The sequence below is a fragment of the Haliotis cracherodii genome, unplaced genomic scaffold, assembly GCF_022045235.1.
Source record: "Haliotis cracherodii isolate W230 unplaced genomic scaffold, xgHalCrac1.p SCAF_3, whole genome shotgun sequence".
NCBI classification, from domain to species: Eukaryota; Metazoa; Mollusca; class Gastropoda; order Lepetellida; family Haliotidae; genus Haliotis; species Haliotis cracherodii.
In genome coordinates, this window is record NW_027266286.1 from 15950616 (window position 1) to 16094794 (window position 144179).

The 144179-nt window shown below is 39.4% G+C and overlaps 3 protein-coding genes across 4 annotated transcripts in view; 1 reads left to right on the forward strand and 2 right to left on the reverse strand.

Moving 5' to 3' along the window:
• LOC139475250 (110 kDa antigen-like) overlaps positions 1 to 3452 on the reverse strand; it is a 3739-nt gene extending 287 nt beyond the window's left edge. The window contains exons 1-4 of the mRNA XM_071258489.1: positions 3449 to 3452; positions 2633 to 2637; positions 1443 to 2225; positions 1104 to 1171 (exon numbers count right to left, since the gene is read on the reverse strand). Of these exons, the coding sequence (XP_071114590.1) occupies positions 1104 to 1171; positions 1443 to 2225; positions 2633 to 2637; positions 3449 to 3452 (860 nt within the window). The remainder of the gene's footprint in view (positions 1 to 1103; positions 1172 to 1442; positions 2226 to 2632; positions 2638 to 3448) is intronic.
• A 195-nt stretch (positions 3453 to 3647) lies between these two features.
• Positions 3648 to 4571, forward strand: LOC139475173 (serine/threonine-protein kinase pdik1l-B-like). Its single transcript, XM_071258430.1, has one exon. The coding sequence runs from the start codon at positions 3648 to 3650 to the stop codon at positions 4569 to 4571; it is 924 nt and encodes a 307-aa protein (XP_071114531.1).
• A 3947-nt stretch (positions 4572 to 8518) lies between these two features.
• Positions 8519 to 105636, reverse strand: LOC139474382 (uncharacterized). 2 transcript variants are annotated; one of them, XM_071257368.1, is made up of 9 exons: positions 105526 to 105636; positions 103246 to 103317; positions 101463 to 101516; positions 23291 to 23347; positions 20218 to 20277; positions 14741 to 14806; positions 13679 to 13977; positions 12213 to 12317; positions 8519 to 10168 (listed from the first exon to the last, which is right to left on the reverse strand). In XM_071257368.1, the coding sequence occupies exons 1-9, from the start codon at positions 105575 to 105577 to the stop codon at positions 9656 to 9658; spliced, it is 1278 nt and encodes a 425-aa protein (XP_071113469.1). In that variant the 5' UTR covers positions 105578 to 105636; the 3' UTR covers positions 8519 to 9655. The 2 variants fall into 2 exon arrangements, with proteins under 2 accessions (XP_071113469.1, XP_071113470.1); XM_071257369.1 differs by lacking the exons at positions 20218 to 20277; positions 23291 to 23347.
• Between the last annotated feature and the right edge of the window lie 38543 nt (positions 105637 to 144179).

A 144179-nucleotide genomic window follows, 5' to 3' on the forward strand; every position in this document is an offset into this window, starting at 1 on the left:
TAAGATGAAACACAATGTACCAAAACACCAAGACTGGCCACTAGTAGGTGTATGACAAAAGCCCAGAATGACTGACGTTTATCAAAGAAATGAACCAAGTAGATCCAACGACGTTTATGCATACAAGGGAGACAACTCCATTTACTAGCTGTATGTACTTGCTTCTATATACTTTTCAAGGCCCATCGACCTGATAGTCTTATTACCTTCAATTGGTCACAGTATCCTGTTAGAAGTTTCAGTCAAAAACTTAATCCTTAGTATCAGCATGTTGCGAAAAGGAATTCGTTAAAGCTACTGAGAATGATTTTACGACACCGTCATATCAAGTCGGGAGACACAAAATAGTCTTCAAACATTGAACGCAGGCTGCGAATTGAATTTGGGCGTGACAAAGTTTAACCATTAGTCTACCCCGCGTTTCTAGTCATGCTGAAACCATTGTCTCTTTTATGTCTTGGTGTATTGCAACATCTAGTGCCGCAGACATAGGATTTGTGCTGCGGTGAAATCACAAACCGGTAATATACAGTAGCACATTCTTGGGCAGTGTTTTTTTCTGTTTTTATGCTGTTGGGCATTATGACAGATCAGATGGAGCACGGACACGTGTGTATGATTGTATTAAAGCAATGTGAGGTGAGGTGAAATGGGGTTTAACGTCGCGTCCAAACTTATTACACTTATATAGCGACGTGCATGTGTGTGTGTGTGTGTGTGTGTGTGTGTGTGTGTGTGTGTGTGCTAGCCCAGACTGATGCCGATTTATAGTGCTATAGCACACTGAGATACCATGCCGCAGTTTAACATGAATACCCCACTCAGACACAATATACTGACCAGTCCTTGGTTTGGCCCCTTAATGCCAACCGCCAGACAGGGTGACAACAAGTACCATCTTTTATTGTCTTTGGGTATGACGCGGCAGGGGATCGAACCCGGACCTTCCGCTCCCCGGGCGGACGCTCTACCACTAGACCATCGAGGCAGTATGAAAGCAAGCAATGTTCACTTTGTGTTATTGAAACGAAAACAAAACCACCATTGTCTATTGACTTCCATCTGTATCCACACACAAGTTATCACTGTCAATACAGACAAACAAAGAAGGGACATATTGAGCCTCGGTCCCCTCCTTGCAGTCAGATCGTTCAAGGCTGCCCTCATCTATCTAAAGCGGCCATAAAATGCTAGGAATCAAACAATTGATCTGATCTCATATCCGTTCACGTGACGAAAGAGGCCTACCTCATCAGCAGGATGACAAGGTAATGAGATCATCTTATGAGATGACATTTATTCCGCAGCCAACAGAAGGCAGACTGGGCTGTATGGTAGGCTATTTGATCAAATACAGACACTCCAGTGATTAATATCATGAGCAATTGGGATCGATCATATGCATATGTTTGTCTTCTATCAACTGTGTGTCCTGTATCAACTGTGTCTCCTGCATCAAATGTGTCAATTGTATCAACTGTGTGTCCTGTATCAACTGTGTCTCCTGTATCAAATGTGTCTCCTGTATCAACTATGTATCCTGTGTCTACTGTGTCTCCTGTATCAACTGTGTGTCCTGTATCAACTGTGTCTCCTGTATCAACTGTGTCTCCTGTATCAACTGTGTGCCCTGTATCAACTGTGTCTCCTGTATCAACTGTGTCTCCTGTATCAAATGTGTCTCCTGTATCAACTGTGTGTCCTGTATCAACTGTGTCTCCTGTATCAACTGTGTATCCTGTATCAACTGTGTGCCCTGTATCAACTGTGTCTCCTGTATCAACTGTGTGCCCTGTATCAAATGTGTGTCCTGTATCAACTGTGTGTCCTGTATCAACTGTGAATCCTGTATCAACTGTGTCTCCTGTATCAACTGTGTCTCCTGTATTCAACTGTGTCTCCTGTATCAACTGTGTGCCCTGTATCAACTGTGTCTCCTGTATCAGCTGTGTTTCCTGTATCAACTGTGTCTCCTGTATCAACTGTGTCTCCTGTATCAACTGTGTCCCCTGTATCAACTGTGTGTCCTGTATCAACTGTGTGCCCTGTATCAACTGTGTCTCCTGTATCAACTGTGTCTCCTGTATCAACTGTGTCTCCTGTATCAACTGTGTGCCCTGTATCAACTGTGTCTCCTGTATCAGCTGTGTGTCCTGTATCAACTGTGTGTCCTGTATCAACTGTGTCTCCTGTATCAACTGTGTCTCCTGTATCAACTGTGTCTCCTGTATCAACCCATGAACGTCACAGCAACATGAGAAGTCTTAGTGTCAACTGAGATGTTTCACACAAACACCGCCTTTCCTAGCATCATTCGTATTTTTACGTGAAATAGCTACTTTTCCAATTTGGCAATTAAGACGTTATTGTTAGTTATAAGCCCATGAAGGTGCATCCCCAGGAGGCTTCACATTTATGTCAGACTGACCCCCATTCACATAAATCATGTGTTGTTTGTGCCTCACTGTCAACCATCTCGAGTGGAGACGAAATGCATATACAATTGAACAATGGACGTCGATGAGAAACCTCTAATTCCATGGCATACTATAGACATAGTTAGTATTAGGATGGCGAGGTTAGTGTCCCTTCCTGTATGAACACTCCCCATGGATTCATTGAAAATACTTACCAAATCTGTGAGAGGCACAGATAAGTAAATCTAGACATCAGAGTGTGCAACTCAAAGACGCTAAAGTCGGTGGCTTTTCTTTTATCAGCGATTTAATCTACTAGAAAAAGCAGAGGAATTTAACCCTGAATTTTGTACTTATTTAAATAGCCACACGTTAACTTACATTATGCAGCAAGACCGTTTACTGACGTTTCTATCAGTTACTGTCGCTGATAATATTTTAACTGGTGCTTGAGTTATCCCTTAAGTACTCTATAAACAGTAAGTGCTTATTTAATGACTTTAGAAACTGTATGTATTTTATAGCTACATTCCAATGTTTAGTGGTTTTTAATATAATTTATATTTTTTAATTATGTAAGAAGTGTCTCGTAAACCTTTACCAGGCTGGATAAAGCACATTTTATTGCTTAAAAACATGTTATATTATGTCCAATATGCGACGCCATAATAAAATATATCTTATCTTATCTTATCTATGTAATACTGTAAAAAGTGAGTGAGTGATTTAGGTTTAACGCCGTTTTGAACAGTATTCAGTCATTTCTTAGGGTGTCAGCTTGGTGTTGGATGAAAGCCCGAAGTGATGCAGGTCTCAGACGTTTACCACTTCGGTGAAACCCCCGAGCACGGGTATGGTGCTGGCAGACCATGAAGAAGGAGAGAAGAGAACCGTGTTTCGAACCCACAATCATAGGTTTCTGGCGTGCCCAATAGACACAGCTCTGCACAGCGAATTGTGGGGCATTAGACGACTGGCCCACCCGTGACACATATTGTTTGCCGTGATGAAATGACATTTCGCCTACCAACGCATAGCGATCAAACTGTGATATGCATCGTTGCCTTCTCAAACAGTTACTTTCCTCTTTCACAATAAGTATTCTGAGTGAAATCCACAAGGTCGTGAACATGTAGCGTTCAAAGCAAACAATAGCTACCAGGTTTCGAACTACGTTGCACGAACTGGACTAAAATTAGGATCGTGACACAGAAACACACGCCTCACAAAATGTCATATGAATTTATAACACCCGTGTTCACCAGCGAGCAGCCCAAGATGGCGACTGGAGCATTTAACCCAGGTTATATAAAGTATGGCAAACTTGGAGAAGGTCAGTTCGGTGTTGTGTACAAGGTAATGGCTGGCGGTCAACTATATGCCCTGAAGAAACTGAAGAAAATGCCGGACCTAGATCGGAATGCTCTTGAGAAAGAAATAAGAACGCTGCATATGTGCTCTGATCACCCCAATATTGTGAAAATGATCACAACGTGGATTGATGATGAGATCGCTATTCAAATGGAGTATTGTAACCTGGGAACTCTGAATGACTACCTGATCGAAAACAGACAGGGTGAGCGAATTTTAGGCAGTTTCATGCTTGACATGGCTCGGGGTCTTCGTCATCTTCACAGAAAAAAGTTCATCCACAGAGACATCAAACCCGACAACATTCTACTGGTAGCACGACCTGGATATGTCCCCATCTGCAAGATTGCTGACGTTGGACTTGCTCGACTAACTTTTCCCACATCAGGTAACACGACAACAATCTCCTACACATACTATATGACTACCGGGTTGTGCACCCCTCTGTATGCTTCTCCCGAGGTTTTCTCTGGTCAATATACTACAGCGTGTGATATATTCTCCCTTGGAGTGGTCTTCTACGCCATGCATTGTTTGCAGACCTTCCACGTAGGGAATAAAACGTTTCTGTATCCAGTCATCCCACAATCAAATGGAATGATGCATCGTGTAAGTCAAGAAGAGATCGCGAGCGCAGTCGCGATGCATGTGTCAAACAGACAGAAAGCTTCCCTGGTGAGGTCTATGTTGTCACTGGAGCCGCGGGCCCGACCTCGAGCCGACGCTGTGGAGTCTACTATCAGTTCATATGAATCTACACATTACTCGTGCAGCTTGGTTTAATTTGTCTGGGGCGGTAGCCTCGTGGTTAAAGCGTTGGCTCGTCACGCTGAAGACCTGGGTTCGATTCCTGACATGGGACAATGTGTGAAGCCTATTTCTGGTGTCCCCCGCCGTGATATTGCTAGAATATTGCTAAAGGCGGCGTAAAACCATACTCACTCACTCACTTTAATTTGTCTTGTTACTGCCTGTGTCATTAGGGTGTCATCAGTGAGTTATAGGGGCGGTCGGGTAGCCTAGTGGTTAAAGCGTTCGCTCCTCAGGCCCGGATTCGATTCCCCACATGGGTACAATGTGTGATGCCCCTTTCTGGTGTCCCCCGCCGTGATATTGCTGGAAAATTGCTAAAACCGGCGTAAAAATTCACTCACTTACACACTCAGTGAGTCTAATCCAGAAGATTTGCCGATTCATTTATACCTCTTATATCAAAGCAGCAGACTTTGTTTGGACTGGAGAGAGAAGGGATGTAAGAGAGGACAAACTACCAATTGAGATCGGAGCTACGTTATACTGGTATCACAGTCCTTTTTAACAAACAAAACAACCTGAGCAAAATTGCTTCACCGCATTCGGACCTTATTCACACGATTGTTCATTCATGCGTCTTTCCCTTTTGCAAACTGATGCATGCCGGGTTAGCGCCACGCCCTTGTGTAGACGCAGTGTATATCCCTATCTTCTCAATGACTCGGTAACTAAACCCTGCATGACAAACAGTTTTAACCAAGGTGTATGATGATAAGGATTTCAGTTAAGTGTATCGAGAATTACTGTATAATGAGTAAAGCTAAATATGTGTGTAAATATTGAGTGTTAGTTTGTGATAATTAATAAACTGGGTTTGATTGTTCTTGGTGTTTACGTATTGTGCATACAAGACATTACATATAGATATTAAACTCTAGTGACACATCGAAACATTCGCTACTACCCCGGGGGCACGGGTGGCCCAGTCGTCTCAGGCGCAGCGATTCGCTGTGCAGAGTTGCGTCCCTTGGGCACGCCAGAAACCTATGATTGTGGGTTCGAATCCCGGTTCGCCCCGATTATGTTTCTAGGTTTGTCAGCACCATACCCGTGCTCGTGGGTTTCACCGAAGCGGTAAACGTCTGGGACCTGCATCACTTCATGCTTGCCCCCCACATAAAGCTGACACGCCGCGATATAACTGTAATACTGTTAAAAGCGGCGTTAAACCCAACTCACTCACTCGCTACTACCGCCCACCCCCTCGTTTGGTATTTTCCGTGTTGGGAGGCGTCATGGTGTCGTGTGTTTTTTTCCACCCGTGTTTCATTGTGTCGCAACAAGTTGTTTACTAATCATGTGTAAGGGTGGTGCAGTACAATAGTGGTTAAGCGTTGGCTCCTCACGCCGGATGCCCGGGTTCGACTCCCCATGTGGGTACAATGTGTCGTAAAACCTCACTCACTCACTCACTCACTCACTCACTCACTCACAAAAGCGGCGTAGCTTTTTAGCTATGTTTTCCCATGTGAGAATTCAGGCTCCATATATTTGAGATACCCCTTAATTCTTTCTTACGGGATCTTTCTTACGGAACACTTTTCCTACAACGGACGTCAGGGTGATACCTCTGTAATTTGCAGGATCCGATCTGTCCTTATTGTGTCCTTTGCAAAGTGGAATAATTGTTCTAGATCTCAACAGTACAGGGGTATAGCAAGTACGTATCATCATGTTAAACAGCTGGGTTAAGTGTTTTAGGAGCAAATATCCAGCGAAATAGATATGTTCATTTGTGATTTGGTCCGGTCCTGGTGATTTTCTCAATTTTAAGCTTTGTTTCAGTCGTTTTAGGTTGCATGTTTCTATGTCCGTCTTAAGTAAAGGGTCATCGTCCAGAAGTGGTATCTTCGAGATGTGGTTGATTCTAGAATCAGTCTCAACACACAAAAAAAGTCAAACTCCGGTCGTTCAAGAGGTGATAATAAATATGCATAGTTGCACACTTCTGATGGTGTATTGCAAAAACGTTATTTGTACTTCAGGTGTGTATTTACAGTATTAGGTGGTCTTTGTTTCTTTACCATCCTGTAGAATTCAGCTCCATACAGTGTATATGTTGTCAGGAACATGCACTTTTGTATAAGGTGTGTATGTTGTCACGTACGTCCATATCACTGTCAAGTGTAGGACAGTGTCAGGGACGTGCATTTAAGAAATAAACGACGAGTGGTAGTTTTTTATCGTACAAGATAACACTGCAGGGAGAATAAAGGGCACAGCCCCGAGTGGTTTATTATCGCTGAAGTGCTTTATTGTACAATAAACAACAACCACGAGTCGTTTATTTCTTATTTGAATATCAACATTACATACAGCGTCTTCAAGGATGTTAGTAAAAGTACGCGCTTTAATAAATATCTACCCGTATTTAAATAATGATGTCTCCCGGAATAGAATCCGACGCAGCGATGTCGGACAAGTCCTATTATGAACTGGGGGTGGGGGGGGGGTGGGGGGGGGGGGGTGGGGGGGGGGGTGGTATTTCCTGCTATTCCTCACAATTTTCACAGTACCTTTTCTCCCAATACCGATTGTCATATCTCTCCCACTTTAGCTGCGATCGTTCGGCCATTGCGTTCATCTGCGTTGTCCATCTACATCTATGGTGTACAACTCACTTTACTCTTCCCTCTCAAACTAACGTCGTCCAATTTACGACGTCATCAAGTTGCGCGCGCATGTTGGAATCTCAAGAAATCACGTCATGACAGAACAAGCTTTTATCGTGGAATAAAACCACGCTTCATTCTTCATTGTTCTTTGCGATCTATCGCGTAGCTATCTTATATATCACTAGAAAGTATTACGTTGTCAGGGACATGCATATCACTGTAAGGTATGTTTGTTATCTAGGAAGTGCATGACACTATCAAGTGTGTATGTAGTTAGGGATGTGCCTATCACTATAAGTATATATGTTGTCAAGGACGTGCATATCACTATAAGTATGTGTGTTGTTGGGAATGTGCTTATCACTGTAAAGTATTTATGTTGTTAGGGTCGTGCATAAGACTGTAATGTATGTATGTTGTCAATTACGTGCATATCACTGTAACGTATTATGTTGTCAATTACGTGCATATCACTGTAAAGTATTATGCTGTCAAGGACTTGCATATCACTGTAAAATATGTATGTTGTCAAGGACGTGCATATCACTGTATGATATGTATGTTGTTAAGGACGTGCATATCACTGTAAGGTATTATGTTGTCAATGACGTGCATATCACTGTATAGTATTATGTTGTCAAGGACGTGCATATCACTGTATAGTATTATGTTGTCAAGAACGTGCATATCACTATATAGCATTATGTTGTCAAGGACGTGCATATCACTGTATAGTATTATGTTGTCAAGGACATGCATATCACAATGTAGTATGTATACAAGGATGTGCACATCGCCTATCATACAATTTGCACATCGGTTTTACGACTCATACCTCAATGAACCGAAAGAAATGCACAGTCAATCCTTAGGTAACTCATATAGATGAAAGAAGCTAGGTTGAAGGCGTCCCATTCAAAACTAGAAATAAAAAAAGTAACTAATAAAAAACTCTTAAAGAACCCTTGAAGGCAATCGTAAAGGACATAATATGCCAACAAGGATACACGATACAAGAAAGCTGACCAAAATTGTCGCAAATTTAAAACGTATTCATTGTCATAAATTCAACATCATTCAAAGTCTGTTTGTGTATACCCGATTTTTAAAAGTAGTATATTTGTCATTTTAAATGTTTGACCAAACTTGCAAACTATCGCCAGTGACTAAAGGGATTGTGTAAATCTGGGGTACCGTATAGGTAGCAGAGGTACTGTAAGTCCCCATATTACCTAAATATGGTAATCTATCTTTGAATGCTGGCGATCTTTAGCCCGTTTATTTTATTTATATTGTGTTGAAAAGCAGCTTGTTCTTTTAAATGTTCTGGGGCTAGTTTTAAATAAAAGCTGTGATAATCAATGAAGTTATTGTACTGTCCATAGACATGTTTTATTCAGTCCAAATGTATTTATTATAAATGTATAACTTGTTCGCATCACGTTATGGCTGGAATATTGCCGATGTGACGTTAAATTTCAAGTCATTCACGCACTGTCATAAAGAAAACTTAACACACGAACACAACAAGCACACGCATAGTTTTCCGACGTCACGTCATTTGAGGGATGAGAAATGAAGTGCCCCAAATGTCCGCATTAACATGACCACCATATTGTGTTCTGAAAGTCTCCGTCCTTCTGCGTCCATCTATTCGTCCACAACTGACACTTGGTCATTGACAACGTCGTCAGTGGTGTCAACGACATCAGCGTGTTACAGTGATGACACTTTATGTGGGCTTCCAAGATAAACACAAAGGGTACACGGATGGTCCAGTCGTCCGAGGCGCCACAATTCACTGCTCGGATCCCTTAGCTGTGCCAGAGACGTTCGATCGTGAGTCCGAATCCCAGATTCGCCCTGAGTGTGTTTCTGTGTCAGCACAATACTCGGACTATGTCTGAAGTATTGTTCACGTTGGCTTCCTCTGTGTTGCAATTGTTCTCCACACGTTTCGTGTTTTGAGCCCCGATTATTTTTCTTGGTCTGTCAGCACCACACCCGTGCTCGTGGGTTTCACCGAAGTGGTAAACGTCTGAGACATGCATCACTTCGGGCTTTCCTCCCACATTAAGCTCACACGCCGCGATATAACTGGAATACTGTTAACAGCGGCGTTAAACCCAACTCACTCACTCACTCACTCACTAATAACGGATTCAGTGGTTCAAGAACAACGTAATACAACATTCTGGAATCTGTAAAAAAATAGTATCACTCGCACCTAAAACTTCCGAAAAATCTGCAATGTTGCATATAACTGGAATACTGTTAAAAGCGGATCCAAACCCAACTCACTCGTGTTTTGGGGAAACACATAAGTGACATAGTTTGTTACTGTCACTATTAAATGTTCAACAAATATGTGTCATGGATGCAAGGACTAGAATTGGTCCCCTGTAACCTATGCCTGTCGTTAGAAGACAGTAGAATGGGTCAAGCGTTTATCTCAAGTTCATCAAAATAATAAGCAGCATCGTCACGCATGATGGCCACATAGTCGTCGTATGTCGAAACAAAACTACTTGTGTGATCCCGAAAAAGTTTGGCGAGGATGATGTTCATTGCTGATTGGTCAAATCGGTTACACTTATTGTATTTGTGGATGTAAACGTTGCAAAAAATGTCACGTTCTGGATTCCGAGGACACATGCAGTCAGCACTCATGGCACAAACTGCCCATGGTTTTACAACAGCCTCTCGAATCCACTGCTCGTTGTGAAACATGATGAATGTCGCTTGAAGCTCGGGGACTGGAGCTAAGGTGCAGATGTTTTCTTTCATGTAGTTCATTGTAATCTGTAGAGTATGCTGTGCCACAGAGTTATATCCCGAGGACATGGTCAGGCCACGTGTCTCTACATCATCCAGCAGGGAGTTGATGACATTGTTCGAGAACCTGACAGAGGCGTCCATCCACACTAGTATGTCTGCCTTGTGCAGGTTAGCCTGAAAGTACAACATCAAGATATAAAGCTATACTAAGATGATACAGATCTAGCAATGCATTGTTCATCGAAAGTAGGTAAGATCCACGTCAATCTCTTGGCCTTTTCAGTTATAATTACACTAGTTCATCATATACTACTCAAAAGAAGTTAGGGAACATTACTGGCTGTAGATACATAAAATAATCGTGAGTTCTCTGACTTATTTTATTAGTATTATTGATAGTCGAACCTCGCTTATCCGGACACTTGCGTTTCTCAAATATTATCCGGATAAACGAATTTCCGGATATCTTAATCTCTTGTTAACTGACCAGAATTCCCTCCTCTGGCCTACTTCTTCCGAGGCGTACATGATATGAATGGCATAAGTATAATTTATGAAGGGTGGATCGATTTATAAATAAAATACATTGTGCTGTACAGACCTACACGCAGTGGTGTGAGCAACGCCTATTTTAGATAATACACTGAGGCATGTTTACCCTCGATGAGATGAAAGCTAAGGCTGAACGGATGCATGTGTGCAAAAATGTAGTCTGGACATATATTATGCACGAATAATTTGAAGTTGAAATTCTCTCGTTTGTAATTTTTAAAATGTGATGAGTGGTTCAGGACTGGAATGAAGTGGATGCCAGAAACTGGGAGCGTGTAATAAGTGTGATGGAGAATAGGAGAGGGCTGAAGTGGCAAAACAACATGCCTACATTTCATTGTTCTCGGTGCCTAAGGGGGCGGTCGGGTAGCCTAGTGGTTAAAGCGTTCATCGTCACGCCGAAGACCCGGGTTCGATTCCCGACATAGGTAAATGTGTGAAGCCCATTTCTGGTGTCCCCCGCCGTGATATTGCTGGAATATTGCTAAAAGCGGCGTAAAACCATACTCAGTCAGCCAGTCAGTCGGTGCCTAAGATTTGGTGCCTCCTGATCTCTTTGCGCAGATAGGAACTAGGATCCCCGGGTTCTCCATCGAGAGCATAACTCTCCTGACAATCTGGTGTGTTAGGGAGTCTCCATAGAAGGCAGCGCTTTTTGGGAGTCGGCCTCATTCGCTGTCGTGGCAGCGTGTAGAGAGGGCAAGGGCCCTGAGCTGATGATGTGCCTTTATCGGCCTGAATGTGTCGGGATCACCCAACCTCTCTCTGCTGCATTTTACTTTTAATCTGCTCATGATATTACTGCTAATAATAATTAATATTATTATTAATAATAATAAAAGTGACAAAACCCTTGACAGCTATGTCAAAAGCTGAGTCAATTGTACGAGTCAGACTGTATCATGCGTTTATGAAACACTATCAAATAGTGATGATACCAGGTGTTGCCCCCACATGGGTCACAAACACGTGCAAAGGCAAATCAACTGTTCACCTGAAGAACACCGGAACATATGGTACAAAAGAAAATAATAAATTGCATCATGTTGGTCACTGATGCGTCAAATGTGGAAATGTCCTCCACATGTCTATGATAAAACCATTTGAAAGCTGAACTGTTTGTTTGTTGTTTAACGCCGCACTCAGCAATATTCCAGCTATAAGACGGCGGTCTGTAAATAATCGAGTCTGAACAAGACAACCCAGTGATTGATATCATGAGCATCGATCCACGTAATTGGGATAGATGACATGCTTCAACTAAGTCAGCGAGCCTGACCACCCTATCCCGTTCGTAGCCTCTTACGACAAGCATAGTCGCCTTTTACGGCAAGCATGTGTTGCTGAAGACCTATTCTACCCCGGATCTTCACGGGCCGGATCTTTATTGACAACACAGATAGTATTCTGGTACTTCAGCCACTACATGAATCCAGTGAACACTTCGCCTAAAGTAATTATACATTCTGAACTGGAATTCATAAACTGAAAAATACTTGCATACAAGTACACGTAAATGTGGCGGAATCTGTCCATTTCAGACTCGGCTGGGACCCGCAAAAGCATCCGGTTTACGGCGAGGTCCGGATTAAACAGTGTCCATTTGAATCCATTCGGACATGAAAACTACATGAATGTAAACTTAGGGCAACATGAAGGAGCATACCTGTATGATAATAGCTTTCCATGTGTAGCATTTAAGATTCTGCAACCTTGAAGGCAGAAACTCCACCGGATAGCTCCGGACTTGACAACGACAATATTTCTCCATCTGTGAATACAAGAGACAAAGCTATTTCCATAATCATAAGCAATCGCTGGTGGAAGCGGGGTGCGTTGTACGATTCCTACTGTATCATAAGCATGTGCTTAGGAATCAGTGTCAATTAGTGATGATACCAGGGGTTCGCAAAACTGTGAGCCTACCCTGCCCCACTGGAGGCACCTGTCACAAACACATGCAAGGGCAAGTCAAGTTAGTCAATGTAAGTAGCAAATATGTATACTGATAATTGTCTTTAATCATCCACACCTGGCTCCCACAGGAGATATCGCTTGGGTGAGATCAATGAAATTGCATCACAATGCTTTGCAGACCATTATGACGTCATTGTTACCATGACGTCACAATCAAATGATATCACCAATGTCTCTGCTACTGAAGCTGTTAGCAGAACTTTTTTACACATAAGACACTGCGTATTACTGTCTACAAACTGAAAAAGTTGGAAGAATGATGTTGGATGATGAATATAATCTCACCCTCGTGTCTTTTGATATCAAATATATCAACACTCGTTGATAAAAGTGGAAAAATCCTCGGCAAGCCTCGGAGTTTTCGCACTTTTATCAACGAGTGTTGATATATTTGATATCAAAAGACACTCTGGTGAGATTCACTATATGTATTGTCATGTATGGTCAATAGTTCGTATCGGGGGATGATTATTGCACTGGTAAATGCAGTTTGCGTTTTTGATGCGTTATTTTTTACAGATAGTTGTTACTTGTGTAAAGTTATGTGCAGGAATGAATGCGTAGGTAAGAGTACATATATGTTGACTGATTATTGATATGGTATGGGCTGGGTGTTATGTATTTCAATTTGATTATGTTTATTATGTATTAATTTTGTTTTGTATTATGTTCAGCTCGGGTTCTCAAACATATTGATGTTATTTTGTGGTAGAAACAATTTATGCGTGCAGGTGGTAATTCCTATTGTCGTTTGAGGCGCCGCAATTCGCTGTGCAGAGTTGCGTCCCTTGGTCACGCTGGAAACCTGCCATCGTGAGTTCGAATCCGGGTCCGCCCCTGTTATGTTTCTAGGTCTGTCTGCACCATCTCCGTGCTCATGGGTTTCACCAAAGTGGAAAACGTCTAAGACCTGCATCACTTTCAGCTTTCTTCCCAAATGAAGTTCACACGCCGTGATGTAACTGGAATACTGTTCAAAGCGGCGTTTAACCAAACCCACTCACCATTGTATTGTATGTGCAAACTGTTCTATGCTTGTTTCATAGTTTAATTTTTTCAATACTAGGCATAAGACAGAAAATAAGTTACAGGTAAACGTGTTACAGGAAATAGACCCAAACTATTAAGATGGCTTTGAAGCATCATAGGTTTCACCTGTTCTCGTTGCCAGGGCATCAGTCCAAGATCATAGAACACAAATGTGTAGTCATTAATCAGAGGGAAGACATTCCTGTGGAGGTTCCGGATCAGGGCCTGAGCCTCGTAGAAGTGGTTGCTGGATGCTGCAGTGACAAACATTGTTCTCTTGCCGGTAGGAGGCTCTGGGAACAGCCCCATTAAGAGGCTCAGATCCTTGTGCTTCCGTTCCGACATGGTGGACAAGACACTTCTCAGGTTTTCTTCTGGTGTTGTGGACTGGAGTACTGGGCAGCTAGCTTCAACACATGCCCCTCCTGTAGGGATTCAGATATGCAAGACTCAGTTTACTTACAATTAAGGTTTTTAATCAGGGTTTAACCAGCACATGCCTGGTTTGGTCATTCGATATTTATATTGTAGTCATTCGGAGGAATTGACTAAATATGCCACGTTGCATGTGGTTATGGAAATGGCTATGTCTTTTATCGTTAACATGATTTTTACATGGCGTTTCCAAACCTCCTCACCAACAAGCACTTACTGTTTTAATGCCAGTTGTCAAAGTGGCTGGTGCTACTGGTAGAACAAGCGGGACACACTTAACTTTTTCGCGAGCACTTGACGTCTTCATTTATTTTGAGTGATCCATTCATATAATTTTTACTTCTATTTTGCATTTTACGCAATATAGAATCTGTTTCGCGGGATATTCGAGTGATTATTTTCTGACGTTTATTTTTGAATGTTTGTTTGTTTAACGCCGCACTCAGCAATATTCCAGCTATATGGCGGAGGGCTGCAAATAATTGAGTCTGGGCTAGACAATCCAGTGATTGACATCATGAGCATCGACCCACGCAAATGTGATACGATGACATGCATCAACCAAGTCAGCGAGTCTGACCACCCGATCCCTTTAGTCGCCTCTTACGACAAGCATAGTCACCTTTTACGACAAGCATGGGTTGCTGAAGACCTATTCTACCCCGGATCTTCAATGGTCTTTTTTAATGTATATTCAATTGCAACTCGTCATGGTATTGACAGGGAGGTTAGTTAGATGATAACTTGGCTTACCTGCGAATGATTCTTCTTCACAGGGTCTCGCTGGATCCTTCCGCCATTGTCCCGCAAGTTGTAAATCTGTTGTGATGATTAAAGCATCAGTGTAAGTACAAGAAGACGACCTTTTACCTCATTAGTTATATAATGGTTGCACATTTATCATAAAAACAAAGTTAATCATAACTTGGTGTAATCATTTTGTGATGTCTTACTTTAGTTGAATAACATCAACCAATCATTTGTCATCACACACTGCGAAATTCAGGATTGTCGATTCACGATTGTTCACCAATGGAATTCATTGCACTTCATTGGCGCAAAGGGAATTATGTTTTTAACACGACGTAAAGGAGTGTGTAGTTCACAGACAGGTGCTCGTTTATTTCCGTGTTATTTCCACTCGGCAAACATCGATGGAAGTCGCCTGGCATCAAGGGCAGGTAACCCTATTCTCGCAGCAAATGAATGTCATCTTGGACCAAACAGGTAAATTTAAAAATAACAGAAACAATGGCCAAAATATTTAATCTTTATCCAAGACGAAAAAAGCTAAATATTTCACTTACAAAAAGTTGAATTTTTAATATATGTTACTGGAAAACTGTTTTTTCAGTTATCACAATTTATTATTATTCTGGACCCCCTCCGTGGTCTAGATGTAGAGAGTCCGCCATGAGAGCGAAAGATCCGGGGTTCGATCCCGGCCGCGTCATACTAAAAGACGTTAAAAGATGGTACTTGTTGTTACCCTGTCTGGAGTTCGGCATTAAAACAAGGACTGGTCGGCTGTGGGGTATTCATGTTAAACTGTGAGCTAACACTAAAAATCGGCATCAGTCCGGACTAGTTCAAGCAGCTACATCCCCACATACTCGTGCATGCACGTCGCTATATATGTGCAATAGGTTTAGACGCGACGTTAACCCCATTTCACCTCACCTATTATTATTCTAAAATTAGGGGCGGTCGGGTAGCCTTGTGGTTAAACCGTTCGCTCGTCACGACGAAGACCCGGGTTCGATCCCCGACATGGGTTACAATGTGTGAAGCCCATCGTTGGTGTCCTCCGCCGTGATATTGATGGAATATTGCTCAAAGCGGCGTTAAACCATACTCACTCACTCACTCACTCCTCTAAAATTAAATGTTTGCATCACTTTGAATAAAAGATAGTCTTACAAATTAAACACAGCTGACCTTTCATTAAATATTATTTTATGTTGGTAAAGTTTGAAAAGTACATATTGGTTGTAGCAAATTTCATCAGAGAGGAAATCACCGTCCATCTCTCTATCAATAGATTTAGTCACCTGACCGAGAGAATCTGTCGTTGATCACGTGATTATGTGAGGAAGATGATTTGCATGAACAAGCAGTCGAATTTGTCAACCCCACCAGATACTTTATCGGCTTCACTGAACACTACTTCCTTAAAAAAGGCAGACCGCTTCCGTGGTGTAGTTGATAGAGCATCTGTTCCGAAAGCTTCTGCTCGTGGCCGCGTTATATCGAAAGACGTTAAGAGATACTTGTTGTTGCCTTCCTACCTGACACACGGCATTGATAAAACAAGGACTGGTCGACTCGGTGTCAGTGTATCAGTGGGCGAGCACTATAACACCGACATTTCTCCGGACTAATGCAAGCGCATGCACGCACGCACGCACGCACGCACGCACACACACACACACACACACACACACGTGCCATCCATGTCCAGGACTCGAATTTCGGCAAACCTATTCTAACTCCTGGATCCATTCCCGCGGGTCTCGATATCGCAAATTACCCACCCTTGATTTTCATTAACAATTTACCGATCGATCAAACGATGAGATAAGGGTACGGGGTAAGGGAAGTAACACCTATTGCCTAGAAACTAAAGCCACGGCCCGTTTTAACGGACATGAAGACGTCATTTCCCATTAAAAAATATGTGTGGGCCTTCTTTTGCGTGTCAGTCAGTATTTCAATGTTGATTTTCTCGCAAACTCTATCGTAATCAATGGGACTGGCCGACATGCCAACATTGAGGCTGGTTTGTAACGCGCATTCTGATTGGTCCGTTAAACTGGCTAATGAAAATCAAGGGCGGGTAATTTGAGACCGTGAGCCCTGGAGATAGAGGATGACACAGAGGGAGCGTCGCTTTACAAGTGCAATAATCAAGAACCTTTCCCCTCACCTGAAAAAAGGTGTATTTTCAGATTCAACAAATCGACATTATTACTGATATTTTGTTGTGTCAAACATGCTCATCAATAAGCAAGCATTGTTGATAAGAATTGTTTTGACCTTCTGTAACAGGGAATCGGAGAAGTGATTATTAAAAGAACCCTTAATATATATCTTGTATGTCGACATATTGTAACACTATTTGCCATGGGCATTTTGTGAGTCATAACAACGACACTGTTTAGTCGTTGGACACAGTGAAGGGTCAAAAGAACATAACGCCGCTTTTAACAGTATTCCAGTTATATCACGGCGTGTCAGCTTAATGTGGGAGGAAAACCCGAAGTGATGCAGGTCTCAGACGTTTACAACTTCGATGAAACCCACGATCACAGCTGACAAACCTAGAAACATAACCGGGGTGAACCGGGATTCGAACCCACAATCATAGGTTTCTGGCGTGCCAAAGGGACGCAACTCTGCACAGCGAAACGCGGCGCCTCAGACGACTGGGCACAATACAATACTGTTACAATATTGTATTGTGTAATCGTGTGTAAATTCCGGTCATGTAGATCAAGGTTTAGATGCAGTGCACACTGGTTGGATATAGAAACTAGTAGAACACTTAACATCCCTCGTGAAGAAAGATTTTGCAAACTTTGTCAATTTGGCCTAATAGAAGACGAGTTTCATTTCTAGCTAGTGTGCTTGCATATTCTCACCTACGCCATCTTTATATGCCTTCAAAATATTATCTACACCCAAATGTCCATAAGTTTATTCTTTTTATCTACTACAAACCCAAAGCTGATTATCAATATCGCTAAATATCTGTATCACAGTATTATGTTTCTAGGTTTGTCAGCACCATACCCGTGCTCGTGGGTTTCACCAAAGTGGTAAACGTCTGAGACCTGAATCACTTCGGGCTTTCCTCCCACACTAAGCTGACACGCCGTGATATAACTGAAATAATGTTAAAAGCGGCGTTAAACCCATCTCACTCACTCACTCACTGTATCACAGTAAGGAAGAAACAAAACGTATTTCATTACTGTGACTGTTTCCATCAATAAGTGTCATATAATTTGTACAAGGGGTCTGTGGCCTGTGTAGTACTGAATAAAGAATCCAGAATTCAGACCATACAATCGACACAAAATATGGAAATGATAGTGAAGGTGTGATGACGACAAATGTCTGTAAAATTCCCTTCGGATTGTGTATTTTAATGCTTGGCACTGTTTATACATTGTCCTAACTATATGTACATAGTCTCTCATAAATCGCGGGGCGATTGGTCATGGTTTTATGTTTTATGTATTTTATACTGTTTTATCAACTGTACCATGAGTGAGACTTAAATAAACAATTCTGTCTGTCTAACCATCCCCTTAAAACTATGACTGGTATCATCTCCACCCTCACTAAACCATCTTCCCGAGGCAAGTGAGTTAACTGACTATAAAAGTCAAGTTTCCACCCTTGCCGAACTAGGCTGGTATTATGGAATTACATTTTGGCTGGACTAACGAGTCTATGCATAGTCCAATCGAAATCGCGCACCGAAATCGAAATCCGGTTCGTAAAGTGCCATTCAGATTTCGGTCGACTGCGGGATTTGCAAAGCATGTGCACCGCTAACTCGTTGTCAACAGATATTTTCTATATCTTTTCATGTTTTTAATCAAGGTGCACACGTGATTTGATGCGCTTTGCGATGTAAGACTCGTTTGATCACAATATAGATCTTGATTATCGATCAGATCGTTTTGATTGGGTGCCACCGTTTTGTTTGAAGCAAATGCAAGTGATACGAGAGGTTGAATCTGATTGGTCAAAAGGAGAGGCATAGAAAGGACATTACTCGTAATAGCCACTGGTGGCGCTACGATCGAGCCCAGGAATTCCAGCCTAGTTCGGCAAGGGTGGAAACTTGACTTTTAAAGTCAGTTAACTCTCTTGCCTCGGGAAGATGCACTAAACGAGCAATCATCATTTCCTCTGCTGACCCCAAACCTAAGATCCAACACCTCTGTCAAGTCGTTACTCTTCTCAGCAAATATCCATCCAAACACGTCGACAAAACGTCATCTCCTCTGTACTCCATCCTACATCCACGTCTACGACCGCCAAACCTGAATCAGTGCCCCTCCGCATCGCCCCTCTTATTCATAGGAAAAGCTTCCACATCAATCAGCCGCCTCCTCAAACAGCAAGCCAATATTGACACCTACTTCACCAGATCCACCTCCCTCAAAACCTCAAGAGCCAACGGCAGAAACACAACCAAATGCCAAGAACCTAAAGGTGTAGTTTATAAAATTGACTGTAACTGTGGAAAATCCTACATTGGTGAAACATCCCGCCCCATCAACACCAGAATGAAAGAGCACAAAACTTCAACCATGAGACATTCATCAGCCATCTCGGACCATATCATCAACTGCTCTGATCCCAACATCAACTTGAAAACGTCCAAATCCTCTTCATCAACCTCCATGACTTCACTGAAAGAAACTAACAGAAGCAGTCCACATTCGCCGCCACAAGCCATCAATTAACAGGGATCGAGGCTATTTCATCCCATCCGCCTACTATGAACTCATTAAGCTATAATCACTCCACCTATGTGTACCTAATCTTGTCTAATAGTTTAGCTTCCTGTTTATTGGCTTCCTCATCATGTGTTTTCTGTCCATCATGTTGTTACAGTATTGTCCTTTAGTTAACCTACTCAGGTTAATCGTTCTCGTGTATGCACTTGTTGTTACTGTTAATCCTCCACTTACCATATCTATGCTGTACCATGTTCATTATTCAGCCTTGCTTGACAACGGTATAAGGATTTATACCGAAACGTTGCCATTACAGTAAAATAAAGAAGTTGTTATCCATAAATTGTGTCTACTTTGCCGTGACGGATAGTGAGTGAGTGAGTGAGATGGGTTTAACCATGGTCAGACGTTTACCACTTCGGTGAAACCCACGAGCCCGGGTATGGTGCTGACAAACCTAGAAACATAATCGGGACGAACCGGGATTCGAACCCACAATCATAGGTTTCTGTCGTGCCCAAGGGACGCAACTCTGCACAGTGAATCGCGGCGCCTGAGACGACTGGGCCACCCGTGCCCCCTTAGTGACGGATAGACTATGAACCAGATAGTAAATACCGAATACCGCTACATATAAATATGAGATTTAATTATATTTATTATACGTGGATCAGCTTATTTCACTAAAGAGTGGTTTAGTAGTTATCTTTTGCAATGGTGCAGCCACTGGATGTAAAGGCAACGTCTACATACCTCCAATTTTCTTTCCATACTCTCTGAGTAAGACGTCAAAGCTCACATTCTCTACCCGGGCTGGAATGTAATATCACAATGACATTACACATTGCATCAGATAGCGTTCTATCTATCTCACAGTGCAGTGTTGTTAAGTCTGACATGGCCAAAGGTGAGAGTTGAATGCTGTACCACTCTTTTGCTTGTGATATACCGTTCTACGTATTGTGCCACATAACCCTACAGTTTGTACTGTACTAGCACACTGTTTGTGCTATACCACCCTACTGCTGGAACTATACCACCCTACTGCTGGGGCTATACCACCCTACTGCTGAGGCTATACCACCCTACTGCTGGGGCTATACCACCCTACTGCATGGGTTATACCACCCTACTACAGAGGTATACCACCCTACTGCTGGGGCTATACCACCTTACTGCTGAGGCTATACCACCCTACTGCTGAGGCTATACCACCCTACTGCAGGGGTTATACCACCCTACTACAGGGGTTATACCACCCTACTGCTGGGGCTATACCACCTTACTGCTGAGGTTATACCACCCTACTACAGGGGTTATACCACCCTACTGCTGGGACTATGCCACCCTACTGTTGAGGCTATACCACCCTACTGTTGAGGCTATAGTGATTCATTCACTTTATTCAGATGTATTGTAGGCCATAGGCCCATGATACAATGGTTACAGTGTGGTAATGGGAGTTGGAGATCCCAACAAACTTTGCCTTAGATTCATAGCTTTCAGAATATACATGGCTAGTTTCTTAACAGTAAATGGGTTGGTAGATGACATTAAAATATTGTACTTATGCCTTGTCGGGAACTCATAATAATGCAAGGATATATATTCTGACCTCAAAGCTTGATAACAATCACAAATTAAAATAAAGTGATACTCATCTTCGATATAACCATGTTTACAGACAGTACAAACTCTTTCTTCTCTAGGTTCCTTGTTATGTCTACCTGATTCAATTCTTAGATGATGAGAACTACATCTGAAACGTGCCATAATACTTCTAAATTTATCACATGATAGCCTTGTAATGTACAATTCAACACCAAATGTTTGCTTATACAAAGAATAATAATATGATTTCGAACTTTCATGTATAGCTAAATGCCAGTCTTGTTGGTACGATAATTTTAGCCTCACAAAAAAATCCTTTATGAACAAAGGTATATTTGCAACACACTGTTGATCCCATATAAAACCAAATCCTGCTGACACAATTATGTGTCTAATTTTGGAAACCCAGTTTACTTTACCATTACTTACAGCTTGCAGTTGCATATTATAGCATTTCTTTACATATCTAGATTCTGGCATTTTCAAAATTTTGCACCAATATTTAACAACTCTTTTATAAGCATAAATCTATAGAGGATATCGGCCACATTCACCTCTTATAACGTGATTTGAGGTGGAGACCTTAACACCTAAAAAGCGCTAACAAGCCATCATGTGGATACTTTCAATACCATTACAAATTTCAGGACTCAGGCCCCATATTTTTGCTCCATATAGCAAAATTGGGCTAATTTTGGTATCAAATATTTTAAAAAATAAATCAAAGGGTATGGGCTTAAAGTTGGACAGAGATTTCAGTATGCCACATAGTACTTTCTTAGCTTGTAGTGCTGCAACCTTAACATGTTTACCCCATGATAAAGTTCTTGTAAAAGATAAACCTAAATATTTGTACGAGGTTACACACTCAAGACTGGAACCATCAAAGTTCCATTTCTCATACTTTGATAAAACACCACCTTTTTTAAAAACAATGACTTTAGTTTTTTCCAGATTAACACACAAATGGTAGGTATCACAAAAATATTTTAACGTATCAATACGTTTCTGGAGACCATAAACAGTGTCAGAAAGCAAAACAACATCATCTGCAAATAATAACAAAAATAGTTGAATAAGTTCAGGATGAAGCTGTATGCCTGTTGAACAAGATAATTCTATATCCATTGCCAACTCATTTATAAGCATAGAAAATAATAATGGACTTAAGACGCATCCCTGCCTTAAGCCAAGAGGACAATGAAATTCTTCAGAGAAAATATTATTTGACCTTACACTAGCCTTAACACACTTATATATAGACTTTAAAGAAAGTAAAAACTTGGTGGATACACCCTGCTGCATTAATATAGACCACAGTTTAGACCGATCAACAAGGTCAAAAGCCTTTTTAAAATCTACAAATAATGCATAAATTTTGCCATGCTTTTTTGCTAAATAACGCTGAATGACTGCTTGTAAAATATAAATGTTGAGGCTATACCACCCTACGGTTGAGGCTATACCACCCTACTGCATGGGTTATACCACCCTACTGCAGGGGTTATACCACCCTACTGCTGGGACTATACCACCCTACTGCATGGGTTATACCACCCTACTGCTGAGGCTATACCACCCTACTGCATGGGTTATACCACCCTACTGCAGGGGTTATACCACCCTACTGCTGAGGCTATACCACCCTACTGCAGGGGTTATACCACCCTACTGCTGGGACTATACCACCCTACTGCTGGGGCTATACCACCCTACTGCTGATACCATATACCACCCTACTGCTGGTGGTATATACTATTCTACTGCTGGGGCTATACCACCCTACTGCTTGTGCTATACCACCCTACTGCTGATGACATAAACCACCCTTCTGCGCTGCTATACCACCCTACTGCTTAGGCTATACCATCCTACTGCTGGTGCTATACCACCCCACTGCTGATGTCATATACCACTCTACTGCTGGTGCCATTGGATCCTAGTGCTGTCGCGTTTCGTATGTGCTGCTTCTAGTAGTGTCCCTACACAGATGCAACCTTATACTTAAACTTCACTCACTCCTTATAATGTTCCACGGAACATTTTGTTGTAATGATCAATGGCTGCATCACTATAACTGAAATACATGCATGAAGAAATAATGTTTTCGTATAAATTCATCTCCAGAGCTATCAATATATGAATCAGGACTTCATTTCAAATCGACAAAACTACACGCGGAGGCGATACATATGTTGTCCATCTATGAAAGTACCTTCAGATCCCTTCCTGTGCTCAATCAGCAACTCGTCAAAGGTGATGTTTGCGAAAACTGGAAAAGCAATGGAACTGTTATTACAATGTTACGATACTTTTACACGTTATCATTTATCATACGCACTGTTGATGTGAATGTTTGCGTGTGCGCGTGCGCGTGCGCGTGCGCGTGTGCTTGTGCGTGTGCGTGTGCGTGTTTACGTGTGCGTGTTGCGTGTGCTTGTGCACGTGTGTGTGCGTGTGCGTGTGCGTGAGCGCATCAGTGAATATTATCACAATCCGGGTTACACCATTCAATGGCTTAGTCAATCTATCAAACGTTTTAAGGTAGACAGGGAGGACATTTCCAAAATCAGGTTACCAACAATTATGTCCATGCAGTTACCTTTTTTGACAGGTGTTTGTTGAGCCTATAGGGAGGTAGACCATGGGCAGTCCGTGGATATGTTTGCAGATCTTGCATTGAAAGTAAAACACGATGTGTCGAAGCATCGGGAGACTAGGTTCCATTCTATTACCCATCAGTGCTAATTACCCCCGGCCTTCCTTTCGCCCAATGTCCATTACCAATTACCAATCAGTGATAATAAGTCCTGGCTTCCAGTTGTCCATATCTATCAGCGCTACTAACTGTAAAGTGTTGGCTTCCATTGTCCATTGCTAATCATCCCTCAGCGCCAATTATCTGTTGGCTTCCTCTGTTAAGTTTCCATCTTATTACTTTTGTTGCTCATACATGTACATACATATGCTCTCTGCCTCATAGCAGTCATTTACCTGAAGGAGTAAACATATGCTCTCTGCCTCATAGCAGTCATTTACCTGAAGGAGTAAACATATGCTCTCTGCCTCATAGCAGTCATTTAAAAGTGTAAACAAACAAAAAATCACCAAAAAATGGCATAACCTATATCTAAACTCAAATAGCCAAATCAAAAGAGTGCTCAGCAAACCACTAACCAAACCATAAATTCTCCATCCATCAAAAAAAATCGACAGAGTAATCACTAAACTCCAAACAGGACACACCAACCTAAATAACCACCTAAATTTTTTTAAAAAACACACTACAGGTAACTGCCCACACTGCAACAACTTGAAACCCCAGAACACGCACTCATCCACTGCACACACTACCTAACACATCGAACCGCATTACAAACCACCCTCAATCTAAACAAGGCTCTCACTCTAGAAGCAATACTAAACCCACAAAATAAACTAGAAAACTTCAAGGCCTTAGGCGTATTCTTAATCAAAACGGAACTAATAAAACGCATCTAAAACCATAATTAAAGCTGCAAGCAGCAATGGCGGGCTCCAAGTATTACTGTGCACAAACGGCAATGTTTGAATCCTCAAAGGGTTTCCTTGTACCACATTCGTCAAATGTAGGCACCACTTGCAGGGTATCGCCGCTTCGAAATTGTCGTGTGCAGAAATCTGTTCTAAACCCATTTCCGACCTCGCACATGTTCGAATCCTGAAAGGGGTTGCTTGTACCGACGACGTCAAAAGATAGTCAACGCACATCGTCGCTACTAAATTTGGGTGTTCCAAGGTTATCCCAAATATTAATCAAATATTACCACCAAGCAGTGTTACTTTTAGCATGCAACCAAGAACAATAGTATGCATCAACAATAGGATGAATATGGCACACCAACTTCATGTAAACTTACAATAGTTGCTGTCAACAACCTTACAAGATATGATCTTTAAAGTAAAGTTTCGGTGAAAATGAATATCAAAACCAAAATCCATTATGGCCGCAACTAAAACAGATATGACAAACGTGGATTCATGCAGTGGATTCAGGGGAGTATGCATTTGAAGACAGGTACCCCAAAGGCACTTGGAAAACTCTAAATCGAATATGGCCTCAAATAACAAAGATATCCAAAATCGGCAAACGGGGTTTGATGTGTTATGCATGGAGACAATTCTAAGAAAGTTTGAAAGCATTTCCTGTAGTGGGTTGAGAGGATTTGAAGACATATATCAAAAGAAAAACCTTGAATCGCATATGGTTGCAAAACCACGTGACCAATGACCAAAGACAAAGACCAAAAGGTGTCAAGCACCATAGGCAGCAGATACATGCAAAGTATTAAAGTAATGGGACCAGTGGTTGCGAAGCAATAGAGCAAACTATACCTTAAAAATTACTTGTGTTTCAGTTATCTGCCCTTGGTCATTGGGCCCACGGCCTAGGAATTTGTGTGGTATCTAGTACTTAACTATCTGCAAACGCATTCAAAATTTCAACACAATCGAGCCAGTGTTTTTTTCTGCTAGCTCTTAAAAAAACCCCGGCGGAATAATAAATAATTATAAAGATGCAAGCCGCATTGTCGGGCTACGAGTGACACGCACGCACGCACAAACGTACGGAAAAACGAATGCACTGCCTTGGCATTTAAATAGTATCTGGAACTCAACTGTCTCCATACGCATACATGATTTAAACATAATCGAGGAACTGAGCGAACGATAAATGGTGCTTTGACAATGCTGTGGCCTTATAGGACACAAAAACGACAGCTTTAATACCACTTAGCGCAAAGCGAATGAGCCTCAGTGACTGAATGAAGGGAGTTTACTGCCGCAGGGCCCACTTGCGGACAATCAAACGCAGCCAAAGACCCAGCCCCGCTCAGGACGGGCGCGCCGACTCGGCTTGGGTTGAGACAGGATCGCATCGGTTGAGTAACATCGGCATTATTACAGATATAAGGCGGGAAGCCCAGAGTAAATATCTTGCCAATTATTTTAAAATATTATGACACATGAAAAAACTGTATTTATTAATGAATGTGCTGTATCGGTGTTCATAATTACTTGTATATGACTTAACTATAGTCTTTATTTTCAATCTGGTAGTTCACTGGTCCGTTTTGACTAACAGTTTTCGTCAGAATTATGGTCCGTTTTGCTGCTTGCCGGTTTGGGTCTCTCAAAAGGGAGGTAACTCTCTTCGTCCCATGCCTCATTTTCGACCGACATTTTCAGCAGGTGAGGACAGGTCATGTTTGTGCATGATTGAAATTGACATAATACGGCAAATAAGTATTATGCCATCATTGTTTTCCTGTAAATATGTTTACAAACGGATATTTGATGTTCATGTTGACTAACATGTAGCCATAATGTAGGAGACGTGAGTGTTTTGAAAATTACATCGTAGCCTTGGGTCATGTCGCGGCTCTCGGCTTATCGTAGCGTGAAGCATGCATTCTCGGTTATCGCAGTACGTGTCATGTAAGTTGAACGGAATGAACCGCGCTCACTAACCTTTATGGTTATTCGCGTTCTCTATAGCTGATGCAATTTTGTAATCCATTTTATCAAACTTTTCATATTAAACATAGAAGTTCATTATTTACATTTGTCGCGCGGCCTCGTGTTGGACTTGACAAGGAAGCGAACTCCAAATCGCGGAACAGGGAAAAGTTTTGTATAGATGCTCGAATAGGACCAAATAGACGACACAATGCCACCAACCACAAAGTAGGATGATGCCAGACTTCAGTGATTTATTCGGAGAAGTATCTGTTATAATTAATAGGTATTCAATGCAAATTTCCAAAAAAAAAAGAATTTTTTTAGAATGTGTGTGTGGGGTGGGTGGGGGGTGTAGTGTTTTGAAGATTAGATATTTTACAGCCACACCTTTATTTATTTAAAACTTTGAGGTTGCTTTTTTTGTAAAAGCAAATTACATTGCAACAATGACAAATGATCTTTTGTCCCATGTGGGCGGTTGGGTAGCCTAGTGGTTAAAGCGTTTGCTCGTCACACCGAAGACCCAGGTTCGATTCCCAACATGGGTATAATGTGTGAAGCCCATTTCTGGTGTCCCCAGTTATAATAATGCTGGAATATTGCTAAAGCGGGTAAAACCATACTCACCCACTTTTGACCGTTGATGGAGGCTGGGATTTTGTATTGAACATTAGATAATTTTGCAGCCACAGCTTATTTTATTTATAACTTTGAGCTTGATTCTTTTGTTAAACAAAAGCACATTTGATAGATAATTTTACAGACACGGCTTTATTAATTTAAAACTTTTAGCTTGTATAATTTTGAAAGAGAAATACATTGCAACAATGACAATCACATCACTTGTAAAGACATCACCTGTTAGGTCCAGTATCTGTTATAATAAATATAGGTATTCAATGCATATTTCCAAAAATTAAGAATATCTTAGAATCAAGTTAATTTCATTTATTTCAATGTTTGATTGAACAAAGAGGGGGGGGGGGGGGTAGGGGTAGGGGTAGGGGTAGGGGTAGTGTTTTGAAGATTAGATATTTTACACACACACCTTTATTTATTTCAAACTTTGAGGTTGATTTTTTTTAAAATGAAAAATACATTGCAACAATGACAATTTATCTTTTGTCGATTGACAGGAGGCTGGGATTTTGTATTGAAGATAAGACATTTTTATGACGCGTGAAGATCCAGGGTAGAAAAGGTCTTCAGCAACCCATACTTGGGTTAATAGGTGACTAACAGGGTTGGGTGGTCAGGCTTGTTGAATTTGTAGCCGTATCCCAATTGCGTGGATCGATGTCAATCACTGGATTTTCTTGTCCAGACTCGATTATTTACGGACCACCGTCATATAGCTGGAATATTGCTGAGTGAGGCGTTAAAGAACAAACAGATATTTTTACCGCTTTATTTATTTTAGACTGTGAGCTTGTTTGTTTTTTTATGTAAAAGAAAAATACATTGCAGCTATGACAATTATTTTTTTTGGATATAAACCCAGATTCGTCTTCAGAAAAGTAGTGCCTGTGTTTGCAAATTTCAGTATTGATGGCTACAGCTGAATTCAATTCTCTTTTTATAATACATAAAAACAGAAATGATAATTAAATCATGGTATTCACCTTTAAGCTGAGTTAAACAACAAACAAACAACCTTTCAAGCTACAAACCAAACATGCTTATAATAATCAAGAGAGATTATTGGAGATACATTAGACTTATCAGCTCTTGTATATCCTGGAACCTAAACAACCACGGTATCATTTAACCCTGGGTTTCGACTCCGTTCTGTGACCGATCATTGGATTGTCTGGTCCATTATCGATTATTACAGACTGCTATCACAGGGCTGAAATATTGTTGAATCTGGCGTTAAACAACAATCAAAACTTTACATCAAGCTGAATCTTCAAGTTGGATCGAGATTTGACCTATTGTGCAAGAATTTTACAGTTATGGTAAAGAGTGAAGAAAAGTGTGTGTTGTCAGTTTTTGCATTTTGAAGTTGTTGAAGATCAGTGAAGAATCATGCGGGATATTTGCAATTTAATTATTAAAGTGTGAAGAAAACAAGGTGTTGTGTTGTCAATTTCTAGATTTTGAAGTGACAGGATGTTTAAACTTAAGTACATTGGTTTAAAAAACCAACATGGTAATTTCTAAAACAATACTAGATAAGATAGATTAACATTTAGTCTCAGAAATAAACTTATGTTATTTAATAATTTATATCTACAAAATAAGTCAAATATGATCTCACAGTTATGGTTGGTTGGTTGGTTTGTTGATTTACGCCCCACTCAGCAATATTCCAGCTATATGACGGCGGTCTGTAAATAATCGAGTCTGGACGAGACAATCCAGTGATTGATATCATGAGCATTGATCCTCGCAATTGGGATCGATGACATGCATCAACAAAGCCAGCGAGCCTGACCACCCGATACCGTTAGTCGCAGTTATAGTAAAGAGTGAAGAAAAGTGTTGTCAGTTTTTGCATTTTGAAGTTGTTGAAGATCAATGAAGAATCATGCGGGATATTTGCAATTTATTAAAGTGTGAAGAAAACACGGTGTTGTGTTGTCAATTTCTAGATTTTGAAGTGACAGGATGTTTAAACTTTTGTGGTTGGTTTCAAAAACCAACATGGTAATTTCTAAAACAATACTAGATAAGATAGATTAACATTTAGTCACAGAAATAAACTGATGTGATTTAATAATATATATCTACAAAATAAGTAAAATATGATTTCACGGTTATGGTAAAGAGTGAAGAAAAGTGTGTGGTGTCAGATTTTACATTTTGAAGTTGAAGATCAATGAAGAATCATGCAGGATATTTGCAATTTATTAAAGTGTGAAGAAAACAAGGTGTTGTGTTGTCGATTTCTCAATTCTTCGATGTTTAAACTTTAGTATATGGTTTCTAAAACAATATTAGGTAACAGAGATTAACATTTAGTCACAGAAATAAACTTTTGTTATTTAATAATATATATCTACAAAATCAGTCAAATATGATTTCACAGTTATGGTTGGTTGGTTGGTTTGTTGTTTAACGCCACACTTAGCAATATTCCAGCTATATGACGGCGGTCTGTAAATAATCGAGTCTGGACCAGACAATCCAGTGATTGATATCATGATCTTCGATCCACGCAATTGGGATCGATGACATGCATCAACCAAGTCAGCGAGTTTGACCACCCGATCACAGTTATAGTAAAGAGTGAAGAAAAGTGTTGTCAGTTTTTACATTTTGAAGTTGTTGAAGATCAATGAAGAATCATGCAGGATATTTGCAATTTATTAAAGTGTGAAGAAAACACATTGTTGTGTCAATTTCTCAATTCTTCGATGTTTAAACTTTAGTATATGGTTTCAAAACCAACATTGTAATTTCTAAAACAATATTAGGTAACAGAGATTAACATTTGGTCTCAGAAATAAACTTTTGTTATTTAATAATATATATCTACAAAATAAGTAAAATATGATTTCACGGTTATGGTAAAGAGTGAAGAAAAGTCTGTGTCGTCAGTTTTTACATTTTGAAGTTGTTGAAGATCAATGAAGAATCATGCGGGATATTTGCAATTTAATTATCAAAGTGTGAAGAAAACACGGTGTTGTGTCAATTTCTCAATTCTTCGATGTTTAAACTTTAGTATATGGTTTCTAAAACAATATTAGGTAACAGAGATTAACATTTAGTCACAGAAATAAACTTATGTGATTTAATAATATATATCTACAAAATAAGTCAAATATGATTTCACGGTTATGGTAAAGAGTGAAGAAAAGTGTGTGTTGTCAGTTTTTACATTTTGAAGTTGAAGATCAATGAAGAATGATGCAGGATATTTGCAATTTATTAAAGTGTGAATAAAACAAGGTGTTGTGTCAATTTCTAGATTTTGAAGTGACAGTATGTTTAAACTTTAGTAGTTGGTTTCAAAACCCAACATGGTCATTTCTAAAACAATACCAGGTAAGATAGATTAACATTTAGTCTCAGAAATAGACTTATGTGATTTAATAATATATATCTACAAAATAAGTCAAATATGATTTCACGGTTATGGTAAAGAGTGAAGAAAAGTCTGTGTTCTTAGTTTTTGTATTTTGAAGTTGTTGAAGATCAATGAAGAATCATGCGGGATATTTGCAATTTAATTATTAAAGTGTGAAGAAAATAAGGTGTTGTGTTGTCAATTTCTCAATTCTTCGATGTTTAAACTTTAGTAAATGGTTTCAAAACCAACACTGTAATTTCTAAAACAATATTAGGTAAGAGAGATTAACATTTAGTCACAGAAATAAACTTCTGTGATTTAATAATATATATCTACAAAATAAGTCAAATATGATTTCACGGTTATGGTAAAGAGTGAAGAAAAGTGTGTGTTGTCAGTTTTTACATTTTGAAGTTGAAGATCAATGAAGAATCATGCAGGATATTTGCAATTTATTAAAGTGTGAAGAAAACAAGGTGTTGTGTCAATTTCTCAATTCTTCGATGTTTAAACTTTAGTAAATGGTTTCAAAACCAACATTGTAATTTCTAAAACAATATTAGGTAACAGAGATTAACATTTAGTCACAGAAATAAACTTATGTGATTTAATAATATATATCTACAAAATAAGTCAAATATGATTTCATGGTTATGGTAAAGAGTGAAGAAAAGTGTGGTTGTTAGTTTTTGCATTTTGAAATTTTTGAAGATCAATGAAGAATCATGCAGGATATTTGCAACTTATTAAAGTGTGAAGAAAACAAGGTGTTGTGTCAATTTCTCAATTCTTCGATGTTTAAACTTTAGTATATGGTTTCTAAAACAATATTAGGTAACAGAGATTAACATTTAGTCACAGAAATAAACTTATGTGATTTAATAATATATATCTACAAAATAAGTCAAATATGATTTCACGGTTATGGTAAAGAGTGAAGAAAAGTGTGTGTTGTCAGTTTTTACATTTTGAAGTTGAAGATCAATGAAGAATGATGCAGGATATTTGCAATTTATTAAAGTGTGAATAAAACAAGGTGTTGTGTCAATTTCTAGATTTTGAAGTGACAGTATGTTTAAACTTTAGTAGTTGGTTTCAAAACCCAACATGGTCATTTCTAAAACAATACCAGGTAAGATAGATTAACATTTAGTCTCAGAAATAGACTTATGTGATTTAATAATATATATCTACAAAATAAGTCAAATATGATTTCACGGTTATGGTAAAGAGTGAAGAAAAGTCTGTGTTCTTAGTTTTTGTATTTTGAAGTTGTTTAAGATCAATGAAGAATCATGCGGGATATTTGCAATTTAATTATTAAAGTGTGAAGAAAATAAGGTGTTGTGTTGTCAATTTCTCAATTCTTCGATGTTTAAACTTTAGTAAATGGTTTCAAAACCAACACTGTAATTTCTAAAACAATATTAGGTAAGAGAGATTAACATTTAGTCACAGAAATAAACTTATGTGATTTAATAATATGATTTCACGGTTATGGTAAAGAGTGAAGAAAAGTGTGTGTTGTCAGTTTTTACATTTTGAAGTTGAAGATCAATGAAGAATCATGCAGGATATTTGCAATTTATTAAAGGTTGAAGAAAACAAGGTGTTGTGTCAATTTCTCAATTCTTCGATGTTTAAACTTTAGTATATGGTTTCTAAAACAATATTAGGTAACAGAGATTAACATTAAGTCACAGAAATAAACTTATGTGATTTAATAATATATATCTACAAAATAAGTCAAATATGATTTCACGGTTATGGTAAAGAGTGAAGAAAAGTGTGTGTTGTCAGTTTTTGCATTTTGAAGTTGAAGATCAATGAAGAATGATGCAGGATATTTGCAATTTATTAAAGTGTGAATAAAACAAGGTGTTGTGTCAATTTCTAGATTTTGAAGTGACAGTATGTTTAAACTTTAGTAGTTGGTTTCAAACCCAACATGGTCATTTCTAAAACAATACCAGGTAAGATAGATTAACATTTAGTCTCAGAAATAGACTTATGTGATTTAATAATATATATCTACAAAATAAGTCAAATATGATTTCACGGTTATGGTAAAGAGTGAAGAAAAGCCTGTGTTGTCAGTTTTTACATTTTGAAGTTGAAGATCAATGAAGAATGATGCAGGATATTTGCAATTTATTAAAGTGTGAATAAAACAAGGTGTTGTGTCAATTTCTAGATTTTGAAGTGACAGTATGTTTAAACTTTAGTAGTTGGTTTCAAAACCCAACATGGTCATTTCTAAAACAATACCATGTAAGATATATTAACATTTAGTCTCAGGAATAAACTTATGTTATTCAAAAATATATATCTACAAAATAAGTATAATATAATCCAAATGGAGCCCAGACTCTTAATTTCACTGCTGAGGCAATCTAGACTTGCCAAATGATTGTAGACTTGAGTTGGACTACTCAATTAATGTATTTTCTATGGTCTGGGAGACAGACATATCCAAGACTGTTGGATTGTTAAATACATGTATTCTTCACAATTAAGAGGGCGGTCGGACAGCCTAGTGGTTAAAGCGTTCGCTCGTCACGCCGAAGACCTGGGTTAAAGCGTTCGCTCGTCACGCCGAAGACCTGGGTTAGATTCCCGACATGGGTACAATGTGTGAAGCCCATTTCTGGTGTTATCCGCCGTGATATTGCTGGAATATTGCTAAAAGTGGCGTAAAACTCACTCACTCACAATAAAGATCAATGCTTGCAGTGAGAGGCGACCAACGGGATCGGGCGGTCAGGCCAGCTGACTTGGTTGAAGCATGTCATCTATGCTCATTATGAATTGTCTGGTCCAGACTCGATTATTTACAGACTGCTGTCATATAGTTGAAATAGGGGGCACGGATTGCCGCAATTCGATGGTATGCCAGAAACCTATGATTGTGGGTTCGAATCTCTGTTCGCCCCGATTATGTTTCTAGGTTTGTCAGCACCATACCCGTGGTCGTGTGTTTCCCCGAAGTGGTATCACTTCGGGCTTCCCACCCACATTAAGCTGACACGCCGCGATATAACTGGAATACTGTTAAAAGCGGCGTTAAACCCAACTCGCTCACTATAGCTGAGTTAATCCACTAACCAATGTTGCTAAAAGTGGCGTAAAACTCACTCACTCACAATAAAGATCAATTCTTGGAGTGAGAGGCGACCAACGGGATCGGGCGGTCAGGCCAGCTGACTTGGTTGAAGCATGTCATCTATGCTCATTATGAATTGTCTGGTCCAGACTCGATTATTTACAGACTGCTGTCATATAGTTGAAATAGGGGGCACGGGTTGCCGCAATTCGATGTGCAGAGTTGCGTCCCTTTGGTACGCCAGAAACCTATGATTGTGGGTTCGAATCCCTGTTCGCCCCGATTATGTTTCAAGGTTTGTCAGCACCATACCCGTGGTCGTGTGTTTCCCCGAAGTGGTATCACTTCGGACTTCCCACCCACATTAAGCTGACACGCCGCGATTATAACTGGAATACTGTTAAAAGCGGCGTTAAACCCAACTCGCTCACTATAGCTGAGTTAATCCACCAACCAATGTTCTGACTGATCATTGGATTGTCTTGTCCATTATCGATTATTTACAGACTGCTATCACAGAACTGAAATATTGTTGAATCTGGCCTTAAATAACAATCAAAACTTTACAACGAGCAGAATCTTCAAGTTGGAGATTTGACCTATTTTGCAAGAATTTCACAGTTACAGTAAAGAGTGAAGAAATGTGTGTTGTCGGGTTTTGTATATTGAAGTTGTCTATCAATGGGGAATCATGCGGGATATTTGCAATTTATTAAAGGGGAAAGAAAACAAGGTGTGTCAATTTCTACGCTCAGCAATATTCTAGCTATATGGAAGATTCCGGGGTAGAATAGGTCTTCAACCCATGCTTGCGTAAAAGGTGACTTTGATTGTCGTTAATGGGATCGGGTGGTCTGGCTCGCTGACTTGGTTGATGCACAGTTGCTTTCATTTATCCTATCTTTGTGGTTCGATGCATGTCTAGTCTGGACCAGACAATTCAGTGATTGACATAATGAGCATCGATCCACGTAATTGGGATATGATGACGTGCATCAACCAAGTCGGTCAACCTGACCACTCGATCCCTGTTAAGGCCTTCATACTGAATACAGATAATACATATTTCCCTTTAATTGGAATTTAACTTGAGGGAAGTTTGAAAATGTAAAAGTTGGTTAGTTGGTTGGTTGTTTAACGCCGCACTCGGCAATATTCCAGCTATATGACGGCGGTCTGTAAATAATCGAGTCTGGACCAGACAATCCAGTGATTGATATCATGAGCATCAATCCTCGCTATGTGGGATCGATGACATGCATCTACCAAGTCAGCGAGCCTGACCACCCGATTCCGTTAGTCGCCTTTTACGACAAGCATTGGTTAAGGGATAGAGCTTAACATTTTTAGGTGTCAGCAGTGGAGATCTGGGGTATTAGGTCTTCAGCAACCCATGATGTCAATCACTGGATTGTCTGGTTCTAACTCGATTATTTTCAGACCGCCGTCATATAGCTGGAATTTTTCTGACTGTGGCGTCAAAAAACAAACAAAAGGGTGTAAACATTATTCCAGGTGCATATTTGTATATCTGTTGGGCGGGGGGAATTTCATTACTCTTGTTTTGTTTCAGATATGCCACGGAGGAAGGATTGGAGGAAGGAGCAGGCGATGCAGCAGCGGATGGAGGAGTATCACCTCCCTAAAAAAGATACCGGAGAACGAAACCCCGTTAACAAAACACACAAAAATTTGCCTACAAGCAATCAAATGAATGAGCAATTGAGTAATCAAACAAATGAAACATGTCTCGATACAAATTATCATCAGGGGGAAGCTTACCCTGAACGTATCCTTGAACATGATATTGAGGAAGTCAGCCTCGTTAAAATTTGTCATCAAACCGCAAACACTGAACATATTCTTGAACAAATGCCTGTGAGGGATATTGCAAACCACAAAGATAAGACAAATGAAAGCCACTGTGCATCTACAAGCACTGCAAAAAGTCATGAACAATCCACTGGTAATGCCCAAACATCAAAGCACTTGCGTGTAAATAGAAAAACCACTGTGTGTACAAGGAACTTTTCATCAAGGTCACCCTAGATTTGGACAAAACAGTGGTAGACAATGTGTTGCTAACAGCGCATCTGCAATGTTGTTTAACCAGATTTTGGACATTTCCTCATGGGATCGCTATGATCTTGATAACGTTCTATGCATAGGAAATAAACTCTATGGCGATTCATTAGATGAGAGATCATTAACAACTCATAATCCATACCTTCTGGTTTCTGAGATTCGTTCAAACGTGAACTTCTTTGATAAAGAATACACATTCAGCCGTGGTGAATCTTTCAGTGGCTTTGTGCTTAAGGATATTATTGAAAGTGTAGATACTCCACAAGTCAAGTGTCTCGATACTGCACTACGCACAGTGTTTTCAGAACATAACTCTACATTTGTAACATTTGGAGGAGCAACATTTGCCGTTACAAAAAGAAACGAGAAATATTATGTGTTTGATTCCCATTCTCGGAACACTGCTGGGTTACAAGTGCCTAATGGGACAAGTATTCTTATGCAGTACACAACCCTCCTTCAGGTCCAGCAACACTGTATGAATCTTGCACGTTCAATGAACCTAAATGCAGACACGCAATTTGAAGTGACAGGCATGACAATCACCTCTGATGTTGAGGCACCTGTGAATGATCATGATTTGAGCAACTCTGGAAATCAGCCTGATGATACTGCCAGTGAAACAAATGAAACTGAACATGATGTGGTACACATTGATGAACACGAGAATTCACAAGATGGTAGTGTGGAAATAATTAACATTGACCAAAATGCGATGCTTTTCTGCCCAATATCATCAGATGTATGTGAACAGTTGTGCGAACAACTCAATATTCAACATCACTGTTTACCAAAATGTCAAGACCATGAGTTTGGTGTGGAAATTGGTGAACCATGTAGAACAGTACATATTGAAGGTGATGGCAATTGTTTCTTTAGAAGTTTGTCCTTTGCAATCTCTGGCAAAGAAAACAATCACAGAAAAGTCCGACTGGCTGTTGTGGCACACCTAAGGGAACATGCTTAAAGCTTCCATCCATTCTTAAGAGCAGGTTATGACTCTGTTGAACAATACATCTCTCAATCAAGAATGTGGTATGTTGGAACATGGGCAACAGAACTCGAAATGTTTGCAGCTGCAAATCTGCTCGGTATTGACATATGCACATTCACTGATAACAGATGGTTGAGATATCCAAGCAATCAGATAAACACAGAAGTCCCAAACACTGGCAGATGCATATATCTAAATCATGTTTGTGGTTCACATTACGAAGTGGTGGTTTGTGTGAACGCTCTTGGTGCTTTGAGAAACTCCTGTACGGACAAATGTTGTGAGAAACATTTGAGCAGTGTTCGAACAATGAGGAAGAGAAAAGCTAACCATTTATGTAGATGACAGACAATCAGTTTTGAAAAAACATAAACTTGATAGCGAAGTATCTATTCATTCTCATGAAGCGACACCTGCTGAGGGACAAAAAAACAAAAAAAAGTATGCAAAAGCCAAAAGAGAGTATATCCAGGCCAAAAGAAAATCTGAGAAAGATATGTCTGAAACATCAAATTTGAATGTGAAACAGAGTAAACTGACTAAAGAGAAACAAAAGTACAACACTGTACCTGAATTCAGAAACAGAAAGAAAGAGACCAGTTCAAGTAGATACAGAGATGATGACGCACACAGGGAATCTGTCAAAAACTACAGCAGAAAGCAATACGCTGAAGATGCAAAACATAAGGCAACACTCAAAATGTACAGCAGTGGGAAATATGCCACAGATTCTGAGCACAGGGCAGCAGTCAAAACATATAGCAGTGAGAAATATGCCACAGATTCTGCGCACAGGGCAGCAGTCAAAACATATAGCAGTGAGAAATATGCCAAAGATTCTGAGCACAGGGCAGCAGTCAAAACATATAGCAGTGAGAAATATGCCACAGATTCTGAGCACAGGGCAGCAGTCAAAACATATAGGAGTCTGCAATATGCCAAAGATCCTAAGCACAAGGAAAAATTGAAATCTCTCGGTACTGAGAAATATGCTAAAGATCCAAAACACAGGGAAACTGTAAAAACCTATAGCACTGAGAAATATGCAAAAGATGCCAAACACAGGGAAACTGTAAAAACCTATAGCACTGACAAATATGCAAAAGATGCCAAACACAGGGAAACTGTAAAAACCTATAGCACAGACAAATATGCAAAAGATGCCAAACACAGGGAAACTGTAAAAACCTATAGCACAGACAAATATGCAAAAGATGCCAAACACAGGGAAACTGTAAAAACCTATAGCACAGACAAATATGCAAAAGATGCCAAACACAGAGAAACTGTAAAAACCTATAGCACTGACAAATATGACAAAGATAGTCCACAGGGAATCCGTTAAATCAGCAAGCATTGCAAAGTACAAAACTAGTTGCGAACATAGACAGAATTTGAAAGAGAGACAGTCAGCCAGGGTTATGCAAACTGAAAAAGAAAGAAAAATAATGGCGAATGTTACAGGATCATTTGTGAAGAACATTTCTGAAGGTCCAGAATTTGTGTGCTCAGTGTGTCATCGAAGACTTTTCAAAAAACAGGTTGTTCAATGCAAAAAAACTGTGTATGAAAGCAAAGGAAGCAATGTAGCAGCTGTATCTGAGAAATGCATCACTGACACTTACCTACACAAATGCACAGGCAGTTGTGATGACCAATGTCCGTTTGTCAATAGTCCTGAAGGCACATTATGGATTTGCTATACTTGTCATAGGAAACTTTTGTCTGGCAAAATGCCTGGAGAAGCTGTTGTTAACAACCTTGAACTGACCCCTGTTCCTATGCAACTACATTGTCTCAATGAACTAGAGCAGCACTTGATTGCCTTGAATATCCCTTTTATGAAAATGATGGCATTACCAAAAGGTGGACAAAATGGCGTACACGGACCTGTAGTATGTGTTCCTTCAAACATCGAGAAAAGCACCAGTATGTTACCGAGATGTGATGTAGACGATGAGATGATCAGAGTGAAACTAAAAAGAAAGTTAACTTACAAAGGCCATTATCAATATCAGTTTGTCAACAAAGCTCATGTTAAGAATGCCTTAGAATATCTTCAAGCAAACAATAGATGGTATGGAGATGTAAATTTTAATGAAGAATGGGTCAATCCCTTGCCTGTTATTGATGAAGAAGATGAAACTAATTACTCTGATACTGACACAGACACATTACCTGACCTTGACAAGGATAGCTAAAACACACAAATTACTGAAAAAGAGCATGGCTTACTTTTGAATACCTGTCTACAGCCTCTTGATATTGGACAAGAAGTTCTTGATCAACACTTTGAAAGGATAACCTGTGTTGCACCTGCTGAGGAAAATAATCCTGTCCGAGTATTGACAGACAAAAGCAATGAAGCGAGATCATTTCCAGTATTGTTCCCTTCAGGGTCATCTACCTTCCATGATGATCGTGAAGAGAGAATAACACTTGCATGCTACCTGCACACACGCCTAATGAATGCTGATCGTCGATTTGCTCAAAACACTGACTACATATTTTATGCTCAGTATCTTTCAGAAATTCAACAAGTTTTGTCAAATGTTTCCATTGCAATGCGAAAGGGATCACAGTCATATTGTAGAAATGTTACCGCTGAAAATCTTACAGATTCTGATTCCCTAAGGGGAATATTAAAATCTGATGAAGGATACAGGTTCTTGAAACCTATAAGAGGAACTCCACCATTTTGGCAATCTGCTCAAAAAGATTTATTTGCAATGTTGAGACAACTGGGTGTGCCAACTTGGTTCTGTTCATTCTCATCGGCTGATATGAGGTGGCCCGAAATGATTGAAACAATACTTAGAGCAGAGGGAGATAAACGCAAAGCCTATGAACTTGACTGGTCAGAAAAATGTTTTGTACTGAGAAAGAACCCTGTGACAGCAGCACGAATGTTTGACCAAAGATTTCATTGCTTCTTGAAAGAGGTTATCATGTCTCCAGCAGAACCAATTGGAAAGATAAAAGATTACTTCTATCGTGTAGAATTCCAGCACCGTGGTTCCCCACACACTCATTGCCTTTTCTGGGTTGAGAATGCGCCAAAGATTGAAAAAGACACTGATGAAGCAGTAAAATCCTTCATTGACAAATACGTCACATGTGAAATGCCTTCAGTTGAGATTGATGAAGAAATGTACAATATTGTCAACAGTGTGCAGAAACATAGCGCAAGACATTCCAAGTCATGTAAGAAAAATGGCACAACATGCAGGTTCAATTTCCCTCGTCCACCAAGCAGTGAAACTTTCATTTCACGACCAAGTGGTCAAGATATCAATGGAAAAAATAAAGATGAGCCAAACACCTTGGAACAAACATGTGAATCTGTCAAACTGATGACCAACATTGATGCAAAAGCAATTTTGAAACTGATTTGGCAAGCACTAACAAATGATGAGCAAACATTTGAGTCAGTCGATGCATTATTTACTGCTGTTGGTATTTCACAAGATATGTTTGAAATAGCATGTGCAATTCTATCCACAAAAACAAATGTTGTGTTGAAACGCAAGCCAAATGATGTATGGGTGAATCAGTACAATGCAGATCTCCTGAGATGCTGGAACGCAAACATGGACATTCAGTATGTAGTTGATGCCTACTCTTGTGTTGTGTACATTATTTCGTATATCTCAAAGGCAGAAAGAGAAATGGGATTACTGTTGAATCAAGCACAAAAGGAAGCAAATAAGGATAATACTGATGCAAAATCTGCTCTGAAGAAAATTGGTGCCGTATACTTACACAATCGAGAAGTGAGTGCTCAGGAAGCTGTGTTTCGAGTTTGCAATTTGAGATTGAAGGAAGGATCACGTAAAGTACAGTTCATACCAACCGTAGACCCTGTCAGAATGAGTTTGCCTCTTGAAACTTTGAAAAACAAACAACAGAGTGGTGAACTAGATGAAGATGAAATGTGGATGACAAGCATTGTTGATCGATACAAGAGCAGACCCAAAGGTGATGAGTTCAATAGCATGTGTCTTGCTACATTTTGCTCAGAATACAGAGTGGTGTCAAAATCTGAAGTAACAAGGGTGTCTGATGAAAAACGGCATAGTCCACTTGTAACATTGCAAAATGGCCTTGGTCATGTGAAGAAACGTACTCGAACTGATGCAGCAATTATCAGATATGCCAGATTTTCTCGTACAAAGGATCCTGAGAAATACTATCACAGTATGCTGCAGCTATTCTTGCCATATACATTTGATACTCAGTTAAAACCATCCGCCTTCAATTCATATGAAGAATTTTATCAAACTGGTGCTGTCCAGATTGCAAACTGTCCTGTAGAAACTGTGAAAGACATTGTTGACAGAAACAAAGCCATGTTTGAGCAGGATGCCGAAGTCATTGATAACGCAAAGGAATTGTTTGAACAATCTGGTCAATTGGAAGATGCTTGGGCTCAAATTTGTCCAGAGACTGAATCTGAAAGACTAGAATGTGAAGATGCACATACATGTATGTCTGATGAGGAAACAGAATCTGTTAGAAACATGCCTGATTTGCTCCAGACTGATAAAACACTATCTAAAACAGAGTTACTTCAGAGTACAGTGTCAAGACAAGAAGCAGAAACTATTCTGAGATCAATGAATGAGGAACAAGCTGATGTTTTCTACAAAATAAGACAATGGTGTTTGGATAAAAAGAATGGCAAAAATCCTGATGCATTTAAGCTATTTCTGACTGGTGGAGCTGGTACTGGAAAAAGCCATTTGATCAAGGCAATTTGCTATGAATCTACACGACTTCTAGCCCCCATCCAAAGCAATCCAGATGATATCTCTGTACTTTTGGTAGCTCCAACTGGTGTTGCAGCATTTAACATTAATGCATCCACAATACACAGTGCACTCTCAATTGGAATTGATGCAAAACTGCCATACCAGCCACTTGGTGAGGAAAAGGTCAATAGCCTTCGATCAAAGTTGCAAAGTATTCACATACTTATCATCGATGAAATATCAATGGTTGATCACAAGCTGTTATCATACATTCATGGTACACTGAGACAGATCAAACAAACGTCTGATTATTCACCATTTGGAAATGTATCTGTAATTGCTGTTGGAGACTTTTATCAGTTACCACCCGTTAAGGGTACACCTTTATATGTTGGCACAAATGGATATGACCTGTGGAATGACAATTTCTCTGTCACAGAATTGACCACGATCATGAGACAAAAAGACCCTGCATTTGCACAACTTCTGAATCGGTTACGAACACGAAAAAGATCACAGCCTCTTGTAACAAGTGATATCAATATGCTGAAGCGACAAGAAACTGGTGAAGACGATGCCGATTGCATTCACATTTTTGCGACAAACGCTCAGGTTGATGAATTCAATGTCACTGCCCTTCATTCTAAATGCACAGATCCAATTTCCATTCAAGCACAAGATTTCTCAAGAAACCTAAAAACAGGAAAACTTGAAAAGAGAGAAAACCCTCATTTGAAAGTTTATAACTCAGTCTTACAAAAAAGTCTATTTGTAGCAATTGGTGCTCGTGTGCTGATCACAAAAAATATTGATACATCAGATGGCCTTGTGAATGGAGTCTTTGGAACTATTAGCCACATATCTTTCACTGATGGTGAAGCGTTTCCTTCGAGAATATATGTTGTGTTTGACAATGATAAAGTTGGTCACAAATTACGAAACCTGAAAGAGACTGCATCTGCATTACAAACAAACAGTACTCCTATCGCACCACTTGAAGAAACTGTTTCAAACAATGGAGGCATTAGACGACAATTTCCACTCAAACTAGCCTGGGCTTGCACCATACACAAAGTACAAGGGATAACAGTGAACAAAGCTGTCGTTTCATTGGGCAAGATCTTTGCAGCAGGACAAGCTTATGTGGCATTAAGTCGAGTATCCTCTCTTGGAGGTCTTATCATTGATAATTTCAAAGAGTCGGTCATATACAGCAGTGAAAAAGTCGAGGCAGCAGTGTCTAGTATGCCAAAGTTTATGAATGCAAATCAGAAACTACATGATGGTCATGCTACATGTACATTCATTATGCAAAACATTGAGGGCCTTCAATCACATATTCAAGATTTGCAGAATGACTGTAGGTTTTTAGAGGCCGATTTCATTTGCTTGACAGAAACATGGTTATCTGATACACATCCACTTCATGAACCAAAACTTGATGGATTTACATTGCATCATAAACCCAGAGCACAGTCCTATGAATCGTCTGAACCAATACTGATGGAATTAAAGAATCAAAGTCATGGTGGCGTTGGAGTTTATTGTAGTGAAGACAAAGCCTGTGAATTTCCTCAGTTTCCAGTATCCAATTTGGAGTATCTGTCATTTTATGTCATGGAACTGCAAGCTCATGTTGTTATCATCTACAGGCCAAACTCGTTCAAAGCTGATATTTTCAGAAAGCATTTATTGCAACTTGTTCAGGAACTTGAAAAACATTCTGCTCGATCGATTATCATGGGTGATTTCAATGAGAATGTCTTTTCGTCATCTTCCATACAGACTTTGATGGAATCGAATGGTTTCACACAAATCGTTTCAGAATCTATCACTGAAAGTGGAACGCTTATTGACCATGTATATGTCCGAGGACTTGAGAATGTATCTGTGCATATTCTTCCAACTTATTATGGTTACCATGAAGCTATTGAAATCAAACTATGAATCAAACTGTACAAATGATGAAAACAATTTGTCACGTAATAATGATAATCAAAGCCAGGCGTGTAGGGAGTAGGGGTGTGGCATTGAGCTGGAAGGGCCCCCTGTAGATTGTAAATGTGTACAAAACAACTGATTTATGAATAATCTGATGTCAATTAGGTGAGCTGGTTATGCCTATTGATGTACTGTTTTCCCGTTTCATGAAAGATTGACATTTTTACATGTGTCTATTTCAGTGTACGACTTGACGATTATAATTATGCCCCACATCAACAAAGTTGGCGAGGGATATTGTAATGGATTCCGTCCGTCCGTGCGTGTGTATGACTCAGAAACCGTTTAATATTTCTCTATGAAACTTTGCATGTCTATCAGACTCATGCTGAACTGGTGCATTTACTATTTAGGAATTTTAGAAATTTTTATTTTTAACATTTAGGACTTAGGTTCTATGATGGTGTAACTCAAAATCCATTCAATGCTTTCTAACAAAACTTTGCAATGTTTACCAGCCACATACTGAACTGGTGCCTTTTGCTATTTAGGATTTTTTTATTTTTTTTATTTTTTACGTTTCTATGGTAACAAGTTGGACTTCATTACCGGAGCATAACTCAAAACTTGTGAAGTACTTTCTTACAAAATTTGCATGTTTACTGGTGCCTTGTTTATGTTTCCATGGCAACAAGATGGACTATGGTTCTAACAAAACTTTGCATGTTTACCAGACACATACTGAATTGGTGCCTTTTGCTATTTAGGAATTTTATACATTTTTTTATGTTTCCAGGGCAACAAGTTGGACTTAGGTTCTATAGGTTAGAGTTCGTTTCCAGAGCACAATTCAGAACGCTTTCAATACTTACTAACAAAACTTTACCAGACACATATTGAACAGGTGCCTTTTAGTATTTAGCACTTTTAGTATTTTTATTTTTTTACGCCGCGTAATATTTTCCAATGAAACTGTTAAAATGGGTGGGGGTATGGATGACTTCGTCACGCATACGCTTGTTATGATTGTGTAATGCTCCTCTTAGCCATGTGTTCTTGCTGTGTGATGCTCGAAAGAAATTAGGGAATACTTATCATGCTAATATTTAAAAAGAGTTCAGTAGAAGTCTTTTATCTCGGCAACAATCTCCTGTTGTATTATTGAATGAACAGGTGGTTATGAAGAAAACATCACTGATTTCTCCACATTGTTACCGGGTCGATCTGAATTGGAACTGATTGGTTCTGCTTCAACATGTTTAATGAACGGTAAACAAAATATGTTGTGATGACAAGTGTCTGGACTGAAAACTGAATGGGTTACCTTGTATTTGAAAACATTTCTCAAATACAGTATATGGCAGTTGAAGAGACATCATTTTACTAGTAAATAAAGAAGATGCACGACGTTACCTGCTGACTCAACGAGAGTTTAACAGATGATAAATCACCTGAGGACGACCAGTACCTTAAATTGTCATCTATTACCAAGTACATCTTCTATCAACGAAAACTGTTATCTTTCTGATGCAACCAATAGACATCAGATGGTACATATGGAAACTGAACAAGAACTGTTGACTTGTGTGAGAGTAACAGAATGTCGTGACTTTACCTTCACTGATGACAGGTGCCAGATGTATGACAACGCCTGTATTGTGTGCTCACTCAACCTTAAAAGGGATTCCTGACTGTGAACAATTGAATTTGTCTCCAATTTGATTGGACCAATGTTTGAAATTGTACTCCAAAGTCAACATGCCACATCATAAAGTGTTGTCAGTAACTAGTCCAGCACTAGTATAACAGTTGTGATTTCAGGGACATCCTTCCAAATCCATCAGAGTTCATCATTTCAAGCTCCAGTTCTTCATTCATGTTATCAGCTGACCCATGATCAATTCTTATAATCAGAAATCGACCCCTTTCACAATTTTATGTAAAAGCGAAGTTTTCGTAGTTTCAGTGTTCCCTAATTTCTTCCTAAGAGGGTGTATAGCGCACAGAAATACCATTGAGTATTTCATCATCTTATTTTTCAAGAGCAATTTTTGTGCTGAAACTTAAACCTTAAACCTTTATCAACCCATACTTTCCTGTTCTTAAGAGTGGGTTGTACACCAAAACATGCTACTTGCATCAATTGATCAATCTTGTGGAACATTTTACGATCAGAACAGAGCGCATTTGCTCTCCTTGGCTAAATTTGTAGACTGTAAGGGGTATGGGGCTATTTCAGTCCATCCCCTAAAATGATAGCTTTTTTTAAATAACTTTTTTTATGTTAAGCACAACAAAGTTACACAGTGGCTAAATGTTTTCAATAACAATGTTCCATTTTCAGTTATGTATCATGTAACTTGAAATATTAAAAAGATATGTATCATTCAGCCTGGTGTTATTTCTTTGAATAATCAATCAGAAGCAAAATCCTATTTGTTGTCCACCAAAAGACATTTTCATTATTCGTTCATTATTCAGATAATAGGTTTGGTGTGGGATACATTGAAACTATATAGAACATTAGAATACATTTCAATATGTACGTTCATCGGAGAACATTCTGGAAAACGGACCCTCAATCATGTGACACTTATAATGTTTAATAAAAAGTGACTGCCACACTGGATCACCTATGACCTATGACCTAAAAGTTTGACAGTTATTGGATGAGCGGGTGATGAACAAAAGGTTAAATAGCATGTTTGAAACAAATTGTTATATTTGAGTAGTACTCCAAGAAAGAGTACCCTCCTCATCAGGATATCGCTCCTTTGTATCTGCCACGTTCGCACATACTAACGTATGCACGGAAGCGCCAATAAACGCACGGGCAAACGCAAAGTTTCTCACACATGCACAAACTTATGCACGTAATAAACTCGGATACGCAAAGAAACAAGCACACACAAAATGCACGCACTTACACACACAGAGACGTAAGCAGGTAGGAGCCCACAAAAGCATGCACAAACAGACGTACACACTGATACACCGTACATACGTATGTCCACGCGCTTAAATGTACACACAGGCGTCCTCTCTCACAAACGGGTGTGCCCACAATTGTACGCTTCACAAATGTTCGAATCCTCAAACCGTTAGCTTGTACCAACAACGTCATAGGTTAGGCTCTGCGAAATTGGCATGTGTCGGAATGTTCCAGGGTGCTCTGAACCCATTTCCGACCTCATCCATGTTCGAATAAAAAAAATGGTTTCCTTGTACCATTGCTTTCTAAATTAATGCTCTGCTTGCAGCGTATCACCATTACGAATGGCGTGTACCAGAGTGTTCCAAACCCATTAATGATCTTGACTATGTTTGAATCCACAAATGGTTTGCTTGTACTAACGCCGTCAAAAGCTTTCGAGATATCGCCACTACGACATTGCATGTGCTGGGAAGTGACAGCATGTTCTAAAGCCGTTTCAGACCGCGACCATGTTCGAATCCTCAAAGGGTTTGCTTGTAGCATCACCGTCAAAAGCAAGGAAACGCTAGCGGCATATCGCCTATTCCAAATTGATTTCTGCCGGAGTGTCCCAGAGTGTTTTAAGCCAATTTCAGACCTCAACCATGTACGAATCCACAAATGGTTTGTTTGTACTAACGCCGACAAAAGTAAGGTAACGCTTGCGGCATATAACCTTTATTAAATCAGCGTATCCCATAGTGTCGGGGAGTGTTCTAAACCCATGTCCGAACTCGTCTATGTTCGAATGTTCAAATGGTTTGCTTCTAACAAAGCTGTCAAAAGTAAGGAAATGCTTGCGGCACATCGCAGCTTCGAAATTGTATGTGCCGAAGTGTCCCAGGGTGCTTAAACCCATTTCCGAACTCGTCCATGTTCGAATCCTCAAATGGTTTGTTTGTAACAACGCCGTCAAAACTTAGGCAACGCTCGAAATTGGCGTGTCCCAGAATGTACCGGGATGTTTTAAACCTATTTCAGACCTCGTTCATGTTCGAAAGGGTTTGCGTGTACCAACGCCGTCACCACTACGAAATTGGCATCTTTTAGGGTGTCCCAGGATGTTCTAAATCCATTTCCAACTTGACCTTGACGCAAATGGTTTGGTTGTACCAACGCCATCAAATGTTGGCAACGCTTGCGGGACATTGTCGCTAAGAAATTTGCGTGCTGATAAGTGACGCATGGTGTTCGTAATTATTTTCTGACTACGTTCTAATTTTCAAAGGGTTTGCCTGTACCAACTCCGTCAAAAGATAGTTACCGTTTGCAGGACATCGCCGCTACTAAATTGGCGTGTTCAAGAGTAGTCCCAAATATTAATCAAATATTACCACCAAGCGGTGTTACTTTTAACATGCAACCAAGAACAAAAGATGAGATGCATATGGCACACTAACTTCATGGACACTTGCAATAGTTTCTGTCAACAACCTTACAAGATATGATCTTTAAAGTAAAATTTCAGAGAAAAAAATGATCAAAATCAAAATCCAAAATAGCCGCAACCTAAAAAATATCCAAAAACGGCTTACAGAGTTTGTTGTGTCGTGTGTGTAGACAATTCGCAGAAGGTTTGGAAGCATTTCATGCTGTGGATTCAGAGGAGATAGGATTTGAAGACACGTACCCCAAAATCCCTGTGAAAACCTTGAATCCAATATGGCTGACAAGCCACGTGACCAATGACCAAAGTCAAAGAACAAAAATTATCAAGCAACTGAAGCAGTAGATACATGCAAGGTTTGAAAGTAACCGGACAAGCAGTTATGGAGCAACAGGGCAAAATATATCTTTAAAAAATGCTTGTTTTCAGTTATCTGCCCTATGCATTTGGGCCTACGGCCTTGGGATTTTGGCGGGCACTAGTACTCAACGGTCTACATACCCATACACAATTTGAACAAAATCGAGCCAGTGGTTATTTTGATAGCTCTGGTACAAAAATCGGCGGAATAATAATATACTACTCAAAAGAAGTTAAAGAACAACCGATTCTTTCATATTACTATAGTTAATCTGTCTCAGCATGTGAGATTAACTGTAGTAATAGGAAAGAATTGGGCGTTCTGTAACTTCTTTTGAGTAGTATAATATTAAATCAAACGATAACACTGGGGCTCTTCAGCCTTTCGGCTTGGTGACTCTTTAACAGGCTGTAACTTCTTTGTCAGTTGGGCTCCAGTCAAACGGATTAGCGTTCTGCGTTCGTCCGGGCCCCGGGTTCCTCTCGCATTGCTGAGATAAAGTGCTAAACTTGTTTCCGACCTCGTTCATATTCGAATCCTGAAAGGGTTTACCTGTACCAACGCCGTCAAATGTAAGGAACCTCTTGTGAGACATCACCACTACTAAATTGACATGTGCCTTGGTGTCCCATGATGTTTAAACCAATTTCCAACTTCGACCATGTTCGAATCCTCAAATGGTTTGCTTGTACCAACGCCATCAAATGTAATGAACCACTTGTGAGACATCACCACACGTGTCCCAGTGTGTTCTTAACCCATGTTTGACTTCGACCATGTTCGAATACGCATATGGTTTTCTTGTACCAACGCCATCAAATGTAATGAACCGCTTGTGAGACATCACCACACGTGTCCCTGTGTGTTCTTAACCCACGTTTGACTCCGACCATGTTCGAATGCCCAAATGGTTTTGTTGTACCAACGCCGTTAAATGTGATAAACCGCTTGTGCGACACCATGAGATGTGTCCCAGTGTATTCTTTACCCATGTTTGACTTCGACCATGTTCGAATCCGTACAACGTTTGCTTGTACCAACACGCTACCAAATTGGCGTGTGCCACAGTTTCACAGAGTGGACTAAATGCCGACCTCCATATTCTAATCCGCAAATGGTTTGCAAATGGTTTGCTTATAACAACGCTGTCAAAAAAAAGTTACCGTAGCAATTGGCAATTGAGAAATGAAGAATCAAGTCAGCGAGTCTGTACCAACTCCGTCAAAAGATAGTTACCGTTTGCAGGACATCGCCGCTACTAAATTGGCGTGTTCAAGAGTAGTCCCAAATATTAATCAAATATTACCACCAAGCGGTGTTACTTTTAACATGCAACCAAGAATCAAAGATGAGATGCATATGGCACACTAACTTCATGGACACTTGCAATAGTTTCTGTCAACAACCCTACAAGATATGATCTTTAAAGTAAATTTCGGAGAAAAAATGATCAAAATCAAAATCCAAAATAGCCGCAACCTAAAAATATATCCAAAAACGGCTTACAGAGTTTGTTGTGTCGTGTGTGTAGACAATTCGCAGAAGGTTTGGAATTTTCATGCAGTGGATTCAGAGGAGATAGGATTTGAAGACACGTACCCCAAAAACCCTGTGAAAACCTTGAATCCAATATGGCTGACAAGCCACGTGACCAATGACCAAAGTCAAAGAACAAAAAATATCAAGCAACTGAAGCAGTAGATACATGTAAGGTTTGAAAGTAATCGGACAAGATGATGTTTAAACCAATTTCCAACTTCGACCATGTTCGAATCCTCAAATGGTTTGCTTGTACCAACGCCATCAAATGTAATGAACCGCTTGTGAGACATCGCCACATGTGTCCCAGTGTGTTCTTAACCCATGTTTGACTACGACCATGTTCGAATCCTGAAATGGTTTGCTTGTACCAACGCCATCAAATGTAATGAACCGCTTGTGAGACATCACCACACGTGTCCCAGTGTTTTCTTAACCCATGTTTGACTTCGACAATGTTCGAATCCCCAAATGGTTTGCTTGTACCAACGCCATCAAATGTAAAGAACCTCTTGTGAGACATCACCACTACTAAATTGATCTGGGTGTCCCGGGATGTTTTAACCAATTTCCAACTTCGACCATGTTCGAATCCTCAAATGGTTTGTTTGTACCAACGCCATCAAATGTAAGGAACCACTTGCAAGACATCACCACATGTGTCCCAGTGTCTTCTTAACATATGTTTGACTTCGGCCATGTTCGAATCCGCAAATGGTTTGCTTGTACCAACGCCATCAAATGTAGTAAACCGCTTGTGAGACATCACCACACGTGTCCAGTGTGTTCTTAACCCATGTTTGACTTCGACCATGTTCGAATCCGCATATGGTTTGCTTGTACCAAAGCCATCAAATGTAATGAACCGCTTGTGAGACATCACCACATGTGTCCCAGTGTGTTCTTAACTCATGTTTGACTTCGACCATGTTCGAATCCGCATATGGTTTGCTTGTACCAACGCCATCAAATGTAATGAACCGCTTGTGAGACATCACCACACGTGTCCCAGTGTGTTCTTAACTCATGTTTGACTTCGACCATGTTCGAATCCGCATATAGTTTGCTTGTACCAACTCCGTCAAAAGATAGTCACCGTTTGCAGGACATTACCAAATTGGCGTGTGCCACAGTTTCCCAGAGTGTACTAAACCAATTTCCGACCTCGACCATATTCTAATCCGCAAATGGTTTGCTTTAACTAACGCCGTCAAAAATAAGCTACCCTAGCAATTGGCAATTGAGAAATGAAGAATCAAGCCAGCGAGTCTGACCACCCAATCGGATTTGTCGCCTCCTGTGACAAGCATAGTTGCCTCTTGAGACAAGCATCGGTTGAAAAAGGCCAATTCGGATCCTGGTCGTCAAGGGTAGTACACACAATATTGAACAAGGCTGTGGAGAACGCTTGGATATCTGCAAAGCCAGTGAATGGGGGTGTATGGTAGATTTATGAGGCGCTTCCTTCAGTATTTGTACTCAAGTCTGATTTTTTTACTTAAATCAAATAATACCACACCAAGCAGTGGTGCTTTCAGTATGCAACCCAGCACAAAATGAGCTACATATAGTCTCAAAACTTCATGCAATCTTTCAATAGTTTCTGTTAAGAACCTTACAAGCTATGATCTTAAAGGTAAAATTTCGGTGAAAAAAATGATAAAAATCAAAATCCAATATGGCCGCAACTACAAAAGATATCGAAAAACGGCTATGCTGATTTGTTGTGTTCTGTATGGAGACAATTCTCAGAAAGTTTGAAAGCTTTTCATGCAGTGGATTCAGAGGAGATAGTATTTGAAGACAGGTACCCAAAACACCCTTTGAAAACCTTGAATCCAATATGGTTGCCTAACCACGTGTCCAATGACCAAAGTCAAAGAACATAACATGTCAAGCAGCTCAAGCATCAGATACATGCAAGGTTTCAAAGTAAACGGACAAACGGTTGTGGAGCAACAGGGCAAAATATATCGTCAAAAAATACTTGTTTTTCAGTTATCTGCCTTTGGCCTTTGGGCCTATGGGCTTGGCTTTTCGGCGGGCACTAGTACCCAACGGTCTACAAACACGCACAAAATTTGAACAAAATCGAGCCAGTGGTTATTTTGCTAGGGCAGGTACAAAAATCGGCGGAATAATAAATAATAATAATAATAATAATAATTAATAATTAAAGCTGCAAGCAGCAATGGCGGGCTCCAAGTATTACTGTGCACAAACGGCAATGTTCGAATCCTCAAAGGGTTTCCTTGTACCACATTCGTCAAATGTAGGCACCACTTGCAGGGTATCGCCGCTTCGAAATTGTCGTGTGCAGAAATCTGTTCTAAACCCATTTTCGACCTCGCACATGTTCGAATCCTGAAAGGGGTTGCTTGTACCGGCGACGTTAAAAGATAGTCTCCGCACATCGTCGCTACTAAATTTGGGTGTTCCAAGGTTATCCCAAATATTAATCAAATATTACCACCAAGCAGTGTTACTTTTAGCATGCTACCAAGAACAATAGGATGCATCAACAATAGGATGAATATGGCACACCAACTTCATGTAAACTTACAATAGTTTCTGTCAACAACCTTACAAGATATGATATTTAAAGTAAAGTTTCGGTGAAAATGAATATCAAAACCAAAATCCATTATGGCCGCAACTAAAACAGATATGACAAACGTGGATTCATGCAGTGGATTCAGGGGAGTATGCATTTGAAGACAGGTACCCCAAAGGCACTTGGAAAACTCTAAATCGAATATGGCCTCAAATAACAAAGATATCCAAAATAGGCAAACGGGGTTTGATGTGTTATGCATTGAGACAATTCTCAGAAAGTTTGAAAGCATTTCCTGTAGTGGGTTGAGAGGATTTGAAGACATATATCAAAAGAAAAACCTTGAATCGCATATGGTTGCAAAACCACGTGACCAATGACCAAAGACAAAGACCAAAAGGTGTCAAGCACCATAGGCAGCAGATACATGCAAAGTATTAAAGTAATGGGACCAGTGGTTGCGGAGTGATAGAGCAAACTATACCTTAAAAATTACTTGTGTTTCAGTTATCTGCCCTTGGTCATTGGGCCCACGGCCTAGGAATTTGTGTGGTATCTAGTACTTAACTATCTGCAAACGCATTCAACATTTCAACACAATCGAGCCAGTGTTTTTTTCTGCTAGCTCTTGAAAAAAACCCGGCGGAATAATAAATAATTATAAAGATGCAAGCCGCATTGTCGGGCTATGAGTGACACGCACGCACGCACAAACGTACGGAAAAACGAATGCACTACCTTGGCATTTAAATAGTATCTGGAACTCAACTGTCTCCATACGCATACATAATTTAAACATAATCGAGGAACTGAGCGAACGATAAATGGTGCTTTGACAATGCTGTGGCCTTATAGGACACAAAAACGACAGCTTTAATACCACTTAGCGCAAAGCGAATGAGCCTCAGTGACTGAATGAAGGGAGTTTACTGCCGCAGGGCCCACTTGCGGACAATCAAACGCAGCCAAAGACCCAGCCCCGCTCAAGACGGGCGCGCCGACTCGGCTTGGGTTGAGACAGGATCGCATCGGTTGAGTAACATCGGCATTATTACAGATATAAGGCGGGAAGCCCAGAGTAAATATCTTGCCAATTACTTTAAAATATTATGACACATGAAAAAACTGTATTTATTAATGAATGTGCTGTATCGGTGTTCATAATTACTTGTATATGACTTAACTATAGTCTTTATTTTCAATCTGGTAGTTCACTGGTCCGTTTTGACTAACAGTTTTCGTCAGAATTATGGTCCGTTTTGCTGCTTGCCGGTTTGGGTCTCTCAAAAGGGAGGTAACTCTCTTCGTCCAATGCCTCATTTTCGACCGACATTTTCAGCAGGTGAGGACAGGTCATATTTGTGCATGATTGAAATTGACATAATACGGCAAATAAGTATTATGCCATCATTGTTTTCCTGTAAATATGTTTACAAACGGATATTTGATGTTCATGTTGACTAACATGTAGCCATAATGTAGGAGACATGTGAGTTTTTTGAAAATTACATCGTAGCCTTGGGTCATGTCGCGGCTCTCGGCTTATCGTAGCGTGAAGCATGCATTCTCGGTTATCGCAGTACGTGTCATGTAAGTTGAACGGAATAAACCGCGCTCACTAACCTTTATGGTTATTCGCGTTCTCTATAGCTGATGCAATTTTGTAATCCATTTTATCAAACTTTTCATATTAAACATAGAAGTTCATTATTTACATTTGTCGCGCGGCCTCGTGCTGGACTTGACAAGGAAGCGAACTCCAAATCGCGGAACAGGGAAAAGTTCTGTATAGATGCTCGAATAGGACCAAATAGACGACACAATGCCACCAACCACAAAGTAGGATGATGCCAGACTTCAGTGATTTATTCGGAGAAGTATCTGTTATAATTAATAGGTATTCAATGCAAATTTCCAAAAAAAATAAGAATTAGTAGTGGTAGTGGTAGTGTTTTGAAGATTAGTGTTTTGAAGGGGGGGGAGGGGTAGGGGTAGTGTTTTGAAGATTAGATATTTTACACACACACCTTTATTTATTTCAAACTTTGAGGTTGATTTTTTTAAAATGAAAAATACATTGCTACAATGACAATTTATCTTTTGTCGAGGCTTGGATTTTGTATTGAAGATAAGACATTTTTATGACGCGTGAAGATCCAGGGTAGAAAAGGTCTTCAGCAACCCATACTTGGGTTAAATAGGTGACTAACAGGGTTGGGTGGTCAGGCTCGTTGACTTTGTAGCCGTATCCCAATTGCGTGGATCGATGTCAATCACTGGATTTTCTTGTCCAGACTTGATTATTTACGGACCACCGTCATATAGCTGGAATATTGCTGAGTGAGGCGTTAAAGAACAAACAGATATTTTTACCGCTTAATTTATTTTAGACTTTGAGCTTGATTTTTTTTTATGTAAAAGAAAAATACATTGCAGCAATGACAATTATTTTTTTTGGATATAAAGCCAGATTCGTCTTCAGAAAAAGCAGTGCCTGTGTTTGCAAATTTCAGTATTGATGGCTACAGCTGAATTCAATTCTCTTTTTATAATACATAAAAACAGAAATGATAATTAAATCATGGTATTCACCTTTAAGCTGAGTTAAACAACAAACAAACAACCTTTCAAGCTACAAACCAAACATGCTCATGTGTGGTTAAGAATAATAATCATGAGAGATTATTGGAGATACATTAGACTTATCAGCTCTTGTATATACTGGAACCTAAACAACCACGGTATCATTTAACCCTGGGTTTCGACTCCGTTCTGTGACCGATCATTGGATTGTCTGGTCCATTATTGATTATTACAGACTGCTATCACAGAGGGCTGAAATATTGTTGAATCTGGCATTAAACAACAATCAAAACTTTACATCAAGCTGAATCTTCAAGTTGGATCGAGATTTGACCTATTGTGCAAGAATTTTACAGTTATGGTAAAGAGTGAAGAAAAGTCTGTGTTGTCAGTTTTAGCATTTTGAAGTTGTTGAAGATCAGTGAAGAATCATGCGGGATATTTGCAATTTAATTATTAAAGTGTGAAGAAAACAAGGTGTTGTGTTGTCAATTTGTAGATTTTGAAGTGACAGGATGTTTAAACTTAAGTACATTGGTTTAAAAAACCAACATTGTAATTTCTAAAACAATACTAGATAAGATAGATTAACATTTGGTCTCAGAAATAAACTTTTGTTATTTAATAATATATATGTACAAAATAAGTAAAATATGATTTCACGGTTATGGTAAAGAGTGAAGAAAAGTGTGTGTTGTCATTTTTTTACATTTTGAAGTTGAAGATCAATGAAGAATCATGCAGGATATTTGCAATTTATTAAAGTGTGAAGAAAACAAGGTGTTGTGTTGTTAATTTCTAGATTTTGAAGTGACAGGATTTTTAAACTTTAGTAAATGGTTTCAAAACCAACACTGTAATTTCTAAAACAATATTAGGTAACAGAGATTAACATTTAGTCACAGAAATAAACTTTTGTTATTTAATAATATATATGTACAAAATAAGTAAAATATGATTTCACGGTTATGGTAAAGAGTGAAGAAAAGTGTGTGTTGTCAATTTTTATATTTTGAATTTGTTGAAAATCAATGACGAATCAAGCAGGATATTTGCAATTGATTAAAGTGTGAAGAAAACAAGGTGTTGTGTCAATTTCTCAATTCTTCGATGTTTAAACTTTAGTAAATGGTTTCAAAATCGACATTGAAATTTCTAAAACAATATTAGGTAACAGAGATTAACATTAAGTCACAGAAATAGACTTATGTGATTTAATAATATATATCTACAAAATAAGTCAAATATGATTTCACGGTTATGGTAAAGAGTGAAGAAAAGTCTGTGTTGTTAGTTTTTGTATTTTGAAGTTGTTGAAGATTAATGAAGAATCATGCAAGATATTTGCAATTTAATTATTAAAGTGTGAAGAAAATAATTTGTTGTGTTGTTAATTTCTAGATTTTGAAGTGACAGGATTTTTAAACTTTAGTAATTGGTTTCAAAAACCAACATGGTAATTTCTAAAACAATACTAGATAAGAAAGATTAACATTTGGTCTCAGAAATACACTTTTGTTATTTAATAATATATATCTACAAAATAAGTAAAATATGATTTCACGGTTATGGTAAAGAGTGAAGAAAAGTGTGTGTTGTTAGTTTTTACATTTTGAAGTTGAAGATCAATGAAGAATCATGCAGGATATTTGCAATTGAATAAAGTGTGAAGAAAACAAGGTGTTGTGTCAATTTCTCAATTCTTCGATGTTTAAACTTTAGTAAATGGTTTCAAAACCAACACTGTAATTTCTAAAACAATATTAGGTAACAGAGATTAACATTTAGTCACAGAAATAAACTTATGTGATTTAATAATATGATTTCACGGTTATGGTAAAGAGTGAAGAAAAGTGTGTGTTGTCAGTTTTTTACATTTTGAAGTTGAAGATCAATGTAGAATCATGCAGGATATTTGCAATTTATTAAAGTGTGAAGAAAACAAGGTGTTGTGTTGTTAATTTCTAGATTTTGAAGTGACAGGATTTTTAAACTTTAGTAATTGGTTTCAAAAACCAACATGGTAATTTCTAAAACAATACTAGATAAGAAAGATTAACATTTGGTCTCAGAAATAAACTGTTGTTATTTAATAATATATATCTACAAAATAAGTAAAATATGATTTCATGTTTATGGTAAAGAGTGAAGAAAAGTCTGTGTCATCAGTTTTTGCATTTTGAAGTTGTTGAAGATCAATGAAGAATCATGCGGGATATTTGCAATTTAATTATTAAAGTGTGAAGAAAACACGGTGTTGTGTCAATTTCTCAATTCTTCGATGTTTAAACTTTAGTATATGGTTTCAAAACCAACATTGAAATTTCTAAAACAATATTAGGTAACAGAGATTAACATTTAGTCATAGAAATAAACTTATGTGATTTAATAACATATATCTACAAAATAAGTAAAATATGATTTCACGGTTATGGTAAAGAGTGAAGAAAAGTGTGTGTTGTTAGTTTTTGCATTTTGAAATTGTTGAAGATCAATGAAGAATCATGCAAGATATTTGCAACTTATTAAAGTGTGAAGAAAACAAGGTGTTGTGTCAATTTCTCAATTCTTCGATGTTTAAACTTTAGTATATGGTTTCTAAAACAATATTAGGTAACAGAGATTAACATTTAGTCACAGAAATAAACTTATGTGATTTAATAATATATATCTACATAATAAGTCAAATATGATTTCACGGTTATGGTAAAGAGTGAAGAAAAGTGTGTGATGTCAGTTTTTTACATTTTGAAGTTGAAGATCAATGTAGAATCATGCAGGATATTTGCAATTTATTAAAGTGTGAAGAAAACAAGGTGTTGTGTTGTTAATTTCTAGATTTTGAAGTGACAGGATTTTTAAACTTTAGTAATTGGTTTCAAAAACCAACATGGTAATTTCTAAAACAATACTAGATAAGAAAGATTAACATTTGGTCTCAGAAATAAACTTTTGTTATTTAATAATATATATCTACAAAATAAGTAAAATATGATTTCACGGTTATGGTAAAGAGTGAAGAAAAGTGTGTGTTGTCAGTTTTTACATTTTGAAGTTGAAGATCAATGAAGAATCATGCAGGATATTTGCAATTGATTAAAGTGTGAAGAAAACACGGTGTTGTGTCAATTTCTCAATTCTTCGATGTTTAAACTTTAGTATATGGTTTCAAAACCAACATTGAAATTTCTAAAACAATATTAGGTAACAGAGATTAACATTTAGTCACAGAAATAAACTTATGTGATTTAATAATATGATTTCACGGTTATGGTAAAGAGTGAAGAAAAGTGTGTGTTGTCAGTTTTTGCATTTTGAAATTGTTGAAGATCAATGAAGAATCATGCAAGATATTTGCAACTTATTAAAGTGTGAAGAAAACAAGGTGTTGTGTCAATTTCTCAATTCTTCGATGTTTAAACTTTAATATATGGTTTCTAAAACAATATTAGGTAACAGACATTAACATTTATTCACAGAAATAAACTTATGTGATTTAATAATATATATCTACAAAATAAGTAAAATATGATTTCACAGTTATGGTAAAGAGTGAAGAAAAGTGTGTGTTGTCAGTTTTTACATTTTGAAGTTGAAGATCAATGAAGAATCATGCAGGATATTTGCAATTGATTAAAGTGTGAAGAAAACACGGTGTTGTGTCAATTTCTCAATTCTTCGATGTTTAAACTTTAGTAAATGGTTTCAAAACCAACACTGTAATTTCTAAAACAATATTAGGTAACAGAGATTAACATTTAGTCACAGAAATAAACTTATGTGATTTAATAATATGATTTCACGGTTATGGTAAAGAGTGAAGAAAAGTGTGTGTTGTCAGTTTTTTACATTTTGAAGTTGAAGATCAATGTAGAATCATGCAAGATATTTGCAATTTATTAAAGTGTGAAGAAAACAAGGTGTTGTGTTGTTAATTTCTAGATTTTGAAGTGACAGGATTTTTAAACTTTAGTAATTGGTTTCAAAAACCAACATGGTAATTTCTAAAACAATACTAGATAAGAAAGATTAACATTTGGTCTCAGAAATAAACTTTTGTTATTTAATAATATATATGTAAAAAATAAGTAAAATATGATTTCATGGTTATGGTAAAGAGTGAAGAAAAGTCTGTGTCATCAGTTTTTGCATTTTGAAGTTGTTGAAGATCAATGAAGAATCATGCGGGATATTTGCAATTTAATTATTAAAGTGTGAAGAAAACACAGTGTTGTGTCAATTTCTCAATTCTTCGATGTTTAAACTTTAGTATATGGTTTCAAAACCAACATTGAAATTTCTAAAACAATATTAGGTAACAGAGATTAACATTTAGTCATAGAAATAAACTTATGTGATTTAATAATATATATCTACAAAATAAGTAAAATATGATTTCACGGTTATGGTAAAGAGTGAAGAAAAGTGTGTGTTGTTAGTTTTTGCATTTTGAAATTGTTGAAGATCAATGAAGAATCATGCAAGATATTTGCAACTTATTAAAGTGTGAAGAAAACAAGGTGTTGTGTCAATTTCTCAATTCTTCGATGTTTAAACTTTAATATATGGTTTCTAAAACAATATTAGGTAACAGAGATTAACATTTAGTCACAGAAATAAACTTATGTGATTTAATAATATATATCTACATAATAAGTCAAATATGATTTCACGGTTATGGTAAAGAGTGAAGAAAAGTGTGTGTTGTCAGTTTTTACATTTTGAAGTTGAAGATCAATGAAGAATCATGCAGGATATTTGCAATTGATTAAAGTGTGAAGAAAACACGGTGTTGTGTCAATTTCTCAATTCTTCGATGTTTAAACTTTAGTAAATGGTTTCAAAACCAACACTGTAATTTCTAAAACAATATTAGGTAACAGAGATTAACATTAAGTCACAGAAATAGACTCATGTGATTTAATAATATATATCTACAAAATAAGTCAAATATGATTTCACAGTTATGGTAAAGAGTGAAGAAAAGTCTGTGTTGTTAGTTTTTGTATTTTGAAGTTGTTGAAGATCAATGAAGAATCATGCAGGATATTTGCAATTTAATTATTAAAGTGTGAAGAAAACACGGTGTTGTGTCAATTTCTCAATTCTTCGATGTTTAAACTTTAGTAAATGGTTTCAAAACCAACACTGTAATTTCTAAAACAATATTAGGTAACAGAGATTAACATTTAGTCACAGAAATAAACTTATGTGATTTAATAATATGATTTCACGGTTATGGTAAAGAGTGAAGAAAAGTGTGTGATGTCAGTTTTTTACATTTTGAAGTTGAAGATCAATGTAGAATCATGCAGGATATTTGCAATTTATTAAAGTGTGAAGAAAACAAGGTGTTGTGTTGTTAATTTCTAGATTTTGAAGTGACAGGATTTTTAAACTTTAGTAATTGGTTTCAAAAACCAACATGGTAATCTCTAAAACAATACTAGATAAGATAGATTAACATTTGGTCTCAGAAATAAACTTAAGTGATTTAATAATATATATCTACAAAATAAGTAAAATATGATTTCACGGTTATGGTAAAGAGTGAAGAAAAGTGTGTGTTGTTAGTTTTTGCATTTTGAAATTGTTGAAGATCAATGAAGAATCATGCAAGATATTTGCAACTTATTAAAGTGTGAAGAAAACAAGGTGTTGTGTCAATTTCTCAATTCTTCGATGTTTAAACTTTAGTATATGGTTTCTAAAACAATATTAGGTAACAGATTAACATTTAGTCACAGAAATAAACTTCTGTGATTTAATAATATATATCTACAAAATAAGTCAAATATGATTTCACGGTTATGGTAAAGAGTGAAGAAAAGTGTGTGTTGTCAGTTTTTACATTTTGAAGTTGAAGATCAATGAACAATCATGCAGGATATTTGCAATTTATTAAAGTGTGAATAAAACAAGGTGTTGTGTCAATTTCTAGATTTTGAAGTGACAGTATGTTTAAACTTAGTAGTTGGTTTCAAAACCCAACATGGTCATTTCTAAAACAATACCAGGTAAGATAGATTAACACTTAGTCTCAGGAATAAACTTATACTTATTTTGTAGATATATATTTTTAAATAACATAATATAATCCAAATGGAGCCCAGACTCTTAATTTCACTGCTGAGGCAATCTAGACTTGCCAAATGATTGTAGACTTGAGTTGGACTACTCAATTAATGTATTTTCTATGGTCTGGGAGACAGACATATCCAAGACTGTTGGATTGTTAAATACATTTATTCTTCACAATTAAGAGGGCGGTCGGACAGCCTAGTGGTTAAAGCGTTCGCTCGTCACGCCGAAGACCTGGGTTAAAGCGTTCGCTCGTCACGCCGAAGACCTGGGTTAGATTCCTGACATGGGTACAATGTGTGAAGCCCATTTCTGGTGTTATCCGCCGTGATATTGCTGGAATATTGCTAAAAGTGGCGTAAAACTCACTCACTCACAATAAAGATCAATGCTTGCAGTGAGAGGCGACCAACGGGATCGGGCGGTCAGGCCAGCTGACTTGGTTGAAGCATGTCATCTATGCTCATTATGGATTGTCTGGTCCAGACTCGATTATTTACAGACTGCTGTCATATAGTTGAAATAGGGGGCACGGGTTGCCTAAGGCGCCGCAATTCGATGTGCAGAGTTGCGTCCCTTTGGTACGCCAGAAACCTATCATTGTGGGTTCGAATCCCTGTTCGCCCCGATTATGTTTCTAGGTTTGTCAGCACCATACCCGTGGTCGTGTGTTTCCCCGAAGTGGTAAACGTCTGAGACCTGTATCACTTCGGGCTTCCCACTCACATTAAGCTGACACGCCGCGATATAACTGGAATACTGTTAAAAGCGGCGTTAAACCCAACTCGCTCACTATAGCTGAGTTAATCCACCAACCAATGTTCTGACCGATCATTGGATTGTCTGGTCCATTATCGATTATTTACAGACTGCTATCACAGAACTGAAATATTGTTGAATCTGGCCTTAAATAACAATCAAAACTTTACAACAAGCTGAATCTTCAAGTTGGAGATTTGACCTATTTTGCAAGAATTTCACAGTTACAGTAAAGAGTGAAGAAATGTGTGTTGTTGGTTTTTGTATATTGAAGTTGTCTATCAATGGGGAATCATGCGGGATATTTGCAATTTATTAAAGGGTAAAGAAAACAAGGTGTGTCAATTTCTACGCTCAGCAATATTCTAGCTATATGGAAGATTCCGGGGTAGAATAGGTCTTCAACCCATGCTTGCGTAAAAGGTGACTTTGCTTGTCGTTAATGGGATTGGGTGGTCTGGCACGCTGACTTGGTTGATGCACAGTTGCTTTCATTTATCTTATCTTTGTGGTTCGATGCATGTCTAGTCTGGACCAGACAATCCAGTGATTGACATAATGAGCATCGATCCACGTAATTGGGACCACTCGATCCCTGTTAAGGCCTTCATACTGAATACAGATAATACATATTTCCCTTTAATTGGAATTTAACTTGAGGGAAGTTTGGTTGGTTGTTTAACGCCGCACTCGGCAATATGCCAGCTATATGACGGCGGTCTGTAAATAATCGAGTCTGGACCAGACAATCCAGTGATTGATATCATGAGCATCAATCCTCGCTATGTGGGATCGATGACATGCATCTACCAAGTCAGCGAGCCTGACCACCCGATTCCGTTAGTCGCCTTTTACGACAAGCATTGGTTAAGGGATAGAGCTTAACATTTTTCGGTGTCAGCAGTGGAGATCTGGGGTATTAGGTCTTCAGCAACCCATGATGTCAATCACTGGATTGTCTGGTTCTAACTCGATTATTTTCAGACCGCCGTCATATAGCTGGAATTTTTCTGACTATGGCGTCAAAAAACAAACAAAAGGGTGTAAACATTATTCCAGGTGCATATTTGTATATCTGTTGGGCGGGGGGAATTTCATTACTCTTGTTTTGTTTCAGATATGCCACGGAGGAAGGATTGGAGGAAGGTGCAGGCGATGCAGCAGCGGATGGAGGAGTATCACCTCCCTAAAAAAGATACCGGGGAACGAAACCCCGTTAACAAAACACACAAAAATTTGCCTACAAGCAATCAAATGAATGAGCAATTGAGTAATCAAACAAATGAAACATGTCTCGATACAAATTATCATCAGGGGGAAGCTTACCCTGAACGTATCCTTGAACATGATATTGAGGAAGTCAGCCTCGTTAAAATTTGTCATCAAACCGCAAACACTGAACATGTTCTTGAACAAATGCCTGTGAGGGATATTGCAAACCACAAAGATAAGACAAATGAAAGTCACTGTGCATCTACAAGCACTGCAAAAAGTCATGAACAATCCACTGGTAATGCCCAAACATCAAAGCACTTGCGTGTAAATAGAAAACCACTGTGTGTACAAGGAACTTTTCATCAAGGTCACCCTAGATTTGGACAAAACAGTGGTAGACAATGTTTTGCTAACAGCGCATCTGCAATGTTGTTTAACCAGATTTTGGACATTTCCTCATGGGATCGCTATGATCTTGATAACGTTCTATGCATAGGAAATAAACTCTATGGCGATTCATTAGATGAGAGATCATTAACAACTCATAATCCATACCTTCTGGTTTCTGAGATTCGTTCAAACGTGAACTTCTTTGATAAAGAATACACATTCAGCCGTGGTGAATCTTTCAGTGGCTTTGTGCTTAAGGATATTATTGAAAGTGTAGATACTCCACAAGTCAAGTGTCTCGATACTGCACTACGCACAGTGTTTTCAGAACATAACTCCACATTTGTGACATTTGGAGGAGCAACATTTGCCGTTACAAAAAGAAACGAGAAATATTATGTGTTTGATTCCCATTCTCGGAACACTGCTGGGTTACAAGTCCCTAATGGGGCAAGTATTCTTATGCAGTACACAACCCTCCTTCAGGTCCAGCAACACTGTATGAATCTTGCACGTTCAATGAACCTAAATGCAGACACGCAATTTGAAGTGACAGGCATGACAATCACCTCTGATGTTGAGGCACATGTGAATGATCATGATTTGAGCAACTCTGGAAATCAGCCTGATGATACTGCCAGTGAAACAAATGAAACTGAACATGATGTGGTACACATTGATGAGCACGAGAATTCACAAGATGGTAGTGTGGAAATAATTAACATTGACCAAAATGCGATGCTTTTCTGCCCAATATCATCCGATGTATGTGAACAGTTGTGCGAACAACTCCATATTCAACATCATTGTTTACCAAAATGTCAAGACCATGAGTTTGGTGTGGAAATTGGTGAACCATGTAGAACAGTACATATTGAAGGTGATGGCAATTGTTTCTTTAGAAGTTTGTCCTTTGCAATCTCTGGCAAAGAAAACAATCACAGAAAAGTCCGACTGGCTGTTGTGGCACACCTAAGGGAACATGCTGAAAGCTTCCATCCATTCTTAAGAGCAGGTTATGACTCTGTTGAACAATACATCTCTCAATCAAGAATGTGGTATGTTGGAACATGGGCAACAGAACTAGAAATGTTTGCAGCTGCAAATCTGCTCGGTATTGACATGCACATTCACTGATAACAGATGGTTGAGATATCCAAGCAATCAGATAAACACAGAAGTACCAAACACTGGCAGATGCATATATCTAAATCATGTTTGTGGTTCACATTACGAAGTGGTGGTTTGTGTGAACGCTCTTGGTGCCTTGAGAAACTCCTGTACGGACAAATATTGTGAGAAACATTTTAGCAGTGTTCGAACAATGAGGAAGAGAAAAGCTAACCATTTACATGTAGATGACCGACAATCAGTTTTGAAAAAACATAAACTTGATAGCGAAGTATCTATTCATTCTCATGAAGCGACACCTGCTGAGGGTAAAAAAAACAAAAAAAAGTATGCAAAAGCCAAAAGAGAGTATATCCAGGCCAAAAGAAAATCTGAGAAAGATATGTCTGAAACATCGAATTTGAATGTGAAACAGAGTAAACTGACTAAAGAGAAACAAAAGTACAACACTGTACCTGAATTCAGAAACAGAAAGAAAGAGGCCAGTTCAAGTAGATACAGAGATGATGAAGCACACAGGGAATCTGTCAAAAACTACAGCAGAAAGCAATACGCTGAAGATGCAAAACATAAGGCAACACTCAAAATGTACAGCAGTGGGAAATATGCCACAGATTCTGAGCACAGGGCAGCAGTCAAAACATATAGCAGTGAGAAATATGCCACAGATTCTGAGCACAGGGCAGCAGTCAAAACATATGGCAGTGAGAAATATGCCACAGATTCTGAGCACAGGGCAGCAGTCAAAACATATAGCAGTGAGAAATATGCCACAGATTCTGAGCACAGGGCAGCAGTCAAAACATATAGCAGTGAGAAATATGCCACAGATTCTGAGCACAGGGCAGCAGTCAAAACATATAGCAGTCTGCAATATGCCAAAGATCCTAAGCACAAGGAAAAATTGAAATCTCTCAGTACTGAGAAATATGCTAAAGATGCCAAACACAGGGAAAGTGTAAAAACCTATAGCACTGACAAATATGCAAAAGATGCCAAACACAGAGAAACTGTAAAAACCTATAGCACTGACAAATATGCAAAAGATGCCAAACACAGAGAAACTGTAAAAACCTATAGCACAGACAAATATGCAAAAGATGCCAAACACAGAGAAACTGTAAAAACCTATAGCACAGACAAATATGCAAAAGATGCCAAACACAGGGAAACTGTAAAAACCTATAGCACTGACAAATATGCAAAAGATGCCAAACACAGAGAAACTGTAAAAACCTATAGCACTGACAAATATGACAAAGATACAGTCCACAGGAAATCCGTTAAATCAGCAAGCATTGCAAAGTACAAAACTAGTAGCGAACATAGACAGAACTTGAAAGAGAGACAGTCAGCCAGGGTTATGCAAACTGGAAAAGAAAGAAAAATAATGGCGAATGTTACAGGATCATTTGTGAAGAACATTTCTGAAGGTCCAGAATTTGTGTGCTCAGTGTGTCATCGAAGACTTTTCAAAAAACAGGTTGTTCAATGCAAAAAAACTGTGTATGAAAGCAAAGGAAGCAATGTAGCAGCTGTATCTGAGAAATGCATCACTGACACTTACCTACACAAATGCACAGGCAGTTGTGATGACCAATGTCCGTTTGTCAATAGTCCTGAAGGCACATTATGGATTTGCTATACTTGTCATAGGAAACTTTTGTCTGGCAAAATGCCTGGAGAAGCTGTTGTTAACAACCTTGAACTGACCCCTGTTCCTATGCAACTACATTGTCTCAATGAACTAGAGCAGCACTTGATTGCCTTGAATATCCCTTTTATGAAAATGATGGCATTACCAAAAGGTGGACAAAATGGCGTACACGGACCTGTAGTATGTGTTCCTTCAAACATCGAGAAAAGCACCAGTATGTTACCGAGATGTGATGTAGACGATGAGATGATCAGAGTGAAACTAAAAAGAAAGTTAACTTACAAAGGCCATTATCAATATCAGTTTGTCAACAAAGCTCATGTTAAGAATGCCTTAGAATATCTTCAAGCAAACAATAGATGGTATGGAGATGTAAATTTTAATGAAGAATGGGTCAATCCCTTGCCTGTTATTGATGAAGAAGATGAAACTAATTACTCTGATACTGACACAGACACATTACCTGACCTTGACAAGGATAGCTAAAACACACAAATTACTGAAAAAGAGCATGGCTTACTTTTGAATACCTGTCTACAGCCTCTTGATATTGGACAAGAAGTTCTTGATCAACACTTTGAAAGGATAACCTGTGTTGCACCTGCTGAGGAAAATAATCCTGTCCGAGTATTGACAGACGAAAGCAATGAAGCGAGATCATTTCCAGTATTGTTCCCTTCAGGGTCATCTACCTTCCATGATGATCGTGAAGAGAGAATAACACTTGCACGCTACCTGCACACACGCCTAATGAATGCTGATCGTCGATTTGCTCAAAACACTGACTACATATTTTATGCTCAGTATCTTTCAGAAATTCAACAAGTTTTGTCAAATGTTTCCATTGCAATGCGAAAGGGATCACAGTCAAATTGTAGAAATGTTACCGCTGAAAATCTTACAGATTCTGATTCCCTAAGGGGAATATTAAAATCTGATGAAGGATACAGGTTCTTGAAACCCATAAGAGGAACTCCACCATTTTGGCAATCTGCTCAAAAAGATTTATTTGCAATGTTGAGACAACTGGGTGTGCCAACTTGGTTCTGTTCATTCTCATCGGCTGATATGAGGTGGCCCGAAATGATCGAAACAATACTTAGAGCAGAGGGAGATAAACGCAAAGCCTATGAACTTGACTGGTCAGAAAAATGTTTTGTACTGAGAAAGAACCCTGTGACAGCAGCACGAATGTTTGACCAAAGATTTCATTGCTTCTTGAAAGAGGTTATCATGTCTCCAGCAGAACCAATTGGAAAGATAAAAGATTACTTCTATCGTGTAGAATTCCAGCACCGTGGTTCCCCACACACTCATTGCCTTTTCTGGGTTGAGAATGCGCCAAAGATTGATAAAGACACTGATGAAGCAGTAAAATCCTTCATTGACAAATACGTCACATGTGAAATGCCTTCAGTTGAGATTGATGAAGAAATGTACAATATTGTCAACAGTGTGCAGAAACATAGCGCAAGACATTCAAAGTCATGTAAGAAAAATGGCACAACATGCAGGTTCAATTTCCCTCGTCCACCAAGCAGTGAAACTTTCATTTCACGACCAAGTGGTCAAGATATCAATGGAAAAAATAAAGATGAGCCAAACACCTTGGAACAAACATGTGAATCTGTCAAACTGATGACCAACATTGATGCAAAAGCAATTTTGAAACTGATTTGGCAAGCACTAACAAATGATGAGCAAACATTTGAGTCAGTCGATGCATTATTTACTGCTGTTGGTATTTCACAAGATATGTTTGAAATAGCATGTGCAATTCTATCCACAAAAACAAATGTTGTGTTGAAACGCAAGCCAAATGATGTATGGGTGAATCAGTACAATGCAGATCTCCTCAGATGCTGGAACGCAAACATGGACATTCAGTATGTAGTTGATGCCTACTCTTGTGTTGTGTACATTATTTCGTATATCTCAAAGGCAGAAAGAGAAATGGGATTACTGTTGAATCAAGCACAAAAGGAAGCAAATAAGGATAATACTGATGCAAAATCTGCTCTGAAGAAAATTGGTGCTGTATACTTACACAATCGAGAAGTGAGTGCTCAGGAAGCTGTGTTTCGAGTTTGCAATTTGAGATTGAAGGAAGGATCACGTAAAGTACAGTTCATACCAACCGTAGACCCTGTCAGAATGAGTTTGCCTCTTGAAACTTTGAAAAACAAACAACAGAGTGGTGAACTAGATGAAGATGAAATGTGGATGACAAGCATTGTTGATCGATACAAGAGCAGACCCAAAGGTGATGAGTTCAATAGCATGTGTCTTGCTACTTTTTGCTCAGAATACAGAGTGGTGTCAAAATCTGAAGTAACAAGGGTGTCTGATGAAAAACGGCATAGTCCACTTGTAACATTGCAAAATGGCCTTGGTCATGTGAAGAAACGTACTCGAACTGATGCAGCAATTATCAGATATGCCAGATTTTCTCGTACAAAGGATCCTGAGAAATACTATCACAGTATGCTGCAGCTATTCTTGCCATATACATTTGATACTCAGTTAAAACCAGCCGCCTTCAATTCATATGAAGAATTTTATCAAACTGGTGCTGTCCAGATTGCAAACTGTCCTGTAGAAACTGTGAAAGACATTGTTGACAGAAACAAAGCCATGTTTGAGCAGGATGCCGAAGTCATTGATGACGCAAAGGAATTGTTTGAACAATCTGGTCAATTGGAAGATGCTTGGGCTCAAATTTGTCCAGAGACTGAATCTGAAAGACTAGAATGTGAAGATGCACATACATGTATGTCCGATGAGGAAACAGAATCTGTTAGAAACATGCCTGATTTGCTCCAGACTGATAAAACACTATCTAAAACAGAGTTACTTCAGAGTACAGTGTCAAGACAAGAAGCAGAAACTATTCTGAGATCAATGAATGAGGAACAAGCTGATGTTTTCTACAAAATAAGACAATGGTGTTTGGATAAAAAGAATGGCAAAAATCCTGATGCATTTAAGCTATTTCTGACTGGTGGAGCTGGTACTGGAAAAAGCCATTTGATCAAGGCAATTTGCTATGAATCTACACGACTTCTAGCCCCCATCCAAAGCAATCCAGATGATATCTCTGTACTTTTGGTAGCTCCAACTGGTGTTGCAGCATTTAACATTAATGCATCCACAATACACAGTGCACTCTCAATTGGAATTGATGCAAAACTGCCATACCAGCCACTTGGTGAGGAAAAGGTCAATAGCCTTCGATCAAAGTTGCAAAGTATTCACATACTTATCATCGATGAAATATCAATGGTTGATCACAAGCTGTTATCATACATTCATGGTAGACTGAGACAGATCAAACAAACTTCTGATTATTCACCATTTGGAAATGTATCTGTAATTGCTGTTGGAGACTTTTATCAGTTACCACCCGTTAAGGGTACACCTTTATATGTTGGCACAAATGGATATGACCTGTGGAATGACAATTTCTCTGTCACAGAATTGACCACGATCATGAGACAAAAAGACCCTGCATTTGCACAACTTCTGAATCGGTTACGAACACGAAAAAGATCACAGCCTCTTGTAACAAGTGATATCAATATGCTGAAGCTACAAGAAACTGGTGAAGACGATGCCGATTGCATTCACATTTTTGCGACAAACGCTCAGGTTGATGAATTCAATGTCACTGCCCTTCATTCTAAATGCACAGATCCAATTTCCATTCAAGCACAAGATTTCTCAAGAAACCTAAAAACAGGAAAACTTGAAAAGAGAGAAAACCCTCATGTGAAAGTTTATAACTCAGTCTTACAAAAAAGTCTATTTGTAGCAATTGGTGCTCGTGTGATGATCACAAAAAATATTGATACATCAGATGGCCTTGTGAATGGAGTCTTTGGAACTATTAGCCACATATCTTTGACTGATGGTGAAGCGTTTCCTTCGAGAATATATGTTGTGTTTGACAATGATAAAGTTGGTCACAAATTACGAAACCTGAAAGAGACTGCATCTGCATTACAAACAAACAGTACTCCTATCGCACCACTTGAAGAAACTGTTTCAAACAATGGAGGCATTAGACGACAATTTCCACTCAAACTAGCCTGGGCTTGCACCATACACAAAGTACAAGGGATAACAGTGAACAAAGCTGTCGTTTCATTGGGCAAGATCTTTGCAGCAGGACAAGCTTATGTGGCATTAAGTCGAGTATCCTCTCTTGGAGGTCTTATCATTGAGAATTTCAAAGAGTCGGTCATATACAGCAGTGAAAAAGTCGAGGCAGCAGTGTCTAGTATGCCAAAGTTTATGAATGCAAATCAGAAACTACATGATGGTCATGCTACATGTACATTCATTATGCAAAACATTGAGGGCCTTCAATCACATATTCAAGATTTGCAGAACGACCGTAGGTTTTTAGAGGCCGATTTCATTTGCTTGACAGAAACATGGTTATCTGATACACATCCACTTGATGAACCAAAACTTGATGGATTTACATTGCATCATAAACCCAGAGCACAGTCCTATGAATCGTCTGAACCAATACTGATGGAATTAAAGAATCAAAGTCATGGTGGCGTTGGAGTTTATTGTAGTGAAGACAAAGCCTGTGAATTTCCTCAGTTTCCAGTATCCAATTTGGAGTATCTGTCATTTTATGTCATGGAACTGCAAGCTCATGTTGTTATCATCTACAGGCCAAACTCGTTCAAAGCTGATATTTTCAGAAAGAATTTATTGCAACTTGTTCAGGAACTTGAAAAACATTCTGCTCGATCGATTATCATGGGTGATTTCAATGAGAATGTCTTTTTGTCATCTTCCATACAGACTTTGATGGAATCGAATGGTTTCACACAAATCGTTTCAGAATCTACCACTGAAAGTGGAACGCTTATTGACCATGTATATATCCGAGGATTTGAGAATGTATCTGCGCATATTCTTCCAACTTATTATGGTTACCATGAAGCTATTGAAATCAAACTATGAATCAAACTGTACAAATGATGAAAACAATTTGTCACGTAATAATGATAATCAAAGCCAGGCGTGTAGGGAGTAGGGGTGTGGCATTGAGCTCGAAGGGCCCCCTGTAGATTGTAAATGTGTACAAAACTGATTTATGAATAATCTGATGTCAATTAGGTGAGCTGGTTATGCCTATTGATGTTCTGTTTTCCCGTTTCATGAAAGATTGACATTTTTACATGTGTCTATTTCAGTGTACGACTTGACGATTATAATTATGCCCCACATCAACAAAGTTGGCGAGGGATATTGTAATGGATTCCGTCCGTCCGTGCGTGTGTATGACTCAGAAACCGTTTAATATTTCTCTATGAAACTTTGCATATCTATCAGACTCATGCGGAACTGGTGCATTTACTATTTAGGAATTTTAGAAATTTTTATTTTTTACATTTAGGACTTAGGTTCTATGAGGGTGGTGTTCATTTCCGGAGCGTAACTCAAAAACTGTTTAATAGTTTCTTACAAAACTTTGCATGTCTACCAGTCACATACTGAACTGGTGCCTTTTGCTATTTAAGAAATTTAGATAAAAAATTGTTTTTGTTTCCATGGCAACAAGTAGGACTTCGGTTCTATAGGGTAGATTTTGTTTCCGGAGTATAACTCAAAATCCATTCAATGCTTTCTAACAAAACTTTGCAATGTTTACCAGCCACATACTGAACTGGTGCCTTTTGCTATTTAGGATTTTTTATTTTTTTTATTTTTTACGTTTCTATGGTAACAAGTTGGACTTCATTACCGGAGCATAACTCAAAACTTGTTAAGTACTTTCTTACAAAATTTGCATGTTTACTGGTGCCTTGTTTATGTTTCCATGGCAACAAGATGGACTATGGTTCTAACAAAACTTTGCATGTTTACCAGACACATACTGAATTCGTGCCTTTTGCTATTTAGGAATTTTATACATTTTTTTATGTTTCCAGGGCAACAAGTTGGACTTAGGTTCTATAGGTTAGAGTTCGTTTCCAGAGCACAATTCAGAACGCATTCAATACTTACTAACAAAACTTTACCAGACACATATTGAACAGGTGCCTTTTAGTATTTAGCACTTTTAGTATTTTTATTTTTTTACGCCGCATAATATTTTCCAATGAAACTGTTAAAATGGGTGGGGGTATGGATGACTTCGTCACGCATACGCTTGTTATGATTGTGTAATGCTCCTCTTAGCCATGTGTTCTTGCTGTGTGATGCTCGAAAGAAATTAGGGAATACTTATCATGCTAATATTTAAAAAGAGTTCAGTAGAAGTCTTTTATCTCGGCAACAATCTCCTGTTGTATTATTGAATGAACAGGTGGTTATGAAGAAAACATCACTGATTTCTCCGCATTGTTACCGGGTCGATCTGAATTGGAACTGATTGGTTCTGCTTCAACATGTTCAATGAACGGTAAACAAAATATGTTGTGATGACAAGTGTCTGGACTGAAAACTGAATGGGTTACCTTGTATTTGAAAACATTTCTCAAATACAGTATATGACAGTTGAAGAGACATCATTTTACTAGTAAATAAAGAAGATGCACGACGTTACCTGCTGACTCAACGAGAGTTTAACAGATGATGAATCACCTGAGGACGACCAGTACCTTAAATTGTCATCTATTACCAAGTACATCTTCTATCAACGAAAACTGTTATCTTTCTGATGCAACCAGTGGACATCAGATGGTACATATGGAAACTGAACAAGAACTGTTGACTTGTGTGAGAGTAACAGAATGTCGTGACCTTTACCTTCACTGATGACAGGTGCCAGATGTATGACAACGCTTGTATTGTGTGCTCACTCAACCTTAAAAGGGATTCCTGACTGTGAACAATTGAATTTGTCTCCAATTTGATTGGACCAATGTTTGAAATTGTACTCCAAAGTCAACATGCCACATCATAAAGTGTTGTCAGTAACTAGTCCAGCACTAGTATAACAGTTGTGATTTCAGGGACATCCTTCCAAATCCATCAGAGTTCATCATTTCAAGCTCCAGTTCTTCATTCATGTTATCAGCTGACCCATGATCAATTCTTATAATCAGAAATCGACCCCTTTCACAATTTTATGTAAAAGCGAAGTTTTCGTAGTTTCAAGGCTCCCTAATTTCTTCCTAAGAGGGTATATAGCGCACAGAAATACCATTGAGTATTTCATCATCTTATTTTTCAAGAGCAATTTTTGTGCTGAAACTTAAACCTTAAACCTTTATCAACCCATGCATTCCTGTTCTTAAGAGTGGGTTGTACACCAAAACATGCTACTTGCATCAATTGATCAATCTTGTGGAACATTTTACGATCAGAACAGAGCGCATTTGCTCTCCTTGGCTAAATTAGTAGACTGTAAGGGGTATGGTTCTATTTGAGTCCATCCCCTAAAATGATAGCTTTTTTTAAATAACTTTTTTTATGTTAAGCACAACAAAGTTACACAGTGGCTAAATGTTTTCAATAACAATGTTCCATTTTCAGTTATGTATCATGTTACTTGAAATATTAAAAAGATATGTATCATTCAGCCTGGTGTTATTTCTTTGAATAATCAATCAGAAGCAAAATCCTATTTGTTGTCCACCAAAAGACATTTTCATTATTCGTTCATTATTCAGATAATAGGTTTGGTGTGGGATACATTGAAACTATATAGAACATTAGAATACATTTCAATATGTACGTTCATCGGAGAACAATCTGGAAAACGAACCCTCAATCATGTGACACTTATAATGTTTAATAAAAAGTGACTGCCACACTAGATCACCTATGACGTCAAAGAATAAAAGGTGACCGGCATCTCATGATTGTTAAAACAAAAGTTTGACAGTTATTGGATGAGCGGGTGATGAACAAAACGTTAAATAGCATGTTTGAAACAAATTGTTATATTTGAGTAGTACTCCAAGAAAGAGTCCCCTCCTCATCAGGATATCGCTCCTTTGTATCTGCCACGTTCGCACATACTAACGTATGCACGGAAGCGCCAATAAACGCACGGGCAAACGCAAAGTTTCTCACACATGCACAAACTTATGCACGTAATAAACTCGGACACGCAAAGAAACAAGCACACACAAAATGCACGCACTTACACACACAGAGACGTAAGCAGGTAGGAGCCCACAAAAGCATGCACAAACAGACGTACACACTGATACACCGTACATACGTATGTCCACGCGCTTAAATGTACACACAGGCGTCCTCTCTCACAAACGGATGTGCCCACAATTGTACGCTACACAAATGTTCGAATCCTCAAACGGTTAGCTTGTACCAACAACGTCATAGGTTAGGCTCTGCGAAATTGGCGTGTGTCGGAATGTTCCAGGGTGCTCTGAACCCATTTCCGACCTCATCCATGTTCGAATAAAAAAAATGGTTTCCTTGTACCATTGCTTTCTAAAGTAATGCTCTGCTTGCAGCGTATCACCAATACGAATGGCGTGTACCAGAGTGTTCCAAACCCATTAATGATCTTGACTATGTTTGAATCCACAAATGGTTTGCTTGTACTAACGCCGTCAAAAGCTTTCGAGATATCGCCACTACGACATTGCATGTGCTGGGAAGTGACAGCATGTTCTAAAGCCGTTTCAGACCGCGACCATGTTCGAATCCTCAAAGGGTTTGCTTGTAGCATCACCGTCAAAAGCAAGGAAACGCTAGCGGCATATGGCCTATTCCAAATTGATTTGTGCCGGAGTGTCCCAGAGTGTTTTAAGCCAATTTCAGACCTCAACCATGTACGAATCCACAAATGGTTTGTTTGTACTAACGCCGACAAAAGTAAGGTAACGCTTGCGGCATATAACCTTTATTAAATCAGCGTATCCCATAGTGTCGGGGAGTGTTCTAAACCCATGTCCGAACTCGTCTATGTTCGAATGTTCAAAGGGTTTGCTTCTAACAAAGCTGTCAAAAGTAAGGAAATGCTTGCGGCACATCGCAGCTTCGAAATTGTATGTGCCGAAGTGTCCCAGGGTGCTTAAACCCATTTCCGAACTCGTCCATGTTCGAATCCTCAAATGGTTTGTTTGTAACAACGCCGTCAAAACTTAGGCAACGCTCGAAATTGGCGTGTCCCAGAATGTACCGGGATGTTTTAAACCTATTTCAGACCTCGTCATGTTCGAAAGGGTTTGCGTGTACCAACGTCGTCACCACTACGAAATTGGCATTTGTTAGGGTGTTCCAGGATGTTCTAAATCCATTTCCAACTTGACCTTGACCCAAATGGTTTGGTTGTACCAACGCCATCAAATGTAGGCAACGCTTGCGGGACATTGTCGCTAAGAAATTTGCGTGCTGATGAGTGATGCATGGTGTTCGTAATTATTTTCTGACTACTTTCTAATTTTCAAAGGGTTTGCCTGTACCAACTCCGTCAAAAGATAGTTACCGTTTGCAGGACATCGCCGCTACTAAATTGGCGTGTTCAAGAGTAGTCCCAAATATTAATCAAATATTACCACCAAGCGGTGTTACTTTTAACATGCAACCAAGAACAAAAGATGAGATGCATATGGCACACTAACTTCATGGAAACTTGCAATAGTTTCTGTCAACAACCCTACAAGATATGATCTTTAAAGTAAAGTTCGGAGAAAAAAATGATCAAAATCAAAATCCAAAATAGCCGCAACCTAAAAATATATCCAAAAACGGCTTACAGAGTTTGTTGTGTCGTGTGTGTAGACAATTCGCAGAATGTTTGGAAGCATTTCATGCAGTGGATTCAGAGGAGATAGGATTTAAAGACACGTACCCCAAAAACCCTGTGAAAACCTTGAATCCAATATGGCTGACAAGCCACGTGACCAATGACCAAAGTCAAAGAACAAAAAATATCAAGCAACTGAAGCAGTAGATACATGTAAGGTTTGAAAGTAATCGGACAAGATGATATTTAAACCAATTTCCAACTTCGACCATGTTCGAATCCTCAAATGGTTTGCTTGTACCAACGCCATCAAATGTAATGAACCGCTTGTGAGACATCACCACACGTGTCCCAGTGTGTTCTTAACCCATGTTTGACTTCGACCATGTTCGAATCCGCATATGGTTTTCTTGTACCAACGCCATCAAATGTAATGAACCGCTTGTGAGACATCACCACACGTATCCCAGTGTGTTCTTAACCCACGTTTGACTCCGACCATGTTCGAATCCCCAAATGGTTTGGTTGTACCAACGCCGTTAAATGTAATAAACCGCTTGTGCGACATCATGACATGTGTCCCAGTGTATTCTTAACCCATGTTTGACTTCGACCATGTTCGAATCCGTACATCGTTTGCTTGTACCTGCTCCGTCTAAAGATAGTCACCGTTTGCAGGACATTGCCGCTACCAAATTGGCGTGTGCCACAGTTTCACAGAGTGGACTAAATGCCGACCTCCATATTCTGATCCGCAAATGGTTTGCAAATGGTTTGCTTTTAACAACGCTGTCAAAAATAAGGTACCGTAGCAATTGGCAATTGAGAAATGAAGAATCAAGTCAGCGAGTCTGACCACCCGATCCGATTAGTCGCCTCCTGTGACAAGCATAGTTGCCTCTTGAGACAAGCATCGGTTGAAAAAGGCCAATTCTAATTCTGGTCGTCAAGGGTAGTACACATAATATTGAACAAGGCTGTGGAGAACGCTAGGGTATCTGCATAGCCAGTGAATGGGGGTTTATAGTAGATTTATGAGGCGCTTCCTTCAGTATTTGTACTCAAGTCTGATTTTTTTACTTAAATCGAATAATACCACACCAAGCAGTGGTGCTTTCAGTATGCAACCCAGGACAAAATGAGCTGCATATAGTCTCAAAGTTTCATGCAAACTTTCAATAGTTTCTGTTAAGAACCTTACAAGCAATGATCTTAAAAGTAAAATTTCGGTGAAAAAAATGATCAAAATCAAAATCCAATATGGCCGCAACTACAAAAGATATCGAAAAACGGCTATGCCTATTTGTTGTGTTCTGTATGGAGACAATTCACAGAAAGTTTGAAATCATTTCATGCAGTGGATTCAGAGGAGATAGTATTTGAAGACAGGTGCCCAAAAAACCCTTGGAAAACCTTGAATCCAATATGGCTGCCAAACCACGTGACCAATGACCAAAGTCAAAGAACAAAAAATATCAAGCAACTGAAGCAGTAGATACATGCAAGGTTTGAAAGTAAACGGGCAAACGGTTGTGGAGCAACAGGGCAAAATATATCGTCAAAAAATACTTGTTTTTCAGTTATCTGCCCTTGGCCTTTGGGCCTACGGCCTTGGGATTTTGGCGGGCACTAGTACCCAACGGTCTACAAACACACACAACATTTGAACAAAATCGAGCTAGTGGTTATTTTGCTAGGGCAGGTACAAAAATCGGCGGAATAATAAATAATAATAATAATAATAAATAATAATAATAATAATAATAATAAATCGAACGATTACAATAGGGCTCTACAGCCTTTCGGCTTGGTCTACAAACACACACAACATTTGAACAAAATCGAGCTAGTGGTTATTTTGCTAGGGCAGGTACAAAAATCGGCGGAATAATAAATAATAATAATAATAATAAATAATAATAATAATAATAATAATAAATCGAACGATTACAATAGGGCTCTACAGCCTTTCGGCTTGGAGCCCTAATAATAATAATAATTAAAGCTGCAAGCAGCAATGGCGGGCTCCAAGTAACACTGTGCCCAAACGTCCATGTTCGAATCCTCAAAGGGTTTCCTTGAACCAAATCCGTCAAATGTAGGCACCACTTGCAGGGTATCGTCGGAAGGAAATTGGCGTGTGCCAGGGTGTCCAGGTCAGTTCTAAAACCATTACCGACCTCGAACATGTTCGAATCCATAAGAGGTTTGCTTGTGCCAACTCCGTCAAAAGATAGTCACCCGAAATCGCCGCTACGAAATTGCCGTGTTCCAGGGGTGTCCCAAATATTAATCAAATATTACCACCAAGCGGTGTTACTTTTTGCATACAACCAATAACAATAAATGAGATGCATATGGCACACTAACTTCATGTAAACATGCAATAGTTTCTGTGGAGAACCTTACAAGATATGATCTTTAAAGCAAAATTTCGTTGAAAAAAATGATCGAAATCAAAATTCAATACGTCCGTAACTAACAGAGATATCCAAAATCGGCTATTAAAGTTTGATGTGTTATGTATGGAGACAATTATCAGAAAGTTTGAAAGCATTTCATGCAGTGGACTGAAAGTTGTTTGCATTTGAAGATAGGTACCCAAAAGACACTGTGGAAACCTTGAATCCAAAATGGCTGCCAAACCACGTAACCAATGACCAAAGTCAAAGAAAAACAAATGTCAAGCAGCTCAAGCAGCAGATACATGCAAGGTTTCAAAGTAATCAGATAAGCGGTTACGGAGCAATAGGGCGAAACACATCTTCCAAATATTCTGTTCTTTTAGTTATCCGCCCTTGGCCTTTTGGCCTACAGCCTTGGGTTTATGGCGGGCACTAGTACCTAACGGTCTACATACACACACAAAATTTGAACATAATCGAGCCTGTGGATATTTTTCTAGCTCTGGTACAAAAATCAGCGGAATAATAATAATATTAAATCAAACGCTACAAGGGGACTCTAGAGCCTTTCGGCTTGGTGACTCTTTAACAGGCTGTAACTTCTTTGTCAGTTTTGGCTCCAGTCAAACGGATTAGCGTTCTGCGTTCGTCCGGGCCCCGGGTTCCTGTCGCATTGCTGAGATAAAGTGCTTAACCTGTTTCCCACCTCGTTCATAAATTCGAATCCTCAAAGGGTTTACCTGTACCAACACCGTCAAATGTAAAGAACCTCTTATGAGACATCACCACTACTAAATTGACATGTGCCTGGGTGTCCCAGGATGTATTAACCAATTTCCAACTTCGACCATGTTCGAATCCTCAAATGGTTTGTTTGTACCAACACCATCAAATGTAAGGAATTGCTTGCAAGACATCACCACATGTGTCTTAAAGTGTTCTTAACCCATGTTTGACTTCGACCATGTTCGAATCCGCATATGGTTTGCTTGTACCAACGCCGTCAAATGTAATAAACCGCTTGTGAGACATCACCACACGTGTCCTAGGGTGTTCTTACCCCATGTTTGACTTCGACCATGTTCGAATCCCCATATGGTTTGCTTGTACCAACGCCATCAAATGTAATAAACCGCTTGTGAGACATCACCACAAGTGTCCCAGTGTGTTCTTCACCCATGTTTGACTTCGACCATGTTCGAATCCCCAAATGGTTTGGTTGTACCAACGCCGTCAAATATAATGAACCGCTTGTGAGCCATCACCACATGTGTCCCAGTGTGTTCTTAACCCATGTGTTTCTTTGACCATGTTCGAATCCGCATATAGTTTGCTTTTACCAACTCCGTCAAAAGATAGTCACCGTTTGCAGGACATTACCGCTACCAAATTGTGCCACAGTTTCTCAGAGTGTACTAAACCAATTTCCGACCTCGACCATATTCTAATCAGCAAATGGTTTGCTTTAAACAACGCCGTCAAAAATAAGGTACGGTAGCAATTGGCAATTGAGAAATGAACAATCAAGCCAGCGAGGCTGACCACCCGATGCGATTAGTCGCCTCCTGTGACAAGCATAGTTGCCTGTTGAGACAAGCATCGGTTGAAAAAGGCCAATTCTAATCCTGGTCGTCAAGGGTAGTACACATAATACTGAACAAGACTGTGGAGAACGCTTGCAAAGCCAGTGAATGGGGGTGTATGGTAGATTTCCTTCAGTATTTGTACTCAAGTCTGATTTTGTAACTTAAATCAAATAATACCACACCAAGCAGTGGTGCTTTCAGTATGCAAACCAGGACAAAATGAGCTACATATAGTCTCAAAGCTTCATGCAAACTTTCAATAGTTTCTGTTAAGAACCTTACAAGCTATGATCTTAAGAGTAAAATTTCGGTGAAAAAAATGATCAAAATCAAAATCCAATATTGCCGCAACTAAAAAAGATATCGGAAAACGGCTATGCTAATTTGTTGTGTTCTGTATGGAGACAATTCTCAGAAAGTTTGAATGCATTTTATGCAGTGGATTCAGAGGAGATATGCTTTGAAGACAGGTACCCCAAAAAACCTGTTAAAAACCTTGAATCCAATATGGCTGCCACACCACGTGACCAATGACCAAAGTCAAAGAACAAAAAATGTCTAGCATCCAAAGCAGCAGATACATGCAAAGTTTCAAAGTAATCGGACCAAAGGTTGCGGAGCAATAGGGCAAAATATACCTTCAAAAAATATTTGTTTTTTGGTTATCTGCCCTTTGTCGTTGGGCCTACGGCCTTGGGATTTTTGTGAAAACTAGAACTCCACTGTCTACAAACACATACAAACTTTGAACGCAATCGAGACACTGGTTACTTTGCTAGCTCTGGTACAAAAATCGGCGGAATAATAATAATAATAATTAAAGCTGCAAGCAGCAATGGCGGGCTCCAAGTAACACTGTGCCCAAACGTCCCTGTTCGAATCCTCAAACGGTTTCCTTGAACCAAATCCGTCAAATGTAGGCACCACTTGCAGGGTATTGTTGCAAGGAAAATGGCGTGTGCCAGGGTGTCCAGGTCTGTTCTAAAACCATTTCCGACCTCGAACATGTTCGAATCCATAAAAGGCTGGCTTGTTCCAACTCTGTCAAAAGATAGTCACCAGAAATCGCCGCTACGAAATTGGCGTGTTCCAGGGGTGTCCCAAATATAAATCAAATATTACCACCAAGCGGTGTTACTTTTAGCATACAACCAACAACAATAAATGAGATGCATATTGCACACTAACTTCATGTAAACTTGCAATAGTTTCTGTGGAGAACCTTACAAAATTTCGTTGAAAAAAATGATCAAAATCAAAATTCAATACTTCCGTAACTAAAAAAGAATTCCAAAATCGGCTATTAAAGTTTGATGTATTATGTATGGAGACAATTATCAAAAAGTTTGAAAGCATTTCATGCAGTGGACTCGGAGTTGTTTGCGTTTAAAGACAGGTACCCAATAAACACTGCGGAAACCTTGAATCCAAAATGGCTGCCAAACCATGTGACCAATGACCAAAGTCAAAGAACAAAAAATGAGGTACATATAGCACACTTACTTCATGTAAAACAATCAATAGTTTCTGTGGAGAACCTTACAAGATGTGATATTTATAGTAAAATTTCAATGAAAAAAAATGATCAAAATCAAAATTCAATACGGCCGTAACTAAAAAGAATTCCAAAATCGGCTACTAAAGTTTGATGTGTTATGTATGGAGATAATTATCAAAAAGTTTGAAAGCATTTCATGCAGTGGACTCGGAGTTCTTTTTGTTTAAAGACAGGTACCCAAAAAAACACTGTGGAAACCTTGAATCCATAATAGCTGCCAACCACGTGACCAATGACCAAAGTCAAAGAACAAAAAATGTCAAGCAGCTCAAGCATCAGATACATGCAAGGTTTCAAAGTAATCGGATAAGCGGTTGCTGAGCAATAGGGCGAAATACATCTTCAAAATATTCTGTTCTTTTAGTTATCTGCCCTTGGCTTTTGGGCCTACGGCCTTGGATTTTTGGCGGGCACTAGTACCCAAAGGTCCACATACACACACAAAATGTGAACAAAATCGAGCCAGTGGTTATTTTTCTAGCCCTGGTACAAAAATCAGCGGAATAATAATAATATTAAATCAAACGCTGACACTGGGACTCTTCAGCCTTTCGGCTTGGTGACTCTTTAACAGGCCGTAACTTCTTTGTCAGTTGGGCTCCAGTCAAACGGATTAGCGTTCTGCGTTCGTCCGGGCCCCGGGTTCCTGTCGCATTGCTGAGATAAAGTGCTAAATCTGTTTCCCACCTCGTTCATATATTCGAATCCTCAAAGGGTTTACCTGTACCAACGCCGTCAAATGTAAAGAACCATTTGTGAGACATCACCACTACTAAATTGACCTGGGTGTCCCAGGATGTTTTAACCAATTTCCAACTTCGACCATGTTCGAATCCTGAAATGGTTTGTTAGTCCAAACGCCCTCAAATGTAATGAACCGCTTGTGAGACATCGCAACATGTGTCCCAGTGTGTTCTTAACCCATGTTTGACTTCGACCATGTTCGAATCCGCATATGGTTTGTTTGTACCAACGCCATCAAATGTAATGAACCGCTTGTGAGACATCACCACACGTGTCCCAGTGTGTTCTTAACCCATGTTTGACTTCGACCATGTTCGAATCCGCATATGGTTTGCTTGTACCAACGCCATCAAATGTAAGGAACCGCTTGCAAGACATCACCACACGTGTCCTAGTGTGTTCTTAACCCATGTTTGACTTCGACCATGTTCGAATCCGCATATGGTTTGCTTGTACCAACTCCATCAAATGTAATGAACCGCTTGTGAGACATCACCACAAGTGTCCCAGCGTGTTCTTAACCCATGTTTGACTTCGGCCATGTTCGAATCCCCAAATGGTTTGGTTGTACCAATGCCGTTAAATGTAACTAACCGCTTGTGAGACATCATGACATGTGTCCCAGTGTATTCTTAACCCAAGTTTGACTTCGACCATGTTCGAATTCGCACATGGTTTGGTTGTACCAACTCCGTCAAAAGATAGTCACCGTTTGCAGGACATTGCCGCTACCAAATTGGCGTGTGCCACAGTTTCCCATAATCTAATCCGCAATTGGTTTGCTTTTAACAACGCCGTCAAAAATAAGGTACTGTAGTAATTGGCAATTGAGAAATGAAGAATCAAGTCAGCAAGTCTGACCACCCGATCCGATTAGTCGCCTCCTGTGACAAGCATAATTGCCTCTTAGGACAAGCATCGGTTGAAAAAGGCCAATTCTAACTCTGGTCGTCAAGGGTAGTACACATAATATTGAACAAGACTGTGGAGAACGCTTGAGTATCTGCAAAGCCAGTGAATGGGGGTTTATAGTAGATTTATGAGGCGCTTCCTTCAGTATTTGTACTCAAGTCAATTTGTACTCAATAACTTTTACTAAAATGAAGTAATACCACCAAGCGGTGGTGCTTTCAGTATGCAACCCAGAAAAAAAATTAGGTACATATAGTATCAAAACTTCATGCAAACTTTCAATAGTTTCTGTGGAGAACCTTACAAGATATGATCTTTTAAGTAAAATTTTGGTGAAAATTTTTATCAAAATCAAAATCCAATATGGCCGCAACTAAAAAAGATATAAAAAAACGGCTATGCTAATTTGTTGTGTTCTGTATGGAGACAATTCTCAGAAAGTTTGAAATCATTTCATGCAGTGGATTCAGAGGAGATAGTATTTGAAGACAGGTGCCCAAAAAACCTTGGCAAAACCTTGAATCCAATATTGCTGCCAAACCACGTGACCAATGACCAAAGTCAAAGAACAAAAAATATTAAAGAACTGAAGCAGCAGATACATGCAAGGTTTGAAAGTAAACGGACATACGGTTGTGGAGCAGCAGGGCAAAATATATCGTCAAAAAATACTTGTTTTTCAGTTATCCGCCCTTGGCCTTTGGGCCTATGGCCTTGGATTTTTGGCGGGCACTAGTACCCAACGGTCCACATACACATACAAAATTTGAACACAATCAGGCAAGTGGTTATTTTGCTAGGCCTGGTACAAAAATCGGCGGAATAATAAATAATAATAATAATAATAATAATAAATAATAATAATAAATCGAACGATTACAATAGGGCTCTACAGCCTTTCGGCTTGGAGCCCTAATAATAATAATAAATAATAAATCGGCCGATTACAATAGGGCTTCCAGCCTTTCGGCTTGGAGCCCTAATAATAATAATTAAAACTGCAAGCAGCAATGGCGGGCTCCAAGAAACACTGTGCCCAAACGTCCATGTTCGAATCCTCAAAGGGTTTCCTTGAACCAAATCCGTCAAATGTAGGCACCACTTGCTGGGTATCGTCGCAAGGATGGCGTGTGCCAGGGTGTCCAGGTCTGTTCTTAAACCATTTCCGACCTCGAACATGTTCGAATCCATAAAAGGTTGGCTTGTGCCAACTCTGTCAAAAGATAGTCACCGGAAATCGCCTCTACGAAATTGACGTGTTCCAGGGGTGTCCCAAATATAAATCAAATATTACCACCAAGCGGTGTTACTTTTAGCATACAACCAATAACAATAAATGAGATGCATATGGCACACTAACTTCATGTAAACTTGCAATAGTTTCTGTGGAGAACCTTACAAGATATGATCTTTAAAGCAAAATTTCGTTGAAAAAAATGATCAAAATCAAAATTCAATACGGCCGTAACTAAAAAAGAATTCCAAAATCGGCTACTAAAGTTTGATGTGTTATGTATGGAGATAATTATCAAAAAGTTTGAAAGCATTTCATGCAGTGGACTCGGAGTTCTTTTTGTTTAAAGACAGGTACCCAAAAAAACACTGTGGAAACCTTGAATCCATAATAGCTGCCAACCACGTGACCAATGACCAAAGTCAAAGAACAAAAAATGTCAAGCAGCTCAAGCAGCAGATACATGCAAGGTTTCAAAGTAATCGGATAAGCGGTTGCTGAGCAATAGGGCGAAATACATCTTCAAAATATTCTGTTCTTTTAGTTATCTGCCCTTGGCTTTTGGGCCTACGGCCTTGGGTTTTTGGAGGGCACTAGTACCCAACGGTCCACATACACACACAAAATGTGAACAAAATCGAGCAAGTGGTTATTTTTCTAGCTCTGGTACAAAAAGCAGCGGAATAATAATAATATTAAATCAAACGATAACACTGGGACTCTTCAGCCTTTCGGCTTGGTGACACTTTAACATTTGTCAGTTGGGCTCCAGTCAAACGGATTAGCGTTCTGCGTTCGTCCGGGCCACGGGTTCCTGTCGCATTGCTGAGATAAAGTGCTAAACCTGTTCCCCACCTCGTTCATATATGCGAATCCTCAAAGGGTTTACCTGTACCAACGCCGTCAAATGTAAAGAACCTCTTGTGAGACATCACCACTACTAAATTGACCTGGGTGTCCCAGGATGTTTTAACCAATTTCCAACTTCAACCATGTTCGAATCCTCAAATGGTTTGTTTGTACAACCGCCATCAAATGTAAGGAACCACTTGCAAGACATCGCCACATGTGTCCCAGTGTGATCTTAACCCATGTTTGACTTCGACCATGTTCGAATCCGCATATGGTTTGCTTGTACTAACGCCATCAAATGTAATGAACCGTTTGTGAGACATCACCACACGTGTGCAGGGTGTTCTTAACCCATGTTTGACTTCGACCATGTTCGAATCCGCATATGGTTTGTTTGTACGAATGCCATCAAATGTAATGAACCGCTTGTGAGACATCACCACACGTGTCCCAGTGTGTTCTTTACTCATGTTTGACTTCGACCATGTTCGAATCCGCATATGGTTTGCTTGTACCAACGCCATCAAATGTAATGAACCGCTTGTGAGACATCACCACATGTGTCCCAGTGTGTTCTTAACCCATGTTTGACTTCGACCATGTTCGAATCCGCATATAGTTTGCTTGTACCAACTCCGTCAAAAGATGGTCACCGTTTGCAGGACATTACTAAATTGGCGTGTGCCACAGTTTCCCAGAGTGTACTAAACCAATTTCCGACCTCGACCATATTCTAATCAGCAAATGGTTTGCTTTAAAAAACGCCGTCAAAAATAAGGTACCCTAGCAATTGGCAATTGAGAAATGAAGAATCAAGCCAGCGAGTCTGACCACCCAATCGGATTTGTCGCCTCCTGTGACAAGCATAGTTGCCTCTTGAGACAAGCATCGGTTGAAAAAGGCCAATTCTGATCCTGGTCGTCAAGGGTAGTACACACAATAATGAATAAGGCTGTGGAGAACGCTTGGATATCTGCATAGCCAGTGAATGGGGGTGTATGCTAGATTTATGAGGCGCTTCCTTCAGTATTTGTACTCAAGTCTGATTTTTTTACTTAAATCAAATAATACCACACCAAGCAGTGGTGCTTTCAGTATGTAACCCAGCACAAAATGAGCTACATATAGTCTCAAAACTTCATGCAATCTTTCAATAGTTTCTGTTAAGAACCTTACAAGCTATGATCTTAAAAGTAAAATTTCGGTGAAAAAAATGATAAAAATTAAAATCTACTATGGCCGCAACTACAAAAGATATCGAAAAACGGCTATGCTGATTTGTTGTGTTCTGTATGGAGACAATTCTCAGAAAGTTTGAAAGCTTTTCATGCAGTGGATTCAGAGGAGATAGTATTTGAAGACAGGTACCCAAAACACCCTTTGAAAACCTTGAATCCAATATGGTTGCCTAACCACGTGTCCAATGACCAAAGTCAAAGAACATAACATGTCAAGCAGCTCAAGCATCAGATACATGCAAGGTTTCAAAGTAAACGGACAAACGGTTGTGGAGCAACAGGGCAAAATATATCGTCAAAAAATACTTGTTTTTCAGTTATCTGCCCTTGGCCTTTTTTAGCCTATGGGCTTGGCTTTTTGGCGGGCACTAGTACCCAACGGTCTACAAACACGCACAAAATTTGAACAAAATCGAGCTAGTGGTTATTTTGCTAGGGCAGGTACAAAAATCGGCGGAATAATAAATAATAATAATTAAAGCTGCAAGCAGCAATGGCGGGCTCCAAGTAACACTGTGCACAAACATCCTTGTTCGAATCCTCAAAGGGTTTCCTTGAACCAAATCCCTCAAATGTAGGCATCACTTGCAGGGTATCGCCGCTACAAAATCGGCGTGTGCCAGGGTGTACAGGTCTGTTCTAAACCCATTTACGACCTCGAACATGTTCGAATCCATAAAGGGTTTGCTTGTACCAACTCTGTCAAAAGATAGTCACTGGAAATTGTCGCTACGAAATTGGCGTGTTCCAGGGGTGTCCCAAATATTAATCAAATATTACCACCAAGCAGTGTTACTTTTAGCATACAACCATGAACAAACAATAAGATGCATATGGCACACTAACTTCATGTAAACTTGCAATAGTTTCTGTCAACAACCTTACAAGATATGATCTTTAAAGTAAAATGTCGTTGAAAAAAATGATCAAAATCAAAATCCAATATGGCCGCAACTAAAAAAGATATCCAAAATCGGCTATTAACGTTTGATGTGTTGTGTATGGAGACAATTATCAGAAAGTTTGAAAGCATTTCATTCAGTGGACTCAAAGTTGTTTGCATTTGAAGACAGGTACCCTAAAAACACTGTGAAAACCTTGAATCCAATATGGCTGCCAAACCACGTGACCAATGACCAAAGTCAAAGAACATAAAATGTCAAGCAGCTCAAGCAGCAGATACATGCTAGGCTTCAAAGTACTAAGATAAGCGGTTGCTGAGCAATAGGGCGAAATACATCTTCAAAATATTCTGTTCTTTTAGTTATCTGCCCTTGGCCTTTCCGCCTACGGCCTTCGGTTTTTGGCGGGCACTAGTACCCATCGGTCCTCACACACACACAAAATTTGAACAAAATCGAGCCAGTGGTCATTTTTCTAGCTCTGGTACAAAAATCGGCGGAATAATAATAATATTAAATCAAACGCTAACACAGGGACTCTTCAGCCTTTCGGCTTGGTGACTCTTTAACAGGCCGTAACTTCTTTGTCAGTTGGGCTCCAGTCAAACGGATTAGCGTTCTGCGTTCGTCGGGTCCTGGGTTCCTGTCGCATTGCTGAGATAAAGTGCTAAACCTGTTTCCCACCTCTTTCATATATTCGAATCCTCAAAGGGTTTACCTGTACCAACGCCGTCAAATGTAAAGAACCTCTGGTGAGACATCACCACTACTAAATTGACATGTGCCTGGGTGTCCCAGGATGATTTTACCAATTTCCAACTTCGACCATGTTCGAATCCTCAAATGGTTTATTTGTACCAACGCCATCAAATGTAAGGAACCGCTTGCGAGACATCACCACATTTGTCCGAGTGTGTTTTAACCCATGTTTGACTTCGACCATGTTCGAATCCGCATATGGTTTGTTTGTACCAACGCCATCAAATGTAAGGAACCGCTTGTGAGACATCACCACATGTGTCCCAGTGTGTTCTTGACCCATGTTTGACTTCGACCATGTTCGAATCCTCAAATGGTTTGCCTGTACCAACGCCGTCAAATGTAATGAACCGCTTGTCAGACATCCCCACATGTGTCCCAGTGTGTTCTTAACCCATGTTTGACATTGACCATGTTCGAATCCGCATATGGTTTGCCTGTACCAACTCATGCAAATGATAGTCACCGTTTGCAGGACATCACCACTACGAAATTGGCGTGTGCCAGAGTCAACCAGTGTGTTCTAAACCCATTTACCACCCAGACAATGTTCGAATCCCGATAATCGCCTCTTAAGACAAGCATGGGTTGCCGAAGACCAATTCTAACCCCGATCTTCAAGGGCAGCATACATACTGCAAAAGACACTTGACGGTCAAAGGGAAATAACCCTAGGTTTTCTGAGCGATATATTCGGAATTTTGTCAATATTACCACCAAGCGGTGTTACTTTTAGCATGCAGCCAAGAACAAAAGATGAGATACATGTGCCCGACTAACTTCATGTAAACTTTCAATAGTTTCTGTGGAGAACCTCACAAGATGTGATCTTTATATAAAGGAAAAATTCGGTGAAAGAAATCATCAAAATCAAAATCAAACAGAGCCGTCACTAAGACAGATATCCAAAAACGGCTAACAGAGTTTGATGTGTTATGTGTGGAGACAATTCTCAGAAAGTTTGAAAGCATTTCATGCAGTGGATTCAGAGGAGATAGTATTTGAAGACAGGTACCCAAAAAACCCTGTGAAAACCTTGAATCCAATATGGCAGCAACTAAAAAAGATATCCCAAATCGGCTAACAGAGTTTGATGTGATATGCATGGAGACAGTACTCAGAAAGTTTGGATGCATTTCATGCATTGGATTCAGAGGAGATAGGATTTGAAGACAGGTACCCCCAAAACCCTGTAAAAACTTTGAATCCAATATGGCTGCCAAAGCACGTGACCAATGACCAAAGTCAAAGAACAAAAAATGTCAAGCAGCTCAAGCAGCAGATACATGCAAGGTTTCAAAGTAATCGGATAAGCGGTTGCTGAGCAATAGGGCGAAATACATCTTCAAAATATTCTGTTCTTTTAGTTATCTGCCCTTGGCTTTTGGGCCTACGGCCTTGGGTTTTTGGAGGGCACTAGTACCCAACGGTCCACATACACACACAAAATGTGAACAAAATCGAGCAAGTGGTTATTTTTCTAGCTCTGGTACAAAAAGCAGCGGAATAATAATAATATTAAATCAAACGATAACACTGGGACTCTTCAGCCTTTCGGCTTGGTGACACTTTAACATTTGTCAGTTGGGCTCCAGTCAAACGGATTAGCGTTCTGCGTTCGTCCGGGCCACGGGTTCCTGTCGCATTGCTGAGATAAAGTGCTAAACCTGTTCCCCACCTCGTTCATATATGCGAATCCTCAAAGGGTTTACCTGTACCAACGCCGTCAAATGTAAAGAACCTCTTGTGAGACATCACCACTACTAAATTGACCTGGGTGTCCCAGGATGTTTTAACCAATTTCCAACTTCAACCATGTTCGAATCCTCAAATGGTTTGTTTGTACAACCGCCATCAAATGTAAGGAACCACTTGCAAGACATCGCCACATGTGTCCCAGTGTGATCTTAACCCATGTTTGACTTCGACCATGTTCGAATCCGCATATGGTTTGCTTGTACTAACGCCATCAAATGTAATGAACCGTTTGTGAGACATCACCACACGTGTGCAGGGTGTTCTTAACCCATGTTTGACTTCGACCATGTTCGAATCCGCATATGGTTTGTTTGTACGAATGCCATCAAATGTAATGAACCGCTTGTGAGACATCACCACACGTGTCCCAGTGTGTTCTTTACTCATGTTTGACTTCGACCATGTTCGAATCCGCATATGGTTTGCTTGTACCAACGCCATCAAATGTAATGAACCGCTTGTGAGACATCACCACATGTGTCCCAGTGTGTTCTTAACCCATGTTTGACTTCGACCATGTTCGAATCCGCATATAGTTTGCTTGTACCAACTCCGTCAAAAGATGGTCACCGTTTGCAGGACATTACTAAATTGGCGTGTGCCACAGTTTCCCAGAGTGTACTAAACCAATTTCCGACCTCGACCATATTCTAATCAGCAAATGGTTTGCTTTAAAAAACGCCGTCAAAAATAAGGTACCCTAGCAATTGGCAATTGAGAAATGAAGAATCAAGCCAGCGAGTCTGACCACCCAATCGGATTTGTCGCCTCCTGTGACAAGCATAGTTGCCTCTTGAGACAAGCATCGGTTGAAAAAGGCCAATTCTGATCCTGGTCGTCAAGGGTAGTACACACAATAATGAATAAGGCTGTGGAGAACGCTTGGATATCTGCATAGCCAGTGAATGGGGGTGTATGCTAGATTTATGAGGCGCTTCCTTCAGTATTTGTACTCAAGTCTGATTTTTTTACTTAAATCAAATAATACCACACCAAGCAGTGGTGCTTTCAGTATGTAACCCAGCACAAAATGAGCTACATATAGTCTCAAAACTTCATGCAATCTTTCAATAGTTTCTGTTAAGAACCTTACAAGCTATGATCTTAAAAGTAAAATTTCGGTGAAAAAAATGATAAAAATTAAAATCTACTATGGCCGCAACTACAAAAGATATCGAAAAACGGCTATGCTGATTTGTTGTGTTCTGTATGGAGACAATTCTCAGAAAGTTTGAAAGCTTTTCATGCAGTGGATTCAGAGGAGATAGTATTTGAAGACAGGTACCCAAAACACCCTTTGAAAACCTTGAATCCAATATGGTTGCCTAACCACGTGTCCAATGACCAAAGTCAAAGAACATAACATGTCAAGCAGCTCAAGCATCAGATACATGCAAGGTTTCAAAGTAAACGGACAAACGGTTGTGGAGCAACAGGGCAAAATATATCGTCAAAAAATACTTGTTTTTCAGTTATCTGCCCTTGGCCTTTTTTAGCCTATGGGCTTGGCTTTTTGGCGGGCACTAGTACCCAACGGTCTACAAACACGCACAAAATTTGAACAAAATCGAGCTAGTGGTTATTTTGCTAGGGCAGGTACAAAAATCGGCGGAATAATAAATAATAATAATTAAAGCTGCAAGCAGCAATGGCGGGCTCCAAGTAACACTGTGCACAAACATCCTTGTTCGAATCCTCAAAGGGTTTCCTTGAACCAAATCCCTCAAATGTAGGCATCACTTGCAGGGTATCGCCGCTACAAAATCGGCGTGTGCCAGGGTGTACAGGTCTGTTCTAAACCCATTTACGACCTCGAACATGTTCGAATCCATAAAGGGTTTGCTTGTACCAACTCTGTCAAAAGATAGTCACTGGAAATTGTCGCTACGAAATTGGCGTGTTCCAGGGGTGTCCCAAATATTAATCAAATATTACCACCAAGCAGTGTTACTTTTAGCATACAACCATGAACAAACAATAAGATGCATATGGCACACTAACTTCATGTAAACTTGCAATAGTTTCTGTCAACAACCTTACAAGATATGATCTTTAAAGTAAAATGTCGTTGAAAAAAATGATCAAAATCAAAATCCAATATGGCCGCAACTAAAAAAGATATCCAAAATCGGCTATTAACGTTTGATGTGTTGTGTATGGAGACAATTATCAGAAAGTTTGAAAGCATTTCATTCAGTGGACTCAAAGTTGTTTGCATTTGAAGACAGGTACCCTAAAAACACTGTGAAAACCTTGAATCCAATATGGCTGCCAAACCACGTGACCAATGACCAAAGTCAAAGAACATAAAATGTCAAGCAGCTCAAGCAGCAGATACATGCTAGGCTTCAAAGTACTAAGATAAGCGGTTGCTGAGCAATAGGGCGAAATACATCTTCAAAATATTCTGTTCTTTTAGTTATCTGCCCTTGGCCTTTCCGCCTACGGCCTTCGGTTTTTGGCGGGCACTAGTACCCATCGGTCCTCACACACACACAAAATTTGAACAAAATCGAGCCAGTGGTCATTTTTCTAGCTCTGGTACAAAAATCGGCGGAATAATAATAATATTAAATCAAACGCTAACACAGGGACTCTTCAGCCTTTCGGCTTGGTGACTCTTTAACAGGCCGTAACTTCTTTGTCAGTTGGGCTCCAGTCAAACGGATTAGCGTTCTGCGTTCGTCGGGTCCTGGGTTCCTGTCGCATTGCTGAGATAAAGTGCTAAACCTGTTTCCCACCTCTTTCATATATTCGAATCCTCAAAGGGTTTACCTGTACCAACGCCGTCAAATGTAAAGAACCTCTGGTGAGACATCACCACTACTAAATTGACATGTGCCTGGGTGTCCCAGGATGATTTTACCAATTTCCAACTTCGACCATGTTCGAATCCTCAAATGGTTTATTTGTACCAACGCCATCAAATGTAAGGAACCGCTTGCGAGACATCACCACATTTGTCCGAGTGTGTTTTAACCCATGTTTGACTTCGACCATGTTCGAATCCGCATATGGTTTGTTTGTACCAACGCCATCAAATGTAAGGAACCGCTTGTGAGACATCACCACATGTGTCCCAGTGTGTTCTTGACCCATGTTTGACTTCGACCATGTTCGAATCCTCAAATGGTTTGCCTGTACCAACGCCGTCAAATGTAATGAACCGCTTGTCAGACATCCCCACATGTGTCCCAGTGTGTTCTTAACCCATGTTTGACATTGACCATGTTCGAATCCGCATATGGTTTGCCTGTACCAACTCATGCAAATGATAGTCACCGTTTGCAGGACATCACCACTACGAAATTGGCGTGTGCCAGAGTCAACCAGTGTGTTCTAAACCCATTTACCACCCAGACAATGTTCGAATCCCGATAATCGCCTCTTAAGACAAGCATGGGTTGCCGAAGACCAATTCTAACCCCGATCTTCAAGGGCAGCATACATACTGCAAAAGACACTTGACGGTCAAAGGGAAATAACCCTAGGTTTTCTGAGCGATATATTCGGAATTTTGTCAATATTACCACCAAGCGGTGTTACTTTTAGCATGCAGCCAAGAACAAAAGATGAGATACATGTGCCCGACTAACTTCATGTAAACTTTCAATAGTTTCTGTGGAGAACCTCACAAGATGTGATCTTTATATAAAGGAAAAATTCGGTGAAAGAAATCATCAAAATCAAAATCAAACAGAGCCGTCACTAAGACAGATATCCAAAAACGGCTAACAGAGTTTGATGTGTTATGTGTGGAGACAATTCTCAGAAAGTTTGAAAGCATTTCATGCAGTGGATTCAGAGGAGATAGTATTTGAAGACAGGTACCCAAAAAACCCTGTGAAAACCTTGAATCCAATATGGCAGCAACTAAAAAAGATATCCCAAATCGGCTAACAGAGTTTGATGTGATATGCATGGAGACAGTACTCAGAAAGTTTGGATGCATTTCATGCATTGGATTCAGAGGAGATAGGATTTGAAGACAGGTACCCCCAAAACCCTGTAAAAACTTTGAATCCAATATGGCTGCCAAAGCACGTGACCAATGACCAAGATCAAAGAACAGAAAATGTTAAGCACCCGAAGCAGCAGACATGTGTAAAGTTTGAAAGTAATCGGACGAGCGGTTGCGAAGCAATAGGGCGAAATATATCTTCAAAAAATACTTGTTTTTCAGTTATCTGCCCTTGGCCATTGGGCCTACGGCCTTGGGTTTTTTGTGGTATCTGGTACCTAACAACTTGCACACACACACAAAATTTGAACAAAATCGACCCAGTGGTTAAACTGCTATCTCTGGAACAAAAAACGGCGGAATAATAAATAATAATAATAATAATAAATAATAATAAATCGAACGATTACAATAGGGCTCTACAGCCTTTCGGCTTGGAGCCCTAATAAATAATAAATCGAACGATTACAATAGGGCTTCCAGCCTTTCGGCTTGGAGCCCTAATAATAATAAATTAAAGCTGCAAGCAGCAATGGCGGGCTCCAAGAAACACTGTGCCCAAACGTCCATGTTCGAATCCTCAAAGGGTTTCCTTGAACCAACTCCGTCAAATGTAGGCACCACTTGCAGGGTATCGTCGCAAGGAAAATGGCGTGTGCCAGGGTGTCCAGGTCTGTTCTAAAACCATTTCCGACCTCGAACATGTTCGAATCCATAAAAGGTTGGCTTGTGCCAACTCTGTCAAAAGATAGTCACCGGAAATCGCCGCTACGAAATTGGCGTGTTCCAGGGGTGTCCCAAATATAAATCAAATATTACCACCATAGGTGTTACTTTTAGCATACAACCAATAACAATAAATGAGATGCATATGGCACACTAACTTCATGTAAACTTGCAATAGTTTCTGTGGAGAACCTTACAAGATATGATCTTTAAAGCAAAATTTCGATGAAAAAAAATGATCAAAATCAAAATTCAATGCGGCCGTAACTAAAAAAGAATTCCAAAATCGGCTACTAAAGTTTGATGTGTTATGTATGGAAACAATTATCAAAAAGTTTGAAAGCATTTCATGCAGTGGACTCGGAGTTCTTTGCGTTTAAAGACAGGTACCCAAAAAACACTGTGGAAACCTTGAATCCATAATGGCTGCCAAACCACGAGACCAATGACCAAAGTCAAAGAACAAAAAATGTCAAGCAGCACAAGCAGCAGATACATGCAAGGTTTCAAAGTAATCGGATAAGCGGTTGCTGAGCAATAGGGCGAAATACATCTTCAAAATATTCTGTTCTTTTAGTTATCTGCCCTTGGCTTTTGGGCCTACGGCCTTGGGTTTTTGGCGGGCACTAGTACCCAAAGGTCCACATACACAGACAAAATGTGAACAAAATCGAGCCAGTGGTTATTTTTCTAGCTCTGGTACAAACATCAGCGGAATAATAATAATATTAAATCAAACGCTAACACTGGGACTCTTCAGCCTTTCGGCTTGGTGACTCTTTAACAGGCCGTAACTTCTTTGTCAGTTGGGCTCCAGTCAAACGGATTAGCGTTCTGCGTTCGTCCGGGCCCCGGGTTCCTGTCGCATTGCTGAGATAAAGTGATAAATGTGTTTCCCACCTCGTTCATATATTCGAATCCTCAAAGGGTTTACCTGTACCAACGCCGTCAAATGTAAAGAACCTCTTGTGAGACATCACCACTACTAAATTGACCTGGGTGTCCCAGGATGTTTAACCAATTTCCAACTTCGACCATGTTCGAATCCTCAAATGGTTTGTTAGTACAAACGCCATCAAATGTAATGAACCGCTTGTGAGATATCGCCACATGTGTCCCAGTGTGATCTTAACCCATGTTTGACTTCGACCATGTTCGAATTAGCATATGGTTTGTTTGTACCAACGCCATCAAATGTAATGAACCGCTTGTGAGACATCACCACACGTGTCACAGTGTGTTCTTAACCCATGTTTGACTTCGACCATGTTCGAATCCCCAAATGGTTTGCTTGTACCAACGCCATCAAATGTAAAGAACCTCTTGTGAGACATCACCACTACTAAATTGACCTTGGTGTCCCAGGATGTTTTAACCAATTTCCAACTTCGACCATGTTCGAATCCTCAAATGGTTTGTTTGTACCAACGCCATCAAATGTAAGGAACCACTTGCAAGACATCGCCACATGTGTCCCAGTGTGTTCTTAACCCATGTTTGACTTCGACCATGTTCGAATCCGCATATGGTTTGCTTGTACCAACGCCATCAAATGTAGTAGACCGCTTGTGAGACATCACCACACGTGTCCAGGGTGTTCTTAACCCATGTTTGCATTCGACCATGTTCGAATCCGCATATGGTTTGCTTGTACCAACGCCATCAAATGTAATGAACCGCTTGTGAGACATCACCACACGTGTCCCAGTGTGTTCTTAACTCATGTTTGACTTCGACCATGTTCGAATCCGCATATGGTTTGCTTGTACCAACGCCATCAAATGTAAAGAACCTCTTGTGAGACATCACCACTACTAAATTGACCTTGGTGTCCCAGGATGTTTTAACCAATTTCCAACTTCGACCATGTTCGAATCCTCAAATGGTTTGTTTGTACCAACGCCATCAAATGTAAGGAACCACTTGCAAGACATCGCCACATGTGTCCCAGTGTGTTCTTAACCCATGTTTGACTTCGACCATGTTCGAATCCGCATATGGTTTGCTTGTACCAACGCCATCAAATGTAGTAGACCGCTTGTGAGACATCACGACACGTGTCCAGGGTGTTCTTAACCCATGTTTGCATTCGACCATGTTCGAATCCGCATATGGTTTGCTTGTACCAACGCCATCAAATGTAATGAACCGCTTGTGAGACATCACCACACGTGTCCCAGTGTGTTCTTAACTCATGTTTGACTTCGACCATGTTCGAATCCGCATATGGTTTGCTTGTACCAACGCCATCAAATGTAATGAACCGCTTGTGAGACATCACCACATGTGTCCCAGTGTGTTCTTAACTCATGTTTGACTTCGACCATGTTCGAATCCGCATATAGTTTGCTTGTACCAACTCCGTCAAAAGATAGTCAGAGTGTACCAAACCAATTTCCGACCTCGACCATATTCTAATCCGCAAATGGTTTGCTATAAACAACGCCGTCAAAAATAAGGTACCCTAGCAATTGGCAATTGAGAAATGAAGAATCAAGCCAGCGAGTCTGACCACCCAATCGGATTTGTCGCCTCCTGTGACAAGCATAGTTGCCTCTTGAGGCAAGCATCGGTTGAAAAAGGCCAATTTTGATCCTGGTCGTCAAGGGTAGTACACACAATATTGAACAAGGCTGTGGAGAACGCTTGGATATCTGCAAAGCCAGTGAATGGGGGTGTATGGTAGATTTATGAGGCGCTTCCTTCAGTATTTGTACTCAAGTCTGATTTTTTTACTTAAATCAAATAATACCACACCAAGCAGTGGTGCTTTCAGTATGTAACCCAGCACAAAATGAGCTACATATAGTCTCAAAACTTCATGCAATCGTTCAATAGTTTCTGTTAAGAACCTTACAAGCTATGATCTTAAAGGTAAAATTTCGGTGAAATAAATGATCAAAATCAAAATCCAATATGGCCGCAACTACAAAAGATATCGAAAAACAGCTATGCTGATTTGTTGTGTTCTGTATGGAGACAATTCTCAGAAAGTTTGAAAGCTTTTCATGCAGTGGATTCAGAGGAGATAGTATTTGAAGACAGGTACCCAAAACACCCTTTGGAAACCTTGAATCCAATATGGTTGCCTAACCACGTGTCCAATGACCAAAGTCAAAGAACAAAAAATGTCAAGCAGCTCAAGCATCAGATACATGCAAGATTTGAAAGTAAACGGACAAACGGTTGTGGAGCAACAGGGCAAAATATATCGTCAAAAAATACTTGTTTTTCAGTTATCTGCCCTTGGCCTTTGGGCCTATGGGCTTGGCTTTTTGGCGGGCACTAGTACCCAACGGTCTACAAACACACACAAAATTTGAACAAAATCGAGCCAGTGGTTATTTTGCTAGGGCAGGTACAAAAATCGGCGGAATAATAAATAATAATAATAATAATAATAAATAATAATAATAATAATAATAAATCGAACGATTACAATAGGGCTCTACAGCCTTTCGGCTTGGAGCCCTAATAATAATAAATTAAAGCTGCAAGCAGCAATGGCGGGCTCCAAGAAACACTGTGCCCAAACGTCCATGTTCGAATCCTCAAAGGGTTTCCTTGAACCAAATCCATCAAATGTAGGCACCACTTGCAGGGTATCGTCGCAAGGAAAATGGCGTGTGCCAGGGTGTCCAGGTCTGTTCTAAAACCATTTCCGACCTCGAACATGTTCGAATCCATAAAAGGTTGGCTTGTGCCAACTCTGTCAAAAGATAGTCACCGGAAATCGCCGCTACGAAATTGCCGTGTTCCAGGGGTGTCCCAAATATAAATCAAATATTACCACCAAGCGGTGTTACTTTTAGCATACAACCAATAACAATAAATGAGATGCATATGGCACACTTACTTCATGTAAACTTGCAATAGTTTCTGTGGAGAACCTTACAAGATATGATCTTTGAAGCAAAATTTCGTTGAAAGAAATGATCAAAATCAAAAATCAATACGGCCGTAACTAAAAAAGAATTCCAAAATCGGCTACTACAGTTTGATGTGTTATGTATGGAGAAAATTATCAAAAAGTTTGAAAGCATTTCATGCAGTGGACTCGAAGTTCTTTGCGTTTAAAGACAGGTACCCAAAAAAACAGTGTGGAAACCTTGAATCCATAATGGCTGTCAAACCACGAGACCAATGACCAAAGTCAAAGAACAAAAAATGTCAAGCAGCTCAAGCAGCAGATACATGCAAGGTTTCAAAGTAATCGGATAAGCGGTTGCTGAGCAATAGGGCGAAACATATCTTCAAAATATTCTGTTCTTTTAGTTATCTGCCCTTGGCTTTTGGGCCTACGGCCTTGGGTTTTTGGAGGTCACTAGTACCCAACGGTCCACATACACACACAAAATGTGAACAAAATCGAGCCAGTGGTTATTTTTCTAGCTCTGGTACAAAAATCAGCGGAATAATAATAATATTAAATCAAACGCTAACACTGGGACTCTTCAGCCTTTCGGCTCGGTGACACTTTAACAGGCCGTAACTTCTTTGTCAGTTGGGCTCCAGTCAAACGGATTAGCGTTCTGCGTTCGTCCGGGCCCCGGGTTCCTGTCGCATTGCTGAGATAAAGTGCTAAACCTGTTCCCCACCTCGTTCATTTATTCGAATCCTCAAAGGGTTTACCTGTACCAACGCCGTCAAATGTAAAGAACCTCTTGTGAGACATCACCACTACTAAATTGACCTGGGTGTCCCAGGATGTTTTAATCCGCATATGGTTTGCTTGTACCAACGCCATCAAATGTAATGAACCGTTTGTGAGACATCACCACACGTGTCCCAGTGTGATCTTAACCCATGTTTGACTTCGATCATGTTCGAATCCCAAAATGGTTTGGTTGTACCAACGCCATCAAATGTAATAAACCGCTTGTGAGACATCACCACACGTGTCCCAGTGTGTTCTTAACCCATGTTTGACTTCGACCATGTTCGAATCCCCAAATGGTTTGCTTGTACCAACGCCATCAAATGTAATGAACCGCTTGTGAGACATCACCACATGTGTCCCAGTGTGTTCTTAACCCATGTTTGACTTCGACCATGTTCGAATCCGCATATAGTTTGCTTGTACCAACTCCGTCAAAAGATAGTCACGGTTTGAAGGACATTACCGCTACCAAATTTACGTGTGCCACAGTTTCCCAGAGTGTACTAAACCAATTTCCGACCTCGACCATATCCTAATCCGCAAATAGTTTGCTTTAAACAACGCTGTCAAAAATAAGGTACCCTAGCAATTGGCAATTGAGAAATGAAGAATCAAGTCTGAAGCGAGTCTGACCACCCGATCCGATTAGTCGCCTCCTGTGACAAGCATAATTGCCTCTTGAGACAAGTATAGGTTGAAAAAGGCCAATTCTGGTCGTCAAGGGTAGTACACATAATATTGAACAAGGCTGTGGAGAACGCGAGGGTATCTGCAAAGCCAGTGAATGGGGGTTTATAGTAGATTTATGAGGCGCTTCCTTCAGTATTTGTACTCAAGTCTGATTTTTTTACTTAAATCAAATAATACCACACCAAGCAGTGGTGCTTTCAGTATGCAACCCAGGACAAAATGAGCTGCATATAGTTTCAAAGTTTCCTGCAAACTTTCAATAGTTTCTGTCAAGAACCTTACAAGCTATGATCTTAAAAGTAAAATTTCGGTGAAAAAAATGATCAAAATCAAAATCCAATATGGCCACAACTACAAAAGATATCGAAAAATGGCTATGCTTATTTGTTGTGTTCTGTATGGAGACAATTCTCAGAAAGTTTGAAATCATTTCATGCAGTGGATTCAGAGGAGATAGTATTTGAAGACAGGTGCCCAAAAAACCCTGGCAAAACCTTGAATCCAATATGGCTGCCAAACCACGTGATCAATGACCAAAGTCAAAGAACAAAAATTATCAAGCAACTGAAGCAGTAGATACATGCAAGGTTTGAAAGTAAACGGACAAACGGTTGTGGAGCAACAGGGCAAAATATATCGTCAAAAAATACTTGTTTTTCAGTTATCTGCCCTTGGCCTTTGGGCCTACGGCCTTGGCTTTTTGGCGGGCACTAGTACCCAATGGTCTACAAACACACACAAAATTTGAACAAAATCGAGCTAGTGGTTATTTTGCTAGGGCAGGTACAAAAATCGGCGGAATAATAAATAATAATAATAATAATAAATAATAATAATAATAATAATAATAATAATAAATCGAACGATTACAATAGGGCTCTACAGCCTTTCGGCTTGGAGCCCTAATAATAATAATAATAATAATAATAAATCGAACGATTACAATAGGGCTCTACAGCCTTTCGGCTTGGAGCCCTAATAATAATAATAATAATAATAATAATAAATCGAACGATTACAATAGGGCTCTACAGCCTTTCGGCTTGGAGCCCTAATAATAATAATAAATCGAACGATTACAATAGGGCTCTACAGCCTTTCGGCTTGGAGCCCTAATTACCTACCAAATCAAAATCACATAAACAAACAAACATCCACCATGCCAAGCTCCCTTAGTTCTCCTCCCCAACCCCATCGGCATCTATTCCAAATCTCAAAATTCCCAAATTATATATAAGCAACCCCTAAAGCCCCCTCTTGGGTTGCACAGACCACCCTCGCCCCTTTCGGAAACACATAAAATGGCCTGGCCGGGCCCGTGTGCGAAATACGCATCAGTCGGAAAGCGCACGTTAAATCTCCAAAGTAAGTAAGTAAGTAAGTAAGCAGTCATTTACCTGAAGGAGTAAACATATGCTCGGGAAACGTTCTCTTACTCTCTTATGTAAAGGTCGTAATCGTTCATTGGACTATGCTTCAACAGTGATTTTTTTATGATTATGGGTTTTATCTCTTTTATTCATTATTATGATTATTATGAATATTGGTATGAAGGGGGTATTTATTAATGTAGATGCAAACTATCAACAAGTTGGAATTCCAACAAATTAACGATGATGAAGATTTGAAGAATAAAAGTTACTTCAAAAAATGTTTAGTTAAAGCAGTTGGATATAGAACACTTACCTGGTTCTATTGCTTCAGGTATATTTGCAAGATGAGACAAGTCGATGTATTCATCTGTAACAAAAGAAGTACATTTTTAGTTGTCCATCGGTCTCGAGGACGAATCTATCTTACCACACACCTTGTTTTGTGCGGGTTATGATCTCTGGTCTTACGCATGTCTGCTCTGGTCCAAATCTTTAAGGATACCACAGATATACATTTATCCACTTCGTAAAAGTGGAAGTATCATGGGTATGGCAGAGAAAATAAACATAATATAAGCTAAGAGGACGATTGTAATTTTATTATCGTTATTCAATTTTACACGATTAGTTTGAATCGATCAGCATACAAATAATTGGTAACCTCCCAGTGTGGGCACCGACCTGCCTACGACTCATTGAACACAGTGTCCACACTGGGAATGGATGAAGTCACAGTGTCCACACTGGGACAACTGATCGCAATTAATTAAGTAACTGAGTAAGGAGAGATCAGCATTCTAAATTCTTTCACCATGGTTTTCTATCTATTTCTGAACTATCAAATACAAACTCTGGCCTGGAACGAGGCATCCAACTGTTCCTATTAAAGCAAAACGTCACAAACTCTGATATATGTAGATGTATTTATCATATAAACGGACAAAAGATCATCTATGAATTTTATTAAATGACACCTTCAACTTGGTTGTCTCGAACTTCTCTTCCGACGACTGCCAATATAAACCTTCTTGTTTCTTAGCATTTACAAAGGAAACTGATAATTTCAAAATGCCAATATTTCATATGATTGATTATTATTGGCCTTTTGATGATTTCATTGTTGTCTGGTTACACAAAGTCAGTAGTACCTTAATCATATTTACATCATCATGAGTGTGTTCAGGCCAAGGGCTAGACTAACATTTAGTCTCTGAAATCTTATATTACACAATATCCTTCTTGACTCTAAAAATAAAGAAAAATTCCCTATGCTGATTTCAGAGTGGAATAGAGCTAGCTTGAGCTGGCTAGACTTGCTTTTGTATGCATTTCTAGATTATTATTTCTTCATAAAATAAATATATTCCACGGTCATGGTGCAGGACTAGACAAGGGCACACAGGTCATAATATATGATTGGAAATGGTAGAATAGTCTCAGCCAATCAAATTTCAAGTGAATGGTAAAATAATCATGGTTGTGCCACTGGTTACAAGTATTCGCCGCTGCAGAAATGGCGAATATTCACAATAATAAATAAAGCGACAAAACTTTCCACGTCCAATTCAAATCTTTGCATAGAGCAGGCTCGACTGTACGATTCCCACTATATCATGAGCATGTGTTTATGAATCACTATCAAATAGGGATGATACCAGGTGTTCGCAAATAGGTGAGCGTATGCTGCCCCTGCTGTGGCACCCATCACAAACACATGCAAAGGCAAGTCAATTTTTCACCTGTAAATAACATATGTCAAATGACAAATGTTCATCTTCTCAAGGGACATATAGAAACATTGAATCTACATGTACTTTTAGAAAATATAAAGGTTAAATCTTGAAAGTCGATTTAATTATTATTTTATATCTTAGGTTACTGAAGGATACTTTTTCTCTATGAGCATTTCAGTATTTCAAAATTTGTGTACAGCCTCCGTGGTTTAGTGGTAGAACGTCGCCCGGAAAGCGGAAGGTCGGGTGATCGATCCCCGGCCGAGTCACAATCGTTTCATGGGTTAATATTAACTTAGATGACAGGAAATCCGGTTGTGTATAATGTATTATTATTGGCATTATATGATAAATGATACTTACATACATATGAAGGTTTAAGGAGGCCTTTCCCCACGAAAACAACGAGGGAAGAACAGAGCAGGATGCCAAGACCTGGAACAACACAGACGGTGAGTTATGTCCTGATCAATCACTTGTTAATGACCGAGTAAAGGCTATAGTTTGTACACACCTTCTTCCTTTTAAATAAAAGCGACAAAATCCTTTCCATATTCAATAGAAATCTCTGCTAAAAGCAAAGTCGGTTGTACGATTCCGACTATATTATGAGCATGTGTGTTTGAATCCCTATCAAACAGTGCTGACACCAGGTGTTCGAGAAAAGGTGAGCGTATCCTGCCCCACCGGTGTTACCCGTCACAAGCACTAGAGAAAGAGTGAAGGACAAAACACGGAAGTGATGCACATCCACTTTATACAAACATGGTAATGATAACTTAAAAAAACAAGGTATAACATGTTTGCTTCAACACAAGAAACGTTTTGTTTTGTTTGTTTTTTGTTTAACGCCGCACTCAGCAATATTTCAGCTACATGACGGCGGTCTGTAAATAATCGAGTCCGGACAAGACAATCCAGTGATTGACACCATGAGCATCGATCCATTGGGATACGATGACATGCATCAACCAAGTCAGCGAGCCTGACCAACCGATCTGGTAAGTCGCCTCTTACGACAAGTATAGTCGCCTTTCACGGTAGGCATGGGTTGCTGAAGACCTGTTCTACCCCGGATGTTCTCGGGTCAGAAACGTGTAGGATTGCATGAAGACTACTGATGGATTTGTCAACTTGAAATCATATGTAGGTATCCACGAACCACTTGTACAGAAAGAAAGCTGTGTGGCTTCCATACATGATAACTAACTAACTGTAAATCTTTCCCAATAGTGTCTAGTGTACATGATGTGCCTTGTCAACTACAGACTAACAGTGTTATGTTTATGTGATAATGAACCGCCATTGTAAATATAGGCCGATGGCCTAAATTCTTCTTGAATAAACTACTAAAACTGTAAATCTTGAAAGTTTTGCGAGTTGATCCAGTGTCAATGGTCCAATAAGGAAAGTTCACTTATCTGCCACACATCGTAAACTTCCTTACAGAAGAACGACTTTGTCAACTCTGTAATTCACTTTCAGTGGGAGATGAGTTTCACTATCTTTTCTGATGCGAAGCTCTACTCCAACAAAGAATTCTGTTTATTCCAAAAAATGCTACTCGTGGACAAATATTTTTAAACTCTGTAGAACTGTATAACCCAATAGGCTAAAGGATATAAGACATATGTCCGCATATATTGTATGTCTATGTAAGTTAATTAAAAAGAACCGTTGACCCTGTCAACCGTCATGTTGATATCGTTTTATATTATCAAAAATGAAACTGAAACTGAAACGAATACCGAGTTGTCAATTAAACACTTCCTCAAGCCAGCCTTTAATAATAAAAACAACTGGAACACGCTACTCCAACCTTCCGTGTCAACTACTACACCATTGACTGACACTGAGCAACCATGTTATCGCGCTGCTCCCGTCTCATAGAAAATAACCTGTGCAAAAAACTTTCATCTGTAATAATCTCATCGGCATGGTGTAGCAAAACTTGACAGACACAGTAAAGGCTATTGTTACCCACTCGCAATAATTTAATGATGCAAAACTTTCCAGGTTTCAGTACTATCCCAACTGGAGAAGTATTTGGCCGAAACTTTGAGTGAGGTGAACGCTGCTTTGAACAGTATTCGGGTTATGACACAGTGTGTCAGCTTGATGAGAGGGAAGCGTAGCAGCTCTTGTTTACATGTTTACTACTTTGGTGGAACTGGTCGGTAATGGCCTGGGAACAAAATGAGTGTTTGGGGCGAACCCATCATCATTAGATTCTGTGTTATGAGAGCAACTCTACATGTAGACTCAGGATTCTGAAATACCAGTATCGTGTGAGTAGCGGATGCTACCGTTAGCGCATGACGTGCTAACCCTTCCAGCAAACACATGGAAACATCACGGATTTTCAGAGCTCTGTTCATATAATTTTCATCGTTATTTTACCTTTTACGCCCGATAGAATCTGCTGTGGAAGGTATTCTAGACTGTTTATTCTACGGCGTTGTTGCTAAGCATTAGACGCTGTTCACCTGAGAAGAAGACGCCGCGTCAATGCAGATAATAAAAGTGGGTCAATAATTCGTCAACTCCAATGGCGTGCAGTGTGAACAGATAACGCTGCTGACCGCCTACTCGGTCTTACATGTACCAATACAACGATCAGAACCCAAGCACATATACACTCACTTGAGAAAGGTTTTCTGGTAATCCTCTTTGTCACCTTCCGGAATAGCGTCATCGTCAGCGTCCGTGTCACCTACGTACTCCTACCTCTAAGCATGTTGTGTTCATGGGTTGTTGTTGACCTACAACCTGCTCTGCTGATAGCAACGGCTAACATCTACCGCAGTAACGACAATGAATTTCCTGCTGAAACCGTTGTTCTTGGCCTATCTATTAATCATTAACATAGTTCATTTTAGAAATTAATTACATGTCTGCATGTCCATGTGAGAAAACAAACTGCTTTTTATGTCATAAATATAGGATATCCTTCAAAAACACCTACGGCTTCTAACAACAGAGTGCATGGTTGATTGCACAGCGAATATCCTGAACCTATTCAATAGATTCACCCAAACACGGAACGGAGGAACAAAGCTATGAACACACAATGCCATTTAGAATGCGGTATGGAGATAATCATTTATTGACTGAGCCGCATAGAGGTAGTGTACACCAAATTAATAAAGACTGACCGTTGAGTGAACTTTTGCTTAACACCGCGGTACACCAAGGTACTCCAAGAAGGCCTGTAAATAATTGATTCTTATCCTGACATGTAAACCAGAGATTGCTATGATGAACACAAAGATCCACGCCGACGGTGTACAATGTGAACCTAAGGCATTTGTTAAGATTTACGTCGCTTTTCACGAAGCAACCATAACAACTGTGAACTTAATGTAACGTTCAAACCCAAACGTAGGTTCACCCAAACTCTAACTCGTTGAGGTAAGTTTCACGACCCGACAATGTAGTTGGATTTTTCGCATGACCGTAAATGCTATCTTAAATCGATTGAACGGGAGCGGCTGAGAACGGCCTCAGAATGAGTGAATGAGTTGGGTTTAACGCCGCTTTTAACAGTATTCCAGTCATATTACGGCGTGTCAGCTTAGTTTGGGAGGAAAGCCCGAAGTGATGCAGGTCTCAGACGTTTACCACTTCAGTGAAACCCACGAGCACGGGTATGGTGCTGACAAACCTAGAAACATAATCGGGGCGAACCGGGATTCGAACCCACAATTATAGGTTTCTGGCGTGCCCAAGGGACGCAACTCTGCACAGCGAATCGCGGCGCCTTAGACGACTGGGCCACCCGTGCCCCCGAACGGCCTCAGAACGGCCACAGAAAAAAAGTCTAAACGTCCACACAGTAAATATTCTATACATTGTATAACAGTTCATTGATCAGATCGGGGCGGTCGGGTAGCCTAGTGGTTAAAGTGTTCGCTCGTCACGCCGAAGACCCGGGGTCGGGATCCCGACATGGATACAATGAGTGAAGCCCATTTCTGGTGTCCCCCGCCGTGATATTGCTTGAATATTGCTAAAACAGCACGTGAACTCTACTGGAAGATAATAACAGAACATGCATACATCGGATACTCATTTAGAGTGTATAACAACATCTAAGATGTATACTTTTTGTTGTGGCCGATTTGACTTTTTTGTTTTGGCCATTTTGACTTTTTTTGTGGCCGTTTTGACTTTTCAGTTTTGAGGCCGTTTTGACTACAACCCGATTGAACGATCTCTGATTGAACGACCCTCAAGGGGTCACAGTTAGCGTCTTCGTCCTTATCAACTGTAACGCTACTGCTTCTTGATTACTCGCGCGTCCTCTCGGAAATTAGAGATCTGCACGATCGCTAAATATTGCTTTTTCATGCGCATTCGGACTATGTGTGGAGGAGCGATCATGCATGCGCGAAAGTAAACTCTAGGGGACTTTTGATTAACGTCACGGTTTATTCATTCTGTGAATGCGAAAGACAACTCGTCGCTGTTTGATCAGGCATATAAGACGCTGCGTTAACAATAAGCGTTCAAAAGAGTAATGCTTGAGCGCTATAACGACTTATGGAGGTAGCAATGTATTCTTCATGTTATATATACTGAACCGCAAAAGAAACGTCACCCCTGGTAACATTGCATGAAAAGTTGTCATTTAATTATCTAGGTAATTTTTGTCAAAGTTTCAAAAATTTAACATTACCTTGTCCGGAAAAATGAAATTTGATGATAAAAAAACAAAGCAGATGACAATAAAACCGATCGCCCAAACGCATCACGACAACGGCCATGGTAATCCGATGCACGTGAGTTCCGTGCAAATTGAAATGCACATGCGTTCCATCATTTCTTGCCCTATACAAATCCACCCAGATCGGATAACATTCATTCGTTTTTGAATTGCTACCACGTGCAAAGATTGACAAGAAATCAGCGACACCAAGCCCTAGGACGATTGCAATCAGGACAAACCGTCCCGCAAATAGCCAATGCATTTCAAGTCCACGTAAGGACCATATACAGGCTCCAGCAACGGTACCAGACCACCAACACTACAGATGACCGACCAGGGAGTGGAAGACCAAGGGTCACCACCCGACGTCAGGATCGTCAGATTGTACGACAGCATCTTCAAGACCGCTTTGTTACTGCTGCGGAAACTGCTCGACAGACCATGGGAACACACCAGCGACACATTAGTGCGGACACCGTGCGTCGACGATTGACGAGCAGACACCTCCACTGTCACAGGCCACACCGAGGACCCATTCTGACACCACGTCTTTGCCGGGACCGTCTTCAGTGGGCAACACAGAACCAGCATTGGCGCCACCAGCAGTGGAGAAGAGTCCTCTTCTCAGACGAAAGCCGTTACTGTATCTCAACAGCAGATGGAAGAGAGAGAGTCGGGCTACGCCGTGGGAAACGTTATTCGGATGCTTGTGTTATTGAGAGAGACTCATGGGGTGGTCCGACCATCATGGTGTGGGGTGGAAATTGGTCTTGCACTGTGGGTCGGCCTGTGGTCTTCCAGAACATCGGTCCAGGGAGAGGCAATGGTGTCACAGCAGCTCGGTACATTGATCAAGTCTTGAGACCACACGCCATACCTCATTTGGCACGTCGCCGCAACCACGAGTTTCAGCATGATAACGCCTGTGCCCACACTGCGAGAGCAACAAGAGACTTCCTCCACCAGAATGGCATTAGAACCATGCAGTGGCCTGCCCTCAGTCCCGATGTAAATCCCATTGAGCACCCGTGGGACGAGACTCAAAGACGGCTGAATGACGTCCGACCAAGGCCGATAACTGCAGCTGAACTGCGTCAGGCGTTCCTCAGAGTGTGGGCTCAAGTGCCCATGGCCTTCATCAACCGCCTCATCCATTCCATGTATCGACGTTGCACGGAAGTCATCAATGCACATGGCGGACACACGAGATACTGACTTGTGATGCCATTTTCTCAGAGAATAGTGTTGTGTTATACTTTGAGATCATTTGACACTTTAATTTCCACCTTGATGATCAGTTTTGCCAAGTTTCACCTTTTTAATATGTCTCAAAGCATGTTTAAAGTGTTTGGACAAATAAGGTTTCTCATATATCTATCCATGGTTACGTTTCTTTTGCGGTTCAGTATATTGTGTCGAGGCGGCTAAAGACAGTATTTGATGCTGCGTGAAAGGCCTCACAACCATAGTCAGCTTTTGATCTGATAAGTGATTTGTAGAGGTCCAGCTGAGTGTCCCTCGATATGCCCCAAGTTGTGCCTGAAATTACCTCTTAATTCGTTCAGGTCTTTTCGACATGTGTTTTCCATATATTCTTTGTTTGCGCCAAGGCAGGTGTTGATCAAGGATCACCCCTAGACATGTTGCGGATTTATCGAATATGATTCGTTTGCCTTTTATGGAGAGACGGGGTATCACAGCATCTTTCCCCTTGCGTTTTAATAGAACCCCCACAGTTTTTTCACTTGGTTGTGAAATATCTCTGTGTTTTACCCATATCGCTCCGTCATCCGCGAAGTTTGGGTAGGAGAGTTGATATGATGAAAAAGATCATCGATCGTGATGTTAAACAGGGTTGGGCTTATAATGCTACCTTGTGGCGTGCCATTGTCCAGTGCCATAGGATCAGATTGATTGTTCCCTATTTAAACTGATAGCGACCTGTCTAGCAGGAAGTTGTCTCTGAAGTTTGCTTCCAGAGACACTGTCGACTACAGCACTCCTCATTTAATTAGGATCCAATCAGCTTGCCACAACTGTATAATCCCTTCAGTCCTTATCCTTACTGTATATCTGGGTTCCATGCCCGTGTGCTATTTGCTGTTCGTGCTGTACACGTGGCTTTATCCAATCATCTGCTTGTTATCTATTACCATTGTTGTCGATGTTAATCTGCTGCTTGCCACAACATGCAATGCCTATATACCTCTGCAGCTTGATAACAGTGTAAGAATCTACATAGAAACGGGGGGGGGGGGGGGGGGAACAGTCGTCTAAGGCGCCACAATTCGGGCTTTCCTCCAAAATTAAGCTGTGACACGCCGTGATATAACTGGAATACTGTTAAAAGCTACGTTAAACTAACTCATCAGAAAATTTCTGAGGATTTTAATGATACACCTTCCTGAATTTAGGCCAATGCCTATGCATAGTGCCATTTGGGCTGTTCCTCTGATTGTGGTGGGCTACCTATGTTAGTGAGTATAGGAAGGTGGTCGCTTCACCTAATGTCATCATGGACTTGCCATGGGCAATGTGCAGGGAGGTCGTCGGTGGCAATTGAACTCCATGTGTTGTGAACATGGTCATAACGTGTGTGAATGCCGTTGTTTTCGAGTTGTGAGATTGTCGTCTTCAACTCATTTCTCTACGATTTTGCCGTATTAGCAAGAATCATTCCTGTCTTCCCGTGAAGGACTGTGGGCATTAAAGTCACCAAGGATTATCCAATATTTGCCTACTTCTTGAGCTGCCCTCGTTAGCTGTTCCTAAAATTCCATGGGTAACCTGTGGTATTCGTTAGCTATACGCAATTCATTGTCATTTGCCGGGGGCACGGGTGGCCAAGTCGTATAAGGCGCCGCGATTCGCGGATACAGCTTTTTTGAGAAGGGAGGTGCACAATTAAGATCTATTTATTGTCTTTGGTGGTAATTTATGCAGAAATAAAGATTTTTTTTCGAAATAAAAAGGGGGGGGGAGATGCCCCCCCCCCCACCCCCCCCCCCCCCCCCCCCCCCCCCCCCCCCCCCCCCACCCCCCCCCCCCCCCATCCTTGTATCCGCCCCGATTATGTTTCTAGGTTTGTCAGCACCATACCCGTGCTCGTGAGTTTCACCGAAGTGGTAAACGTCTGACTGAGACATGTATCAATTCGGGCTTTCCTCCCACATTAAGCTAACACGCCATGATATAACAGGAATACTGTTAAAAGCGGCGTTAAACCCAACTCACTCACTCACTCATTGTCATTTTCCAATTTAGGAGATTACTTTGGGTTTCAAGGTTTCCTTCGTTTGATTCCATATTTTTTAGAGATACAGCTGTCGTGGGCATGGATGGTTAGTCCCCCTCCCTTGTTGCTAGGCATAAGTCGTTTTCTGTCTTTTCTATATTGGGTGTACCCAGGTAGTGTGCATTTGGCTTTCTCGTTGAGTTTAGTCTCCTGTATATGAATGACCTGCGATTTATCACCTGTTCTTGACGAGTGCCTTTGGTTCGTTGCCGTGGCTCCTAAAGGCTCTTTGTGTTCCACTATAAAAGCAAGTCCATGGTTGTTTAGATAAGTGCTCAATGGGTTTCACGGCATACCCTATTTTGAACTGTGTCTTTGCTCCTTCGTATTTTAGTATTTTGGAAATGGCAATGGACTCTACAAATCTGTTTGTGATCTGAGCCTTTCGTTTACCATGAGCTGTCGTATTCTCTGCCTGACTGATTTGTTGGTTGTGTGTCTCAGTTTGAGTAGTAGAAGCCATGAGGTTTGATGCGGGGCGTTGGTTTTCCTCCCTTTGCGTTTATGACTGGTTTTGTGTCTGTAAGCAGGCGGATCAGTGCTCGCAGGTTCGATTGTTTGATGACTGTGAAGACATGGCTTTTATATTGAAATTGGCGCATTAGGAGTTTTATAAACTTTTCATATATTCAAAACAAGTGCTCTTCCCCCACACCCACTCCAAATCTTAGCTATGCTTATCCGAACTCTAACTATATTTCACCGCGAATCTTGTTGATTAAATCACTTACAGTTCGTTATTGTAAAAAAATGTAATTAATCTTGTCCCATTTCTAAGTGTTTTATTCTATTATCTGCTTTTAATCTCTATATTGTCCAACAATCTCAGTTCACTTACATTTCTTAGACCTGTGAAGATCCGGGATAGGATAGGTCTTCAGCAACCCATGCTTGCGGTAAAAGGCGACCATGCTTGTCGTAAGAGGCGGCTAACGGAATCAGGTGGTCAGCCTCGCTGACTTGGTTGATGCATATCATTGATCCCAATTTCGTGGATCGATGCTCGTGATATTAATCATTGGATTGTCTGGTCCAGACTCATATAGCTGGAATATTGCTGAGTGCGGAGTTAAACAACAAACCAACCAACCAACAAACCGAAATAGAAAAATGATTACATCTGTTAAATGCATTGCTGAAATTGGCATGCGAGCTACAATGGGCCTGTTAAAACGTGCCAGAAATTTACATTTACCCCTGGATTGCCTTACCGTAACGTTTGATACAATTGTTGCCATCTTACTCTATGGTACTGAAATATGGGGCTTTCATAACACCGAAATAAACCGAGAGGGTACATCAAAGATTCTTAAAACTAGCTGCAGGTATAAGACGGTCCGCGCCAAACTTCATGGGAAATGGCGAACTCGGACGCAAGCTGAGTCAGCCTTCACAACATTAAAATAACATCACGTCTTTTTGTTGAAGTTTATGATTAATCACAATAATATAAACGACACCCCCTTTCTATGGCTTAATCATATCAAAAGTATAATTCATATATGTGGTCTTGGATATATATTTGATTCCCTTGATGATTATAGCAAAGCGTACATCTTATTATACCCCCGACCTTTTGGTCGGGGTATATAGTTATACCAAGGTTCCGTCCGTCCGTCTGTCCGTCTGTCTGTCTGCCCGCCCGCCCGTCCGTAGGAAAACTTTGTCCGCGCGATTTCTCTTTTTTATATTATAATACCCTCCGTCTTCAGTTTGACCAGTCATGGAGAGGTGGTGTCGTCAACTCTTCAATAGGGAACTACTACAAGTATCTTAAAGAATATCCATCATTTGAAAATAGATTACTACTGCCTCGAAATATTTCTCAACCCTCACTTTCCTCCCGTACATGTCAGCATAAACTGCCAATAGAGACGGGTAGATGGACAGGTATACCTCATGAAGATTGGTTATGCACACTGTGTGATACAAATGCACTTGGTGACGAATTCCACTACCTGTTCCGTTGTCAATAACGAGCCATTTTGATCGATACATAATATTAGATTGGCCAAATATCTTTAAGTTTGCTAAACTAATGGACACCAAACGAATATCTGTTATCAAGAAATTATCGAAGTTCATCGTATTCCTGAACAGTCATTTTGGTGGAAGATAGATACATTGGGTTTATTGTACTTCAGCAATTGCTAGATTATGCCTGTAAGCAAAAATAAATAATACATTGGACCTTTTCATGTACCACCGCGGGTGGTCACGTGGTGTGAATAAAGGTTGTCGGTTAATACTCTGAGCAGCTAGACAAGTTTGAGCCAAATCAATTGAGTTGCAAACATTATACCAAGATATCTATAGAATGAGTGAATGAGTGAGTGAGTGAGTGGGTTGGGTTTAACACTGCTTTTAACAGTATATATAAAAGTTATATCACGGCGTGTCAGCTTAATATGGGAGAAAAGCCCGAAGTGATGCAGGTCTCAGACGTTTACCACTTCGGTGAAACCCACGAGCACGGATAGAGTGTTGACAAACCTAGAAACATAATCGGGGCGAACCGGGATTCGAACCCACAATCATAGGTTTCTTGTGTGCCCAAGGGACGCAACTCTGCACAGCGAAACGCGGTGCCTCAGACAACTTGGCCATCCGTGCCCCCTCTATAGAATGAAACAACCTCAATATTTTCACAATTATATGTCTTATTTTAGTAAGTTTTAAATTTTCCTCCTTTTCTAAATACCATAACTTTAGTCTTTTTCAAATATACTGTTATACCAGTATTGGAGCAAAAAAATCCCAAAGCTTTTATTTTCTTTTGTAGTTTAATTTATGGAAAGGGGTGTCTGAAACAGAGGAGATATCTCCAGAAAATATCTTTTAAATCCTTTGACAAAAAGATCTCCTCTTCCTCTCCGATCTTTCATTTATCTGTAATAGTTTATGAATATAATGAATATTTGTGGACTCAGAATACATCCTTGCCGAGTTTCAAGAAAAGTAACTCACTGAATCATTTTAATTCCTCACAAATGCACATCAGTGTCAATACATATAGCATGCCACAAATTTCAACATCTTTCAGGCTTGCAAGCAAATTATCATGTCTTACAATATCAAAGGCTTCAGAAAAGTCCACCGGAAGATAGTAGCATAGTCCTTTCCTTTTGCCTGTATGTTTCTGTATATCTTGAAGATTAATCGTAGTAGTAGTAGTAGTAGTAGTATATCCGGGCTAGAATAGGTCTTCGGGAACCCATGCTTGCCGTAAAAGGCGACTAAGCGACTATGCTTGTCGTAAGAGGCGACTAACGGGATCGGGATCAGACTCGCTGACTAGGTTGATGCCTTGTCAATGTATCCCAATTCCGTGGATCGATGCTCATGATGTCAATCACTGGATTGTCTGGTGCAGACTCGATTATTTACAAACCGTCATTTTAGTCAGTTGCATTAGATACTTCGGAATTAGTTTAGTGGTTGTTTGTGTTCAATAGTATCTTTAGTATCTTTAGGTAAGATACCAGGTAAGATACTGACAAATCTCAAAAAATTAATCTGAGTTTATGGTCTGACATTTTGGTGGCAGCGGTGGGATATTTAGATGTACAAATTAAAATCTGTAAAACGTTGCTGAAAACACATGCAACGTACGTTTTTGACAACCTACAACAAACCTTGTGCAGTAATCCATTTTAAATATTGGAACTTATTGAAATTGTTTTTATGCCTGTTCACCTTAGAAGAATTTTATTTCAGCTTATATGCAGCAACTTTAAACTTGCTGTAAATACTGGAAAATACTATGACATACCCTATGAAGAAAGTCTTTGTTTCCTTTGTGGAAAATACTACTTTATAGTAAAATATATATCATCCTCATCTATGCAAAGTTTCCTATTTCTATTTCTTATATCGAACTATTGGTTTCGCTTCGGCGAGGGGGATTATGGACTCGTTCGATACCTCGATGAAGTTTATGTGAGATTGCAAATTATTTTTTTGGCACGATAATGCATGGTGTCTTTTTTTTCAGGGTGATGTTTATGGAAACATAGAATATGCCCCTACTATGTCCGTTGGAAGCTCATTTATAACAATGCTAACCAAATTTCTGAAATATTCCTAGCCTTTATTTTGCGAACCTCAATGCTGTCTGTAGTGGATGCTGATATATAATGTAAGCCGTCCGAATCACCGATGTGTGTCTCTTCGACCCGTCATCAATACACGAATCAGTTGCAGGAGAATATCGCATTCGCGGGCAACGCGAAACGGGTAGTTACATCTCCGTCAAAACGTCGATATAAACATAGAGCATTAGCCTTTAGCGTGGTGTTATTTGTGAATCGCGTTATATGTGAAACTCATCTGAAAAACGGTGACAGCGCTGTCACGTTCTAGCGGGTCAAGATCAATAACGAACGAAAGACTTGGTGGTTGTTCGAGCGTGACGACACGAATCTGGCTCTGGGAAATAAATATATATATCGATTAACGCTGAGAAGAGAAACAGACAGTTTTATAGCGATTGACTTTCAAACGTTTATTTGCAAGCATCTAAAAACGTTAAAAAGTAGATCTCGTAATGCTCTGCTCACTAAACAACAGACCGTGAAGATCCGGGGTAGAATAGGTCTTCGACTACCCATGCTTGCCGTAATAGGCGACTATGCTTGTCGTAAAAGGCGACTATGCTTGTCGTAAAAGGCGACTATGCTTGTCGTGGCTAGCTGACTTGGTATATACATCATATTCCAATTGCTTGGGTCGATGATGACAATCACTGGATTGTCTGGTTCAGAGTCGATTATTTACTGAACGCCGTCATCTAATAGGAGCATTGCTGAGTGCGGTGTTAAACAACAAACAAGCAAGCACTACACTACAAAGGAAGTCAGAGACGAAATCGATTAATCAATAACAATGCATTCTTTGGTTATCCAAGCCACCTCTGTTGAATAAAACAAAACCTGGAGGAATAACCTTGCTGCCTCCATTATTCACTATAGAGCTTAATCATTACCAACATACGCGATTATTATTAACGGGGCACGTTATATAACGAAACCTGATCAATAGACCGAGAGATCTTTCACTTTCGCAAAATAAATAACCTGTGACGTCAATCAATAATTAACAAAAGTGCCCGAGAGTTTTCTCTCGCGAAAGCGCAACGCCGATGACATGACAAGGAATCGCCCTGTTATTTCTGACAGTGTGGGGTGGGGTGACGGGGGTGTGGGGGTGGAGGGGAAATTTTTTTTTTTTTCGATTTTAACCGTTTAGGTGTGACGTAATCAGCCTTAACAGTACTAAACTTCATGTTGTGATCAAACCTAAGGTCCGACCAAACTTGAACTGGATGAGGTATGTTTCGCCAAGGGACAACTTTGGATTCATCGGATGAGATTGGATTGCTGTCCGAAGACTAATGAATAAGTGAGTGAGTGAGTTGGGTTTAACGCCGCTTTTAACAGTATTCCAGTTATATCACAGCGTGTCAGCTTAATGTGGGAGGAAAGCCCGAAGTGATGCAGGTCTTAGACGTTTACCACCTCGGTGAAACCAACGGGCACGGGTAAGGTGCTGAAAAAACTAGAAACATAATCGGGGTGAAGCGGGATTCGAACCCACAATCCGATGATAGGCACAAGACCAAATAGCGTCCATTCCAATTTGGAATGAACGTTGGAATGCTTTGGAAAGGTCGCTCCTTCCAAACTTTCCAAAGCTTGGAAGGATCGATCTTTCCAGAAAATCCAAAATTGGAATGGCAACATTTCCAAACATATTTCCAACACAGGAAATGTTTGGAATGACTTGGAATGGTTTGGAATGGTTTGGAATTGTTTGGAAATATGGTTAGAAGGAACAAGTTAAAATATGTTTTATCAGTAATTTGAACAATAAAAAGACTGAATTATTTATTGAGTTTAAACTATATACAATAATTAATAATTTTATCTCAAACATTCACTACTTGTCTGTCTAGCGAGGGGCTTTTACAGTCGCATTCTCCCTAAGGTGAGAGAGAGACCCGCACTTGACTCGAAAAGACACTTACTTACTTACTTACTTATATTGGAGATTTAACGTGCGCTTTCCGGCTGCAAGCGTATGTCGCACACAGGCCCGGCCAGGCCATTTAATGTGTTCCCAAAAAGGGGAAAAGTGAGTTTGTGCAACCCAGGAGGGGGGCTTTAGGGGTTGCTTATATAGTAATTTTTAAATTTTGAGATTTGGAAAGAATGCCAAGAGTGTGTGGGGGACGAACTAAGGGAGCTGTGTGTGTTGGGTGGTTGTTAGATAAGGTAGTTTTGGTTTCATTATTTTATTTGGGGTTTAAATGCGACTAATTAGTCCTGTTTTAATTAGGTATAAACCTAAGGCTTTGAATTTTTCTAATTTATTTTGTGGATTTAGGATTGATTCTAGTGTAAGTCCGGTTTTAAGATTTAGGGTGGTCTGTAGTGTTGTTCGGTGTGTTTGGTAGTGTGTGAATGAGTACGTGTTCTGTTGTTTCTTGTTGTTTGCAATGTGGGCAGTTTCCTGTTGTGTGTAGATTAGCTATTTTACGGTGATTATTTAGTTTGGTGTGGCCTGTTTGTAGTTTAGTAATTATTCTGTCGATTTTTTTGGATGGGTGTAGTATTTTTGGTTTATTTAGGGTTTTTTTTAGTAGTTTCCTGATTTGGCTATTTATGTTTTGGTATATATTTGGCCATTTTTTGTTGATTTTTTGTTTAGTGAGACTTTTGATTTCTGATTTTGAGCTGGGTAAGTTAAAGCTTATTTCTGGGAGTTTAAAGGATAATTTTGCTGCTTTATCTGCCTTTTCATTTCCGAAGATTCCTACGTGGGCGGGGGTCCAAATGAACTCTACTTGTTTACCTGCCTTAGTTAAGTTGTTTGAGCTATTGAGTATTTGATTTATTAGTTTGAGGTGGTTTCTAGTGTTTTTATTTTTGAGGGCTTGTAGTCCACTGAGGGAGTCGGTTAGGATGGGGATTTTTTGTTGTTTTTTAGATTGCTGATTTTGTAGTGCTGAGACAACTAATAGGTCTCAAGATTAAGTATTCGGCTGGATGGCAGCTGCCATTTAATTACAAAACAGACAGTCGTCTAGACGGCTCACATGTGAGTGCGCCGACATGTGCCTAAGATCATAAAATGGACAATCTTTGGAAACATCTAATTTATTGTTGTCTCACGCCAGAGCTGTGAATAATTCTGTTCATTGTACAATTGGAATTCAGGAAGTTATCAATAATTGTTTTACTTAACATAAGATAAGATAAGTTGTTTACAACATAATATTATGATGTCAGGACGTACTATAGTCAAAACCATATATTTTAAAATCAATTTAATGACAGACTATGATTTCCAAGTTCCGATTCACAGCGTCGTTTTTTTCCGTATATGGTCATTGGGGGGAAAAACGACTAAAAGGTCATTAAAATTGATTAATTGGTGAGCGTCTAGAAAGTGTGCAGAAAAGGGTCGAGTTTTTCAAGCGTAAAATGGACGGAAAAACGATGCTTTTTGCTCCGCCTTGTACACCTGTTAATGGCCAATCAGCTGGCGCTAGTCCCCCGACGCACTTGATTCCCAAGGCTTCCTTTCGAAAGCTTTAGGTTTCGTATTTCTGGCATGCCTTGCTCTAGTATCTGTCGCGCGCAGTGCAGCGAGATTTGCTGATAAACCAGTTTTAGGATATGTAACATGTAAATGGCATTGCCTAAAAGTCGGGCCGGGCCGGGCCAAGACGGGCCAAAGTGTTACTGGCTAATTACTTCATTATCGGCGACCATACCTACATGTAATTGATGCAACATACACACATGACATTAATGAACAATCACCAAACAAAACAGTGCACCATAAATAAGTACTTCGGAGTAAATCGATTGAAAACCAGAAAGTGGAGTAGTGTGTAAGCGTCGCTGATCTTGGTAACATGTAAAAGAGCAATCGTTAAACGAAATAAGATTTAAAACGTATCAAATACTTCTAGCTATCGTGATACAACATTCCATCTGTGCGCATAGTGTTTATATTTATAGGAACGTTCTATATATAAGTAAATACCACTTTATAATGTCACTGATGGTCGTTTTTCAAGCAGACACGTTGGTTAAAGTAGACCTCTTCTCCCTAAACTCTCAACAGTCACACAGGTGTACGGTCCGACTTGGCCCGGGCTGTCAAAATCAACTTTAAACTCACATATGTATCATCAAATGGATTCACATCTATAAACTAGTATACTATCTACCTAAATACCACTTTATAGTGTCTCAGATCGCTGTAATTAAAGAAAACAAGGTGCTCAAAGTGAAGCATTTTTACTGTATTTTCTTTAGAAAATCTCTGTCAGAAGTGTTCGGTCCGACTTGGCCCGGGCTGTCAAAATCAACTTACACCTCACAGATGTATCTTCAAATGTGTTTACATCTATAGATTAGTACGGTACATCGTATTTAAAGAAAACATGGGGCTCAAAGTCAAGCATTTTCACTGTATTTTCTTAAGAAAATCTCTTTCAGAAGTGTTCCGTCCGACTTTACAGATCTATCTTTAAATGTGTTTACACCTATAGACAAGTGTTATATCTACCTAAATACCACTTTATAGTGTCTCAGATCGCTGTACTTAAAGAAAACAAGGAGCTCAAAGTGAAGCCCTTTTCCCTCTACATTCTCAACATAGTCTCTATCAGAAGTGTTTTGCTTCTGTTGGGTCCGACTTGGCCCGGGCTGTCAAAATCAACTTACTGTATTTTCTTAAGAAAATCTATGTCAGAAGTGTTCAGTCCGACTTGGCCAGGGCTGTCAAAATCAACTTAAACCTCACAGATGTATCATCAAATGGATTCACAGATTAGATAAGTATTCTATCTACCTAAATACCACTGCTTTATGTCACGGTACATCGTATTTAAAGAAAACAAGGGGTTGCAAGTCAAGCATTTTCACTGTATTTTCTAAAGAAAATCTCTGTCAGAAGTGTTCGGTCCGACTTGGCCCTGGCGGTCAAAATCAACTTAAACCTCACAGATGTATCATCAAATGGATTCACATCTACCTAAATACCACTTTATAGTGTCTCAGGTCGCTGTACTTAAAGAAAACAAGGTGCTCAAAGTGAAGCCCTTTTCCTTTTACATTCTCAACATAGTCTCTATCAGAAGTGTTTGGCTTGTGTTGGGTCCGACTTGGCCCGGGCGGTCAAAATCAACTTTAAACACACATATGTATCTTTAAATGTATTTACATCTTTAGATTAGTGTTATATCTACCTATATACCACTTTATTATGTCACGATACATCGTATTTAAAGAAAACAAGGGGCTCAAAGTGAAGTATTTTTACTGTATTTTCTTAAGAAAATCTCTGTCAGAAGTGTTCGGTCCGACTTGGCCCGGGCTCTCAAAATCAACTTAAACTTCACAGATGTATCATCAAATGGATTCACATCTTTAGATTAATATTATATCCACCTAAATACCACTTTCTAGTGTCTCAGGTCGCTGTACTTAAAGAAAACAAGGTGCTCAAAGTGAAGCCCTTTTCCTTTTACATTCTCAACATAGTCTCTATCAGAAGTGTTTGGCTTGTGTTGGGTCCGACTTGGCCCGGGCGGTCAAAATCAACTTTAAACACACATATGTATCTTCAAATGTGTTTACATCTATAGATTAGTGTTATATCTACCTATATACCACTTTATAATGTCACGGTACATCGTATTTAAAGAAAACAAGGGGCTCAAAGTGAAGTATTTTTACTGTATTTTCTTAAGAAAATCTCTGTCAGAAGTGTTCGGTCCGACTTGGCCCGGGCTGTCTAAATCAACTTAAACCTCACAGATGTATCATCAAATGGATTCACATCTTTAGATTAATATTATAACCACCTAAATACCACTTTATAGTGTCTCAGGTCGCTGTACTTAAAGAAAACAAGGTGCTCAAAGTGAAGCCCTTTTTCTTTTACATTCTCAACATAGTCTCTATCAGAAGTGTTTGGCTTGTGTTGGGTCCGACTTGGCCCGGGCGGTCAAAATCATCTTTAAACACACAGACGTATCTTCAAATGTGTTTACATCTATAGATTAGTGTTATATCTACCTATATACCACTTTATAGTGTCTCAGATCGCTGTAATTAAAGAAAGCAAGGTGCTCAAAGTGAAGCCCTTTTGCCTCTACATTCTCAACATAGTCTCTATCAGAAGTGTTTGGCTTGTGTTGGGTCCGACTTGGCCAGGGCGGTCAAAATCAACTTTAAACACACAGACGTATCTTCAAATGTATTTACATCTTTAGATTAGTGTTATATCTACCTATATACCACTTTATTATGTCACGATACATCGTATTTAAAGAAAACAAGGGGCTCAAAGTGAAGTATTTTTACTGTATTTTCTTAAGAAAATCTCTGTCAGAAGTGTTCGGTCCGACTTGGCCCGGGCTCTCAAAATCAACTTAAACTTCACAGATGTATCATCAAATGGATTCACATCTTTAGATTAATATTATATCCACCTAAATACCACTTTCTAGTGTCTCAGGTCGCTGTACTTAAAGAAAACAAGGTGCTCAAAGTGAAGCCCTTTTCCTTTTACATTCTCAACATAGTCTCTATCAGAAGTGTTTGGCTTGTGTTGGGTCCGACTTGGCCCGGGCGGTCAAAATCAACTTTAAACACACATATGTATCTTCAAATGTGTTTACATCTATAGATTAGTGTTATATCTACCTATATACCACTTTATAATGTCACGGTACATCGTATTTAAAGAAAACAAGGGGCTCAAAGTGAAGTATTTTTACTGTATTTTCTTAAGAAAATCTCTGTCAGAAGTGTTCGGTCCGACTTGGCCCGGGCTGTCTAAATCAACTTAAACCTCACAGATGTATCATCAAATGGATTCACATCTTTAGATTAATATTATAACCACCTAAATACCACTTTATAGTGTCTCAGGTCGCTGTACTTAAAGAAAACAAGGTGCTCAAAGTGAAGCCCTTTTTCTTTTACATTCTCAACATAGTCTCTATCAGAAGTGTTTGGCTTGTGTTGGGTCCGACTTGGCCCGGGCGGTCAAAATCATCTTTAAACACACAGACGTATCTTCAAATGTGTTTACATCTATAGATTAGTGTTATATCTACCTATATACCACTTTATAGTGTCTCAGATCGCTGTACTTAAAGAAAGCAAGGTGCTCAAAGTGAAGCCCTTTTCCCTCTACATTCTCAACATAGTCTCTATCAGAAGTGTTTGGCTTGTGTTGGGTCCGACTTGGCCCGGGCGGTCAAAATCAACTTTAAACACACAGACGTATCTTCAAATGTATTTACATCTTTAGATTAGTGTTATATCTACCTATATACCACTTTATTATGTCACGATACATCGTATTTAAAGAAAACAAGGGGCTCAAAGTGAAGTATTTTTACTGTATTTTCTTAAGAAAATCTCTGTCAGAAGTGTTCGGTCCGACTTGGCCCGGGCTCTCAAAATCAACTTTAACTTCACAGATGTATCATCAAATGGATTCAGATCTTTAGATTAATATTATATCCACCTAAATACCACTTTATAGTGTCTCAGATCGCTGTACTTAAAGAAAACAAGGTGCTCAAAGTGAAGCCCTTTTCCTTTTACATTCTCAACATAGTCTCTATCAGAAGTGTTTGGCTTGTGTTGGGTCCGACTTGGCCCGGGCGGTCAAAATCAACTTTAAACACACATATGTATCTTCAAATGTATTTACATCTTTAGATTAGTGTTATATCTACCTATATACCACTTTATTATGTCACGATACATCGTATTTAAAGAAAACAAGGGGCTCAAAGTGAAGTATTTTTACTGTATTTTCTTAAGAAAATCTCTGTCAGAAGTGTTCGGTCCGACTTGGCCCGGGCTCTCAAAACCAACTAAAACCTCACAGATGTATCATCAAATGGATTCACATATATAGATTAGTATTATATCCACCTAAATACCACTTTATAGTGTCTCAGATCGCTGTACTTAAAGAAAACAAGGTGCTCAAAGTGAAGCCCTTTTCCCTCTACATTCTCAACATAGTCTCTATCAGAAGTGTTTGTCTTGTGTTGGGTCCGACTTGGCCTGGGCGGTCAAAATCAACTTTAAACACACAAATGTATCATCAAGTGAAGCATTTTTACTGTATTTTCTTAAGAACTTCTGTGTCAGAAGTGTTCGCGTATTTTTGTGCTTAAGTCACTTGGACATTGTTTAGCTTCATGAACTGTTCATAAGAAACATGTCAGACAGCTTTGACATCATTGATGACTTAGTCTTATGAGATGTGTAAACCTTAGAGGAAATGAGTCTCAAGTAAATACAGAAACAGAGGGTCTAAAATTGCCACAGTGTTGGTCCCGAAAGTCTATTTAGGATTTAAATTGTGATTAAGGAAGTAGAGGGTAGAGGAAGAAAAAGATAACAAATCTTAACAAAACCTACCTGCCAAACAAGTGCTAGTTCGTTCGTATCGGTAATCCGTCACAAACTGTGATGAACGCATAGTGTGTTCGATGAAGGAAATACAGCCCTTCAGATCTTTGTTTACTGAATACACCCTGACCTATGTTCAGTGATATAATTTATTAAGATATTGAAGCTACATGGCCGCCCATAGTTTTGAGGAAATGTCCTGGCTACACTTCAAGGTTTCGTGCTCAACTAATACATATGAATGTATATGATGTCTCATCTTGATGTACTTTAATAATGCAATTCGACAAAGAACATGTACAGATGCCTCGACAGCATTTTTGGCAGTGAACTACAAGTACAGGTGAACATGGCTTTTAATGCTCATGTGTGTCAGGTTGTCCTTACCTCGCCGTCACATCTGTACACAAAGCAAGTGCATATTCTAAACTAGGCTACATTTGCATTTCTTTAGCCGTTTACAAATGCCTCGACAACATTTTTCACACATGAATGACTTCAACCTTGGCTCTCAACTAGTACAGGTAAACATGTCTATTAATGCTCATGTGTGTCAGGTTGCCCCAGTCTATAGTCTAAACTAGGCTACATATGCATTTCTTCAGCCGTTTCAATAATGCAGCGCGCTGTCACAGCATGCTGTGTTAGTCTGTACAGCACAATGTATTTTATTAGTAATTGGTAGATCCTTCATATTTTTGCCATTCATTTCACATATGCCTCGGTAGAATTGAGGTAGGGGGAGGACTTCTGGTCAGTTAACAAGGTATTCAGATATCCAGAAACTCGTTTATTCAGACAACATCTTAGAAAATTGTCCGGATAAGCGAGGTTCGACTGTATAGCGCGTGATACATGACAAAACAGATGTGTTAGGACCTGATTCGCACTTGCTGAAGGGATACCAATGGACCCTGATCATAATACATTGGTTGCTTATTATTATTATTATTATTATTATTATTATTATTATTATTATTATTAAACATATTGTATTGCCCCAAAAGACCAAGGGATTGGGCACAAGTGCAGCACTTATTACCACCTTCTCCCTATAAACAGTTATACATAATATTGCCTAATGAAAATTAACAATTTACAGTTGAAGCATCACATTGTGGAAACATAGTTCGCAATATAAATTTATATACAGTGCTCATATGAAGGATATGTACAATGTGCTGGAAAGTGAAGACAATGTGCATCTCATACATATGCTAATATTATACATGTTAGTGTTGTATATAGATTTAACAATATTAATGATTAACAGTTTGGAAACAATAATATGCTACCTACTGAATCTGTTCGTCGTTTCTATAAATTTGTGTACAAACAAGAATATTTTTGTATTCAGGAAAACATCTAAGCTTGGATCACAAAAAGAATACAAATTTGTATACGAGTTTTTTGTCCTCCAAGATTATCGATAGCTGTCAGTAATGTCTCCCTAATATCATCATATAAGGTACATTGGAAGAAGAAATGGAATGAATTTTCACAAGGAGCTCCGCATTTACAGGAAATAGTATCAGATAATTAACACGAAACAGGTTGGAATTTAGTGTGCTACAATTGTGTCTCAATCTAGTGTGCAATATGTTTGTAGATCTCTCACCGCAATTATAGTGCATAGGTGGTGATGTAGGCTGCTCATATGCGACAGCTTTAAAATAAGATATTGACTGACTATCCCTGATTCCTGATGATAGATTATTCCATTGGCCTAATGTATCTATAATATAAGACCTTTTAAACGTAGATGTCCGTGAAAATGGAACTACAAAATCATGGCGTTTCTGAGATTATAACTGACCTTCTGTGACACAGCTGGTGGTATAAGATCAGTTATATATCAAGGACATGGCTTATTTATTATTGTATACATAGTTACAAGTTTGTTGCCGTTTCTTCTATACGCTTATATACATATGTATCCACGTCACACACACCTAGAACAAGTACACTTATTTGAATATTACTAATATTACATGAATGTTACTGAGCAGTCAGTTAGAGTTTTAATCTTTGCGCTTAATCAGCAACATTAAAATTTAAATTTAAAAAAAAAACACTACAGGTAACTGCCCACACTGCAAACAACTAGAAACCCCAGAACACTGCACACACTACCTAACACATCGAACCACATTACAAACCACCCTCAATCTTAGCAAGGCTCTAACTCTAAGAAAATACAGTAAAAATTCTTCACTTTGAGCCCCTTGTTTTCTTTAAATACGATGTACCTTGACGTTATAAAGTAGTATACAGGAAGATATAGCACTAATCTATAGATGTAAACACATTTGAAGATACGTCTGTGTGTTTAAAGTTGATTTTGACCGCCCGGGCCAAGTCGGACCCAACACAAGACAAACACTTCTGATAGAGACTATGTTGAGAATGTAAAAGGAAAAGGGCTTCACTTTGAGCACCTTGTTTTCTTTAATTACAGCGATCTGAGACACTATAAAGTGGTATTTAGGTGGATATAATACTAATCTATAGATGTGAATCCATTTGATGATACATCTGTGAGGTTTAAGTTGATTTTGACAGCCCGGGCCAAGTCGGACCGAACACTTCTGACAGAGATTTTCTTAAGAAAATGCAGTAGAAATACTTCACTTTGAGCCCCTTGTTTTCTTTAAATACGATGTACCGTGACATTATAAAGTGGTATATAGGTAGATATAACACTAATCTATAGATGTAAACACATTTGAAGATACGTCTGTGTGTTTTGAGCGGCGTGTTTGCTACTGCAATATGCTTACTTACTTACTTACTTTGGAGATTTAACGTGCGCTTTCCGACTGATGCGTATTTCGCACACGGGCCCGGCCAGGCCATTTAATGTGTTTCCGAAAGGGGCGAAAGTGGTGTGTGCAACCCAAGAGGGGGCTTTAGGGGTTGCTTATATAGAATTTGGGAATTTTGAGATTTGGAATAGATGCCGATGGGGTAAGGGAGGAGAACTAAGGGAGCTGGGTATGGTGGATTTTTGTGTGTTTATGTAATTTTGATTTGGTGGATTATAGTGTTTTTAGATGCGTTTTATTAGTTCCGTTTTGATTAAGAATACGCCTAAGGCCTTGAAGTTTTCTAGTTTATTTTGTGGGTTTAGTATTGCTTCTAGAGTGAGAGCCTGGTTTAGATTGAGGGTGGTTTGTAATGCGGTTCGATGTGTTAGGTAGTGTGTGCAGTAGATGAGTGCGTGTTCTGGGGTTTCTAGTTGTTTGCAGTGTGGGCAGTTACCTGTAGTATGTTTTTTTATTTTTTTTAGGTGGTTATTTAGGTTGGTGTGTCCTGTTTGGAGTTTAGTGATTACTCTGTCGATTTTTTTTGATGGATGGTGAATTTTTGGTTTGGTTAGTGGTTTGCTGAGTACTTTTTTGATTTGGCTATTTGAGTTTAGATATAGGTTATGCCATTTTTTGGTGATTTTTTGCTTATTTACACTTTTAATTTCTGATTTTGAGATGGGTAAGTTTAAGCTTATTTCTGGGATTTTGAGGGATAGTTTAGCTGCCTTATCGGCGTTTTCATTACCGTATATTCCTACGTGGGCGGGTATCCACAAGAAAGTTATTTGTTTGCCTGCGTTAGTTAGGTCGTTAGAGCTTTTCAGTATTAGATTTATTAATTTAGGTCGGTTTTTGGTATTTTTGTTTTTGAGGGCTTGCAGTCCACTTAGGGAGTCGGTAAGTATTAGGATTTTATTGTGGTTTTTGGATTCTTGACTATGGAGGGCTGAGGCCATGCCCATTAGTTCTGCCGTGAATATTGATTGGTTGTTTGGGAGTCGGAAGGATTGTGTAGTTTTAGTTGGTTGTGTGGTATGGACTCCGAAACCTGTGTGTTTGGAGGTCGGATCTGAAGATCCGTCCGTGTAAATGTGACACCAATTTGGCCAATTTTCGTGTATGTATGCTAGTGTGGTGGTTTTAGCTATGTTTGGGTCGGTTTGTTTATTTATTTGGCTAGCTAGTGTTGTGTCTATTTTGGGTATTTTAAGTTTAGGGGTGAAGATATTTGATTGTTTGCAGTTTTGTTTAAGATTTTTAATTTGGTGTTCATTTAGGTAGTTTGTTATTCTTTGAGATATTGGGGTAAGTAAGGGGTGTTTACGAGCTAGAGCTTGGTTTTTGGGGCTGATATTTTGGTTTATTAGGTTTTGGATGAGAGGGTTTGATTGGGATGCGGCCCAGAAATTTAAGCTTAGCTGTTCCCTGCGTAGACTTAGTGGCATTTCTCCTGTTAAGGCCTGGAGTGAAGTGTAGGAGGTGCCATGTTGGGTGCGTGTAATTAGTTTGAGAGCCTGATATTGTATTGAGTCAAGTTTTTTAGATAGAGAGTTGTTTAGGGTGTTGTATATGGCGCAGCCGTAGTCTAGTTTTGATCTAATTAGTGATATGTAGAGTGAGAGGAGGGTATCTTTGGAGGCTCCCCAGTTTGAGCCAGTGAGGCATCTTAGGGTGTTTTGGTCTTTACTGCATTTAGTTGTTAGGTTTTGGATGTGAGCATCCCAGGTGAGATGTTGATCGAAGATAAGTCCTAAGAATTTGGTTTGTTTTTGAAATTTGATTGTTTGGTTGTTTAGCTGGAGAATTGGGGAGGCGGGTTTCATGTTTTTATGTTTGAATACTATTCCTGTTGTTTTTTCTGAGTTAAGGGAGAAGCCCCATTTGTCAGCCCATTGTTGTATTTTATTAAGAGATTTTTGGAGTAAATTTTGGGCCATATTAATACTTTTTGTGCGGATCCAGAGGGCTCCATCATCCGCGAATTTGGATGTGTTTACTTTAGGGGATAGGCCCTCGAAGAGATCGTTTATCATTATATTAAAGAGTGTGGGGCTGAGGATACTGCCCTGGGGAGTGCCATTTTCTAGGGGACACTGGTCCGATAGAGTATGGTCTATCCCCACTGTTTTTTTACGTTCGTTTAGAAAGTCCTGAATGTAGTTTATTATTTGTCCTTTTAGTCCTATTTTTTTAAGTTTTTGTATTAGCCCGTTGTGCCAAACCATGTCGAATGCTTTGGAGAAATCCAGAAAGATGCCTGTTGTGTATTGTTTGTTGAGTTGTCCCGTCTTTATGTCCTGTTCTAGTCGGGCGAGATTATCTAAGGTTGAGCGGCCAGGAGTGAAACCGCTTTGATCTGTGTTTATGATGTTATTTTGAGTTAAGTAGTGTTGTAGTCTATTTTTGGCCATAGATTCCATTACTTTACATAGGTTTGAGGTTAGGGATATTGGTCTATAAGAATTTGCCTGGTTAGTTGGTTTATCGGGTTTAGGGATAGGGATGACTAGTGCCTGTTTCCAGGGAGTTGGTACCTGTCCGTTTTGATAGATTAGGTTATATAGTTTAAGTAGTGCCTGGAGTAGGTTGGGGGGGAGTTTTTTGATTATTTGGTAGGATGTTAGGTCTAGTCCTGGGGCAGTTCCCTTTTTCCTATTTTGGAGTACGTACTGGAGTTCTTCCATTGAGTAAGGTTGGTTTATTTCGAGGTTATCATTATTTGGTACTTTAGTAGGTTTGGCTTCTGCTTTAAGTTTTTGTTGGAATTTTTCGCTGAAGTTATTGTTGCTGCTTATGGCCGAGAAGTGGTTTGCTAGGTTATTTGCCTTTTCGGTAGGGTTGGTTGAATTGTTTATGTTGGGTGTTTTTTTGTGACGTTTTAAGCCTCTAATGGCGTGGATTTTTCGCCAGACTGTTCTGGCATCTGTGCGATTATTTACTCCTTCACAAAATAATTTCCAATCTTTGGTTTTAGCTATTTTGACTAGTTTTTGGACCTTGTGGTTTAGTTCGTGAGCTACCGTTATATGGTTATGGTCGCGTTTGGCTCTATTGAAGGCTGTTTTACGTCTGCGTCTAGTTTGTTCTATTTCCTCGTTCCACCATGGTACCGAGGGTTTGCCTACGTTATTTGTTTTATAAGGTATTGATGCTTTGGCTGCGTTAATTATGTAGTCTGTTAGGTTTTTGCAGTAGATTTCTGGGTCCTTATTTTCTAGTTTGGTTAGGTTGGCTTGGTTGCAGATATCCTGAAATTTGTCCCAGTTAGCTTGGTTATAGTTGAATTTTGGTTCTAGGTTTTCTGTTTGGGTAGGAACGTTTGTATTGCCTATGGTAATGTTTATAGGGAAGTGGTCACTACCTAGTGGGGCGTCGTGAACTTCCCATTGAGTACTTTGGGCCAGATCTGGGGTGCATATGGTTAGGTCGATAGCCGACATTTTATGGTTTTTCTTATCGTATCTAGTTGGTTGGTTATTGTTTAGGAGTACAAGGTTATTTGTTTCTATCCATTCAGAGATTAGTTTGCCATGATTATCTATTTTTTCATCTATGCTCCAGGTGGGGTGGTGAGCGTTAAAGTCTCCTAGGAATATAGTTGATTTATTGCTTATTTGCAGTAATTTGTTTAGGTCCTCAGCTTGAATTTTTTGTTCTGCCCAGTGGTATACGTTAATGATGTTTATTTTTTGGTTTTTGAGAGTTATTTGGATGCCGTTTGCTTCTAGGTTTGGTGTGTTTATTTTGATTTCTTCATAGTTAATGTCTTCTCTGATTAGTATTATTAATCCTCCTGCGGCTCTAGCGGTTTTAGGTTTGGCTCGGTCTGTTCTAACTGAGTTGTAGTTTGGTAGAGTAAATTTAGATTTTTTTGAGAATTTGGTTTCTTGGATACAGGCAATGTGCGGGCCCTTATCTTGTTTAAATTTTGCTTTTAGTTCGTGGCCGTGGGAATTTAGTCCATTGGCATTCCACTGAAATATGTTTAGGCCTTCCATTATTTGGGCTTTTAGTGTTTGGAGGTTAGGTTTTTATTTCGGCTAGGGGTTTTTACTTGGTTGAGGTAGGGCTAACTAATTCGAGGCCTATGCTGAAGAATTCGAAGGTAAGGGTTGTCAGTTTAAGCTTATTTGCTACGGTATAGAAAGCTTTAGTGCTAGCGTTTGGGTTTATTTCCTTTAGCATGTATGCGAGAAGGATGGTTAAGTTGTTTAGTTTGTTGTTTGACATTTGCTGAGGCCTGTGTTTAAAGGTTTTGGTTTTTTGGGGGGTTGAGAGAGTTATTTCGTTTATGTCTTCCTCGGTTGTGCATTCATATTCTTCTGTGTTGTTAAGTTTAGTTTCCTCACATTCCATGGGGGTGGTTTGCGTGCGTGCTTGTGTTTGTGGTCTGGATGTGGTTTCCTTACTGTCTAGGTTTTCGGGTTGTGATTGCTTGGGATCGGTTGTTGTTGCCATAGCGGCTGTGGTTTGTATGGTGCCGGGTTGGGTTGTGGCGGGCGTATTGTTGCTTGTTTTGCGTGCAGGTGTGGATGTTGTGAATGTGCTAGTGGAGGGTTGTGGGATGGACGTGTGGTGGATGTGTGTTTTGGGTGCTGGATGTACTCTTTGCAGGATGCCATCCCATGCCGAGTTTAAGTGTGGGGTGTTGTTTGGTTGTGGTGTGGGTAGCAGAGGTTGTTTTGTATGCTGTGCTTGTCTTTTTGTTTGGAGTTTGGCCGTGTCGATATTGATGTGTTTGTTGGCCTGTTGTGTGAGGGTGTGTCTATGAGGGCAGTGGTTGGATAGTGAGGAATGTTGTATGCTTTTACAGTGTATGCACCAGGGTGTGCATGTCCCTGGGCAGTCAGTTTGGGCGCATTTCCTGCATTTAGTTTTTTGGAATTTACATTCATTGGCTGTGTGGTTGTATTGGAGACAGTTAGAGCATTGTTTAACTTGTTTTATGTATGGTTTGACTTCTAATTTAGTGGTTGCTCCGAAGGAGATAAATTTAGGTGCTTCTGGATATTTAGCTGATTTTTGGAAATTGATTATGACTATTGGTGTGTTTGAGATTTTACCGTTTCTATTTGAAGTTATTCTTCGGGTGCTAGTTATTTTAGGTTGGGGGTACATATCTTGGTTATCGTTAGCGTCTTGTGCGTACATGTCTAAGTCTTCGTTGTTTTCTTTAGGATTTACTCTGATTACGCCCCTAGTGAATAGCTGCCAGTTTGGGGTTTGATGAGTTACTGTGTATTGGAAGATTTGGGTGATTTTTTTGGCTGCGTTTAGGGAGTCCTGGTCTGGGAAAATTATTTGGAAACCTTTGTTAGCCTCTTTAATTTTGTCGAAGTGAATTTTGTGCTGTTTGAACCAGATTCCTACTTTATTGGCTGTGAGACATTTAGAAAGGACGTTTATGGGGCCTGTAGCGCAAAAGTAAAGGGCGAATGTGGTGATGATGGATGCGGGCGACATGTTTGGTGGTGGTTGTGTGTTGGAACTGTCCAGCTTCCTTTTTTTTGGTGTTTGTTGTGGGGATCGGCGATACGGCTGTTTTGGTGGGTGAAGCTACTGGTGATTTGGAGCCGAAACCGTCAGGTATGAGTGGGATGGATGTCCTCCCGGAAGTGTTGTGGGCTTCCGAAGGTGTGGGTGATTCTGTTTGGTGGATGTCTGCCTGGGTAGTGTTGCGGGAGTCGGACATGTTTTGCGGCTAGTGGGGTGAGGTGAGTGGATGTGGTGAGTGGGTTTGTGTGGAGTGAGTTGGTAGTGAGAGTGTGTTTTTAGGGAGTAGGTGGTGGGTACTGGTTGAGCAGGTTTGTTGAGATGTGTTTAGGTTTTTGAGATTGTTATTTAGGGGTTGTGGATTATCCTATTGTTTACCTATGAGGATTTTTAGTGTTTTTGTGGATTTGCGGGCTTGGGTGTGAGTAGATTTAAGAGAGAATGTGGGTGTGTGTTTTGATAATTACCTCCTCTGCTGGCTATCAGTGAAACTGTGCTGGCTTGGGAGGCTTTGCTGGGTAAGTTTGGCTTGGTGGCTGGTTGGCTTGGGTGGCTTGGTAGGCTGGAGAGGTGTTGCTAGCTTGGAGTACAAACTGCGTTATGAGACACTAAAGTGTTATATAGGTAGATATGATATTATAATTAGTCTATAGATGTAAAGTATGTCTTGTATTTTTAGAAGCGCTTTGACAGTTATTAACACGTGTCGTGTCAGTCCTATGACATTCGCGAATATCCACTTGCAGAAAACATCCTGTGTTGGTTTAACATGAATTAGTAAAGGTTAATTAGGTATGCCAAACACGTTAATTAATGAAAGAAGAGTAGTCAAAACACTGTCATTTCGAATTCCTGCCCAGGACATCACACCCCTGCACGCTAAGGTCGGTGAGAAACCTTCTCATCAAAGTAAAGACACAGTCAAGACACTGACTTTTCGGTATGAACTCTCGGTATGTAGCTATAATTATCAGTTCATTACATTGCTGAAGATACATTTTGATTCAAACTCAATTAAATGAGCAAAACTATCCGTTTCTGGACATTTGAGATCTGCCTAGATATGCACATTTCGTTTTATTATTTTGCAATCCATTTTTAGTATTACCCGCTGGCCCGGCCCGGCCCGACTTTTCTTGGCCCGACTTTTAGGCAGTCCCCATGTAAATGGAATTCAGGTACGCGCCAAGAAGTCAAACCAAACAATGTTACGAAGTTTATTGTGGTAACATATCCCTCGGCTATGAACGGTTACCCCTATCGAATAATGGGTTGTGTTTCATTTGGTTATAATAATATCTAATTTTTTAATGTGAAGTTTACAAGATATACGGCTAGGACGAGAGGTCGGTCACATGAAGTTCTTCACGTTACTGTATTCTTGAAATGGCGTAAACACTGACTACTTCCACATTCCTGGGGAAAACCACGAATTCATACAGAAGCGTGGTTGCATGCCCGTTTAAGTATACCCTCGCTACAACCCATCCCAGAGAAAAAACAAACGAAAAAAACATCCAAACTATCGTAGTGCCAATCTACAGCAATCTATGAATTTACCTCAGTATCTATTTGACACATCTTTACAATCACTTTTCAACGATCGGCCAACTGATCAGTGATGACAAAGGCTTGAAATAGCCACAGGTTAATTAACAACTTCGGAAATATCTCCCGTCACGTTTATCGTGTCGGCCATTTTGACGTATTGTACTTGATGTAAATGTATTACGACGCTCTGTCATTGTAATTGACTTACTGAGGTAATTCTCATCTACTGAGGATATTGTTTGGAATATATTTCTTGTAAACATACTAAAACATGGGGGGGGGGGGGGGGGGGGAACTATTTTATTCCGCGATGGCCTATTAAAGTTAGCAGTAAGTCAAGGCACCATGCGTGTATATGATCTGTTATTATATGTGTTTAAATTACGGTTTGGGGCGTTAATAAAATACACTGACGCACTATTCAAATCAATTGGATAATTGAATATGCTTTCTTTTACATATTACATAACAGCACTGCACAACATTTGAACAGTTGCACTAACACACTACGGTAATCGCATTAAACACCATTTTCAACTGTACAGTATTTCAGTATTTCAGTTATATCACGGTGTACAGATGGTATGGATTAAAATCCGAATTGGTTCAGGCCATCCAACGGGTGTTCGGGAAAAGGTGAGCGTATCCTGCCACACAAGTGGCACCCGTCACAAACACATGCACGGTTTGCACAAAGCACGGAAACACACAGTGTTGCCCGTCCTCACTTTTACCGAAATTATATTGTCCGTCAAAAACATGGACGAGTATAAACAATATGTTCATTCACGTAATACATTTCATACATTTTGACAAACTAGTGCAGTGGTCTTCCGGAAGATCTTACTCTTGACGGCATTAGACAACTGACGAGTGCACGCCTGACCTGTGACCTCGTTGCAACCCTCATGAGGTGTTTGCCGAAGGGAGAGGGGTAGGAAATGTGTGCTCCAGCCCAGCGCAGAGCTCGCGACACACTGTATACTAAATGTTGTATACAGTATATTGCAGTTGATATACTGTATACTGCATGTGATACTTATTAGCGGAAATGTTACAACTTTCAAAATTCAAGATTCAATTTGCATTTATTTCATATACAACAGACCGCCGTCATATATCACTGGAATACTGCTGAGAGCGGCGTTAAAACAATTTGCTTTCATAATGGAGCGCTGCAGTCATTTAAAATAGAACCGTAAACATATGTAGTACCAACTCACTCACTCTGTTTCGAATAATCAGCAGAAAAAAATATTATTAACCAGGTCTTTGGGAAGAGATATCAGATTTTTATAAGCAGTCACATAGGGATGATAAAGGACCCCTCACTGATTAGGTTCTTGTTTACTTAAGAGCAGAGTTGGCCATGTTAGATGGTATAACCAAAATCCAGGAGCTCCGGCGGGGGGAAATCTGGTCTTGTTAGTGTATGGTATGAGCTGTGGCGTTGACCCAAGAGAATAATGTAAAAAACGAGACCAACTCAAATCTATAACGATTGGGAAAGTCTAGATTTCCAGAGCCCTAGCCTGAAATTAAGAATTGGTCTAGGCTCCATTTTAATTGTATTATGTTCATTTTGTAGACATGGATGGACCAACCAGGAGAAAAATTGTTGGAATATTAATATCACATGTTACCACTGATCCAGTTAAATTCATCACACAATAATATATTAGTATTTGACATTACTGCATTTGATTATAAGGGCATGATCATGTATATGTTCACTATAGTAATGTACACACCAGTCAACTTGATTATAACTTTTATTATAGTGTAGCGCGGCATCAACGATTACTTTATGATATCCTCACTTGTCATCGATGTATTGACATCGAACATTGGACGACAATTCGAAATTCTTATAAATAGCTTCAATAGGGACAGCGCCGGTTTCCTAGTTAAAAATATGTCTCTACAAAATATAATCTGAAGCAGACAAGAACAATATTTTTTTATTGATGCTTACTTCCATGGATAGAATTGAGGCAATCTAGGCTTGCCAAATCGTTCTAGACTTGAGCTGGATTCCTTTTAAATTTATTCTCTATGGTCTGGGAGACGAACCGGCGTCAGTATCGCATGGAGAACTGGGACAGCCTGAATCAGTGTAATCGGATATGTTGTGGAGTTTCGGTTTGGGGCTGTTTTCTGAATAGAACAAGGGCTCACGAACAAGGGCACAATGTAGAGATTAAATCATTACCACCTATCTTTATATCAGATATGTTATTGTGATTTGAAATCTCTCTTGGATAATTGCGAGTTATGTATACTCTGTATTCTTTCGTCATGGTAGCATATATATTTTCTATGTTGCTTTTTGAATTATCCACAAATAATGATAACTACAATGTAAACCTCTCTTTGGAGATATACAATAATACTACTGAAGGGCATATCTGAAAAATGGGACCTATCGACAAATATTTCTTTCTTAAATACTACCCGTTACAGGCATTCTGATCATTATATTATACTTTGTACAGTTTAATAAATAATGGCAAATTGTGTATCTTTCTACATTTTGAATTAATCATAATTTCTGCAATAAAACCTTAGCATCAGATAGTGATATAAACGAATATGATCTATACTGTGATAAATGAATTATCAATTTCGTATTATGAATTAGATAACCAGAAATATGATAGTAAAAGAAATTATTTTAATCTGTTCGTGTGAATAGGTAACGAGAGATCTAGGCAACTCATTAACGTATCCATTTGTGAAAAATAAAATATTAAAAGTTTAGGGGGTTGAACATGTACATTGAATGACAGGGAAGAAAGCAACGCAATAATTAAATTATGAATCAAATTATGTTATAAATATAACAGAATATATAGAAATGTTAGTTTAATTTCTCATTGTTGGAAGGTGTTTAATAATAGATTCTGTTTGTTTGTTGTTTAACGCCACACTCAGCAATATACCAGCTATATGACGGTGGTTCCTAAATAATCCAGTCTGGACCAGACAATCCAGTTATCATCACCAAGAGCACCGATCTGAGCAATTGGGATACGATGACATGCATCAACCAAGTCAGCGAGCCTAACCACCCGATCATGTTCGTCGCCTTCGAACAAGCATGGGTTGTTGAAGGCCTATTCTAACCCGGATCTTCACGGGTAATGTTTTTGATAATAAGGTACAATGAAATTATGTATATGTTCATAATAAGTGTGTATAAGTAAATGGATAATATATCCATACACGCCAATTAAATGGCTGCATATGGTTCTTTGATGAACTCTTTTACAAGTCTATATTTCAAGACATGTATTTGATATTCATAATAAATCCACAAAAGCTACCCAATGACGACAAAACGGTACCAGCATCACAGATACCAATAATACATGAGATCCATATAATTACTTTAAAGTTAAAACATGTATCTAAATAGAAAATTGGAAGGATACACTTCCGACATTTTTCGTATTTTGTTTTCGTTTGGAGAGAGAAGTTGTGATTGGTATCTGATGGGTGCAAACAGGTGTTCCCTTCCGCCCAGGCCTTACGGCAATGCTATAGCCAAAAAGGAAACAGGCCTAGATGTTCAACAGGTTCAGGCTGAAATTTCCATTCCACTTGGGCTCCTTTTAAATTTAGATATAGTTTCTCGTGTCGATGTGTCAAAAGAAATGAATTAAATATTACAGCACTGGTGAATAGGTGGTATGCGCATGTCAGCGTCGATCTACAATATCCTTTTATGCAAAATACATATATGCTGATGAATAAACGTAGTAATACTACGCAAATATATGTCAAGATGTATACATCAGTAACATCTCGTGATCTTTATTCGTGCTTTAAGCTCTTTTTCTACATTAGATTATGGGGTATTACATCACACCAGAAAGCCAGGTCCAAATTCAAGTCATAATTTCATGGTCCGTCTTGTATGTTGGAAACCAATATCGCAATATGGCTGAATAATTCTAAACGTGGTATTTACCCGATTACTCACATAATTATTCCATTTTCTACAGTCATCTACGAACACTATCTTTAAGGAGGTATATCTATATCATCCAAATGTCCATACATATATGTCCACATATATGTGTTTAAAGCAAGTCGTCCTGCACTCTTCCTTAATAGTAGTTTTTGTTTGATTGTTTGTTGTTAAACGCCGCACTCAACAATATACCAGCTATATGACGGCGGTTCCTAAATAATCCAACCTGGGCCAGACATCAAGAGCACCGATCTACGCAATTGGGACACGATGACATGCATCAACCAAGTCAGCGAGCCTGACCACCCGATTACGTTAGTCGCCTTCGTACAAGCATGGGTTGTTGAAGGCCTATTCTAACCCGGATCTTCACGGGTATTTTTTCAATAATAAGGTACAATGAAATTCTGTATATGCCCATAATAAGTGTGTATAAGTAAATGGATAATATATCCATACACCCCAATTAAATGGCTGCATATGGTTCTTTGATTAACTCTTTTACAAGTCTATATTTCAAGACATGTATTTGATATTCATAATAACTCCACAATAGCTACACAATGGCGACAAAACGGTACCAGCATCACAGATATCTATATAATTACTTTTTAAGTTAAATCATGTATCTAAATAGTAAATTAGAAGGATTAAAAATATACACTACCGACATTTTTCGGGTATTTTTTCGTTTGGAGAGAGGAGTAGTGACAGTAGTGACTGGTATCTGATGGGTGCAAACAGGTGTCGAGTGGCTGTCTCAGATGGCTCTAATTTCGTAGCTCTAAAGATCATGACGGCGATACAGACCGTGATGCAGTTTGTCTCACAGTCCCTGAACCAAATTATTTTCCCTTCCGCCCAGGCCTTACTCCAATGCTATAGCCCCAAATGAAACAAGCCTAGATGTTCAACGGGTTTAGGCTGAAATTTCCATCTCACTTGGGCTCCTTTTAAATTTAAATATAGTTTCTCGTTTTAACCAAAATAATGTATTTTCATAGACTAAGCGTTTGTCTAACCGTAAAGTACAACTATCCAAAAGATCCCATGCATGTCTATATTTCTTCAGACAGCCTCTCCATGTTCCTATCTATATGTATCAAAAGACAAATGAATTAAATATTACAGCACTTGTGATATGCGCATGTAAGCGTCGATCTACAATATCCTTTGCGCAAAATACATATACTGATGAATTAACGTAGTAATACTACGCAAATATATGCCCAGATGTATACATAAGTTTCATCTCGTGATCTTTATTCGTGCTTTAAGCTCTTTTTCTACATTAGATTATGGGGTGTTACATCACACCATAAAGCCAGGTCCAAATTCAAGTCATAATTTCATGGTCCGTCTTGTATGTTGGAAACCAATATCGCAACATGGCTGAATATTGCTAAACGTGGTATTTACCCGATTACTCACATAATTATTCCATTGTCTTCGTGCACGTTCTACAATCATCTACGATCACTATCTATAAGGAGGTAATATCTATATTCATCAAAATGTACATACATATATGTCCACATACATATGTATTAAGCAAGTCCCACATTCTTCCTTAAAAGATAAATGCTAAGCATTTCCTCTGCATGTATTTATATATGTAAAAATCGTTTTTATGACTACAGTGATTTTTGCAAGGCTACTCTCATAAATGTCATGACGCATTTGAGGCCAGGGTTCTTCTATACTCGCATTAATGTGCTGACTTCTTATTGCGTTAATTTAATGATTTATAGTATTCATGAAGAATATTTCACGTGGGACCAACAGAGAGAAATATGACTATCGACTATTTTTTTTATATTTAGCTAGCTCAAACGATCTATTGGTTTGATTTATTGTTATGGTATCCACAAAATAAGTAGGATCCGTTTTTTCCGTTTTTTGTTGTTCTTTGTGTAACGCCGCACGTAGCAATATTCCAGTTATATGACGGTTGTCTGTAAATAATCGAGTCTGGACCAGACAATCCAGTGATTGATATCACGACCACCGATCCACGCAATTGAGATAAGATGACATGCATCAACCAAGTCAGCGAGCCTGACCACCCGATCCCTTTAGTCGCCTCTTACGACAACCACAGTCGCCTATAACGGCAAGCATGATATGGGTTGCTGTAAATCTATTCTGAACCGGATCTTCAAAGGTCAAGTGGGATTCAACTGATATGTTAAGATGAAATAAAACTGAATTATATGTGCTGTTTACATATCAAAGTTTGCCAAATTGTTACAAAATGTTTGGCCACAGCAAGGCTACGTATTCACAACTTATTGTGGTAGGCACAGTATAACTCATGAGTCTGGACTGAGGGAGGGCCGTATTCTTCCTTGTGGGTCACCTGCTTGGCAAAATGGGACTTGAAAACTGCAGGGGGTGAGGGCAGTTAAGTTGATGGTACAGACAGATAACAGAGATCATTTTACAAATGTGAAACCTCATTCCACAAAGGAAGAGGTGAAAGTTGAAACTTGGTGAGATTTACAGAACAAAGGCAGTATCTCGAGGATACATTTAATAAAAATTCGTGTGTGCAACACGGCCACCAGTCACTAAATTTGGGTCACAATCTTTCTGTCTTCTTTCATTTGTCATCTGAAATACCATCCCTTCGTGCACTTGTGCTTCCTACTCAAGTTACCTAACACATCCTGTTTACGTACACCTGCAAGATATATATTACGCCGAGGAGAGTTTACAATTATACTTTGATACGTCTAACTGCTGACCTGGTACGCAATGTCATATTTCTTATCGCCAGGGATCACAGGTGTGATACCAGTCTGCCCCAAGGAGACGTCTGATTAAACTTGCTTCGTCAATGCTCCGTCTAGCCCAAACCGGTAACTGGTACCACTAGCAACGATACAATGGCGTACAAAGACTTACAATGAGTCAAGCATCCGTCACTCGATTCGCATTTTGATTGATTGTTTGATTGATATATTGATAGATTGATAGATTGATACAGAGTGAGTGAGTGAGTGAGTGAGTGAGTGTTTCACTGGTATGTCCGGATCTGGGTACGGGTCACCAGCTTAGCGTCACCGATCTAGATATATTTATGCAGGAATAGGTCATCCATGCGGATAGCGTAATCTCGATTCATGTATTCAGGAACCTTTCGTGAACAACATTTATTGAAAATGCTACCGAAGAATAAAACAACTTTAAGATTTGGCTTCTGTGGTGGAATCATTCTAATATTTCACATAACCGTTAACGTACTTCTTGAATGTTGTCACGCCATTCATTCAGACAGATCTCGAAGATATGTTAATATCTATGCGAGGACAGCGGATTAGATATCGCGAGGCCGGTTCACAATCCGTAAAAGCCTGTGATATGCCATTGCATCTCCTGTACAAAGACTTTCTTTTGTACGTGTTGTCACAGAGACACAAACTTAGGTCAATGGATCAGATAAAAGCAGGACTGCTGGAATCGGTTGAGGTGAACTTCCCATGACATAAACTCCTACTTGACAACCGCTTTAAGAAAGTGCCGCCATTCAGGTACACAGCCCTGTGGATGAATGAACGACCTAGCGAAGCCAGTAGCGCCACCTTGTGAGATATAATGGAAGAAGACCAACAGAGAGTTGAATCTTGACATACTCCGGTGCCATCTGCAGAACCTTGGTTAGCAATGGCACAGTGATTTATGAGAGTTTAAGTGAGACAGATTTTACGCCGCCTTAGCAATATTACAGCAATATCACAGCGGGGGATTCCCACATTGTGCCTATGATATGCAGAGAATCGAACCTGGACTTTCGGCACGAGGAGCGAACGCTTTTACCACTAGGCAACGCCAGCGGCCTTGATCATATGATCAACCTAATGTGTTTTCATTTTTCAAATGTTAAAGTTTGCAATCCCAGATAATATTAATCACCACTGTAAAATGCAAGGATATCAACATATCATCACCATCATCATCATCATCATCATCATCATCATCATCATCATCATCATCATCACCATCATCATCGCCGTCACCATCATTATCATCACCACCACCATCAGCATCAGCATCGCCACCGGTATCGTTATCACAGGTATATACGGTACTCCACACAGAGATTAACGAAGGGCATCTATTTGATCAGGGGTTAGTTAAATATCTATAACAGCTGTGTGTCAGTACATCCAGTTTCTGTCAGTGCAGAAAAATACCAAGTCGGTATTAACGTATCTACCAGTCTCAATATGGAGAGTGTGGGAGCTACAGCGAAACTGGGCTAGTGCAACACGAAATTTGTTGATAGTGATAGCAGACAAATACAACTCTAGACTGAATGAATTTTTGAAAAGTGTATAATGGAACATTTTAGAACTATTTGCTAAAGACCAATGCCAGTCCTGTTCGTAAGCAAATTTTAACCGATTTTCACATTCGGAAATAAATGATTCGGGGCAAATAACATATTGGTTCTCCCATATATATCCAAATCCAAGGCTGTATAAAAGAGTTTTGACTTTTGTAGCCCAATTAGTTTTACCATGTGTGGCTAGCTGAAAAAACATATCATAACTTTTCTTAGGATATCGTGAATTTGGTAGGGACATAAGTTTACACCAATATTTTATACAGCGTTTATACGCAGAAATGTACAGTGGGTATCTTCCACACTCTCCTCGCACAACATGATTGGGAGTAGACGTTTTAACACCTAGCAGACGTTTACAAGCAAGTACATGGATACTTTCTATTTCTTTGCAGTTTTCAAAACTCCACATTTCAGCCCCATATAACATAATTGGAGCAATTTTTGTATCGAATATTTTAAAAAATAGTTTCAGTGGAATAGGTTTAAGTGATGAAAGGGATTTTAGAACCGAGAACAATACCCGTTTAGCCTGTAATGAAGCATTGTAAGTATGTTTCGACCATGATAAATTCTTTGAAAATACAACTCCCAAATATTTGTACGATGATACACATTCCAACTGACAACCACTGAAATACCATTTCTCAGATCTAGAAAGTACACCACCATTCTTAAAAACTACTATTTTCGACTTATCAAGATTTACCTTAAGGAAATAATTATGGCAATAGTGTTCGAGTACATCGATGCGTTTTTGGAGGCCATATACCGTATCTGATATAAGAATTACATCATCAGCAAAGAGTAGCAGGAATAGTTGAATTATGTCTGGATGGAGCTGGATTCCGGGTTCACAGTTAGCCTCAATTGCAACAGCTAGATCATTGATAAACAATGAAAACAAAAACGGGCTCAGTACACAGCCTTGACGGACACCCAAGTCACAATCGAATACATCTGAGAAGTTATTGTTAAACTTTACACAGGAACGTACAGTCGTATATATGGATTGTATACATTTAAACATTTTAGGTGACACACCACTGTTATTCAAAACTATCCGTAGTTTTGATCTGTTTATAGAGTCGAACGCTTTGGAGAAGTCTACAAATAAAGCATATAGTTTACCTCGCTTCTTCCCCAGATAACGCTGTATAACTGACTGTAAAATAAACATATTATCAATTGTGGAATAGCCACAACGAAATCCTGCTTGCGACTCCACAACTTTATCATAGGCATCACACCAAGCCTGCAACCTTCTATTTAGAACAGAAATATATAACTTGCTAAAAATACTTAATACTGTAATCCCTCGGTAGTTATCGGGTGTATTAGTATCCCCTTTCTTGTGTAATGGTACAATTTGGCCAGTCGACCAGGAAATCGGAAAATAAGCGGAATCAAAAATAACGTTAAACAGACGGGTAATATAGGGAACTAACACATCGCATGCGTATTTGAACATTTCAGCAATAAGTTTATCACTGCCGGCAGCTTTGCCTGTTTTCAATTTGTTAATTGCCTCAATTACCTCCTGCTGTTCAATTGGCGAGTCTAAGATAGATTGAGTTAAGTCATCAAAATTGTTATCTGGCACAGTGTTATCTTCATCCCCCATTTCTGAATCGAACAACCCCTTAAAATGTGAAAACCATTGCTCAATATTTATATTTGGCTTAGGACGCATCGTAAGCGCATTAGTCACTTTTATGGGTAGTTAAAAGGGCGTATGGTCACATTGATCAACAAAATGAAATACAGTTTTCGAGATAATAAGGAAATGTAGGTCTCTTTGTGGGTAGCATCGGTAATGGTGACGAAGTTTTGATAAGTCACTTGCTTGACAATTTTGCGATTTTCGTTTACACTTTTTTGACTTGCAACACAAAGTAAATATTTCACCTGAGCATTGGTTTTTTTAAAGTGTTTATTTTTTTACAGTCAAAATGTGTAACATTTTCAAATTTATTAAACGTCTAAATATTCAGTTATTTTACAAAGTGACTGAAAAACATTTCCATCTGTATTATTATAATAACGAACTCCAAACATTTTGATGTTTAATATCATCACCAAGAGACTGAAAATGTTACGTTGAAAAGTACATTTCTATGTTTTTTGGCTTCTAATCCTACATAATAATCTATTGTGATGTTTGTAGGCCCTTTTGATCGTCTTAATCAATCTGGACAGATTCTTTTAGTCAAAATAGCTGAAATATTTACACATTTTATAAATTGCCTGAGAGAATCACATTTTACATATTGACGGTAATATATACACGCTTACAAAGGAAAAGACCTGTGAAAACAACGTCTATCGCGCATTGAAGAATTTCCCAACCAAGACGTAGAGAAACAATAACGAATCGGTTCAAAAGAAGGAAAACAAAATGCAAAATACTACAATTACAACCTACCAAATTTATGTGTATAAATTTTAGGCAGCTTCCTTGTTCGAGGAATGTATCCGTGAATATCCACACAAAGGAACAATATCCCACTCGTTTGCAGCTGTACAAGGAAACTTATTCGATGTCACGTGTCTCTGTAACAATCAAATATTTTATAAGATATATATCGTTTCGTGATATTATAGCACGTGTTCGTTTCTCAACTGATCACTTGGATTGTTTCAGGTGTTTCACATAGG

Coding starts and splice junctions, on each gene's coding strand:
- LOC139475173 (XM_071258430.1), top strand. CDS start 3,648: ATGTCATATGAATTTATAACACCCGTGTTCACCAGCGAGCAGCCCAAG.
- LOC139474382 (XM_071257368.1), bottom strand. CDS start 105,577: ATGACGCTATTCCGGAAGGTGACAAAGAGGATTACCAGAAAACCTTTC. Junction 23,348..101,462: donor ACCTGAAGCAATAGAACCAG/GTAAGTGTTCTA, acceptor TTGCTTTTCCAG/TTTTCGCAAACATCACCTTT. Junction 14,807..20,217: donor GTATGGAAAGAAAATTGGAG/GTATGTAGACGT, acceptor TCATCACAACAG/ATTTACAACTTGCGGGACAA.